The 144,179-nt window shown below is 40.9% G+C and overlaps 1 protein-coding gene across 2 annotated transcripts; it reads right to left on the reverse strand.

The window, feature by feature from the left end:
- Window positions 1–3,023: 3,023 nt before the first annotated feature.
- On the reverse strand, window positions 3,024–116,079 carry LOC126236367 (serine incorporator 1). 2 transcript variants are annotated; one of them, XM_049945609.1, is made up of 10 exons: window positions 115,849–116,079; window positions 114,620–114,784; window positions 106,041–106,213; window positions 94,261–94,470; window positions 67,605–67,689; window positions 60,921–61,104; window positions 31,077–31,274; window positions 13,385–13,423; window positions 9,349–9,502; window positions 3,024–3,997 (listed from the first exon to the last, which is right to left on the reverse strand). In XM_049945609.1, the coding sequence occupies exons 1-10, from the start codon at window positions 115,882–115,884 to the stop codon at window positions 3,859–3,861; spliced, it is 1,383 nt and encodes a 460-aa protein (XP_049801566.1). In that variant the 5' UTR covers window positions 115,885–116,079; the 3' UTR covers window positions 3,024–3,858. The 2 variants fall into 2 exon arrangements, with proteins under 2 accessions (XP_049801566.1, XP_049801567.1); XM_049945610.1 differs by lacking the exon at window positions 13,385–13,423 and having other exon boundaries at window positions 115,849–116,078.
- Window positions 116,080–144,179: the final 28,100 nt, after the last annotated feature.

Here is a 144,179-nt window from a genome sequence, read left to right on the forward strand (position 1 = left end):
ACAGCAGCAGCTGAGCTATGGCTAATTCAATGGTTGACAGATATGCGTCTCAAGGTTAATTACTAAGGATTCTTTAAGGCAACCAACCCCATATCCATTTGCTTGGGAGATGGAGTGTGTAGGTAACCCACAGCAGGACTCATGCAGAATGAAGAACTAACTGGACATACACTGAATACAGATTCATTGTTATTAAATGACAACACAAACAACAGCATCTAACCAAATGACATTCCAAAACCAGTCAGCTTACACACTAAAAATATAACAAACATGATTACCCTTTTTTCTGAGATTATATACCACCCATATCAATATTGTTCACTTTTATCCTGCTAGAATGAAGTCTCCACAGAGCATATTTGTGGCACGTTAAAAGTGGTATGATGGCGAGCGTTTTTTCTGTTGGGGGAAGAGGGGAGAGGCAGACAGAACAATAAACTAATTTTATTAGCATTTCCTTACACCAATCAAATCTGCTTCACCACTTTGGTCAAATTCAGCAGAATTTGTCACAAACACATCAGTTTCAGAGCTAAATGAGCATGAAAAATAAAATGTACTGCAATCTCATATATGCCTAGCCATCCCTCTTTCTCACTGTAAGTCACATATCAATCCTCATCAATGATGATGCGCGCACACACACAGTTTCCAGAATAATTTTGGTCACCCTATCAAATACATTGCTGGCCAAAACAGGACCACACCAAATTCTGCAACCCAATTGTGAACAGTCTCTTATGATGGAGATTTATTGATAAAAGTTGAACAAAGCTATTTGAGGTATTGTTAACGAGTTACTACTCTACAAAAGTAGTAAAAAATAATTCAAGAAATCTTCATACGGAATTTCATCTGAGAAAAGAAGAGCAAGTCATTGGGTCGATGTGAGAGGAACATGGACAAGGTGAGGCACAATTTGATGGCCCCCAAAAAACGTGTTGCTGTCCTGTGCAGAATGAACTGGAATGTTGTTGTGGTGCAATAAAACTGCCCTGGACAACTTCTTCTTGAGACTCTACTACTACAGTTGTATGCCCTAGTCTTGCCCCCCCCCCCCCCCCCCTCTTTACAAGCCTAACCTATTAGCACCATATCATGGCAATCCAAAAAACACACTCGGCACCTACTTGTCCAGTGATTTTGGATCTTCCATTTTCAGTGGTGGCGACTCCTTGTGTTTCAATTATTTGCCTTTCTCATCTGTGTTGAGGTCATAGCAATACACACAGCACTTGTCCACGATGGTTAGGCAGCTGAAGAAGTCCTCTGGAATGGCCTGATACCACTGCAACATTTCCACTGCTGCCTCACTTTGCCAGGCATTTTTACAGGTGTGAGCAGCCACGAAACCTAGTGGGCTGTGACCACTGTCATGTTGGAACTGTAATGCTAATTGTTGAAAAATATTCCACGACTATTTTCATTTTTCCTCACTTTCATTATGAAGCTGATCTTTGAGCACTAAGGCCTTCACATTTTTTGCAATTCCCAATTCTTCACAGAGAGATGATCTGTCACTTTGTTCTTGGTCACTCCCACTTGTCTGACTACACTGGAAGTATCTGTCTCACTTATCAGCTGTGTTATGTGATGGTGCTTTGTTACCATACAATTGCAACAACTGTGAACGAACTGTAGCAGTGTCCTCCTTCAATCACAGAAAACTAAGTACCGAATGATGCTCCAATTCATAAACAGGCTGCTATGAGCAACAGCACATGATGGGAGAAGCAATCTGGTTGGTGGGGATAGGAGAAGGCTGGGCCGGGAAGGAGGAGGGATAGCAGAGTAGGGATGGGGGACAGTAAAGTGCTGCTCATGGGAGTGTACAGGGATGAGCTATAGAGACGGTGGAGCAGAGCAGCTAAGAGCAGTCGAGAGGTTACAAGGAAGGTGGGTGGAGCAGTTGGGAGGTTACATGGAGGGTGGGTTGGAGAGGGAGAGAGGTGCAGGAAAGGAGCAAAGAAAAACAGCTGTGAGTGCACTGGTGGAAAAGAGGCTGTGTAGTACTGGAGTGGGAACAGGATGGGGGTGCATGGTTGAAGGACAGTGACTAAGTAAGGATGAAGCCAGGATGGTAACAGGAACACAGAACATATTGCAGGGAGAGTTCCCACCTGCACAGTTAACCCTTTACGTGCTCCGGACATGTCAACGCAGACACCTTTGTACCTGTCCCTGTGTGCTCTGAACATGTTTACGCATGCCACCAGTCCAGTACACACATTCAGAGTACCAGCTAGAAGGACTGGTGGCGCGCGTAAACACGTTCAGAGCACACAAGGACAAGCACAAAGGCGCGTGCATTAACACGCCCAGAGCAGTGAAAGAGTTAAGACTAATTTTTATCTCCACAAAATGGAAGGAAGGAAGATTGGGTCTAACGTCCTGTCAACGATAAAGGTCATTAGAGACAAAGTACAAGCTCAGACTGTATTGAGGATAGGGAAGGAAATCTGCTATGTTCTTTCAAAAGCACCATCTCTGAATTTTGCTTCGAGCGATTTAGGGAAATCACAGAAAACCTAAATCTTCATGGGCAGAGGCGAGTCTGAACTGAGGTGAGCTTGAACCATCTTCCTCCCAAATGCAAGTCCAGTGTGCTAACTAATGTATTATCTTGCTCAGTTTTGTATCCTCATTCAAGACAATTTCTGAGAGACCCTACTAGAACAGACTCATCGTGACACACCTTTGTCATTTTTAGGCTGCTGTAACTAACGTGACTCTCAGCAGTTCCCAACACTATGCTCATCAGCATGTACTGGTACATTAATAGACGATTTTCACACTCAAGCAGGTGGGACATATATTGTGAATAGGTTCCTTCTTTCAGAATGTGTCAACAAGAATCTGTAATGCAGTTTCACTTTAAAGTACAACAACACTGAACATGTCACCTGAGTTAAAAAACTATTTTTACAACATATCAGATAAAGCCAGAACTAACAAAAGCAACTTGTGACTCTCATTCGAGAGTCTTTTATATGTAATTAATGGAATAATTTGTTAGACAATTTGTGATATCACAATATTTTATTACTGTTTTTTTCCCCGTGTTGGTAATACCACAGGGCTAAAATTATACATTCTTCATAATTTACATGATTATATACTGACTATTATTAACTGAAGCATAGCCACCATTTCATTTGCTCATTTTCTACAACATCGTTTAAAAATGTGCTACATCATAAAGCTTTTACAATTTACACAGGCCAGAGAGTTACTCTTGACAGTTAATACAATAAATTAATTGTACTTTTGGAATAAGGGTATTTTATAACTTGTATTTCATGAATATTTATGAAAATATAATATAATAGCTATGTATTACTACACTATATTTCAAATGAGATATATATCCAATAAAAACTTAAACTGTGGAACAATCAAATCCAAATTCTATATGCGACAATATTCAAATGCAAATGACAAACATCTATAGAGATCAGACTCATGCCATAAATATGAAAATATCACAGTGGAAATAATTTCCTTGTTTCTACAATTATGTAGATTTTTCTAACTCAAGTACTATGTACAGTACTGAAATAATCGAGAGATACACTTTTAGTCTCAAGGCTCAGCTTATTAGTTGTGAATATCCAGTATTAGTTCACAGCACTGAAAAGGATTAGACACTTACAACATTCTTCACCTATATACATTTCCCATACTACACTACAATAAAACTGTCTTAAAAATATTAGATTCATTAAAAGACACTGAAGCTAACTGTGACTACTACACAGGTATGCGAAAAACCATCACATTGATTATAAATCTATTAACATCAATGAAAGAAATCAATATCTGCAAAGGTGAGACTGAAAAAGTATATTTATTGACTTAGCTGAAGTCTCGGTCAGGAAGACAAATTGGCGCAACCAGTGTCCAGGTGTATAGGGCCAGGCACAGCCAGCTAGATATTACTTTGACCCACACAGATGCTTCATTTGCATTAAGTGTCTCCAGGCTTGAGTTAGGACTGTAACAAAAATACAGCCATCTGAGAAGTTTCACAAATTACATGCATTTGCATAACATTTTTATTTATTGATATTAACTTTGCCAAGCCAGATTTTAATGATAATAGCTTGGATTATTCTAAAAGATCTATAACATCAGTAATTTTTTAATACCCTAAGGCTAACTTGAGGTACGTTGTTATTTTTCTCTAAACTCTTATTCATGCTTTTTACCATGTTGTCCTTATGCCTTTTCCTTTCTCCCATCCACTTCCCCTGGTTGCAAACTTAACACTCAGTGCAGTGTTTTGGTTTTCTAAAGGTGTGTTTTACAACAGATCTAGACTGCCCCGTCCTCACTGACCCTTGTAGCATGTTTCGGTTTGCCTATAGTACACTGACAGAACTCCTCTTGACTTTAACTAATGCCACTGATTGTTGTCTGACTGTATCATTTTCCAAAGGATAAACATCTCCAATGCTTTTTTCAATGGTTCAGTTAACAGCTGTGTACAAAATCTACATGTACTGGAAGCAGTTCCATTGGAAACACTGAAAAGCCATCTGAGTAAATTTTTATGATGTCTAAAACCAACCACACTGTCTTCTACTACCACTTTCTGCATAGAAGACCACTACATTAGGGTTACTTTAGGTCAAGTCTTTCAGCATTTGCCAGTTCATAATTGCAGCTGTTGCATTCCAGTTTACTAAGAAGGTGAAATATATGGTAGTGGCAACCACTAACAACTCAAATATGTGATAGATTCAGAAGAAAATACCGAAGATCTGCTGTCATATCTTACTCTGGAGAAGGTCCAACTGCAGCAGCTGCAGCATCAGTGCCAGCTAAAAAGTCAGCAATTGCTGCACCAGCAACATGAGTTGCACTGGGAGCAGGAGCACTCCATAAGGAGACTGCTGTCTTGTACACTAAATACCAAGATCAGCAGCAGATGTCACTGAAATACTACTAAATTGAAATTTATACATGGTAACAAACTCTGCATGCTAGATGCAAGCCCAACAGCCATTACAATGAATTAAATGAATCAGTTGGTACATGTGTGCAGTGAAACTACTAGTTGTTGTTGTTGTTGTTGTTGTTGTTGTTGTTGTCTTCAGTCCTGAGACTGGTTTGATGCAGCTCTCCATGCTACGCTATCCTGTGCAAGTTGCTTCATCTCCCAGTACTTACTGCAACCTCCATCCTTCTGAATCTGCTTAGTGTATTCATCTCTGGGTCTCCCTCTATGATTTTTATCCTCCATGCTGCCCTCCAATGCTAAATTTGTGATCCCTTGATGCCTCAGAACATGTCCTACCAACCGGTCCCTTCTTCTTGTCAAGTTGTGCCACAAGCTCCTCTTCTCTCCAATTCTATTCAATACCTCCTCATTAGTTATGTGATCTACCCATCTAATCTTCAGCATTCTTCTGTAGCACCACATTTCAAAAGCTTCTATCCTCTTCTAGTCCTAACTATTTATCATCCATGTTTCACTTTCATACATGGCTACACTCCATACAAATACTTTCAGAAACGACTTCCTGACTCTTAAATCTATACTCGATGTTAACAAATTTCTCTTCTTCAGAAACACTTTCCCTGCCATTGACACTCTACATTTTATATCCTCTCTACTTCTACCATCATCATCCATTATTTTGCTCCCAAAATAGCAAAACTCATTTACTACTTTAAGTGTCATTTCTTAATCCAATTCCCACAGCATCACCCGACTAAATTTGACTACATTCCATTATCCTCGTTTTGCTTTTGTTGATGTTCATCTTATACCCTCCTTTCAAGACACTGTCCATTCTGTTCAGCTGCTCTTCCAAGTCGTTTGCTGTCTCTGACAGAATTACAATGTCATCGGCGAACCTCAAAGTTTTTATTTCTTCTCCATGGATTTTAATACCTATTCCGAATTTCTCTTTTCTTTCCTTTACTGCTTGCTCAATATACAGATTGAATAACGTCGGGGATAGGCGACAATTCTGTCTCGCTCCCTTCCCAACCACTGCTTTCCTTTCATGCCCCTCGACTCTTGTAACTGGCATCTAGTTTCTGTACAAATTGTAAGTAGCCTTTCGCTCCCTGTATTTTACCCCTGCCACCTTCAGAATTTGGAAGAGTATTCCAGTCAACATTGTCAAAAGCTTTCTCTAAGTATGCAAATGCTAGAAATGTAGGTTTGCCTTTCCTTAATCTTTCTTCTAAGATAAGTCGAAGAATGAACAGCATTATTTGTGCCATCCAGATGTGAAAGTGCACTGTTGAGGACTTCAAAGCACTGCCACTCTGGCTGGTGATCCCAGCCCTGTGGTTTAGCTATATTGGTAGCAATTTTGTTGCCACTAGCATAGTGCATGATACAGCAAAGTACAGTCACACTGTGGCACTTCTAGACTTAGTTTTCATATTATATTTATTACATGAAGAACATTACCTTGAATCTAAAACAAGTTACAATCATGCTGTACTTCCATAATGTTATACTTTACATAAGGTTTCAATTTGTTTTTCAACAGTTATTGCAACCATGTATTTATTTACTTATTTATATATACTGTCATTTTGCCTTGCAGTAGGCAGATTTCTGGCCCTACAATGGAGAACGTCCCCTACAAATTATGAGCACTACATCCCATTCCGATACATTGCATAACGCTGCACTAAGAACCAATTTAAATTTAGGAACTCTTCTTGCTAATGTTGACAGAAAACTGACAACAAGCAGCCACAATAAGACTTTCTCCAAATGACATTCATTTTTCTCAGAGACCTCTCATGTGTTTTGTGATCTAGCATTCCTTAAAGAATATCAAATTCACAACCTTATGAAGGTCTTTCTCCTATTCTACAAAAATATGATTGGTAGAAATTGTTGGATATAAGGTATGTGTGTTATGGAAAACACTTTTTTCAAACAGATCCAAACTTGTTTTAGCACGTTTGTGTTACCTTCAGCAAGTTCCCTCTCTTCAAATCTGTATAACTAACATGTTTAAAGAGATAATCTACAAAAATTAAGCATAAAACAATTTGTTGGTTGCCATTGCCTTAGTTTTTTTTACATTATAGGGAGATGCAGGACCCTCTGTATATTATCATGTACTTTTAACTTGCCATCTGCTACTAAAGTATGTTAATACGAATTTGGTTGGCGAATTGACAATTCTAAATGTAATTTTGTTGCGGTCAGATATTTTGAGACCACACTTTTGATTCCTTCTGTGTTTTCTGAGAGGAAAATGTACGTCATAGCAAATATTCTTGTGAAATACAGGGGTTGTACAAAAATATGGAAACATCACAGAACTGCATGCTTGAACATAAATACATTCACTAGCCAAACCCACAAATTCCACTTGGGTTTTTGACCTCAACAGCACCTGTACGATGTTCTCAATATGTTGCAAGTGTTAGTCTTGGTCAGAACAGCACTATGTGTAGTTTTGAGTACATTATGATCAAGCTAAGTGAATTTGAAGCTGGGTAAAATGTTGATATTTGTATAGTGAGTGCTTCTGTATCCAAGGCAGCCAAAATGGTTGGTGTTTCAAGAGGCAATGTCAAAGATTTATACCAGTTACAGGGAAAGTGGAAAACATCATCTGCTAAATCAAAACACGGACAAAAATGCATCTCTAATGACTGTGACAGATGATTATTGAAGAGGACTGTAATGAGAAATATGAGAACGACAGCAGCAAAAAGTCACTGTAGAACTGAATGCCACACTTACAAACCCTGTCACCACCAAACTAACACGAAGGGAGCTCCGTAAGAATGGAATTGCAAAGCAAGCTGAAATATCAAAACCACTCATCAGTGATGCAAATGCCCGTAACAGGATAACATGGTGCTGAAGCCATAAAACCTGAACTTGGAGCAACAGAAGAAAATTATTTTGTCAAATGAGTTATTTCACATTGATCCAATTTCAGGTTTAGTTTACATCCCAAGAGTGAAACATGGTGGTGACTTGGTAGCCGTATCATGGTATTCTGTAGGGCCCATGGTTACCTGCAAGGTCGCATTACTGCCAAGGATTTTGTAACCATTTTGGACAGTCAGAGCCATCTCATGGTACAGTGTTTGTTCCACAATGGAGATGCTGTGTTTTAAGATGATAGAGCACCATTTCACTCAGCTACCACCATCCAGGATTGATTTTGTGAGTATGAGGATGAATTGTTGCATATTCCCTGGCTACCAGTCACCACATGTCAATATTACAGTCTTCAAAACAACCATATAGTGGCTCCAGATACTGTATCTCAAGTAGCCACAAAAACAAGGAGTGCCAAAACAGATTGTAAAAAGCACCAGAAATACTTTGACTCATTCCAACAATATACTTGCACATTTGTGTGAACCAGTTCAGTTTACCAAATCCTCTGGCAATTTACATCTGTGAAACCTGAACTGCTAATCACTGATTCTATACAATGTATAAGACTCATTAGTAAGTGGTGCTTTCAGACAATGTTTAACTACAGTGAATCCACAATAAAGTGACCCTTTTTACTGGTTCTGCCAGTAGTGGAGAAAATCAGCATTAGCTGGAAGATTTTCATTTGTCTCTGAGGGAAGGAATCTATGCCGCTTCCCTTTCACCACTCCTCCCTCCTAGCAGTCCCCGTGCTGGGGCAAGAATTTGCCTCATGCCACTTATTCCGTAATGCTTTTCTACACAGATGCAAAGAAACTTTCCCTAACTCCGTTTTACAGGTGGTATCTAATTTCTGATACTATCCGTCTAGATCAAATTCCTGCCATGTATTAGCTTCTCTCCCTCCTTTATGATTTATGATTTTTTTCTCTTCATTCCAAGTGTATTTTCTCTTGTTGGTTGCATTTTTCCTGGCAACATTTGTGTGATGAACTGCTTTATTTCACCTGCTGTCAACACTTTGGGACTAGTATTCTGTTTGCTGAGGAAAAAAAAATTACTTTGGAAGCAATCAACTTGATTCCATTATGCCAATCAGGACTTACAGCAACATTAAACGTTCATGCATGAAGTAGTTCTGAGTATGGAAAAGAATCTCTCATATGAAACCAGAGGCGAAAGAGAAGGAAGAAACAAGTCAGAGCTATCAGATACTGGGATCAATTAGTCAAATGGTGTGGGGAAAAAGAAGGCACACAAATAATGCAATATTATGAGTATGTAATTTAAACGGACTGACAGCCAAGCTTCAACTGTAGCTGTCAACTGGTCAAATATTGGTGCAAATAGCAACAACAGCTGTAAAACAGTAAAGTGAAGATAGTCAGTGAAGAGTGCAAATACGAATTAGTCACAGTGAACATAAATAATTCATGTGGTGTTGAAACATTCTGTCAAATACTTACGAATACCAGTTTGTTAGAGTCATCATGACATAAAGTGTAGCCAGAGCAAACATGACGTGGAAGAATGACCAAGAATAAGCAACAGAGTCTTCTTCATTGTCCCATACTTTGGAACTTCGACCACCGCTTTCTCCTCCATCATGAGAATTAGTTTCTGAAACAAATTTAAGAGAAAGACTCTTTGAACAGCTCACGATCTGAAAAAATAGTTATATATTCAGTTACACCACAAAAAAGGAAAAGAATATCTAAAGAAGTATCAGCATATCATTAACAACAAAGTCTGTATCTCTTTATCAAGAAGTTTTCTTGCTGATGTAGTGGGGGGGGAGGGGGGGAGGGGCGGGGGGGAACTATAGTTCTTACTAGCAAACTAGTCTTACCCACTAGAATGAACACTTAGTACTAAGAGTGTGCGATTATGAAAAATTTCACCGACATTAAAAATGTGTGCTCCGAACATTCAACTTAGTCTCTTTGCATTTACAGGCTGTATCATTACCAACAGAGCTACTAATTATCTTGGTAGTAATGCCCACATAGTACTGCAATGACAAAATTCAACGTCAGTGGATGTAGTGTATTTAGCAGTAGTCAGAAACTATACTCTAGTGAGAAATACTGATCAACTACATAAAACTGGTTTGATGAAAGTGACAAACATAACATGTAAATTTTAACTGGTTTTACTGATCACTTGCAAAAGACTGGAAATCTTTTTAAGCTTTTAGTTCACTTGGATAAGGGGCTGTGTAAGGTGAAGTGGGTGAGGAGAGAAAGGGGGTAGGGTTGGAGAGAATGGATGTTGACAGCTGGGAGGGAGGGACAACAAGTGCACAGAGAAGGAATATGACACCAGCATGCTCACCCTTGCACCTGCCAGAGGAGTTTAATGTTGTTCACTATGAAGTGGATGGGGGGAGGGTGAATTAACTGCTCATTTTAAGAGGTGGTTAAGCTTTATTTTCAGTTCTTTTATAAAAGAGACAATGATAACAGTCAATACATTCAAGTGAGGCCAGTAGACTGCCAAAGAGTATGCTAATGGAGCATCACAATTCAGAAAGCAGTGCACAAAATGCTACATGCTGAGATTATTCAATTATCTCAGAAGCAATACTTTATTTTTTGTGAGGAACAGGATGGGTACTGGTGTCATCTTGCAATTTAGAGTGTGGAAAAATGTTACTAGATATATGTTTTCTCCCAAACACTGATGATACTTTAGACTACTTAAATGAAGACAGGATTTTGTAAAACCATGACTTTACAAAAATGTCAAGTGTAAATTATTGTTGGATGTGATTATCAATAGTGACAATGCTGGAATGTCTTGTTTGATGTAGAAGTATACATACAGTTTAAGGAAACATTATTGGCTTGAAATTACATTTCTACTGTCGAAAACAAGTACAATATAGTGAGATATCTTTATATTGTTATATTAATAATGACTAATCAGAAACTTTTGTATCTAAGTCTAGTCACTAAAAAACTTGCACAAGATCTTAAATTCATATTGGTAATGAACATTACAAGAATCTTCTATCTTCAAGAACCTCTTTTCTGTCACACACCAAGACTGATTCACAAAAGGATCCGTAATGCAAAGTGATGCCTGTGAAGATGGGCATGAAAGTATCATATGGAAGAACAGAGTTTTTTTTAAGTCTAAGAAAATAAGTTTGCTACTGAGCAACTGTCTTCATTATCTTTAGTCCACTACCAAATCTGATTGTCATGTTTTTTCCCCAATGCTACACAAGCAGACAAAATTCTTCGGCTACACTCTAATCAGGAAGTAACTGTTTTACTAAATGTTTTAAAAAACATCAGCAAATATCACAACAATTAAGACATGTTGATAATCTCCACAGTTCCTTTACAATATATGCTACCGTCTCTAAGCTGAATCAACTCTTAACTCTACAGGCAAAATTTTGGAGATTGTTATGAGAAGAGAAACACCCAGGACAAGTGTCTCAATTTAATCCTTTTATGAGATCTGTTCAAAAGTTCCAGAACTTTGCCCAAAAAAATTTTCTACACTTACCTTTCACTTATTGTGCATGGTCTCTGCCACATAATTCAGTGGTTTGTGGAGTATAAGTGTATATGCAGGTATTTTCTGAATGGTCTCCCCCACTCATAACAGAGTAACTACATTTTGTGCCAATGCCAATGGTATATACCATGTGTCTTGTTTGGAAACAAACTTATTCCATTCTCTCACTGTATTTGCTATTGACAACAGTAACACTACTATTCAACAGTATCACTATTACTCAATAATGAGCTACTGGAGACCAGGAGTCTGCTAAACAACCTGTCTTCCTTTGACACACAAAACCTTTAAACTGATGTTCTTGTTCAAGAGACAACAGATATTTTTGACATGCCCAGAAATGGCAAATTAAATCGTGATTAAATATGCAAACTGATCTTTCTCCTCTGTCTCATTACCTCATACAATTATTTTTCTTTTAACAGCAACTTGCTTAAAGAAATAGATGGCCTTGTAATGGGCAAGGGGCTCTTAGGGTGTTTAGGAGATATATCTGTCAGTCCCCTCAAAAACTTATTCTAAGCAAGCTTCCGCCCTTTGCAAGAAAATGCTTTTTTACTGCACAAATGTGAACGATAGTTTTATTATTATAGTGAATGTGTCCACAACGGATGACTTACATCTACTCGTAGATGATTTTTTCCATTTTCATCCAGATGTTTTTTCACCCACTAACTTTTATTTGGATCTAACATTCACTTTATCCAATAACCAAATCACATTTGGGATTTATAGAAAGCCCAGAACCAGTGACAACCATCTGTTTGACATCTTGCCAACCTACCTTTCAGTTACAAAAGAAGCTTCTTTTCTTCTATGGTTGATGGTTTATGTGACCTTCCCTTATACTTAGAAACTATTTTGAACAAAAGTGCTCAAATTTGACACACTGATAGAACCAACGTTTACCATTCTAGTCTGGTACACTGAATGCACAATTTAAAAAAGCCCTCTAAAAATAGCACCACCTCAACCTCAGGGCGAGTACTTCTGAGCCCATCTATGTCCCTGCATCTTTTCTGGGAGACCTCTCTTACAGAATTGCCAGCCTTCTTAAAAGTCATCACATGAAGATAGCTTTCACAATTAACGATCAGGCCCAACATTGTTTCTATCACAACAAATGATTGTTGAAAGATCTATATTGTCCTTCAGCACCTATACACTCCGGTGCTTATAGTCTGGTCAAACTGATCAAGCCCTTAAAACCAGATTTCAAGAACACCTTTTAATTAGTACGGGCACTGTCAAAAACAACTCAAGAGAACCAAGTATAATCATCCTCCTCTAAATAAGTCGCAAATGCTCCACACTGGCCCCAAAGGGAAAAAAGGACTTTCACTTCTGGAAGAATTAGAAATTTCCAAGCTTGTGAAACGGTCTGCAGACCACTGTCGCAACAAGCAACTGATTACAAAAAAATCTAACTCTTTGCGATACTAAGTCATCTGCTGTCTTCCCAAAATGAAATCTTTCTGCCCCCCCCCCCCCCCACTCTTATCCTATTTCCTCATTAAAACCAATTGGTTTCCCAGCTCCCTTTCTTTCAACACTTATGGCACCTTGCTTTCCATTCTTCCCAGGTCAAAATTTTTATCTAACACGGCAAGTTCCTTTACCTTTTGGGTAACATTCTCTCTCTCTCTCTCTCTCTCTCTCTCTCTCTCTCTCTCTCTCTCTCACACACACACACACACACACACACACACGCGCGCGAATAGAGATGAGTAGTCCAAAGATGCACACACTCTTTCAAAATAGTTTTTAACCTCAAGCAACTGAGTGCTTCTCTTGTATGTCTCATTGTATTGACATTTTGCAACAGAGATATGAATGACTACAGGAGCATCACAGATTTTCTGTACATAATGAATGTCAATATACTTTCAGCTGGATCTGATTATTAAAAGTTTTAATTTCACACCACAGACAATGCACCATAGGGAGAAAGATATATAACTGGGTGCCTACCTTCATTAGCTACCAATGATGCCTCCCCTGTATGTCGCACTGCAGGATACAAAAAATGCATGTTACTGGCAAAATAGTTACATATGCTAAATTCTCTACTTAGAACAGATTATATTCTTTTAATTACAAAAGTATTTTTGCAATAAGAATCCAGTTTTAAAAATCACATACAGATTCTTTCCTTTGGTTTAAATCAAAACATACTCGAATGACAGACTTTTTGCAAGCAGCAGAGATGTTTTATGCGTCAGGAATTGTCCTGATGTTTACTATAAGTAATTAAGATGATCTACAGCCAACAAAAATTAATAAAGTTTGAAATCGTTTCAAACTACAATGCTTAATCCGTATTCCAGTGTATTGTTAATTCACTAATACTGAAGATAACTGGTTATCAATAAGAGAGCTTTGGCTCTGTAAATTCACATATTCATTATTTAATTTTATAGCTGTTGAGCTGAATAATTACGAAACAGTAAAATGTATTATTCATATTAGTATAAAATGTGGAACAGAAAAGAGCTTTAATATAAAACTAGAGGTTGATGCAGCTCTCTTAAAAAGTTGAAGGCCAAGATAGTCTATTAACAGTTTCAGTGTCACAGATTTTTAACAATGCAGTATTATTTTTACAACCAAATAGTCACTTTAAAGAAAAAAAGTGCAATTAAGTACTGAATACATACTAAATGTAAGCCATTTCTTATTATTTTATCATATAAATAAATCTATTAAGTCATTCTTAAAAATAAGACATCATTTTCAAACAAATTTCTAAGGTAGGCATGTATTACACTACTTTCATAACTATTTACACAGATAGAGAATTTATTTTCATAGCAATGTATATAACTGGCAAAGTTTTGTTCCATCACTTGTAGAAGATAAGCCCTGTAATAACAGTTCATGAAGCTAAAATCACATATCTTGGGCGACAATGTAAGATTGTAACAACTTCATATTAACTAGCAGCAGTTATTCCAGGCTGAAAGTAACCCTCAAGATATACGCACTGGATGCATATCACATTGTGAACTTAAATAAAACAACACAGAAAATAATTCTACTTCCAACATTGGGCATATAATGTATACATTACTTTGTGCTGAAAGTCACACAAATATGCAGGCAACAGAAAGTCATTATTCTGTGAAGTCATCAAGAAATGTGGGAGCTCATGCATGTTATGTGATCGAACCTGAAAGGTTTTGGATGGGTTCCATAGATACTATCTGCCATACCACTTCAATCCAAATAAACAATTCATTGACTGATTTCACAAAATTACACAATGTTTGGCTTGTGACCAAGTTTCACACAGGTTCGTGAAGTTATATGCCTAACATGCAGGCACATCAAGAAATGACGAACTATGTGAAGGTTATCCAGATGCTGATATGTTCTTTAATGTCTGCACAAAGTGGCATGATTTACTAGAGCAACTTGACTATGTACATAAATGTGATTAATTCACTGTAACTTATCAATGTGTTTATAATCATCTCATATAATATGTGTATTTTTGACATGTCATGGAATTATGCTTCTACAATGATATTTACATCTCCTAAACCAATATTAAACTTCTGAACATGACAGATTAATCTGCTGAAACCAGCAAAGCAAAATAAATTTCCTACCAGTGCAACTGATGACTGAATTTTACCTAAAAAGACAAGTGCCCATACGCGCACACGCTAAAATGATATCCTCACGACAAGAGGGCTGAGGGAGGTCAGCCAAGCTGTTGGGAGAGGCTTAAATTCCCGGAACTTGTCCTCGTCAAGAGAAGACCAGTGGTGATGCCAAAGTGACACCACCTGCTAACAGATGGCAACACAGATAGCTAGCTGGCCGAGATAGGAGGGCTGCAGCCTTGGCAGCAGCTTCAGCAGCGTCATTTTCCACCAGACCGACGTGACCAGGAACCCATATGAACATCACAGTGACTCCCTCAACAGCAAGCAAGTGGAAACTTTCTTGGACCCGTTGCACTAAGGGGTGGACTGTGTACAGCACACCGAGGCTCTGAAGGGAACTGAGAAAATCTGAGCATATATGACAATTAAAAAGCCTGTGTTGTGAGATGCATGGGTGGTATGATAAAGGGTGAATACCCAAGACTTATGTTTCTCGAGCTGATTACGTCTATTTTGTCCCTGTCTGCTAGATAAAACAAAATAGGCCTTTCTAATATTGCAGCAATTCTGTAACACACCAAATAAATGAGACTGTTTTGGTACAAATGGCCTTGTTTATAACACGACAGAATATAATCCAATATGTACCAATATCAAATGCCTATTAGGCCTACTACAAGCAAAAAGCTTTATGTTAGGAAATAGTTTCACATTTCATTCATTCATACGCACCTGCTTCTCAAGCACGAGATCGAAAAGTAGTATTACGAAATTTTTATACAAATTTGTAATTGTCTTATTCTTCCATAATTTGTGTGATATCTCCATTTCTTCCCCTCCCTCGTTCTAACAAACAATCTTGTCATCACCAATTCTGTAGCTATTTCTGCCACTGTCAAAATTTGTTCACCGATTAACTTCACTAACCCTGCCAGAACCACAGGTTTAGTTATCCTGCGATTATTTCCCAGTTAGGCGTTATTACGTATTCGAACAGCACGTTTTCCGCGTTACAGAATAGAACTTACGCGGCTGCTAGCCACGGACTGTACTACTGGTCCTTACTAGTGTAGCGATCCAGCCAAAAATTTTCTGTCAATATTTCATTTTCTTGGATACACCGAGAAGATAATCTTTCACACCTGTTATTCCTGTCAGTCGTTTATTTTCATTCTGGTAATGTGAATCTATGGATTTCGCTAGTAATTATAACAATGCTGATCTTTCGCAAATCCAATCAACCACATAATCAGACAGCGATTGGCATTCATCCGTTAGGCTTTACTCCCTTGGCTCGTATAGCACCGTCCCCTTTTGTCTGCGGAAAGTTTATTTCTAGATGTGACGAGGATTCTCCTGACAGACATCACGTACACTATGCTTGCATTCAAAAGTCAACTTGTGATTCATTCAGAAATCAACATGTGTTCAAAAATGTTCAAAAACTAACAGGGAAGCGTTTCAAAATCATATGAATAATTGATAGGCAAACGTGCGTTGGATGCTAGGCACTTTGTGAAACAAGTTTTTGTCCTCAAGAATATGAATTTGGCAACCGGTAGCATCTAGCTGCTTGCTGCGACTGTTTGCACAGCCAACAGCTACATTCCTGTTGCCAGAAGTGGGAGAATCTACTACTCAAACGTGACTCAACTTTGCATGCGCATGAGTCCGCGCATAACTCCTAAAACAAATCGAATGTAAACAGTTGCGACTTCACACTCACTGGAGGCAAATTTGTTGTAATGAAGCATTGCATAGTCTTCCTCAAGCCTTTGACACATTTTCAACTGGCAGACGCTTGCATGAGCAATGTGCGTTGTTGTATGTGGCGCATTTCCTATGCAATTTAAGTTATTTTCATTTTTTTCTCTCGTTTATGTTTTATTGTTGAATTATTATTCTGCAGTAGTGGGCTACAGTAATATCCTTTGTTAAAGTATCGGTTCTTACCAGTCAAAATTACAAAAATTTAACTGATAACTAAAAAAATGAAAAATTCCCGGAATTATAAAAATATACCAGGCTTTTCCCAGTTTTCTCCCGGATGAAAAAATTCCCGGGTTTTTCCCGGATCTCCCGGTTGTCCCGGGTCGTATACACCCTGCTAATACCAAAAACTGGGGTGAGATTTTAGCTTATTTCAGCAAATTATGTTATGATACTTTAATACTGGCCATTGTTGCTGCTGATAACTAATTTTTAATGCCAAGTAGAGCATAAAACTCATAGTATTTACATGCCAGACTAAGAATTTTATACATTGATATAATGCATGTGTTATCGCAACAGACTTAGAGCTGCTACAATGCAAGTGAGAATAAATTTCATTTTCCATAAATATTTATATATTGGAATTATTTTGTGAACTAGCACTCCTTTTGCCCATTTTTCTTTTTTCAAAATCATATAAAAGCTTCTGGATGATGGGGGGGTGGCAGTACATAGCCCGTGCAGTCCCAATAAAGTAGGAAATGAGGCAGATTGCTGGCTAAAGTCATATGGGCTCCTAAAAGTCTAGTGATACTAAATAAGAGGTGGGATAAAAAGTTTTCTTTGACAACTATTGTCCACACCAAAAAGGCTAACACTGATCATCTATTCAGTTATAGATGTAACCTTGCAGCAAGATGACAATATGAAAGTCAAAAGATTCACACACTGAAAAATCTACACCAATTCAAGCTGACGATAATCAAAAACTTAAGATGATTATTCCTGAAAGGATTCTACTTTTGCATCAAGTGTAGAAAAAAGTTCCACTATTCAACAGTTGTTAAATAACAATGAAGTTACTGACCACAGAAATTTTTGTTGATTAAGGCTCTTTGAAACTAGTTTGAAAGAGTGTTATACAAGTGTGGTCAAGTAAGTACTCATGTTTGATGACTTGCTAATGCAAGCCGGTGTTAGACTATATTAATACCAAAATGACACTGACTTAGAGTTTATTTTGAATCTATCTACCCACCCATTTCAGTGAGTTGTGCTATGTGGTTTTTTTTTGGTAAGTGTAAAGCTCAGTACCTTTAACTGGGACACATTTTTTGCTTTTGCATCGGAAAATGAGTGCACTCAAATACTTTATTCATTGTTGACATACGCCTATATAACAGAGTGAGAGTGAGTGAGAGTGTGTGTGTGTGTGTGTGTGTGTGTGTGTGTGTGTGTGTGTGTGTGTGTGTGTGTGTGTGTGTCACATGGAGGAAAGTATATATATTCCTAAAATAGGACTATTCTGAAAAAAAAAGGAAAATAATTTGATTTGCAAAAAAATTGTATCTTTATTCCTAAAATGGGCGGTTATTAACATCAACACTGCCCTCTTTACACTCTGTACTTGGCAGTGGACTGACATATTTAATGGATGTTTGAAATTAGATTGCAAAGAACAGAATAATGATAGGAATAAGGTTCTTGCATTATTTAAAAGGAAATAGTAAGAGCTTTACATGAATGTGAGTTTATTTTACAATATAAAATACAAATGGATGTTATAATTAAAAAAAAAAAAGAAAACACAAAAATGCCGAGGACAAAAAAGTTTTACATGATCTCTCTCTTGAGTAATGCCATTATACTGTATCTAAACTTTAAAAAAATATCACTGGAATGTCTAACTGCAGGTACCTGTAAACCATAGTATTTTAATAGTTCAGATGTAGTTAGCCTTTGTGTGAAAATCCTGGAAACACTGTGGGACGCAAAGGCCAACGCCACAGTCCTTGCACCACCATCTACTTTCCTTCCTGATGCGCTTGCCCGTCTCTTTCTTCCCCCTGTCTGAACATACTTTGCAATACCTAGTAGTATTCACCTTGTTTGCAGTCGGTGGGTTCTTCTCTAGAAAGTGCCTTGCAAATGTCCTCTCAATTTGTGAGGAAGCGGCTTGTTGCTGAAAAATATTTCCGCCCTTCTCAGCCAATTTCTTCCCCACTTTGTGAATAAAGTCTACTAGGGATACATTCTTCCTAGTCTTCTCTTTATATAAAATAAAACTGTTGACAGTTGACATGATAAACAAATGGAAAAACAGCTTTTTCCACCACTTCAAAGTTTTTCGGGCAAACGGATAATAGCTGGAGAACTGATCTGCTCTGTCAACCCCAGATTTATTCTTATTGTAATCAATAACAACGTCTGGCTTTACAATTTCTGCTATTCCACCTTTGGCCCTCACTTGAATACTAGTGCTGGTAGACTTATGCTTTGTGGAAAGACAAAAAACATGTCGTTTTGACTTCCACTTCACTGCCAAGAAATGGTGTTTCCTTTGAAAAACTATTTTTTTTTTTTTTTTTAGTTTTGCTGTTCTGAATATTCGTCGCAAACCTTTCTTGTTTTTCATTACAGTTCCCACTCCAAGAGCTTTATTTTCCCACAACATGTCCAAACGAGATGGACTGGTGTAGTACCTATCCATATAAATGCAATGTCCTTTGCCAAAGTACTGTGAACACAACATTTTTGCAAGGCACTGGATACTACTGTCAACACTGCCTGCAGAACCTGTATATACATTACAGTTTAGCATATAACCAGTTGATGAATCGCAGAGATCATACAATTTTATTCCATATTTATTGGGTTTGTTTTTCATGTATACTCTGAAGCTTGTTCTACCACGAAAGGGACACATTGCCTCATCTATTGTCAGATTCATGCCTGGACAAAAACTAATTTTGCTTTTATTCACAAAAAAATCAAACAAAGGCCTCACTTTGTGAAGTGGGTCGTGCTTTTCTTCGCCTCTACCAATGAACGTAACATTGTCATTCAAGTGTAACATCGACAATGTAGCGCAAAATCGATCGCGACTCAACAATTTATTCGCAAATCCTGTCTGCGGAAACGGGTCTGTTGACCAATAATCACTGATTTTCGGAAATTTGACGACGCACATATGCAAAATAATACTGAGAGACCAGTAGATCTCTTGCAATTTTACTGCAGATCCCTTATGCCAAACAGAGTTTATTTTCAGGCTACCTTTGCATTTATTGACGTAATAACTTTACCAGCGTACAGATTCGTTTCACTTTTGATGAGCTGAATAAGGTCGTCATCAAAGAAATAACTAAAATATCGAAGCTCCTCAGTGGCATCTGAAAAACGCGATGCTACACCGACTACTTCCTGGAAATCCGGCAGTGCTGGCTTATCGTCTGGTTCTGAACAATCTTGCTCTTTGTTCTCAGTGAGGCACACATGACCAGGTACCACAGATGGTGACTGATGGTCTGTACCATTGTCTGCATAGAAGAAAAAAAAAATAATAATGCTAAGATTGGTACTAAAATGTAATAAATGCAAGTGAAGTAATGAACATGACTCATAATACAAAATGCGGTAATGAACTCTTCACTTTATGAACAATAGAGAGATGTACATACCTGAATCATCACTTGTACTTTCGTCTGGAGAGTACGAATCCTCTTTGTCAGAATCGTCAATTTCAGATCCTGCATCTCCATAAAGCATATCTAAGATCTCTGCCTCCGTCAACTTGCCGCGCGATATTTTCACGATCGTAAACACCTGTGAATGAACTGCATGCAACTTCGTCTTTGCAGTGCTCACAACCGTTCCCGGAATGAGATAGCCGATAAGTGCTTGCCTCTTGCGGAAGAAGAATGAAATACCTCCACAATAGTTGACGAAACTGCTTCGGAGACGCGTTAAACGTGATTACAGAGACAGATAAAGGCTCGCCCATACGGTATACGGGCGCCGTCGCCAACGTCAGGGCGGCTGCGCCCGTATGGCGTACGGGCACCGTGCTGTAAGTGTTAAACTAGTCTTGAAAATACCAACGAGATGGTGGACAACTCAGCACAAGATTGAAAATACGCATTGCTGTTTCACACTGGACACACAAATAAGCCTGCAACATGTTACCAAGACAGGTCAATTGTTCACAGTCATGTGAAAAATATACTACACTTTTCACTCAAACAAGAATTTCATTAATACCAATGTAAGTAAATTGACAAATGGCTTTCCATAAATAAAATACTATAAAGGCTTTGTTTTGAATTTAATGTAATACCCATAAGATAGTACAGTTGAAATGAGTCTTCCTTAAATTTTTGTGCCATATCCCAGCAGAAAGTTTTTGAGCCTTTCTTTTTCAGTGAAGCAACTGTAGCTAGTGTTTTTTATCTTGATGGGCTACAATTATGGCTCCTCCTCCAATTGGATGAAGCTGAACCACTGAATTTTACTTGGCAGCGAGATGGTGGACAAGACTGATTTAATAACGATGTACCTGACCACTAGGTTGGCTGCAAGAGGCCAGGTGACAGGGCTCGTTTCACAAGGGCTCTATGTTCACCTGATCTGACACCATGCAGTTTTACCTTTGTGAGATCATACAAGAGCATGTATATGTGCCTCCACTACCAGCTGATTTATTAAGGTTTGAGAAGAAGTCGCCCATCAAATCAATGTGTGTCAAGTGCTGAATGGTGCTCAAATTTAACACTTTAAAGAAAAATGGTGAGTTTCTTTTTCATTTGATGAATTATTCATAACTGTAAATTTAATGTAATAAATGCAGTTTTGAAACTACTTAATCAGTCCTCTCATGCAGTATGTACCCATGTGGGATGGTAGCATATTGGCTGGGTGAACTAGTAGTCTAGGTAAAGTGAGAACCTAGTTTCTCCTGGCGTTACAATGTAACAGCCTAAGGTTAAAATCTTTAACCAATGATCAAAATGTCCCAGGTTCCGGGTTTGAATTCAGACACTACTCAAATTTTGAAATGAAAAAAGCTCATCTTTGAATTTGTGCTTTAAAAACAGTCTTTTAGTCTTGTTCTCTATATTGTTGTCATGGAAATACGTGACAATATTTTTTTGTTACATTATTAGAGAAGGAAAGTTGCAACTCACCATATAGCAGAGATGCCACACAAACGCAACTAACACATACATCTGCAGTCTCAGGCAACTGAAACCATACTGCAAGCAGCAGCACCAGTGCATGATGGCAATGGCAACTGCGTGGGGGTAAGGAGGAAGCTGGGACAGGGAGGGGGGGGGGATAATACGATGGGAGTGGCAGGTAGTGAAGTGCTGCAGTTTAAACAGAGGGCAGGAGAGAAGTTGGGGAGGGGAGGCAGGAAGCAGCAGGAAGGAGAAAAATAAAAGACTGGGTGTGGCAGTGAAATGACAGCAGTGTAGTGCTGGAATGGGACAGTGACTAATGAAGGTTGAGGCCAGGAGGGTTACAGGAACATAGGATGTATTGCAGGGAAAGCTCCTACCTGCACAATTCAGAAAAGCTGGTGTTGGGGGGAAGGATCCATATGGCATAGGCTATGAAGCAGTCACTGAAGTGAGGGATATCATGTTTGGCAGTGTGTTCAGCTACAGGGTGGTCCACTTGTTTTTTGGCCACAGTTTGTCGGTGGCCATTCATGTGGACAGACAGCTTGTTGATTGTCATGTCTACATAGAATGCAGCACAGTGGTTGCAGCTTAGCTTGTAGACCATATGACTGGTTTCACAGGTACCCCTGTTTTTTATGGGATAGGTGTTTTTTTTTTTTAGGGCGCACAACTTCAATGGTAATTAGTGCCCAGACTACGTTAGGAATGCACCGCGAGGCACAAGTTTAAAACAGCAACTAAAAAGGAAAACACGATAAAAGATCGACAGGCATAGGATTAAAAGAACAGCATAATCAAATGTCCTTAGACAGGTTGGTCAAGTTGATAAAACGAAGAACGCGAGCAGCTGCTCCTGGGTCATCCGCTAAAATGGCATCGAGAGTACATGGCAGGCCAAGATCAAGACGCAGTGTAGTAAATTCCAGACAGGACGTTAAAATGTGGCGGACCGTCAGCAATTGCCCATATGGGCAGAACGGCGCCGGCGCAGCCGTCAGCAGATGGCGATGGCTGAACCGGCAAGGTCCAATTCGTAACCGGGCCAAAACTACCTCCTCCCGCCGAGAGGGGTGTGAGGAGGACGTCCAAGCCGCAGGAAGAGGTTTCAAGGCCCGAAGCTTGTTGTCCGTAAGGGCAGCCCAATCGGCATGCCACAGCGATAAAATGCGCCGACAAATGACCCTGCTACAATCTGATGAAGGGACACAACAAGAAGCTGTCCGAGGCTGGAGGACCGCAGCCTTGGCTGCGGCATCTGCAGCTTCGTTCCCAGGGATACAGACATGGCCAGGAACCCACATAAAGCGAACCGGAGAACCGTCGTCCACCAGCTGCTGAAGAGAGCGTTGGATCCAGTGCACAAAAGGGTGAACCGGATACGGATCACTGAGGCTCTGGATGGCGCTCAGGGAATCGGAGCAGATGACATAAGCAGAATGTCTGTGGCAGCAGATGTAAAGAACAGCCTGGTAGAGGGCAAAGAGCTCAGCTGTGAAGACCGAACAATGGCCATGGAGCCGGTATTTGAAACTTTGTGCCCCGACAATAAAAGAACAACCGACCCCGTCATTGGTCTTAGAGCCATCTGTATAAATGAAGGTCATATTAATGAACTTCGAACGAAGTTCGACAAAACGGGAGCGGTATACCAAACCGGGGGTAACCTCCTTTAGGAGCGAGCTGAGGTCAAGGTGAACGCAAACCTGAGCCTGGAGCCAAGGTGGCGTTTGGCTCTCGCCCACTCTAAAGGTTGCACGGAGTGAAAAATCAAGGTGTTGAAGGGGCGACGAAAGCGAACTCCAGGGGGTAGCAGGGCAGAGACATACAACCCGTATTGACGATCGAGAGTGTCGTCAAAAAAGGAACGATAAGACGGGTGGTCGGGCATTGACAGTAGCCGACAGGCATACCTACAAAGCAGTATATCGCGCCGGTAGGGCAGTGGCAATTCACCGGCTTCAGCATGAAGACTCTCGACGGGACTAGTATAAAATGCTCCTATCGCAAGACGTAAACCCCGATGTTGTATGGAGTTGAGGCGGCGTAAGATGGACGGCCGTGCAGAGGAGTATATGAAGCTCCCATAATCCAGCTTCGAGCGGACGATCGACCGATATAGGCGAAGTAGGATGGTTCGATCCGCTCCCCACGACATACCACTGAGAACATGAAGGACATTTAGAGAACGGGTACAACGGGCAGCCAAATAAGACACATGTGGATACCAGCTAAGTTTCCTGTCAAATGTAAGACCTAAAAATATGGTTGTCTCCACGAATGGGAGAGCAACGGGACCGAGTCTTAAGGACGGTGGGAGAAACTCTTTGTAGCGCCAGAAGTTAATACAGACCGTCTTCTTGGCAGAAAAACGGAAGCCATTGGCGACACTCCAGGAGTAAAGTTGGTCAAGAGAACACTGAAGACAGCGCTCCAGGAAACATGTATGCTGCGCGCTGCAGTAGATGGTAAAATCGTCCACGAAAAGGGAGCCTGACACATCAGCTGGGAGGCAATCCATTATTGGATTGATCGCTATGGCGAAGAGAGCGACGCTCAAAACTGAGCCCTGTGGCACCCCATTCTCCTGGCGAAAGGTGTCCGACAGGACAGAACCCACACGTACCCTGAACTGTCGATCCATTAAAAAGGAACGAATACAGAGAGGGAGGCGACCGCGAAGGCCCCATGTATGCATGGTGCGGAGAATGCCCACCCTCCAACAGGTGTCTTAAGCCTTCTCCAAATCAAAGAACACAGCCGCGGTCGGGCGCTTCCGCAAGAAGTTATTCATAATGAAGGTCGACAAGGTAACCAGATGGTCAACAGCAGAGCGGCGCCTACGAATTCCACATTGTACATTGGTAAGTAGGTGTCGAGATTCGAGCAGCCAAACCAAACGAGAGTTAACCATTCGCTCCATCACCTTACAGACACAGCTGGTAAGTGAGATGGGTCGATAACTGGAAGGCAAGTGCTTGTCCTTCCCCGGCTTAGGAATCGGTACAACAATAGACTCGCGCCAGCATGCGGGAACATGTCCCTCAATCCAGATGCAATTATAAGTACGAAGAAGGAAACCTTTACCCCCAGGAGAAAGGTTCTTCAGCATCTGAATATGAATAGAATCAGGCCCTGGAGCGGAGGACCGTGATCGGCCAAGTGCGTTTTCGAGTTCCCGCATGGTGAATGGGGCATTATAACTTTCACGATTCGAGGAGCGGAAGTTAGGTGGCCTAGCCTCCTCTGCCTGTTTTCGGGGGAGGAAGGCAGGGTGGTAATGAGCGGAGCTCGAAACCTCTGCGAAAAAGTGGCTGAAGGCATTGGAAATATCCTCAGGGGCCACAAGGACGTCATTCGCGACCGTCAAGCCAGAAATTGGTGAGTGGACCTTAGTGCCAGATAGACGGCACAGGCTACCCCATACAACAGAAGAAGGAGTAAAACTGTTGAAGGTGCTTGTGAAAGCAGCCCAGCTGGCTTTCTTGCTTTCTTTAATCATACAACGGCACTGCGCACGTAATCGTTTATAAGTGATACAATTCGCCACTGTAGGGTGGCGTTTAAAGGTGCATAAAGCACGTCGACGAGCACGTAAAGAGTCTCTACATGCTGCGGTCCACCAGGGGACCGGTACGCGACATGGAGAAGAAGTAGTGCGAGGGATGGAATATGCAGCAGCAGTGAGAATGACTTCAGTGAGGTGTGCGACCTGACTATCGCAGCTTGTGAAGGTTTGATCCTGAAAGGTCGCCCTGGAAGAGAAGAGCCCCCAGTCTGCTTTGGAGATGTTCCAACTAGCTGAGCATGGAGAGGGGGTATGATGCAGGAGATGGATGACACATGGGAAGTGGTCGCTCGAATATGTGTCAGAAAGGGCATACCACTCGAACCGGCGTGCAAGTTGGGTAGTACATATAGAGAGGTCTAAATGGGAATAGGTATGAGATGTGTCTGAAAGAAAAGTAGGGGCGCCAGTATTGAGGCAGACAAGATTGAGCTGGTTGAAAAGGTCTGCTAACAGGGAGCCCCTCGGGCAGGATGCTGGAGAGCCCCAAAGGGGATGGTGGGCATTGAAGTCTCCAGTTAACAAAAATGGTGCAGGTAGCTGAGCAATAAGTTGCATCATGTCTGCCCTGGTAACGGCAGACGACGATGGAGTGTAAACAGTACAAATAGAAAATGTAAAAGTGGGGAGAGTAATTCGGACGGCAACTGCCTGCAGGCCGGTGTGCAATGTGATGGGATCGTAGTAAATATCATCCCGGACCAGCAACATAACCCCTCCATGAGCCGGAATACCTACCACAGGGGGTAGGTCAAAACGCACAGAGGTGTAGTGTGCCAAGGCAATGTGATCGCATGGGCGTAGCTTCGTTTCCTGGAGGGCTACGACGAGCGGACGGTGCAAGCGGAGCAGCAACTTCAAGTCCTCTCGGTTGGAGTGAATGCTGCGAACGTTCCAGTGAATAAGTGCCATCGTGAGAAGAAAAGGAAGATGAAAGAAGGGGTCACCTCGAAGGCCGCTGAGGGCCTGGCTTCGAGCGAGTACTGCCGCCGCTATCAGTAGGCGGACAGTCATCGTCCATTGGTTCTATAGGTTCATCGGCCATCTCGTTAAGATGGCCGGGAGGAGGAGCTTCCTCCGCCGGTGGACGGCCAGATGTTCGGCTACCAGCGGTGCGGCCAGGCGAAACGGATGACGGCCTGGGGCGGCAACCGCTGGGTGGCGCAAGAGAAGAAATGCGCCGTGGCGGAGAAGGAGAACTCTGCTTCCTATGAGCCTTCTTGGAAGGTCTTTTAGTGGAAGTACTGGTCGACGGCTGGGAGGTCGAGGTACGTAGGAAGTCAGCACGGGACGGTTCCTTCTTGAAGGCCCGTGCATCTGACTTCTGGGTCTTCATCTTGGCAGAAGCTGATGAAGGTGCTTGTGTTGGAGGGGTGACGGGAGGAAGAGGAGATGTCAACCGCACGATCTTAGCACTGGCCGAATGGACGACCGTGGTGCTGAAGGTCAGATCGCATGTCTGCGTCGCCACCTCCCTGGTAGTCCGAGGAGAGGCGAGGACAGTACTGTATTTTCCCGCTGGGAGCAGCGTGGGCTTCCTACTAGCAAATAGCTTGCGAGCAGCCGAGGTGGACACTTTCTCTTTGACCCGAATTTCTTGGATACAGCATTCTTCCTTGTAGATGGGACAGTCGCGGGAGGACGCTGCATGGTCACCCTGACAGTTCACACAACGAGGAGACGGAGGTGGACAGTCACCCTCATGGGCATCCCTGCCACAAGTGACACATTTAGCCGCATTGGAACAAGACTGGCGAGTGTGATTAAAACGCTGACACTGGTAGCAGCGCGTAGGTGTCGGGACATAGGGGCGAACAGAAATAACCTCGTAGCCCGCTTTGATACGCGACGGCAGCTGAACACTATCAAAGGTCAAGAAAAGTGTCCAGGTCAGTACAAGGTCATTGTTGACCTTTTTCATGACCCTATGGACAGCCGTCACGCCCTGCTCAGCGAGGAAAGACTGAATCTCCTCGTCAGTCAATCCATCGAGTGATCGAGTATATACCACACCACGAGACGAATTCAAAGTGCGGTGAGCCTCCAGCCGGACAGGGAACGTGCACAGGAGTGTGGCCCGAAGCAGTTTTTGTGCCTGAAAGGCACTCTCAGTTTCTAGTAACAAGGTACCATTACGCAACCTGGTACACAACTTGACAGATCCGGCTATGGCATCTACGCCCTTCTGGATAACGAAAGGGTTGACAGAGGAAAAATCCTTGCCGTCCTCAGATCGAGAAACTACGAGGAACTGTGGGGCAGGCGGTAGTACTTTTGTCACTGGTGGCTGGTCAAGTTTCCGTTTATGGGCAGAAGTCGAGAGAGAAGAAGAAAAATCCATTGCGGAGGAATCCCACATGATTGCCAGCGTCTCCGATGGCGCGCTCCTTCCTTGTGGGGACCCTCTCAGAGGGCACTCCCGCTTTAGGTGAATGTTTACACCTCAGGTCACACCTCCCTAGAAACAGACGGAGGGACCAATCGGCATGGTCAGAAGGTATCAGCTCAGGCAATCACCCTCCCTTTACCAGGGGGTACGTGCGTGCCTTACTTGTCTACCCAGGGCGGGGAATTACGCGTTACCCCGTCACCGGCTACGTGTGCGAACGTGTGGGTCGGCCTTCAGGCGCGCACAGGGAGGAAGGAAGAAGAGGAAAAAGAAGAGAGAGAGGGAGAGGACAGACTCTCAAACGCCGAGGCGGAGACCAGAGAAGGCAAGGAGAAGAAGGCAATGAGAAGGCAAGGAGAAGAAGACAAGGGAAAGAGTAAGGAAGACAGTGAGATGGAGAAGAGCAAATAAAGGAACCAACCAAAGGAAGGAAGAAACGAGAAGAAGTGAAAAACCAAAATGACCGCAAATAGAGGTCGTGGAACCGTCCGTCTCCGGACGCAGGCGCGAACTACCCCCTTGAGGGGGAGGGACTCCTTTTAGTCGCCTCTTACGACAGGCAGGAATACCTCGGGCCTATTCTAATCCCCGGACCCGCAGGGGGAGGGATAGGTGATGTTAGTGACCTGACTGGACTAGGTGATAGTAGGAGGATGTATGGGACAGGTCTTGCATCTAGGTCTATTACAGGGGTATGAGCCATGAGATAAGGGATTGGGAGCAGTGGTTGTGTAAGGATGGACGAGTATATTGTGTAGGTTTGGTGGATGGCAGAATACCACTGTAGCAGTGGTGGGAAGGATAGTGGGTACGACATTTCTCATTTCAGGGCACCGCATCAGGTAATCAAAACCCTGGCAGAGAATGTAATTCACTTGCTCCAGACCTGGATGGTACTGAGTTACAAGGGGATGCTGCTCTGTGGCCGGACTGTGGGACTTTGGGAGGTGGTGGGAGACTGGAAAGATAAGGCACAGCAGATTTGTTTTTGTAAAGGTTGTGAGGATAATTACAGTCAGTAAAGGCTTCAGTGAGACCCTCGGTATATTCCGAGAGCGACTACTCGTCACTGCAGATGTGACAACGATCAGTGGCTAGGCAGTATGTAAGGGACTTCTTTGTATGGAATGAGCAGCTGTCAAAGTGGAGGTATTGCTGCTAGTTAGTAGGTTCAATATGGACAGAGGTACTTATGTAGCCATCTCTGAGGTGGAGGTCAATATCTAGGAAAGTGACTTGTTGGGTTGAGCAGGGCTAGGTGAAGCAAATGGTGAAAAAATTGTTGAGGTTCTGGAGTAATGTAGATAGGGTGTCCTCATCTTCGATACAGATAGCAAAGATGTCATCAATGAATCTCAACCAGGTGAGATGTTTAGGATTCTGGGCTTTTAGGAAGGATTCTTCTAGGTGGTCCATCAATAGGTTGGCATAGGACGGTGCAATGCAGGTGCTCATAGCTGTATCCTGGATTTGTATGTAATGCCTTCAAAGGAGAAGTACTTGTAGGTGAGGATATAGTTGTTCATGGTGTCTAGGAAGGAGGTTGTTGGTTTGGAATCCATAGGGCATTTGGAAAGGCTAGTGTTCAATAGCAGTTAGGCCATTGGCACTAGGAATGTTTGTGTACAGGGACGTGGCATCAATAGTGATGAGCAGGGTGGTAATGGGACACCCATTCCATACCAAGAAGCTCTTCCGTACAGCCTAGCCACCTGTGCTCCTTGCATCTGCAGTGACCCCACCATCTCCCAAAGTCGCACAGTCCAGGGACAGAGAAGCGTTCCCCTCTTAACTCAGTACCATCCGGGACTGGAGCAACTGAATTACATTCTCCGCCATGGTTTCAATTATCTCACGTTGTGCCCTGAAATGAGAAATGTCCTGCTATCATTCCCACCTCTCCTACAGTGGCATTCTGCCATCCACCGAACCTACACAATGTACTCGTCCATCCTTACACAACTGCTGCTCCCAATACCTTACCTTAAGACTCATACCCCTGTAATAGACCTAGATGCAAGACCTATTCCATACATCATCCTACTACCACCTACTCCAGTCCTAACATCACCTATCCCATCGAAGGCAGGGCTACCTGTGAAACCAGTCATGTGGTTTACAAGCTAAGCTGCAACCACTGTGCTGCATTCTATGTAGACATGACAACCAACAAGCTGTCTGTCCGCATGAATGGCCACCGACAAACTGTGGCCAAGAAACAAGTGAACCACCCTGTTGCTGAACACGCTGCCAAACCTGATATCCCTCATTTTAATGGCTGCTTCACAGCCTGTGCCATATGGATCCTTCCCGCCAACACCAGCTTTTCTGAATTGCGCAGGTGGGAACTTTCCCTGCAATACATCCTATGTTCCTGTAACCCTCCTGGCCTCAACCTTCGTTATTCACTGTCCTCACCTGTCCAGCCCCCTCCCTGTTCCCAACCCAGCACTACACAGCCATCATTTCACTGCCACACCCAGTCTTAATTTCTTTTTGTTTCTCTCCTTTCCGTTATTGATGAAGTGGCATCCAAACTTCGACCATCATTTTCTTGGCAACTATTGGGTGTTGGTGCCTAAGCCGAAATAGATGTCCCCTCGTTTTCACCCTGCTCTGACTCGGCCAAGTTTTGACTATCATGTTCCTCTTGCGAGTGCCTGAGAGTGACATTCATTAGAGGGAAGATGCAAGTAATGAAATAGTATTCAAATGATGCCTAAATCCTTTTTCTGGGGCTGTCCTGGCAGCAACCTGCATCAGATGCATAAAAATGGACATCAGAGTGTATGTTCACAGTGCTGCTTCAGACTGAAGACAGACAGAACATTGCAGGGTGCTGCTATAATGTGTGTTACATAGTAGACATCATCACACATTTTGATGTAGCTGTAGAAATTGTGTATTTAATGAAACAAAAGCATATATATTCACCAATACACCACAGAGAATACATCATCCTTACATGGCTATACATTCTGAGAAGCTCAGAGATAGTCAGTGACAAATAATACTTTCAATGGAAGCATATGATTCATTGTATCATCTTTAAGTAAATGAGAAGGTGCTATACCTGGCGTTTTGACCCTTAGCTGCCAAACTGGCTGAAATACTTACAGTTTGTTATACATGACAAGTCAGAGGCTTACCAATTACAAAGAAACATCTGCATTCCTTTACATTAATAGCAACAAGAACTTACCTGCACCATTATCCTTAACAAGCACATGTTCTGTCATAGTGATCTTTGATGAATTGGAGGCTGTACGCAGGGATGAATATAATACACAGCACATCCATATAGCAAGCCCAATGATTCCTTCCATTTTCACATTGTTGCCATTAGGATCCTCTGTAGTTCCAGATATAGTGTTCAGAAGACTCAGCTTACAGTTTGTATCTGCAAAAGCAAGCAAAATAGCATTTTGTAGATGAAAATACTTATTTTCCTTTTTGCAATCCTCTGTAAACTTCCTCAAAGTAATTCATAATACTTCAAGTTGTGTACACAGGAGAATCGCCAATATCTGAATGAAGATTCCACCATATGCCCCTTGGGAAAGCAGTTCAGGACTGCCTTGTTGGTAGAATTCACTTCTGTGAGCACAAAACAATGCATGGTGGCAGTTAAGTGATTTTCAGGAAGACAACAAAAGCATACAATTTCAGTCAAGGATAGTAAGATGAACATCTGCTTCATAACGAGTCCAATAATAGTCTAGGTTCTGTCCACCCTGTGACCATGTACACCGCTGGACTGCCTTTGGCCACTACTATTATAATCCTTAAACATATTAGGACATGTATAGCATGCTATACAAACTAATCTGAATGGTCACCATCTTAGTTTCTTCAGATATTCTTGTGACAACAGATAAATTTGCTTCAGAGTGAATAGGCCATTTTTTTCCTTATATACCCTGTTTTAATGCTGAATATGCATCATCAATGAAAAATTATGTCTCAGGATAAACTTTGTATAACCTTGCCTCAGAATAAATTCTACACAATGACATTTAATCTCTGTAACTTTCATCTCCAGTTACAATCTCAAATATCAGTTCTGATCTTCTCCAATTTTGATCCCATAACCAAGTATGACATTTTTTCAGAAGACATAAAATACTACATGCAGTAAACAACAGAAATGATGGAAGGAATTTGTGTACTGCACATCCAGATGAATTTTGTTACCTATTATTTAGAAAGTTGTCTCCACCCTACGCATTACAAATTATCTTTTAAGTATGGCAGTGGAAAGTCTTGATTGAAAACAATTAATTTAAGGAGTGAGGCTAACAATTCACTGAAATGTTGATGTGCTGAGCCGTCGATTGCGATTGGAGGGTCCACAACCATTGACAGGATGTCCACAATTTAGCTCCGAAGAGGACTCAACCGAAAATTAGCAATGTTCATACAGTCCTGTTTACATTCATATCTACTCCCCACCAACTATTTAGTGAGTTACCTTTATTCCGTAAAATATTTATAAATAATGATATTGTTACAGTGCAGACTAGAATTAATTAAGACAAATCACCATTCACATAGCACAAAAAATAAGCAAATTTTATGCTTTTTTTACTTGCAGACAGGTACACTTTGAATCTGGAGCTAGTGGAATAGTTTATGAAAAATTATGTTAAATATTCACCAGCGCAAAGTACTTAATCGATTGTATTGCATACACAGAGCCGTTTCTTCATGGCAAAAACAACATCAAAATACATGAAATGTAGGTTAACACTAACAAAATCTTGTATTGTCAAAGTTTCAGTTATTCCACAACTGTTAATTCCATGTTTATTGAAATCAAATAGTCCAGCTGCTCTTAGTTTAATAGTCTCCTCTGAACACAATCCCAGAACAATGATGACAGTCTTAGCACTTCCGTTTCTTCCTACTTCATGAAGCCCTATCACATCTACATGGAATACAGTAAACACCTGGTTTATGGAGCCCAAAGTCATCTTTCACGGTATCTAAAACAGCATGCATTTTTCGGAGGTGGATGGGAAACTCATTTAACGTCACATTGAGCCAGGATTCTGCCAATTTTGTTCAATACTTTGTCAGTCTATGGCAGATATGCCATTGTCTTTTCCTCCTCATTTTCTGCCTGCTGGGCTTGCACTTTCTGTCTGAAAGCATGTCAGATTTGTCTCTTGTCATATCCTTTCACCTTGAAAACATTCTTAAGGTGGTTAAGCTCCCTTGGTAGGCTTCCTTCATCCGATATTGCATGGACCCTGTGAACCAGTGTATGTAGCATACCCTCACACTGTGAAGGATGATGGCAGCAGGCAGTGTGGTGATAGAAATCAGTGTACGTGGCTTTACTGTGTCCTACAGTGCCGTTTGTTTCGAGCTTGACTGAGATGTACAAAATGGGGAGTTCACCATTCTCTTCCACCTCCATGGCGAATCTGATACTGGGATTCAGAGAGTTGAGATGTTGGAGGAACTCCTGTAGTCTTTCACTGCCATGTGGCCACAACAGATGTATCAAAATATTGGAAAAAGCATGTAGGCTTCCCACTTCAGTGCAGTTGTTTCCAGTAATTTCTCTTCGAACAAGTTTGCCACACTGGTGACAGATGGCACCCATGGCAATGCCATCCATTTGTTCATAATGGCAACTAGAAAAATGATATGACGAGAGAGAAATCCGAGATGCTTTCAGCCAGAAAGCACAAGCCCAGCAGACAGAAAACAATGAGGAGGAAAAGACAATGGCATATCCACCGCACACTGGGGAAGTATTGAACAAAATCGGTACAACCCTGGCACAACTTAACATTAAATGTGTTTTCTGTCAACCTCCAAAAACACACGTCCTATTCGATATGGTGATAGATGACTTGGGCAATCCATAAACCAGGTGTTTACCATATTTCATGTAAATGTGGTAAGGTGTATATTGCATAGACTGCAAGGACAATTTAAGAAAGATGCAAGGAACACAGAAGACACCTCAAACTTATGCAATCCACGAAATCTGCGGTTGGCGAACTGTGCATAGGTACAGGGGACTCGATAAGCACAAAGAAATGGAAGCCCTAAGACAGACCTTGTGTTCTGATGGAGGCTACTGAAATACAGGTGGCTGATCAGCTGATCAACAGACACACTGGCTTCAGACTCAGCAAAGCTTGGGAGTCAGCACTCAGCCAACTACAATCACAGCATTAGCCGAGAGCGGCTCCCACAACTGATGCAGGCTGCAGAAGTACTGAAGGACCGGAGTTCATGCCCAGCTTCGGACAGCACTGTTGCCCTCACCACTCTACCTGTCACAGCCTGCCACCAGCAGTGAAGGAAGATGTAGGGGGTGGTAAGAGTAGACAGAAGGCGGGAGGTAGAAAATATGCTCATTCTACAGGTATCACCTGAAGATGATACGTATGCTGTCGAAATATCATATTGTGAAAATGACTGAACCTGTTTGGACATCAGACAACAGTACAAACATCTATGTTGTACTTCACACTTCACCTGTCTCTCCCCTCCTTCCCCTACAAACATCTATGTTTTACTTACCCTGCCCCCCCCCCCCCTTCCTCTCAATTTGTGATGATTTAGCTCTAAAAACAGAACTTTTAGGTCAATTTGTTAATACTTAAAACTAGTTGTTAAGGGCTTTTACTTCAAGTTTGTGTTTGACACAGAACAATATAGAGTGTAGACTGGTTAATAGTCCAGTGATACTTGGCAGATCTGTAAATTCTTATTGACTACTTAAAAGCAGCACTAAGCTTATAATAAGGCAAGCTAAATAGCCCACATGAATGGTAATTAGCTGAAGGTAACTGCTTTTGGCAGAATTTTTCAAGTGTACAAGAACAATCATCAAACTATCAATAAATGGTAAGAAACAAAGAGATGAGAACTATTAAACTCTGCAGCATCTGTTGCCCCCATAAAGATAAAATTAAATGGGTACTTTTCAACAGATAACACCACATGATAAAAGAGTCAAGGCTATGGGTGATGTTTAATACAGTCAGTACAGACTTACATGAATTGTGCAGAGCATTGCACTGACATGTAATTGACTGTTAAAAAATGTAGTACCTTGTAATAATAAGCTTTACCTTTCAACCTTAGTAGCAACAAGATTTAACTTATTTACCGTATAAATAAATTTCAACTACTTGTTTCGCTCAGCTAATGTTGAGGAAACACAGTGATACATAATATTTTACATTTTTTACAGACCCAATACACAGTCAAATTTGTGAGGCCTTTTTCCTCTAATTTAAAAGTGAAAGAACAATAGAAAGGAAATGCCATATTTCACTATTTTGTTCCAAGTTTCTAATACACAAAATGAACATTGCAAAGCAGACAATGGGAAATGTTTTTCGACTCAAGGCAAAGTACTGCATACAGTGAATGGCCTATACTACAAACATATTATGGGCATACTGTTGAGGTGCAACAATTTCAGAACCTGCAATCACTAAATTGTTACATTATCCAGCAGAAACAAAATCTGAAAATGTAAAACTCATTCCACACTTGATTCCGAACAAAAACACAAAAGATGTAAAAAGAAAGGAAAAAGCTATGTAATTTATTATACGATTGCAATCTGTCACATTTCATCTAGACCACTTCCATCGAAGTACCAGCGCCTTATCACAAGACATCAGCATTTAAGAAATAGAGACATGGTCTTGGATCATCACAATCACTGCTATATTTTCATGACCTATGAGAGAGAAACAAAGCTTTGAGATTTGTTTTCATTAGCATATTTGAAACTCTTACATTTACATCTTTTCACAGTACTCTACCCGAGGTTCTATGCACTGCTTCCGCCAGTCACATCACTTTCTGACATTGTGGGAAACTTCTGGTGGGTCCTTTATGCACACTTTATACGCAATGATGGCAAATTAGCAAGCATGTACAGTTTCTTCTGCTTTGGGGAACAAGAAGACATGCATAGAGCTAGGATAGGGGCTACTGGCTGAAGGAGGAAGGTGCCCGGATCTCTCATCTCAGGCAGACACTGTTCCCATTGCACAGTGGGCTGGTGCACTGTGATGACAGAAGTGTCCTGTGCAGATACAATTTTGGATTTTTCTTCTTGATGCATTCAAAGAATTTTGGTAGGACCACTCATGAGTACCAAACCTGAAGTAGTTTTTTTCCCTGCATCTACCGCAATGTTACTCATGTGGACACGGCCATCTACTGCAAAGTACATGTGCTCTTTCCCTTTTTATGGAGGGGAAAACCCAAATGCATGATTGCCACTTCATTTCAGGATCAAATTTGTGTGCTTTTATTCTCATCAGTTATGATATTAACTACTAAAGAATCAAATTGCCAAGTTGTTTGATCAGGTGTCAGAATGTACAGTATTTAATGACTGCAGATCTACTTAACCTGAAGATCCATACAGGATCTTGTACACAGTGCATCTCATTCTCAAGGCTGCACTGTTTCGTTAATAGCACCAGGACTGTTTGATGAGGATATTGCTGCACTAAGCTCTTTTTGCTCAATTGCTGCAGTTTTGGCAATCCTGGTGAACTTTTATCTTCTAGAGGTTTTCTTTCGTGTCTGAAATCATTAGAAAAGATGACAAACTGTTGTTTTGAAGGTAAATGAACACAAAAAGCCTAAATTCCATGATCTAAACAACCATTTATATACAGTCCTACCTTAAAATAATACCAAACTCATTGCACAAATCTGGCAGTAAGTGCAGCAAATCACAGACTAATGGCTACCATTCAGTGTGGAATGTCCAGTTCAATTGAACTACAGCTGCACCAATTTTGGACTGTGATCAATGAGTGTACTAATGTCTTCAATTTGGTGAGCACAGCCTGATGGGCAGCCTTATCTGGGCTCATTCCTAACAGTGCCAGTGCATTTAAACTTTTTCATTATTTTTTGAATTGCCTTGCCAGTAGGTCCAGGTTTATGGGCTCAGCAACCAAATCCAATCCAAATTTCACTACACGACAAACTCTGCAATCTTCATGCTGCAGTGACTATTCTCTCCTGCACAGTTAAGGTTGTAGTGGCAAAAGGAGATTTTAGTTTCATGACGAGGCAAATAAAAGTACATTTTGCATTTCCATTCATTTTATCTTGAATTCTCTCCTTGCCTGGACAACTTTTTTACCTAATTTCAATATAATCTCATTCTCTTGAATGCTTTACCCTCCCCAAATGGATTAATAAATCATTTTGTGGTACCTTTTGTTTCCATCTACATTTGTTGTTGCTACTTAGAAAACAAATTTCTCTACCAAGGAAAGAATTTGAACTGTGAACAGAATTCCCAAATGTCAAGAATTTAATATCCAAGAAAATTATTTGTTTCAATGCTAAAATTTAGCAACATCAGGTTTTTATTTTGCCATTGACAGTACTCAATGCAAAGGTTCCAAAGTCACTAAATGACGAGATAGATTTGATATGTAGTATGGTTTCTTATGACACTTCTCTTGCCATGTCTTTGTGCAGGTGGACAGTATCTTATTAATGTGTCTGATGTTTTTATATAAAAAAATGGAAACTGCACATAGGAATATCAACAATGTAGGAAAAGATAGATAACTACTTACCGAAAAGAACACAGATTAAACTGCAGGCATGATTAAAAGATACTCACCAGTACCTTTCAGCCACAGCCTTCGTCAGGAGAGAGAGAGAGAGAGAGAGAGATAGATACTTACATCTATAAAATAATGTTATGGTGAGCGCACACACACACACACACACACACACACACAAAAAGCACACCTTACATACACATGACCGCCAACTCCATCTCGGGCCGAAATTAAACATCACGTGGAATGCCAAGCAGCAATCTGGAGGGGGACAGAGAAGGGGAAGGTGAAGGTGAAAGTGCAGAGACAGTAGTGTACGGGTGGGGAGAGAAACAAACGCTGTCTGGTGGAGTGTGCAGGGAGTAGGCTGCCAACAGGTACATTGTCAGAAGGTTGTTGGGCAGGGAGGTGGGGAAAAGGGAACAAAAAGTGGAGGAGCGGGGAAAGATGAGCTAATGCATCAGCAGAGGACTGCAAATGAACAAGGTTGGAGATGAGAATGGAGAGGAGATCATAGATCAGAGGGGGTGGAAAGTTTTGGTTGGAGTGTATGGGGACAGTACGCCACTGTAGGTGTGTGTGGTTTGAGGTTTTCGGGCGCTAAACAGCGTGGTAATCAGCACCCAAACGCATAGAAACAGTAACACATGCGGTGAAGGGACGAAGACGGACAGCGAACAAGGAGAACGGCTAAAAGACACAGACCTGACACAGTTCCAAATCCTCACATACAGAGGCAAAACGAGAGAAGAAACGCACTAAAAAGGAAAGGTAAACACAAGGAAAAGGGAACAGAAATTGAAGTGAAACAAGTAGGTAATCATGACTGGCGGACCTCTTACCTAAAATTACGCCACTGTAGATTGAGGCCGGGATAATTATGGGAGCGAAGAATGTGTTTTAAGGATAACTCCCTTCTGTGCAGTTCGGAAAAGCTGCTGGTGGGGGGAAGGATCCATATGGCTCAGGTAGTGAAGCAGCCATTAAAATCAAGTGTGAAATCAGCTGCATGTTGTGCCACAGGGTGGTCTACTTTGCTCTCTGCTGCAGTTTGGCAGTGGCTGTTCATACCAATATAAAGAACTGTGCAATGATTGCAGCAGAGGTGGTAAATGGCATAGCTGCTTTCACAAGTGGCTCGACCACTGACAGGGTAGGATAAACCTGCAGGACTGGGATAGGAAGTGCTGGGTGGGTGGACTGGGCAGGTTTTGCATCTGGGTAGTCCACAGGTCTACGACCCTTGTGGCAAGGGATTGGGATTGGGAGGGGCATAGGGATGGACTAGAATGCTGTGGAGGTTGGGTCTTGTCAAAGACCTACTCTCCTCCTCCCGATGCGTGCAATGGAAGCGCTTCTTTGCCACCAATCCCTCCAACCAAAACCACCCTAATTCCAACACTGAACCCAGCCTCTTCCAGTTCGTACCAAACTCCAACTGTGTTTCTCCCCCCATTCCCACCTAATCATCCGCTGGTCACCTTCCAGGAATTCCTACCTCCAACTTAGCCCCACCATCCTTCCTCAAGTCCCTTCCTCAGAACATCAATCTTTCAGTAGAAGAAAAACCATTCACAATTTCAAAACAAATCCTGACCTAATCATACAACCTGCAGACAAAGGTTCCATCACTCATGAATCACAGTGACTATCTGACAAAAGGCCTCTGCCAATTGTCTGACTACTCCACCTATAAGCCTTGCAGACTGATCCCATTCAAGAAGTCCAACACGAACTCCAATCCCTGCTTAAAGTCTTTGGCCCTTCCCAGAACATCTCCCCTCAATCAATTTCCCTCCTCACTCCTATGACACACCACACACCCACCTTCCAGCTCTTCGAAATCCACAAACCAAACAATCCTGGACGCCCCATTGTGATTGGTTATTGTGCCCCACTGATAGAATTTCAGCACACGTTGATCAAGACCTCCAACCAACTGCCCGTAATTTAGCCTCCTACGTCAAAGACACCAATCACCCCTTTACCTCCTCGATCCTATTTGTCACTGTTGACATCACCTCCCTATACACCAACATCTCTCATGCCCAAGGTCTTATTGCTACTGCACACTACCTTTCCCAACATACTTTAGACTCCAAATCTACTACCTCATTCCTCAAACACCCAACTAACTTTATCCTAGCCCACAGATACTTCTCATTTGAAGGGAGGGTACATAAACAAATCTGCAGCACAGCCATGGGCACCCACATGGCACCCTCCTATGCCAACCTCTTTATGGGCCATGTAGAGGAGATCTTCCTAGCCTCCCAAAACACCAAACCCCTAATCTGGTTCAGGTTCATTGTGATATCTTTGGACCCAGGGCCAAGATACTATCTTCATTCTTTTACAGCCTCAACACCTTCTCTCCCACCCACTTCACTTGGTCCTCCTCAACCTCGTGCGCCACATTCCTAGAATGTTGTCCTCCTAGTCGTCCTCTCTCTGACAGCTCCATCTGCACCTATGTGCACATTACACCCACCAACCACAAACAGTACCTGCACTTTGACAACTGTCATCCCTTTGACACCAAAATTCCCTCCAATATAGCCTGTTTACCTGGGAACAGTATCTGCAGTGACAAAAGATCCCTTTCTCAGTATGCTGACAGTCTCACCAAGGCCTTCAGAGACAGACACTATCCCCCAGACCTAGTCCTCAAACAGACCTCCTGTGCCATTTCCCCTCACATCCCCAATATTCTAACCAAGCCCAAAAAGCAGCCACAAAGAAGTGTCCTCTTCATCACCCAGTACCACCCCGGACTGGAACAACTGAACCACACTCTTCGCCAGGACTTTGATTACCTATCATCGTACCCTGAAATCACAGAAGATAATTTCCACCCCTCTTAAAGTGGTGTTCCATGGCCCACCCAACCTCCATCCCTCTGTCACTCCCAATTCCAACCCCTTGCCACAAGTGTCATATCCCTGTGAACAACCCAGGTGCAAAACCTGCCCAATCCACCCACCCAGCACTTCCTACTCCAGTCCTGTCGCAGGTTTATTCCACCCCATCAGAGACCAGGCCATCTGTGAAAGCAGCCATGTCATTTACTAGCTCTGCTGCAATCATTGCACAGCTCTTTATATTGTTATGACTACCAACAGTTGTCCACCAGGATGAACAGCCACTGCCAAACTGCAGCCAAACACAAAGCAGACAACCCTGTGGCACAGCATGCCGCTGATTTCACACTTTATTTCAATGGCTGCTTCACTACCTGAGCTATATGGGTCCTTCCCTCCACCACCAGCTTTTTTGAACTGCGCGGATGTGAGTTATCCTTACAATATATTCTCTGCTCCCATAATTATTCTGGTCTCAACCTATGGTAACATACTGTCCCCACACAGTCTACCCAACAGTTTCCACCCCTTCTGTGCTATCATCTCCTCCCCATTTTCATCTATCACCCTGCTTATTTGCAGCCCTCTGCCAATACATCTGCCCATCTTTACCAACTCCTTTCCTTTTTTCCCCCTTTTTTCCCACCTCTGGCTCCACAACATCCTGATGCTGCACCTGTTGGCAGTCTACTCACTGCACATTCCACCAGACTGTTCGTCTCCTTCCCAACCCGTACATTACTATGCCTTCCCCTTTCCCACCCCCTCCAGATTGCTGCTTGCATCCCCTATGATGCTGCATTCTGACTCAAGATGCGGGAGATGGCAGTCGTGTGTGTGTGTGTGTGTGTGTGTGTACTGATGAAAGGCTGTGCTCAAAAGCTACATGTGAGTGTCTTAATTGTGCCTGTCTGCAATTTGACATGTCTTCTTTCTGGTAAGTACCACTATCTTTTCCTACATTGTTGATGTTTTTATATCTTGGCCGCATCCGACACATGATCTTTTCTTCCTTTGCATACTTTTTTGTCCTTTTACCATTGTTAATGGAATCTGTTCTCTGTCTTGTGTTTGAAGTGTCTTCTTTTATTCAAATAATAAAACTACTTCATCCCAAACTGTAATAACTTTGTTACAGTCTGTCCAAGATGCTATGGGTCCAGTAAAACATGTTTATTAAGTGGACTTCCACAAGCTAAGGATATTTTGTTGTTGCTTGAGACTCCTGTGATGAAAGTAGGCAGAAGTTTGATACTTTAACAGCACAATTACTGAAAGAAGAACAATGTTTGTCACTGATTAATAAACAGCTGCATTCGCTGCTGTTGACGTTAATCATAAAAAGGATAAAAGTCAGTGTTTGTCAAGCAATTTAAGAAAAATTTTATGAACATGAAAAACACTGAGTGCTACTATCGTCACAAGAAATGTCATTGTATTACTGAGTGAAAAAACTAATTGTGAAGAGAAAGTAATTCAATTAAACCTCATGCACCAAGTTTGTTTGTTTGTTTTTGTTTTAGGGCACAGAAACAACTGGGGTCATACACACACACGTCAAAACTATAGACCATGAAAACAGAAAGGAGTTAAAAAATGACTAAACATCAGCCCCAATTGACACGAGAGAAGACAGCTAAAAACAGGAAGGTGGAGAAAGGGCTACTAAAGACACCATAGAGAAATGGAGGTCAAAAACTAAAAATTAAATGGCTTTCCCACATTGCTTTGATGTATAAAAAGTAAAATGTGGATGAGAGCCCATATGTCATTCGCTAAAATGGCTGAGAACCCAGACGGCAAACCCAGGCGGGAACGTAAACGGTTAAAAAATGGACATTCTGTCAGGACGTGGCACTTAAAACTTTGGTAGAATGTGTACAATGTGGTGGGGGAGTGCCACTTATCAAATGATGATGGCTAAAAAGGCAGTGCCCAATACGCAACCGAGTTAAAATGACTTCCTCCTGGCAGGAGGGCCAAGAGGAGGACATCCAAGCTGCTGGGAGAGACTTAATAATTCTGAGCTTATTCCCTTGAAGGGAGGACCAATGGCGATGCCAATGGGAGACCACCTCCTGACAGACGGCAACACAGATATCACTGTTGGGAATATAGGCGCTAGTGGGCTGAGGAACGAGGGCTGCAGCCTTGGCAGCAGCATTACCAGTCTCGTTTCCTGGCAGACCGACATGACTAGAAACCCACATAAACTGCAGGGTGGCTCCACCAACAATGAAGGAGGGACAGTTTTCCTTAACCCGTTGCACTAAGGGATGGGCGATGCACAGCGCACAAACTTTGGAGGACGCTGAGAGAGTGAGCCGAGGACACAACTGAAAAGTCGGTGTCGCCGGATGTACTCCCTAGCCTGATACTGGGCAAAGAGCTTGGCTGTAAATACCGAGTACTGTGCCGGAAGCCGATATCCAAAGACATGGTCACCAATTACGAAGGCACACCTGACACCACAGTCAGTCCAAGAGCCATCAGTGTACACAAAGGTACTAGAGCGAAATTCCATACAAAGGTTGTGAAACTGAAGGCAATACAGCGAGGCTGGGATAGCATCCTTAGAAAGTGAAAGACAGCCAAGGTTAACACAGGCCATTTCACGAAGCCAAGGTGCTGAAGGATTCACATCCACCGGGAAAGTTGCAGGTAGTGTGAAGTTATGCTGCCGAAGCAAGTGCTGAAAGTGGATTTCCAGAGGTAACAGAGAAGAGGGACACCCCCCATACTGGTGATCAAAGGAATCATCGAAGGAGGAGGCATAGGATGGGTGGCCGCGCATGGCAGACTAACAGCATGCGTACCTGCTGATGAGAAAGTCACAGCTGTAGAACAGTGGTAGTTCAGCAGCTTCAGCATACAGACTCTCAACCGAGCTCATGTAAAAGGCGCCTGTGACCAAACGGATGCCACGATAGTGGATAGTGTTGAGACGGCGTAAGAGGGATAGACGGGCAGATGCATAAACAAAGCACCCATAGTTGAGATTGGAATGGACAAGTGACCGGTAAAAACGGAGGACAGTGGTTCGGTCGGCACCCCACGAAGTACCATTGAGGACACGTAGGACAGTGAGGGACCATGTACAGCTAGCTGCCGGGTAAGAGTCGTGGGAGGACCAAGAGTTACCTATCAAGCATGAGCCCCAGGAATTTTATAGTTTTTAACGAACAGAAGAGCAACAGGCCCAAGATGTAATGATGGTGGGAGAAACCATTTGTGCTGCCAGAAATTCATGCGAACGGTTTTGTCAGTGAAAAACCGAAAGCCAAAGATGGCACTCAGTGACACAGATCCTTGGAGAACTGCAGTAGATGTAAAAAAAAATAAAAAAATAAAAAAAATAAAAAAAAATAAAATAAAAAAATAAAATAAATAAAATAAAAAAATAAAATAAAAATAAAAAAAAGGGGGGAGCCGGAGATGCTCGACAGGAGACAGGCTATTATAGGGTTAATGGCGATGGCATTAGCTGGGGGTAGTAGTCAGGGAGATTAAAGAGTCCATCACAGGATGCCTAGATCAGTACAGTCCAGCAAAATGTGGACCTCCATCAAATGGTAACCACAATGACAGTGGGGTGGATCCTTTTGATTGAGGAGATGATCATGCGTCGGCCAAGTATGGCCGATGCAGAGCCAGCAAACAGTCAAGTCCTTATGAAAGCCAGCATGGGGGACCTCCACAGGTTTCTAGTCTCCTTTATCAGACATAGTTTTGTGAAATCAAATGGTTCAAATGGCTCTAAGCATTATGGGACTTAAATCATAGGTCATCAGTCCCCTTTTCGGTGAAATCAAAGCGAGACATTCAGTACTCCAGATCCCTAAAAATTGATAGTGTAATATTAATCAGGTCCATTCTGGAATACCTATCATAAGAGTCTGCTTACTGATAGCCTGTTTGGTTAATCTATCAGCGAGTTCATTCCCCGGGATCCCAATGTGGCCTTTAGTCCTGATGAGGGACGATGAGAGTAACACCGGTTGAGAGCTTGCAAACTGCTCAAGGAGTCACTGCAGATGAGAAAAGTCCCACCAGTGCAGGAAAGGATACGCTCAAGAATGCGAGAGACGCCTACCAACTCCACAGTGAAATCACTACAGCTACACAGCAAGAAACCGAGTTCAGGATGTCCTGCATGATTATATGCACAAAGCTTACATGGCCAGCAAATATCTAGCCATCAGTGTAGACTACTTCTGAATGCCAGGATGCACGAAGATTGAAGAAAAATTTGTGTTGGTGGCCCTCAGGTTGAATGGAGTCTTTTGGACCTCGGGATAGGTCAAGACAAAGCTGTAGCTAAGGGATGCACCACGGTTGTGTATGTGAGTGGGCCCGAAGGAGATGAGTAGAGGAAACAGCTGGAGTCCAGAGAGGAGGGCTAGGTGTGGGTCATGATCATTATCCTTGATTTGGACCGCTGTTGCAGGAGATGGATTTCCAGGTTTGGAAAGAGGAGATGGTAGTCTGGATGCTTTGGGGAGCTGCTGGTGGAGCACGATCCGCAATGGGGAATCCACATCAAACAAGCATCGAAGAACAGTCCAAAAGTGGCAAGTCTCCACCACATTGAGTAGTTGGTCATTGAGGTAAAGTTTTAGTTGTGGCTGAACAGTATGACATCAACAGAATTACATGATGAGTCTTAGTGGCTGAAATCTGAAAGTTATAGGTGAGGACCCATGACTGTGCCTTTCGTATGGCACCTTGCAGCTGACTTGCAGTGATAGACGAGCGATAGTAGAGGCAAAAGTCATCAGCATACAAGGAGGTTGATACTGAGGACCCCACAGCTGCTGCCAGACCACTGATAGGTACTAGGGAGAGGGGTTCTCATTACAGAACACTGTGGAACCTCTTTCTATTGGATGTGGATGGTAATGTGGGAAGCACAAACTCATACCAGGTCAAGAAGTTCTGGATAAAAATTGGGAGCGGACCCGAGACCCAACTTGTGCAAGGTAGTGAGGATGTGGTGTGTCAGGCCTTTTGCAGATCAAAGAAGAAGGCTAGATGTTGAGGTCAGGCAATAGCTGCTTGGATGGCAGATTCCAGGTGGTATGCAAATAGAATAGTTAATTCACATGATTAAATTAAAACCATATGGTAAGTTGTGAAGGAAGTGTCTGGTCAGCAGCACAAGGTTGGCGATATAAAGTCAGTTCATACCAAAAATATTTCTGTTACTGATAAATCAGGTGTATGTACAATGTTTAACAATCATTTTCTGAGCATTGCTGATAAATTAAATAAAAGTTTAGTTTCTGCACAGAATCATATCACTTTCTTGGCAAATGCCTTTCTGAGATTGATGTCTGAAATACTGTGATACAGACAAAAGGAGATTGAGTCAATAATTAAATTACTGAAGACTAAGGACTCTCATGGTTATAGCCTGTTTGTTTAAAAGAGGGGGGAAGGGACCAAACTGCTAAGTCATCAGTCCTTTGTTCGGAATAAAACAATGCCACAAGGGTTAGAATAAAACAAATGAGACTGACAACACAAAACAGAGAAAAACCACAAGAACGACAGAAGGGAAACAAACACTTAAATGGACAAGAGAGGAGAAGAAAACTACAGAAACACAAGAAACAGGTAGAAGAGATTAAAATGAAAAAACAGATTACCACGGCTGGCTGACAGAATAAAAAGGAGAAGCCAGGCACTCTGCGACACATTAAAATCTCCATCCTAAAAGCACTAGGGTGGAGGACACAGAGGGACAAAGGACATGCGCTAAAACTTAGATCAAATGATACAATCCACCCTCACGACTAAAACATCAGATAAAGTTAGCGGCAACGAGTCTGGTAACAGAAGATTTCATCACAGGGCAGTCAAAGTGGGACAGTGCACCAGAATATAGGCCACTGTCAACTGGGCGCCACATCGACACTGAGGCAGGTCTTCACAGCACAGGAGATAGCCGTGGGTCGCCCAAGTGTGGCCAATGCAGAGCCAGCAGAGAACCACAGAATCCTGTGATGGAGCACTGCCACACATTCGTAGTCTTCTTAATAGCACGCAGTTTATTGTTCGTGCTTAGACTATGCCACTCCATCTCCCAAAGCTGAAAAACCTGGTGGCATAAAAACGAATGCAGGTCAGTTATTGGAATGCTGATCTCCATAAGCAGTTTCCATGTAGCCTGTTTGGCCAGCCTGTCAGCAAGTTCGTTGCCTGGGATTCCGATGTGTCCTGGGGTCCACACAAACACCGCTGAATGACCGGACCATTCCTGGGCATAGATGAACCCCTGGATGGTCACAACCAAAGGATGACGAGGGTAGCACTGGTTGATAGCTTGTAGGCTGCTCAAGGAGTCAGTACACAGAAGAAATGACTCCCCAGAGAATGAACAGATGTGCTCAAGGGCAAAAGACACAGCCACCAACAATGCAGTGAAAACACGGCAGCCATCAAGCAAGGAACACTGTTCAATATGTCCTCCACGACCATATGTGAAGCCAATGTTACCATCAGCCATCAACTTGTCGGTGTGAATCACTTAATGGCCTCGGTACATGTCAAGAATCAAGAGGAAGTTATAGCGGAGAGCCGTTGGTTAAACCGAGTCCTTTGGGCCATGTGAAAGGTCCAGGCAAAGCCGCGGCCTAGGTGCACACCATGGAGGTGTAAGCAAATGGACCTCGAGTATAGGTGGTAAAGGAAAGGACTCCACTTCTGGCAGAAGAGATTGGACGCGAACTACAATTGTAAGCCCTGACCTGCGCTGCTGATGTGGGAGATGAACCGCCATGGGTGGAAAAAGGGGACAGTAATTTGGATGCGCAGGAGAACTATGAATGTGTACAACATAACTGGTGAGCAGTTGCGCATGCCTGACCTGCAATGGAGGATCTCTGGCCTCCGCCAGGACACTGGTCGCTGGACTCGTCCTAAAAGCTCCCGTCGCTAGTCGAATGCCACAGTGGTGCACTAGGTCAAGTAAATGGAACGCTGAGGGTCCCACCAAACTATAAACCAGACTCCCATAGTCAAGGTGGGATTGAGCAAGAACTTCGTAGAGCTGCAGCAGCGTAGACCTGCAGCAGTGTAGAGCAATCTGCACCCCAGTTGGTGTTACTCAGGCAGCAGAGGGCATTGAGGAACCACTGGCACCTGGGACAGTGATGGTGACGGTGATGTAGCTGCAGCATATGTTGACACCATCCTAATGCGGTGTAATCTTTTAAATTTATGTTCAGCCTCTGTGTAAGTCAACTGGTCCAGGGTCTTTTACACCATGATTTTCCACTCCTTTTGGACTACTGTGCAGTCTGGCGAGCAGGGGAGTGGTGCTCTCCACAGCTGATGCAAGTGGGAGGAGGTGCACATGGAGTATGTGGGTGCAATGGACGTCTGCAGTCTCGACATGTGGTGCCGGAAGTGCAGTGGGAAGACATGTGCCCGAACTTCCAGCACTTAAATCACCGCATATGGGGAGGGATGTACAGTTTGACGTCACAGTGGTGAACTGGTGAACTATCACCTTGACCTTTTCAGGCATTGAATCACCCTCAAAGGCCAAGATGAAGGCACTGGTAGCAACCGTGTTGTCTTTGGGTCCCCTGTGAATGTGCCGTATGAAATGAACACTCCGGCATTCTAAATTGGCACGGAGCTTGTCGTCAGACTGCAAGAGTTCACGATGGAAATGACCCCCTCAATCATGCTGAGGCTTTTATGGGGAGCAACGGTAACAGGAATATCACCCAGCTTGACACAGGCGAGTAACGCTCAGGATTTGGCTGGGGATGCTGTGTGAATCAAGACTGCACCGTTTCGCATCTCTGACAGCACTGTCACTTCTCCAAAGTTATCCTCAATGTGTTCAATGAAAAATTGAGGCTTCATATGTAGAAAGGAGTCCCCATCAGTTCTGCTACACGCTAAAAACAGAGGTGAATATAGCTCTCTCCGTTACGTAGCCCTACTTTCCTCCCATGGTGTAGCGAGGGGGGGAAACTGTTTAGGGTCATACCTGTCGGCATTGTATTCGATCCTGCCCTTCTTTGAGACTGCTGGTGCCATACAGTCACTAACAAGAGATGACTTAATTCGCTTCATTGTGGGTCATCCGCCCTGATGCCACCCACTCCAATCAGGGGCTCTCGCCACAAACACCTCACAACCACAGCAAAGACCAATGATGGCCGTTGCTGGGAGTCCTGATGCCCAAGGAAGATAGGCATCTATTCCTTGGCATACATGGGGTGTTTACAGTTTATCAGCAGTGCAATCCCTGTGTTATCAGGGGGCTACCATAAAATGGGTACATGACGGCCCCACCACAATGGACTGGCTACCATGCTGGATACTGGGCACAGAGAAACCCAGTGGGGTTAAAGAGGACAGGAGACAATGGAAGATGATGACACCCCAGAAAGTGTACTCACCCATAGAAGTTGAATCACAGGTGGAGATGCAAATCCATGACAAGAGATTCAGGAGACTGAATCTAAGGGCACCATGGATATCTCGTGCACCATGTAAGGCGTTCTTCCCCATATGGCCTGCACTTCTGTAGAATTTTGAAAGTGGCAGGTCAAACCACAGAATGGGACCTGAACTCAAAGGGCTGAAAAGTGTGAGACTCCTTTTAGTTGCCTCTTACAACAGGTAGGAATACCATGGGCCTACTCTAACACCTGGACCTGCAGGGAGGGGGGAGGGGCCATTCATGGTTATTACGGAATGGCTAGCAGAATATTCAAGTACTGTGCTGCACATGTTAACCCCGTATTTAGCCACATTTTTAATTTTTGCTTTAGGAATGGTCGGTTCCCTGAGCGATAAAAGTACTCAGTAGAAAAGCCGCTTTATAAAAAGGGAGAAAGGGATAATGAAGATAATTTTAAACCTATTTCTGTGCCATCAGTGTTTGCAAAAGTTATTGAAAAGGCTGTGTATGTAAGGATAATTGACCATTTTATATCACACGATTTGCTATCAAATGAACAGTTCGGTCTTAGAAGTTGTTTAACAAGTGAAAATGCTATATTCTCTGTTCTCTGTGAGGTACTGGATGTGTTAAACAAAAGGTTTCATGGGCATAATTTTTGATTGAACTAAGGTGTTTATTTGTGTTGATCACAAAATATTGTTCCAGCAGTTGGACCATTATGGAATACTGGGAATAGCTCACAATTGGTTCGCCTCTTACTTAAGCAACAGACAGGAAAAGGTCATTATTCACAGTGTTTAGAATGGCTGTGATGTGGGGTCTGAGTGGGAAACAGTCAAGTGGGGGTTGCCCCAAGGATCAGTGTTGGGGCCACTCCTGTTTCTTATTTATATAAATGATATGCCCTCTAGTATTACAAGTAACTCTAAAATATTTCTGTTTGCTGATGACACTAGCTTGGTAGAAAAGGATGTTGTGTGCAACACTGGCTCAGTTTCAAATAGTGCAGTTCATGACCTAAGTTCATGGTTTGTAGAAAATACACTAATGCTAAATCACAGTAATACTCAGTTTTTACAGTTTCTAACACACAATTCAACAAAACCTGAAGTTTTAATTTCACAGAATGGGCATACGATTCATGAAACTGAACAGTTCAAATTTCAAGGTTTTCAGATACATAGTAAACTGTTGTGGAAAGCCCAAGTTCAGGATCTTGTTCAGAGACATAATGCTGCAATTTTTACTATTCGAATGGTATCTGAAGTGAGTGATAGTTCAACAAGAAAATTAGTCTACTTTACTTATTTTCAATCACTCATGTATGGTATTATATTTTGGGGTAACTCTTTCCATTCTAAAAGGATATTTATGGCTCAGAAACTGGCAGTTTGGGCAATAAGTGGTGTAAGTTCACGAACCTCTTGTGGACCCCTTTTCATGAGTCTGGGTATTTTGACATTATCCTCTCAATATATATAGTCCTTACTGTCATTTCTTGTTAACGATATTAGCTTATTCCCAAGAATAAGCAGTTTTCACTCAGTTAATGCTCAGCAGAAATCCAACCTGCATTTGGATCGGACTTCCTTAACTCTTGTGCAGAAAGGCATGCAGTATACTGCTGCATCCATTTTCAATAAGCTGTCACTCAAATTCAAAAATCTTAGCAATAATCCATATGCTTTCAAATCGAAACTGAAGAGTTTCCTTATGGTTCATTCCTATTCTGTCAAGGAGTTCCTTGGAAAATTAAGCTGATTCTTCTTTTGTTGATTGCATTTACTTCAACTTATGGATTGACTTTTTGGGTTTCTAAACATTTTATCTTTTCTGTTATTACCTCTATGTTGTAATTTCATGTACTGACAAATTCCATGAGCTTGGAGATTTGCTCCTCAATTTGGTCCCACGAACTTTATGTGTAAATAAATAAACCAGATTATCAGTAGTGGAACAACATTGGCGAAAACCAGCCTGGGATGGAGCCAGAAGACGCTGAGTCTCAGCCAACACAGCCACCGGCTCACCAAGCGTTCAAGCAACTGACAAAGAACATTGGTGAGACTAACTGGACAGTAACTATCCATCTCTAGTAAGTGCTTATCCAGTTTCAGTACAGGGACAACGATGTTTTCTCACCAGTGTGGTGAGAACTCGCCCTTGCTCCAGCCACAGTTACAGATGGCAAGCAGTTAAACATGGCAGAGATATGACACTGACGATCCACTGGTAGGTACTTTATCATTTGGGTGTGGACATGGTCCGGCCCTGGGTCTGTATCAGGGCAATGGGCTAGGACACTGACAAATTTCCACTTGCTGAATGGAGCATTGTATGGCTCCAGGTGGCATGTAGTAAAAGATAAGAGCTCTGGCTCTACCTGCTGTTTTTGGACACGAAAGGCAGGTTGATAATTCTAGATGCTGAGTCTTGAGCATATTGCAGAGCAGAATGTTCAGTGACATCATCTGGGACAGTGCCATTCAAGGTAATACCAGATACACCTGCAGCTATCCGGTATCCAGAGACATCTGATCTTTGCCCAAACCTGCGAAGGAGAGGAGCGTGATCCAATGGTTGAAATGTATAGTACCCAGTAATCTCGCTTCCATTGTTTCATTAGGTGATGGAGCCGATTAAAGGCAATGAGGTCGCTCCATCGATGGATGCTGCTCATGGTGTTTGAGAGCCTGCCTACAATTTCTGATGGGATCTGTGATTTCTGATAACCACCAAGGTACTGTCTTCCATCAGGGCAGGACCAAGGAACAGGAGATCACAATCAGCTGCCAAAATAATGGCTGTAGTTGTATTCTGGACTGCATCATCAATATCTCTGTGCAGTGGGGATCCAAGGTTGACAGTAAAGGCAAAAGCATCCCAATCAGCATGGTTGAGAGCCCATCTGGGTAGGTGTCCATGGGAACAATGCTGAGGGACAGAAAGGAAGAACGGGAAGTGGTCACTACCACACAGGTCATCATGGACTCTCCAGGGGATGGATGGTAGTAGGCAAGGACTGCAGATGGAAACATCAATGGCCAAGAAAGTACTGTGTGCCACAGTGAAGTGTGTGGGGGGCACCAGCATTAAAAAGACAAAGGTCAAGTTGTGCCAGTAACTTTTTGAGTTCTCTACTGCAACCAGTAATCTTGGTTCCACACCACAAAGGGTTATGGGCATTGAAATCAACCATGATTAGGAAAGAAGGGGGGAGCTGAGAAACCAATGCAAACAATATGTTCTAGGACACTTCGCCACTGGGAAGGAGGTGAACACTGCAGACGGTAATATCCTGAAATGCCCTTACCTGAAAGGCCACAGCCTCCAAATGTGCATTAAGAGACCAAGTTCACTATCCAGAACATACGTGCAAACTCTGCCTGACACCCAGTCAAAGGTAGCATGATTCTTATAATATCCCTAGTGTTCAGGAAAGGCTGGGGCCTGCATTGCTGGGAACCAAGTCTCCTGAAGGGCAATGCAAGATGCAAGGTAAGTGCTTAACCCTTTCACTACACAAATGTACTGTTCACGTCAATATGACCCGACATAATAAAATACTGGAAAAACTTCTACCACACGTATTATTCTTACAGTTGTAAGCCATCGACATTTTTATATCACAGATGTTGTTAATTATCACAGTGATGATGACGATGACAATGATGATACTCAGAACTACACTAAAGAAAATTTTATTTTAGTATTCATGCAGGATATGTTAGGTACACCAGATATTTCCACCAAAAAAGCCAGGCTCAACAACCATCCCTCTGCGTGTATCATTCTCTTTCCTTCTTGTGCACTGCAGTTTGGACACAAGTAGGTGACGTGTGTTTTGCGTACATGTTTATTACACTTTCCACACAGCATGTTTGTTGTATTGTCATTTCTTGTAGAACAGAACTTACAGCATTCACGTTTAATACAGTTTCTTCTTGTTACTAATTTTGCCACACCTGCCAGTCCTTCAGGGTCTTGGATGTTCCTGACCATTCTCAAAGAATCTTCTGTTCTTGGAAAATGCTTCCTTGATGCAATGTGCTCTGCAACCAGTGACTTTCCCAGTTCCTTTAAAAATATTCTCCTTCTAGTTACTTTTCTTGGATTCCAGTTAAGGTCAATCCAAGTCCATGAGATATATGCATTATAAGCAGCAATATCAAGAATATTGCAGAAAACTATTATGTTAACTGATAGAGTGTGTCTACAGCCCCTCTGGTTGAATTATTATCTTTTTTTTCGTTTTGGTTTCTTGTCAGCCCTGTCACTTATTTCCGCACCATAATGGAGAGTGCTCATTGTACAACAATCTTATTTCTCTTAGGAATATAATTGACCACCGTAGTGTCATTTGCGAAGCAAAATGAAAAGCTATGAACCTCCTTGTTAGTCATATTTTGTGGAAGCTCCAGCTTATTTTTATGTATTGTTCCTAACATTGTTAGTTTCCACTTCAGGAGGAGCTGTTCCAAATTGTATGACATATAAAAAGTTGTCACATAATTACATTCTGACCTCGCAAGTCAGAGGTAAGATTAGCAACTACCCTCATTCCCCGATTTTATTTTCTGGTGGCCCCTCCACTCTCCTTCACTGTATAAATTTGGGCTTTCAGTACCTATGAAGATTCGCTGTCACACAGAGTCCGTATCTTGACCCCATATTTTTCCAGTTTGCTTGGGATGTGCTGCTTGAATCAACAGTGGCTCTAAATCCTACCAGCTGCTCGTCTATGGTCACATTTCCCCTGGATTATACAGTTTAGCACGGACTTCTAACAACTTCTCCCAGATACTGCAAATTGCGGCAAGTTCACCAGTAGGTCATCTTTTCCCTCTTGTAGAGTTTTTATCAAATCACAAGACAGGCTATATTTTACACAATGGTTCTAGGGACATGCTTGCTCGAAATATGTTCTGCTCAACATACTTATCCCACAAACTTTTTGTAGATTCCCATGTGAGTGATAAACACCCACAAGGGAGAACAGGAGTCCTAACTACTACTACTACTACTACTACTACTACTACTACTACTAGTCTCCATATCCACATCTCTAGTGCCTCCCATCTTCTTTCATCTTCCTTCCTCAATGTCCAGGTCTCCGCACCATATAGTGCAATGCTCCAGATGTAACATTTGGAAAGTCTTTTCCTCATCTTTGTTTTGTGGTCCACAAAGTAATTTCTGTTTCCTCTTGAATCCTCCTTTTCCCATTGCAATTCTTTTCCTAATTTCAGTTGAGCAATACATAGCATCCACTATTACACGTCCCAAGTAATTTAAGTTGTTTACTTGCTCTATTTCTTCTCCCCCTATTTTCAACCGGCATTTTTTCCTCTTTCCTCCAATTACCATGCTTTTTCATTTTCTTCTTGTTAATCTTCATTCCATATTCTGCTAATTTTGTGTTTAGACTGACTAACATTTGTTCCATCTCTCTTGCAGTCTCTGCCATCACAATCATGTCATCTGCAAATCTTATACACTCCACTCTCCGACTCCCTACACAAACTCCTCTCCTTCCATCAAAACTTTCATTAATAATTTCCTCCAGATAGATATTGAACAGTGCTGTTGATAAACAACCACCTTGTCTTACACCTCCACCAGTTCAATTTCTTCACTCATCACACCTCCTATTCTTACTCTTGCTCTCTGGTTCAAATATAAATTTCTAATTAGCAGTCTATCCCTCCAGTCAACTCCATGTTTCCTTACGATTTCCATCAGTTTGTCCCATCTGATAAAAAGCCTTCTCAAGATCAATGATCACAACATACACCTTCCTTTTCTTCTCTATGTAGATCTCCCCTATCACTCTCCATAGCCCAATGGCATCTCTAGTTCCCACTCCTCACCTGAAACCAAATTGTTCACCTCCTATTATGTAATTCAACTTTCCATATAGCCTTCTGTCGAATGTCCTCAGCAAGACTTGGTCTGCATGCAATATCAGGCTTACTGTTCTACGTTCCTCACACTTTTTGCTGTTCTTTTTCTTTTCTATGGTTATTAAGATACTTTCTGTGAAGTCCTTTGGCCGTTTTCCTGTCATGTATATTTGATTACACAATTCAATCTCCCTTTTCCCTTCTTTCTCCAATGACTAACAGTTCCACCAGAATCTCATCAATTCCCATTGCCTTTCCATTTTTCATCTCCTTCAAAGATTCTTCCATCTCACTAGTTAGTATTGCATTTCCTTTGTCATCATCTGCAACTTTATCTTCTTCTTCTACCCCAAGGTCTTCTTCACTTGGTCGGCTGTCTGCAGCATATAGCCATTCCATACATTCTTCCCATCTTCTCATTATTTCTTGGGATTCACTCCCCATTTTACCATCTGCTGCCTCTACTTTCATCAGTCCATTGTTGTTTCTCTTTTCCCTGAATGTCAAATCCATTTCTTCTTTGTACATCACATCATATTTTCCTTCTTTCTCTAATTTCTCTATCTTGTCACATTTTCCTGTCAGCCATTTCTCCTTTGCTTTTTCTGTCTCCCTTCTTAATTCATTATGCATTGTAAAAAGAATAATCAATGTTTGTCCATTATTTACCATAAACTCATTGCCCCTCAATATCTGACATCTCTTATTTCATTCTGAAGTGCTGTAGAAAATATGAGGCCAGTTTGAATAGTTCTCGGAATGACCACGAGAGGTGAGTGCTAGCACAAGTTGTTCACATGATATTCATTGGACTGTTGCCTGTAAACACGTGCCATGTCAGTGCTATTGGAAGAGCGCTCTGGCAGTGCATAGCTCTCTTGTTGTTCCCACATAGTGATTTGTTAAGATGGAAAAATTGAGATTCGAGCAAATGATTAAGTACTTTGTAAAGAAAGGTATGAAAGCAAAGGACATTCATGCAGATTTCCAGGATACACTGGGGAACTCTGCTCCTTCACATTCAACTGTTGCTAAGTGGACAAATGAATTTAGATTTGATCAGGATAGCTTAGATGATGATTTGCACAGCAGTCAGCCAAGATGTGTCACTACTCCAGAAATAATTGCTAAAGTGCACAAAATGGTCAGGCAGGACTGCTGATTAAAAGTGCATGAAATTGATAATGCTTGCAAAATGTCGGCTGAAAAGATATATCACATTTTAACTCAAGAATTAGAAATGAAAAAAAATATCTGCAGGATGCGTGCCACGAATCTTGGTGCTGGATCAAAAACGCATGAGAATGGACATATCTGAACAATGTTTGGCCTGCATAGGAGAAACGAACAAGATTTTTTGCACCGGTTTGTGACCACAGATGAAACTTGGGTGTGCTACTGTACCCCAGAGACAAAACAGTCAAAGCAATGGAAACATGCTGATTATCCAACACCAAAGAAAGCAAAGACAATTCCTTCGGTGGGGAACGTCATGGCATCAGTGTCCTGGGATGCAAAGGGGATTCTGTTTGTAGATTATCTCCCCACAGGGCAAACAATTACTGGAGAATACTATTCTAATATCCCAGACAAATTGCAACAAAAGATATGCGAAAAAAGGCCAGGTTTAGCAAGGAAGAAAGTCATCTTCCATCAAGACAATGCATGCCTGCACACATGCCGTCCCCATAGCAAAATTACACAAACTAAGGTATGAATTGCTGCCACACCTGCCTTATTCGCCTGATAAGGCTCCGTCAGACTTCCATCTCTTCCCAAAACTGAAAATTTTTCTTGGTGGACGAAGATCCACTTCAAATGAAGAATTGATAGCCGAAGTTGACAAATATTTTGCAGGCCTGGAGGAAACTCATTTTTGTGATGGGATCAAGGCACTGGAACATCGTTGGACCAAGTGCATTAATCTACCAGGAGACTACATTAAAAAAAGTTTCAAATATGTAAGTACTTTTTTTCTATTCTGTTCCAAGAACTTTTCAGCCACCCTGGTATTACTTCAAATGAGCTACAAAGTCTTCTGACGTCTACTGTGGTCTCTGCATTTCACACACAGTAACAGGCTGCATTTCGTGGAGAACTGTTCTTGCAATGTATGAGCTACTCCAGGATGCTGCTCTCATAGCATCAACATCTTCATGCAGGAGATTAAATGATGTTGCAACATTTTTACAGATACCTCCTACCCCATCACATGCACTTTTCCCATGATCTGTTGCTGAAAATATTTTTTTCTTAATTCCTGTACTACAGTGTTGACCAAACTCACAAAGCTGAAAGTGGTTTTTAAAATGAGATACTGCACATCAGTCACATACACATGTTTAGGAAATGCATAGCCTCTAGATGCTGTCATCAATTATCACGCTGACAGCGTGGCATGCATGTGCACTGTTGTGAAAGAGATTATCACTGACAGTAGCAAGACAGTAAGGAAGTGAGCAACAAATGTGAATATTGCTACCTGTGATGTGTGCCAGTGGAAACTTTGAATTTCATTCTGCAAAGCAACAGACTAGTTCTCAGCAAAGACGAAATGAAGAACTAATGTGTCAGTATTCTGGGATGTGGCCGATTTTACTTCTGCTATGGCCTGTCAAATGCTTCAACAGTCATCACTTCAGTATCAGGACACTATGCCATTCTGCAGCCAACATTTATTTTGCAGCTCTTGATATATACACAACAGCATCAGGTCCAACTCTGTTTACTTCTTTCCTCTGGCACTACTTATGGCAAAACAAACAAGTTTCAAATTAGTGCAGTAAATACATGTGCATACTTCCTTCACTAGCTGCCATTTTACCCATTTTGGTCTGATGAATAGAATTTTGTGAGACCAGTTTTTAAATTCAGATTCTCCTTTCTCAGTAGGAGATATGCTTCTACTACCAACCTTGCGAGATATCTTACCTTTTTCACCATTTTTACTAACTACATCAGCCTGATTAGGACTTTGGCTGCTGCAATTTTTTTCATCACTTAAGTAATATTCCAGAGTAAGTGTATCATCTTGCAATGGATGCCCACAGTAAGAATCTTGACATGCCCAAATCCTCTTGTCATTCTTTATTTTATGAGCTTTTGAAATCAAATAGTGTAAGGAAGAGAGTATGTATTTCTGTGTCTGTTGCTTAGAATAGTTACCTGGTATCTGTGTCAGTGACTGCACTTTCTCAGTATAGGTGGCTGTTGAGATAGCAGTACTTAAGTTTCGAAATCATGCATCGTGTTTCATGCACATATCATTATCTTCAGGTTCTGCATCAAGTGCACGTTTCATGCCCATATCACTCTTCAGGTTCTGCATCAAGTGCATCTGTATTATACACTTCACAAGGTTTTGAAGATGTTGCTTGTGTAAAACTTATTTCAATTTCTTCCACTGTTCTTTTCACATACTGTTTTCTTCTTGTGCTTCTTACTTTTCCTGGACATTTCTGGAGGGATGTAGTAGGGGCTAGAGCAGAAATGCTAACATTCAACATATCAGCAACTCCACACCCAGGAATATAAATATCTGCACTGTCTTCTTCAGTTACACATTCGGGTGATGGTGATTGTTCAGGTGGGTTGTCACTAAATTTCTTCTTTTAGTGAGTGTAGCAATTCCTGCACAATGGACATGACGCTAATACGATCTTTGAGCACCTCTGACAGTTTTCCAACAATTGTGAATGTGTTTTCCACTTTCCTTAAATACCATTTCTTGTGTCTTTTTGATAGCCCACACACCTCACTCTTTCACTACTGTGTTTCCTCAATGATATTGTATCTTAAAAAAATTCAAACCAAACACAAAACTCAATACAGAATGGTTTATGTGCAAGTTCTCACACATCTGTGATAAACAGAAGAGCACTGGAAACAGTGTTGCTAACACACATTTTACACTAGAAATTCAGTGATGCGAAATATGCAGAATGTTGAAAAATTTTTAACACTTTAGACAAAAATATTGCACACTGTGACTGCACTGACTAGTAACATACTAACCATACAATATTTTCTGCAAATTTTGAAAAGTTTTCAGACGGTTTTCATGCAAATAATTCATAAAAACTAGTAAAAATGCTATTGTTTACATTTTTAATAATAAATATTTACATAATGCAGTTAGCTGGAGCAGAGAAGATACTGTTTATAATTATATCAGTAGTATCTGGTAATATGACAAGATAGCATTCTGTGACTCTCCAGATCAGACAAAAATAATTTTTTTAAGAGGAAAAATTAACTTAAATTTCGTATTTTTGTCAAATTTGTAATTTAAATGAAGCCCATAAGTGTAGGGATGCCAACTAAATTTCAACACATTAAGGAGAAGTGTTAACGCAAAACACTGCCAGGTCTCTAGTAGTTTTGGTTTATCATATTATTTGTTCTCTACTGTTTTAAGAGTTATTTACAAAATATAAATTTTTAGAAGAGTCGTGCCACACACAAAAAACGAAAATACTTTATTTCTTAACACTTAAGATATAGAGGTCTAATATATATTTCTTCACAGAAATTCATAACTACAAGTTGACATGACCTGTATGATTTAAGATGAAATCACCCTGGTGCTAACATACATTGTACATACAGGGTGTTTCAAAAATGACCGGTATATTTGAAACGGCAATAAAAACTAAACGAGCAGCGATAGAAATACACCGTTTGTTGCAATATGCTTGGGACAACAGTACATTTTCATGCAGACAAACTTTCGAAATTACAGTAGTTACAATTTTCAACAACAGATGGCGCTGCGGTCTGGGAAACTCTATAGTACGATATTTTCCACATATCCACCATGCGTAGCAATAATATGGCGTAGTCTCTGAATGAAATTACCCGAAACCTTTGACAACGTGTCTGGCGGAATGGCTGCACATGCAGATGAGATGTACTGCTTCAGCTGTTCAATTGTTTCTGGATTCTGGCGGTACACCTGGTCTTTCAAGTGTCCCCACAGAAAGAAGTCACAGGGGTTCATGTCTGGCGAATAGGGAGGCCAATCCAAGCCACCTCCTGTATGTTTCGGATAGCCCAAAGCAATCACACGATCATGGAAATATTCATTCAGGAAATTAAAGACGTCGGCCGTGCGATGTGGCCGGGCACCATCTTGCATAAACCACGAGGTGTTCGCAGTGTCGTCTAAGGCAGTTTGTACCGCCACAAATTCACGAAGAATGTCCAGATAGCGTGATGCAGTAATCGTTTCGGATCTGAAAAATGGGCCAATGATTCCTTTGGAAGAAATGGCGGCCCAGACCAGTACTTTTTGAGGATGCAGGGACGATGGGACTGCAACATGGGGCTTTTCGGTTCCCCGTATGCGCCAGTTCTGTTTATTGACAAAGCCGTCCAGGTAAAAATAAGCTTCGTCAGTAAACCAAATGCTGCCCACATGCATATCGCCGTTATCAATCCTGTGCACTATATCGTTAGCGAATGTCTCTCGTGCAGCAATGGTAGCGGCGCTGAGGGGTTGCCGCATTTGAATTTTGTATGGATAGAGGTGTAAACTCTGGCGCATGAGACGATACGTGGACGTTGGCGTCATTCGGACCGCAGCTGCAACACGGCGAACGGAAACCCGAGGCCGCTGTTGGATCACCTGCTGCACTAGCTGCGCGTTGCCCTCTGTGGTTGCCGTACGCGGTCGCCCTACCTTTCCAGCACGTTCATCCGTCACGTTCCCAGTCCGTTGAAATTTTTCAAACAGATCCTTTATTGTATCGCTTTTCGGTCCTTTGGTTACATTAAACCTCCGTTGAAAACTTCGTCTTGTTGCAACAACACTGTGTTCTAGGCGGTGGAATTCCAACACCAGACAAATCCTCTGTTCTAAGGAATAAACCATGTTGTCTACAGCACACTTGCACGTTGTGAACAGCACACGCTTACAGCAGAAAGACGACGTACAGAATGGCGCACCCACAGACTGCGTTGTCTTCTGTATCTTTCACATCACTTGCAGCACCATCTGTTGTTGAAAATTGTAACTACTGTAATTTCGAAAGTTTGTCCGCCTGAAAATGTACTGTTGTCCCAAGCATATTGCAACAAACGGTGTATTTCTATCGCTGCTCGTTTAGTTTTTATTGCCGTTTCAAATATACCGGTCATTTTTGAAACACCCTGTAAAAGCTTTAAGCTAAATTCTAACTTCAACTGTATAACAATTTCCCTGAGACAGAAAAATTAACCCATCAAGATTATTCAAAATTTTAAATATAATTGTAAATAAGTTAATAAAATTACCTGGCTGATTGGAAAGGGATGACCATGTGAGGTAAACAACATACAGTGTTACTACAGAAGACTGCAGAAGGCCAGACCTCGGTTGCGCATCTTGAACAGGGCCCAGAATTGATACCACACTCACAATGAGGCACAGTATCAAGTTGAATGATAAGAAGAACTTGTTCAAGGCACATTCATCAGGCTGAAATGAAAAGCACAATCACGTTTACAATATCATTGATGGGAAAATTTTTAATTAGTTAATAACGAGAAACTGAAAATCAAAAAATAAGGAGCAGTTACAGAATATGAGAGTGTGTTTTCAAATTCTACTCAATACAAGTTTCCCATTGAAAGAACATCATGATGCCAGCACTGAAATTGCACTTGTGCTTTTAAAAAAAAAAAAAAAGCTAATGTGGAGGCTCTTTTCTGTGATATGTTTCTGTGCTTCATGCGTTGATCTGCTCTAGGTGAGAGTGTCTCTCTCCCTTATGTTGCATAAATATCAAGTATGTTAGATGAAATGCATTCATACCTTCTTAGTAATGTCTTGGAAAGGAGAGGGGGAAGTGGAGGGGGACATGGGAAACAGCAAAAAGTAAAGATCTTACAATTATAACACTAAAGGATTGTGCATTCATGATCTTTGTTATGAATGCTTTGACAAATTACTGTTAAACTTTTGACAGTCAAAGAGTCTTTAGTTTAGTTTAAATGAAACCTGATTTCACTCTCTACCTAATGACTCTACAGTTGTCATGCTCAAATTATACTCAGAACCAACAGTTGGGTGAAACCCAATGTGTAGAAAGCTCTGCAATATTTATCAGGCATGGAATGTATATCACACAGACAGGTTATTTGCAATAAGGGGGGAGAGTTCATAGCAACTGAAAAAAACTATTGTGTTTATCAAGGTTGAAATGGAGTCTGACTGAAGTTATCGAGACACAAGTAACCTGTCTAGAACTCAACTGAACCATCAGATGTTTTTACCAGCAACCCAACTCTGCTGTGACAGTTGTAGAATCATTCTAAGAAAATCTAAACTCAGTAGAGATTGCAGATTGCCTGTAGCTAGTATGGTCAGACATTCTTGTGAAGCAGGTCTGAACATGTTTTCTCAAAACTATCTTAAGCAGCCAGTTTGACAACCCACACACAACGGAAATCTTTTAAACTTCGTAACTACAAACAGGCCTTACCTTACTGTCAGTGTCAGTAGAGAGACATGGAATAGTGACCATATCACAGCAATGAGTTTTTATGCTGGAAAGAGCAGGTAAGCAGCCTACTTAGACAACGAATGGCCATCACTTTGCTCATAACCCCTGTGTCCATCATATTTAAATAAAGTTTAAACTAGTTGTAAATCACACTCAAGAGAAATATGTGCTGACTAAGTGTATTAAGGATTGGAAAGACCCATTGTGGTTTAATTACAAAATTCAGGAAATGATGATGAGGCAGAAATTGTTGCACTCCCAGTTAAAAAACTGGTCACAGAAATTTCAACAGGCAAAAGTTAGTAGAAATTCTTACACATATTGAAAGCTTTACTGTATGGTTAAATGATGATGGCATCCTCTTGGGTAAAATATTCAAAAATGTTCAAATGGCTCTGAGCACTATGGGACTTAACATCTATGGTCATCAGTCCCCTAGAACTTAGAACTACTTAAATCTAACTAACCTAAGGACATCACACACATCCATGCCCGAGGCAGGATTCGAACCTGCAACCGTAGCAGTCGCGCGGCTCCGGACTGAGCGCCTAGAACCGCTAGAGGTAAAATATTCCAGAGGTAAAATATTCCAGAGGTAAAATAGTCCCCCATTCAGATCTCCAGGTGGGGTCTACTCAAGAGGACGTCGTTATCAGGAGAAAGAAAACTGGCGTTCTACGGATCGGAGCATGGAATGTCAGATCCCTTAATCGGGCAGGTAGGTTAGAAAATTTAAAAAGGGAAATGGATAGGTTAAAGTTAGATATAGTGGGAATTAGTGAAGTTCGGTGGCAGGAGGAACAAGACTTCTGGTCAGGTGAATACAGGGTTATAAATACAAAATCAAATAGGGGTAACGCAGGAGTAAGTTTAATAATGAATAAAAAAATAGGAGTGCAGGTAAGCTACTACAAACAGCATAGTGAACGCCTTATTGTGACCAAGATCGACACGAAGCCCACACCTACTACAGTAGTACAAGTTTATATGCCAACTAGCTCTGCAGATGAAGAAATTGAAGAAATGTATGATGAGATAAAAGAAATTATTCAGATAGTGAAGGGAGAGGAAAATTTAATAGTCATGGGTGACTGGAATTTGATAGTAGGAAAAGGAAGAGAAGGAAATTTAGTAGGTAAATATGGACTGGGGGTAAGAAATGAAAGAGGAAGCCGCCTAGTAGAATTTTGCACAGAGCATAACTTGCATCTTTACAGTGAGTATTAATGTACTGGTATCCTTTTCCTGATACTGTTGATAAGCTAACTTCAAATGCAATCAAAAGAGTAGTTTTTACCACATACTCAAAATATTTTACATTACTGAGAGCAGTAGTTAAAGATCACTCTAATGATATAATTTGACGATATTGCTACAGATTTCTATTGGCTCAAAGCAATGTAGATGGGGAGAAAAGGTAGGATCGTTATCTTCTACGTAGAGAACCCATTACAAATGTCAAACTGAGTCATTTAGCAAATAATGCTGTGTAGAATGATTACTGTAAGCCACTTTTCAAATAAAATCTTTGAAAAGACTGAACAAAATGAAATGAACCTGTGATTTCAGGATATTGGTAACTCCATTTTTATAGGTGGCTGCCACTGAAACAAATTTAAGTTTGTTGGTAACTAGCCCTTGAGTCATTGATTGTGGCACTTTTACTACAGAGGTCCTATTACTGTATTTACTCAAATCTAAGCCGCACTCTAATCTAAGCCGCACCTGAAAAATGAGACTCGAAATAAAGGAAAAAAAAGTTTTCCCGAATCTAAGCCGCACCTGAAATTTGAGACTCAAAATTCAAGGGGAGAAAAGTTTTAAGCCGCACCTCCAAATCGAAACAAAGTTGGTCCATTGAAATATGAGACAATTTAGGTCGAATGAATGACGATACAGCTATAGCTGTTAAGCTTTACCAGGTAGCCATTGCTTTGCGTCAGGTGCTCCGTCCGTATTTATACGGGTACCGTTCCTTTTTCACGTGCTTCATCTGGTTTGAATTGATTGCTTATTTTTCTTTGATCTGATAGAAATGGAAATGTCGTGTGGCTAGGGCCTCCCGTCGGGTAGACTGTTCGCCTTGTGCAGGTCTTTCGATTTGACGCCACTTCGGCGACCTACGTGTCGATGGGGATGAAATAATGATGATGATGATGATGATGATGATGATTAGGACAACACAACACCCAGTCCCTGAGCGGAGAAAATCTCCGACCCAGCTGGGAATCGAACCCGGGCCCTTAGGATTAACAGTCTGTCACGCTGACCACTCAGCTACCGGGGGCGGACTTTGATCTGATAAGTGCCGTTCTCTTTGTTATAGGTGTTTACTTCACTTTAAGCTGAAAATGCATTACTGTACTGTGTCATGCATTGTTTGTCACTTCTGATAAGAGCATTTACCGCCTGTCGCCGCTTGCGGCATGGCTTGCTATTGCGAACGCTACAGCCGCTTACAATAAAAACAAGAAAGAGAGAGAGAGAGAGAGAGAGAGAGAGAGAGAGAGAGAGAGTCATCTCATTAGCGAAACAATGGCAAGAGACTGCTATTTGTTGCTACTTAACACTGCTGCCTTCTTTGATAATGATCAACAAGAACCAAATAATAGACTGCGTATGATAGAAGATGTTCTGAACGAGAGTTTAGCTAAAATTTTTCGCCATTTCAAAATCTTTGCAGATGCCTCTTTAGTACATTAAATTCTGCACAGAAATTAGAGGCATCTTAAATTTAAAATCTAGTCAATTGCCGTGCTTCATTTCTTACTGTATCACTATTAGGCATAAGAATAATACGAGTTTCATGACATGATATGTATATTCTTTCGCGTTTGCTGTTGTCTCACCCTAGTTTCGTAGTTTATTAGACAGACAGGATTTAAATGAGATAGCAGCAAACACGAAAGAATACGTGGCAAAATGTTTATATTCGTATTATTCTTATGGTGAAGAGAATACTGCATGTGATTCACAATTCACGGAAGTTCCTATTAGCAACCATCTCTTCTCACAGGTAGGAAAAAATTCAGAACTTAAGAGTTAGCCATATTGACAAACATCCCAAACAGTCTTGCCAGTCGGATTTTCGTAGTACATTGAAATGCTGCTACATTCGAAGATGAACAATACAGAATTTGTATCTATTTCGTTGGATAATGTATGAAAATGCAGTGGTCGAAACTCGGGGCGGAGAAAAAAAGCTCGTCTTCCACCGTTTTTTTATTTTTTAAATTTTTTTTTTAAAATTTATTTACTGATGCAGAGATTTGTGCCTGCAAAGCGTGCCTGTGTAGCGCTACATATATTCGACGCAGAAGTTAGTTGTAGTGGCACCTACCAATATTTTTCAGAATTTCCGCTTACTTTGCACTCGATTCTAAGCCGCAGCCAGTTTTTTGGATTACAAAAACCGGAAAAAAGGTGCGGCTTAGATTCGAGTAAATACGGTAGTCAGTTCAAGGTTTAACCCCTTTTGTATAACTCCCACCACAGCTAACAAAATCACCACTTCTGACAGCCAAACCAATTATGCTATCTCCTTATGCACTTCATTTCTCTAACTAACGTCTATTGGTGGCATGCAAAGAATTTTTTGTTGTTATTTGTGAACTCATTTTCATTCTCCTCGATGTTTTTAGTTGTTTCTTGCCCATCTCTTTTGTTATTTTAAATTTATTCTTGAAGTGTCTTTTGTGTGTAATACATGTGTCAGTAATGGTCAGGGTAATCTTTTAGTGCTTTTGGCAGTGCTTTGATTTAACAGGTTAGAATGCTTTATTATCAAGATTAAAATAAGTGAAAAATAATTAAAAACGTGGAAATTTTTTCGATGCATCTTAAAAACTGAGTAAACTACCAGTTTGTGTATCTGTCATGACAGCATATGAAAAACTTCTGAATGCTAACCGACACACAACCTGGGACTTAATACTGATTTTTGTTTACAGTAGCTCCTTTTTTCTGATTGTACAATAGTATAATATCAGCTACTATTTATCTAAATGTATCGGTTTGGTTACAGTGATTTCCTAATAATGTTCTGATAAGCATAACCATCCAGTGATATTCAACTTGTTCATTTTCCTATATTGGTGTTATCCTCCCTATCTACGTGACCACTCATCTTTTGACAAATGAAGGAATGAGTGTCCCTTCAGATCTGGAGACTGGTCCATAGTTTAATGTTTTGCTTTGCTAGTCATCCTTTCAATTGTAAAAATATTTACTCTGCAGCTATATCTACCTGGATAATTTACTCTAAAAATGCTAACAAAGTTTCAGATCCTGTAATCCAACCGGATATATTGATGGACCAATCAATATAATTACACAAACGTCTGGCTATGGTGGCAGACGTGGCAAGGTGTGACATCTACTGGCACCAGGTCACATGGATAAACGACGACAGATTCAGGGACTTCTGCAGACTGGCGTGGTCTCACATGTCACAGCTCCAGATGTGTACTAAAAGCTCTCCGGTGGACTTATTTATGAAAACCTTGTGATATTTGTCTATTTTCTCAACACTGATTTGGACTCTTATTTCCGTCCATCGACATTTGGCTGAAAACGGACATGTTTATTTTCCTCAACTGCATGTTGTACCTACCATAAGTGCACCGACTGTGTGTGCATGCACTCAAAGAGTGGTCCATATTAGAGTGTTAGCCAATCTGAGAAAGTCCCCTAACACTAATGTTTTGAGTTATTCACTAAATTTCTAGAGTATTTTAACAGTCAAGAGGTATCCATTTCTAGAAGTCTATGTTTCTGTTTGGTTCAAGAAGAGTCAGGACCTACTATTTTCTGTGATTTGATTTGTACTTAATTGCTGTTCAATAAACCCTATGTTGTTGAATAAGACATACAAATCTGGAAGCCAGCAGAACAGTTTGGCCAGACTGGATCCTGGTGGCCATTAGCTATACATTACACCTTGAACATTCAGATACAGACTGTCTTTTGTAACACACAATCAAATGAGGGACAATGCTGCATGGCACACTTTGAATGTCCCTTTCCCCTTGGTGATTCTCTCACTAATAAGTTCCATGGTGCGCTTCCTCAGAGATTTTACATAATGCTTGAAGAATAGTTCATCACTTGTTTCAACTGTTACATACTCCATGTTTGGGTGCTGTTACTCTCCAAGTCCATGTTACCCCCCCAGGTACTTGTCTGACAGGTAGAGGTGTTTGAGATTAACATTATCAGACTGCTCCCAACAATCATCTCCCAAGTACAGGATTGTCATGAACCCCTTTAAGATACCACTCCTTTCTTTCCTTTTGTAGATTCTAGTCTTTCAGAGGGAACATGTAAATAATTTGAAACACAGACACATTACACAATTAAATGCCCAAAAGAAACAAAAAAGTTAATAGCAGCATAAATAAAAACATAAAAAAACACATACACAAAACATGAAAAACAGATCAACTTTCAACAGATAACATTAACAAAAACTGACCTTGGTGTAATACACAAACAGCAAAGTGAATCCAGTAATAGCCAGGGCATAGTTTAGAAAGGTTACCGTAAGTAAGGCACAATACCTGCAACACGTAGAAAATTATCTTAAAGACCGCTATTACAAACAGTAGTAATTAACTCTGGAATATTCTATCTAATTGCACAATCTAAGTAGGAAGTGCAAAACAATCTTCATTTTGATAAACATAAAGCATCAGTTATCAAAACTTCAACAACTGAAATTAATTCATAGCAACAATTGACGGAATCCGTCAATAGCAATGGAAATTTAGAACTTAAATACTGAAATAAAAATCAATGAGGTTTCCAGAAATTCTTATTCTACTTCACTAAACTATGATTCCCACAGGCATTTATGCAACTGCAACATTCATCATACAAGATTCCAAACTGAACTAAGTAGTATGGTAACAACTTCTTGTCAGTGTTCATGAAATTAATCATAGGACTTGTCAAAATAAACACTGAATGCCATGTTAGTCATAAATATACAGTTATGGGAAGATATATTAGTAAGAAGACAGAAAAGGCCATGTCCATCTATGGACATATGTTAGAATGTACCTTAAATAGCTGATGGGAGATACTTGTGAGCGAAACACCTATCATCTTATGAATATGGGATTCAGAACAGAAATCTTGTGTGTTGCCTACTTTCCATGTAGACTTACTTAATGAAAACAAAGCCAATCTGTTTTTAGTAGAACACATAGTTAGTACAGTGTGTGAAGGATAAAGGGATGAATTCTTTCAAAATAGGAATGGTTTTAACGTATTTTAACTGTAGAATGAAGATGAACTGTAGAATGAATACAGAGAGAATAGAGGTGTTATGACACCTGGATGAGCACAACATTACAATTAAATTAGGAAAGTTGTAATTACTAAATTCCTGGACCATATTAATTACTGTGCAAGTATCAGGCAAAATCCCGCTAAAAATGGAAACAATAATGAAACGCACTGAAATAAAGAATTAGAAACAATTGTCCTTCTTAGGGTCTGCCAAATTCTATCAATGTTTTATCCCCAAAATGACTTGGAGAATGTTGACATTACATTATTGAAAAAGCTGTGAAGTGTTTTTGATAAGATGAATGAAGGATGGAATTCATTTGTGGAAAGAATATTTTAAATGCTGGTTTTAAGTAATAATTTGTGCAGAATCCCCTAAAATAGCATGATTTAGATATTTTTAAATCAGGCATTATCTGATTTGCTGTCTCCACTTAAAGTGATGGGAAACCTACAGAGTACAGCAGACTATAACCTTAAAACAAACTGTTACTGCAAATTCTTTTACTCTCACACTACATAAAATTAATGTTTTATATCAGTTTTATCAAAACTGAGTACAGCACTGTGGGAGTGACTTATGATTAGCAGTCAGTAATAAACACTACTAACCCATTAGTTGTGACACGCTGATAAAATAAAGATGAGACTCCTTAATAAAGAACTTTATGCAGGAAATGAGTTGGGATGACAAATGTAAATGTTTTTTAATCTGTCTAGTTGATGGAAATATCAGTGAAACAGCATATTTTGTTTCATATACAAAAGATTGACAGAAAGCTGAAATTGCAGTAGATGTTAGAAATGGACAAGTTATGGTGAATGGAAAGGGTAGTTCTATAGGAATACTATCAATAAACTAAGGGGAGAGGGAGGGGATGGAGCAGCAGAAAGCTTTTAAAATTCCACACAATGGCTGAAGCCCACAGAAAGCACCAAGACTGCCTAAGGCAGAGTAGCATGGAAGGGACCAGTCTTGTGATCAATGGAACACCAAAAAAATGGAATGTACAGGATGGATAAAAAGTAAACAACGAGGGAGAGATGAGAGGATCACTGGAAGAGCACCAAATCTCGGTGGTGTATTAAGCCCATGTCAAACACTGACATTTCACAAATAAGAGTTCCAACAGGTAGCTGAGCAAAAATGGAATAAGGAAAGACAGCTATATTGAACAAGATGTGAAATCCAATATCAGCTGATGATATTCTCAGGTGAAAGCAACAAAATGGCAAGAGGCAGATATGCTGACAGGACAAAACAATAAAAAAGGTGTATTTCACAGCAAACTGTGAATAAAAGTAACACCATATGTGGTATGAAAGACAAATGAACCATAACATTCAAGTATTATTCTGGAACGCAGACTTTGCATTTTGGTGATATCTAAAGTTATAATACAGGAAAACTTTGTGCTTTGCTTTATTGTGGGCCTTGGGTTAACTAGAGAGAGTCCAATACATTATAAATTAATTTTCCCCCTCATCAAATACTGCCAAAACTAATGTGCATGACAAGTGTACTCTGAAAAAAGGTAACCAGCAAACTTTTGACAACTGAATCATTTCTAATGCTGAAACACAAAGTGATTTTTACAATGCTGTTGCACACTCAAATTCAATCAGCTATTCCAAATACGGATCTTCAGAATTATATTGCTTATACTGTGGTCTTGGTTGGAAGACTGGTTTGATACACTTTTTCTACATTAGTCTTTCCTGTGCAAGACTCTTCATCTCCGTTTAACAATTGTAATCAATAGCCACTTTAACCTGCTTACTGTAGTTAAACCACTGTCTTCCTCTACAATCCACCCCCCCCCCCAACACACACACACACACACACACACACACACACACACACACACACACACACACACACTTCCTTTTGGTACTAAAATATTCGAAGATGCTACAGAATGTGTCATTTTCACAGATCCTTTCTTTAAATGAAGTTGTCGCAAATTTCTTTTCTCCATGATTCGATTCAGTACTCTTCATTAGTTATTCGTTCTATCCACCTGATTTCAGCATCCTTCTATACTGTGACATTACAAAAACTTTTACTCTTTTTTTTATCTGAACTTTCACTCTTTATCATCCACATCTCATTTCTGTATAATGCTGCACTCCAGACAGACTTCCTCACACAAATTTATATTCGATACTAACATGTTTCTCTTTCTCAGGGAATTGTCTCTATTTTGCCAGCCTACATAATACACCCTATTTATTTCAGGCATTGTTAGTTACTTTGCTGACCAAATAGTAAAACTCGCCTACTACTTTTAGTATCTCTCTTCCTAATTTAATTGATTCAGCACTGCTTAATTTAATTCTACTGCATTCCATTACTCTTGTTTTACTTTTATTGATGTTCATCTTATAACCTCTCTTCAAGACTATTCATTCCATTCAACTGTTCTTTCAAGTCCTTTGCTGTTTCTGACAGAAGACAATATCAGTGGCAAACCTCATTCCAAATTTCCCCTTAGTTGCATTTACTGCTCACTCTATATACAGACTGAATAATATAGAAGATAGGATTGTTATCCATCTTACTCCTTTCTCAGCAACTGCTTCCCTTTAAGTCCTTTGATTCCCATAACTACAGTGTGTTTTCTGTAAAAGCTGTACATTAATTTTCGTTCCCTGTATTTCATTCCAGTGACTTTCACAATTTCAAACAATGTAAGTCAGTGAACAATATTAAAAGACTTCTCTAAATTTCTAAATGATATAAACAAAGTTTCAGCTTCCTTTAACTCCTAAAGTAAGTCATAGAGCGCATATTCCTCATGTGTTCCTACATTTCCCCAGGGCCCAAAATGATCTTCGCTAAGGCTGGCTGCAACCAGTCTTTTCACTGCAACCAGTCTTTTCATTCTTCTGTAAATAATTTCTGTTTGTATTCTGAAACCATAAAACTGATGGTTCAGTAATATTCACACCTGTCAACATCTGCTTTCTTTGGTATTTGGAGTATCACATTCTTTTTGAAATCTGAGGGTATATTTGACTGCCTCATATATGTTGCATACAATGTAGTGTAGTTCTGTTTTGGTCAATCCTCACAAAAATTTTAATTATTCTGAGAGAGTTTTGTTTACTCCAGCTGCCTTGTTTTAATTTAGTTCTCTCAATGCTTTGTCAAATTATTCTCTCAGTATCGCATTCCCCACATCATGTTCATTTACTTTCTCCACCCTTCCCATAACACTGTCTTCATGTTCCTTTTATTTATATAGCACTTCTATAAGTTCCTTTCACATTTCAGCTTTCTCTGCTTTATACTGGCTTGCCATCTAAGGTCTTGATATTTATACAACTGCTTCTCTTTTCTCCCAAGGGCTCTTTAATTTTCCTATAGTCATGATTGCTTTTCCTATAGTCTTGTATACTTCAACAGCTTTGAATTTTTCCTAATAAACATTCCTGCCTTGCTATTAAGTACTTCCCGCCAGTCTCTCACCTTCCTCAGTAGCTGTGTTTTTGTATTTTCCTCCTTTCATCAATTAAATTCAATATCCATTATGTTTAGGATTTCTTTTGCACCTCGTCTTTTTGCCTAATTGTTTCTGTAATACTTCAAAGCTACCCATTTGTCACTGACATCCTGCTGACTGGCCAACTTCCATTGGAGTTTAAAAAGGCAAAGACAATATCTGTTCTGAAACCTGGCAAACCCAGCAACAAGGTAGAAAGCTGTCGCCCCATTGCCCTACTTAGCTGCTGCTACAAGCTTTTTGAAAGGCTAATATATAACAGAATAAGTAGCGCTATCCTAGAGAATGTTCCAGTTGATCAGGCAGGTTTCAGACCAGGGTGTAGCTGCTGTGACCAAGTATTGTCTCTCACATCCTTCATAGAGTCAGGATACCAAATGAAGGAGGAAACATCTGTGGCATTTGTTGATCTAACTGCCGCCTTCAACACTGTGTGGAGGGAAGGCCTTATCTACGAATTTATCTGCATCATACCCTGCAGAACAATGGCTTGACTGATTGACAGCATGCTAAGTGATCGGCAGTTCCAGGTAATCACTGGAAGCAACATAAGTAAGGAGAGGAAGCTGAACAACGGATTGCCTCAAGGATCAGTTCTCTCACCCTTACTGTTCAACCTGTATCTATCGGATCTACCTGACACTTCGTCCAGAAAATACTGGTATTCCGATGACCTGGCTCTAGCCGTAAAACACCAGGAAATGAAGACAACAGAAGAGATTCTAGCCAATGACCTGTCTGCATTAGATAATTACTTCAAAATCTGGAGACTCGAACCCAGTGTGAGTAAAACAGAAGTGTGTTGCTTCCATCTAAATAACCAGTTGGCGAACGTAAAACTGGAAGTAAGTTTCAGAGGCAGAATTCTTCGTCATAATTGGAATCCAAAATATCTTGGTGTCATCCTGGATCGTACACTATGCTTCAAACAACACCTTCTTAACTTAGCTCAAAAGTTGAGGACTCAAAACAACATCCTCCATAAGCTATGCGGAACTACCTGGGGATCTTTAGCAACCACCCTGTGTTCTTCAGCTTTGGGCTTGGTGTACTCAAGTGCTGAGTATTGTGCATCTGTTTGGACGAACAGTCATCATACAAGGCTTGTTGATACCCAGCTGAATACGACAATGCGCATAATATCAGGCACAATCAGATCTACTCCAGCTTATTGGCTTCCACTGTTAACCGGTATAATGACTCCTGATCGACGCAGATGTACTGCCCTTCCACAAGATCTCCAGGAATTCTAACCTACCCGTGCATAGCGACATGCCACTTTTAAATCTTAAGAGACTGGAATCACGCCATCCACCTCTATGCGATGCTGCTGACATGGTTGCTAAGGATTTCAAACCTCTTTAAGAATGGAAAGGTCGGTGGGAAACAGTGACAGATGTACACCTGCATAACATCATCTCAGGTGCTAGACTTCCAAGTGGATTCGACATACCACGCAACACCTGGACTACTCTCAACAGAATCCGTACCGGACATGGCCGATGCAGGGATGCTCTCTTTAAGTGGAAGATTATTCCTGATCCAGCCTGAGACTGCGGGGCTCCATACCAGACTGTTCACCACATTGTCAGTGAATGCAGGATTCAAGCCTATCATGCCGCCAAAGAGGACTTCCTGCTAGCAACTCCAGATGCAGTGCGCTGGATTGAAGGACTGGATATTCAGTTGTAAAGACAAACTTAAGTTTCTTGTGTGTCAATATGTACATATGTATATGTAATTTAATTTCATGATATGTCTGTATTAGCCATATGCTAAATAAAATGTCTTCTATTTTATTCTTTTCCCAGCCTTCAGTCAATAGTTACCTGATGTTGCCTTTGAAACTCACAATAACTTTTCGTTCTGTATCTTATCCAGGACCCATACCTTGATTTTCCATTTTTCTAAAATTTCTTTAGTTTTACTCTGCTGTTTATGGAGACCTGGGCAATGATAAGAAGAGAGGAGACTAGAATCCAAGTCAGATCAATGAAATTCCCAAGAACTATGCGAAGGGAAACGAGGAGAGACTAAGTCAGAAATGAACATGCTATGAACGAAATTGGAGTAGAAAACCTGAATGAGAGACTTGAGAAGATCAGGTTAACTGGTTCAGACATGTGCAGAGTGTGGAAGAATATCAAAATGAATGATGGAGGCCCAGTCTGGGAGCAAGTGGGCCACCTACAGCAAGGTGAACTAATCAGTCAATTTAAGAAGAAGAAATCTGGACTGCAACAAAACAATTCAAGAAGAAGAATAGTGGAATAAACATCAGAACCTGGTCTTGTTGTTGTTGTTGTTCCCTCCACGCTGCCCTCCAATACTAAATTGGTGATCCCTTGATGCCTCGAACATGTCCTACCAACCGATCCCTTCTTCTAGTCAAGTTGTGCCACAAACACCTCTTCTCCCCAATCCTATTCAATACCTCCTCATTAGTTATGTGATCTACCCATCTAATCTTCAGCATTCTTCTGTAGTACCACATTTTGAAAGCTTCTATTCTCTTCTTGTCCAAACTATTTATCCATGTTTCACTTCCATACATGGCTACACTCCATACAAATACTTTCAGAGACGACATCCTGACGCTTAAATCTATACTTGATGTTAACAAATTTCTCTTCTTCAGAAATGCTTTCCTTACCATTGCCAGTCTACGTTTCATATCCTCACTACTACAACCATCATCAGTTATTTTGCTCCCCACATAGCAAAACTCATCTACTACTTTAAGTGTCATTTCCTAATCTAGTTCCCTCTTCATCACCTGATTTAATTCACCTACATTCCATTATCCTCATTTTGCTTTTGTTGAAGTTCATATTATATCTTCCTTTCAAGACACTGTCCATTCTGTTCAACTGCTTTTCCAAGTCCTTTGCTGTGTCTGACAGAATTACAATGTCATCGGCGAACCTCAACGTTTTTGTTTCTTCTCCATGGATTTCAATACCTACTCCGAATTTTTCTTTTGTTTCCTTTACTGCTTGCTCAATATACAGATTGAATAGCATCGGGGAGAGGCTACAACCCTGTCTCACTCCCTTCTCAACCAGTGCTCCCCTTTCATGCCCCTCCACCATAATAACTGCCATCTGGTTTCTGTACAAACTGTAAATAGCCTTTCTCTTCCTGTATTTTACCCCTGTCACCTTCAGAATTTGAAAGAGAGTATTCCAGTCAACATTGTCAAAAGCTTCCTCTAAGTCTACAAATGCTAGAAACGTAGGTTTGCCTTTCCTTAATCTATTTTCTTAAGATAAGTCGTAGGGTCAGTATTGCCTCACGTGTTCCAATATTTCTATGGAATCCAAACTGATCTTCTCCGAGGTCAGCTTCTACCAGTTTTTCCATTTGTCTGTAAAGAATTCATGTTAGTATTTTGCAGCCGTGGCTTATTAAATTGATAGTTCAGTAATTTTCACATCTGTCAACACCTGTTTTCTTTGGGATTTGAATTATTATATTCTTCTTGAAGTCTGATGGTATTTCCCCTCTCTCATACATCTTGCTCACCAGATGGTAGAGTTTTCTTAGGGCTGGCTCTCCCAAGGCTGTCAATAGTTCTAATGGAATGTTGTGCACTCCCGTGGCCTTGTTTCGACTTAGGTTTTCAATGCACTGTCAAACTCTTCACGCAGTGTCATATCTCCTATTTTATCTTCATCTACAATCTCTTCCATTTCCATAATATTGTCCTCAAGTGCATCACCCTTGTATAAACCCTCTACATACTAGTTCCACCTTTCTTCTTTCCCATCTTTGTTTAGAACTGGGTTTCTATCTGAGCTCTTGATATTCATACAAGTGGTTCTCTTTTCTCCAAAGGTCTATTTAATTTCCCAGTAGGCAGTATCTATCTTACCCCTAGTGAGATAAGCCTCTACATCCTTACATTTGTCCTCTAGCCATCCCTGCTTAGCCATTTTGCACTTCCTGTCGATCTCATTTTTGAGACGTTTGTATTCCTTTTTGCCTGCTTCATTTACTGCATTTTTATATTTTCTCCTTTCATCAATTAAATTCAATATCTCTTCTGTTACCCAAGGATTTCTACTAGCCCTCATCTTTTCACCTACTTGATCTTCTGCTGCCTTCACTTTATTCCTCAAGGCTACCCATTCTTCTTCTGTATTTCTTTCCCCCATTCCTGTCAATTGTTCCCTTACGCTCTCCCTGAAACACTGTACAACCTCTGGTTTAGCCAATTTATCCAGGTCCCATCTCCTTAAATTCCCACCAGTTTCTTCACTTTTAATCTACAGCTCATAACCAATAGATTGTGGGCAGAGTCCACATCTGCACCTGGAAATGTCTTACAATTTAAAACCTGGTTCCTAAATCTCTGTCTTACCATTATATAATCTGTCTGATACCTTCTAGTATCTCCAGGCTTCTTCCATGTATACAACCTTCTTTCATGATTCTTGAGCCAAGTGTTAGCTATGATTAAGTTATGCTCTGTGCAAAATTCTACCAAGCGGCGTCCTCTTTCATTTCTTACCCCCAATCCATATTCACCTGCTACATTTCCTTGTCTCCCTTTTCTTACTATCGAATTCCAGTCACCCATTACTATTAAATTTTCGTCTCCCTTCACTACCTGAATAATTTCTTTTATCTCATCACACATTTCTTCAATTTCTTCATCTGCAGAGCTAGTTGGCATATAAACTTGTACTACTGTAGTAGGTGTGGGCTTCGTGTCTATCTTGGCCACAATAATGCGTTCACTATGCTGTTTGTAGTAGCTTACCCGCACTCCTATTTTTTTATTCATTATTAAACCTACTCCTGCATTACCACTATTTGATATTGTATTTATAACCCTGTATTCACCTGACAAAAAGTCTTGTTCCTCCTGCCACCAAACTTCACTAATTCACACTGTGCCTAACTTTAACCTATCCATTTCACTTTTTAAATTTTCTAACCCAGCTGCCCGATTAAGGGATCCGACATTCCATGCTCCGATCCATAGAACTTTCTCCTGGTAACGACGTCCTCTTAAGTAGTCCCTGCCCAGAGATCCGAATGGGGGACTATTTTACCTCCAGAATATTTTCGCCATTTAACCATACTGTAAAGCTGGATGCCCTTGGGAAAAATTACAGCTGTAGTTTCCCCTTGCTTTCAGCCATTCGCAGTACCAGCACAGCAAGGCCGTTTTGGTTAGTGTAACAAGGCCAGATCAGTCAATCATCCAGACTGTTGCCCCTGTAACTACTGAAAAGGATGCTGCCCCTCTTCAGGAACCACATGTTTGTCTGGCCTCTCAACAGATTGCACCTACAGTATGGCTATCTGTATCGCTGAGGCACACAAGCTCCCCCACCAACGGCAAGGTCCATGGTTCATGGTGGGAAACCTGGCATTATATCACATAAAGAAAAAAAGTAAGACAACAATTATTTCAGTGAATGTTCTATTTTTCTTCTCTTTCTTTTCCTTATATTAACTTCTAATCAGTCAATTACATTATTTTCCTTAACAACTGAGCATATTTTATGTTGGCAAACTATATATTTCTCTCAACCCTTTAAATATCTGTGGGGCTAACTGACATACATACTTTTACAACTGTGGTGGGTCTTGGATTTGTGTCTACCTTTGCTATAACAATGTTTTCACTATGCTACTCATACAGTCACACACATTCTGTTTTCTTACTTATTATTAGACCTACTTCTTCACTGCCCCTATTTGATTTTTTTTGTTGATAAATCTGTACTCACCTGACCAAAAAGCCGTTCTTACTGCCCCTCAATTCACTAATTCCCACTGCAACTTCAGACTTCCCATTTTTCTTTTCAAGTTCTTTCACCAACAACCCAATTAAGGGATGTAAGATTTCATGCTCTAACTTTTACAGCAACCCAAGTGGTCCCTGTGCAGGAGTCCAGATGGAGGAGGATGTTATCATTAAGCCACACACAATGTCCTCGGAAAAAATAATGGCTGCAGATTTTCCTTGCTTTCAAGCTGTGATTTAGCACCAAGATAGCAAGGTCATGTTGGCAAATGTTACATGGCTAGATCTATGTCTAACATCTACATCTGCCATCCACAAGTCACCACACTATGCATGGTGGAGAGTACTTTGTATACCACTGCCACTTCCTCACTTTCCTGTTCCAGGTACAAATAGTTATAGGAAGAATTGCCGGTAAGTCTCCGAGTCGACTCCTCAGATCTTTCCAATTTTATCTTCATGGTCTTCTCTTGATATATACAAAGGAGGAACCCATATATTTGTTGGCTGGGCTGTTCTAGAAACACACACTCTTGGAACTTTAACAATAAACATTGTGATGCAGAACACCTCTCTTCTGCATCTGCTGCTGGAGTTTGTTGGTCATCTCTGTGATGCTTTCATGCTTACTAAATGAACCTGAAACAAAATGTGTTGGTCTTCTTTGGATCTTCCCTATTTCCTTTATCAGCCCTAACTGGTATGGATCCTAACTGATCAGCAATATTCAAGCACTGGTTCAACGAGTGTTTTGTAAGCTATTTCGTTTTGTTGGACTATGAAGGGGTAAAAAAATTTTAAAAATGAAACTATTTTTTAAAATCTATATAATTTCAAATTGTTTACAGAACAACCTTATCCCATTCAAAATACTCTCCATTATAACCAATATATTTGTCCCAACAGTGCTTCCACTGTTCAAAGCATTTTTTGTAGTTATCTTTATAAATGGCTGACAGAAATTGTTTACAGAACAACCTTATCCCATTCAAAATACTCTCCATTATAACCAATATATTTGTCCCAACAGTGCTTCCACTGTTCAAAGCATTTTTTGTAGTTATCTTTATAAATGGCTGACAGCTCATCGCTCATTTTTTCCTTTTCTTCAATATTGTCAAATCAATGTCCTTTCATGCCCCTTTTCATGTGTGGAAATAAGAGAAATTCACATGGAGCCAGGTCCGATGAGTAAGGTGCATGGAGCACAGGAACCATTCCACTTTCAGCCAAAAACTGTCTAACAGAGATGGCTGTGCGTGCAGGTGTGGTGTTTGTGGTGGAAGAACAAGTCTCCTGCCTGCCACAAATTGGGTCTTTTATGATGAACACTGTTGCGCAATTGTCTTAAAACTTATAAATAAAAAATTTGATTGACAGTCTATGCTCTTGGCATCTAAAATGTAAATCAGTATTGTTTTGAATGAGGTGACTGATGTCTTCCATTGGCTTGACTGCTCCTTTGTTTCTGGGTCACAGCCACAGCAACATGACTCATCACCAGTAATGATCTTTGACAGAAAATCTGGATCAGTTTCAAGCTGTTGTTTCAAAGCATGACATTTTTCAACTCGACGTTCATTTTAATTGTGAGTCAGAATGCAAGGAACAAACATGGCAGCAATCCGTTTGATTTCCAAATCTTCCGTTACAATTTGCTGAACCAAGCTCCAAGATAACCCACTAATCTCTGAAGGTTGATCAATTGTCTGCGATGATTTTTTGAGCATAGACTCATGAATTTTTCAAAATTTATGTATATTCGGTCAATTGATGGACAGCTAGAACGAGGTTGTCATCAATCGACATGTCGCCATTTTTAAGTTGAGCAAGAAACTCATACACTTGAGTTTTTCCCATATCATCATCTTGGTAAGCCATTTTCAACATTAAAACAGTTTCAGTAGCATTTTTACGAAGTAGAAAACAAAATTTCACAGCCCTATGTTGTTCACTTACACTTATAATAAAAAAAAACAACCGTGCCAGCAAAAAAAAAATCACTGTAGATAAACAGAACAAGCCAGGTTGACAAAGGCAGCATTGAACTGGAAATAAGTTGCGCTATACTTGCCTAATGGCAGAAATGCATACGAGGTGCATTCAAGTTCTAAGGCCTCCGATTTTTTTTTTCCGGACTGTAAAGAGATAGAAACATGCGAATTGTTTTAAAATGAGGCCGCGTTCATTGTCAATATGTCCCAGAGATGGCAGCACCGTACTGCAGATGGAATTTTACCACCAGCGGTGAGAATGAGAACTGTTTTAAATACTTAAAATGGCGACATTTCCCTTACTTGAACAGCGTGCAATCATTCGTTTTCTGAATATGCGTGGTGTGAAACCAATTGAAATTCATCGACAGTTGAAGGAGACATATGGTGATGGAGTTATGGATGTGTTGAAAGTGCGTTCGTGGGTGCGACAGTTTAATGAAGGCAGAACATCGTGTGACAACAAACCGAAGCAACCTCGGGCTCGCACAAGCCGGTCTGACGACATGATCGAGAAAGTGGAGAGAATTGTTTTGGGGGATCGCCGAATGACTGTTTAACAGATCGCCTCCAGAGTTGGCATTTCTGTGGGTTCTGTTCACACAATCCTGCATGACGACCTGAAAATGCGAAAAGTGTCATCCAGGTGGGTGCTACGAATGCTGACGGACGACCACATGGCTGCCCGTGTGGCATGTTGCCAAGCAATGTTGACGCGCAACGACAGCATGAATGGGACTTTCTTTTCGTCGGTTGTGACAATGGATGAGACGTGGATGCCATTTTTCAATCCAGAAACAAAGCGCCAGTCAGCTCAATGGAAGCACACAGATTCACCGCCACCAAAAAAATTTCGGGTAACTGCCAGTGCTGAAAAAATGATGGTGTCCATGTTCTGGGACAGCGAGGGCGTAATCTTACCCATTGCATTCCAAAGGGCACTACTGTAACAGGTGCATCCTACAAAAATGTTTTGAAGAACAAATTCCTTCCTGCACTGCAACAAAAACGTCCGGGAAGGGCTGCGCGTGTGCTGTTTCACCAAGACAACGCACCCGCACATCGAGCTAACGTTACGCAACAGTTTCTTTGTGATAACAACTTTGAAGTGATTCCTCATGCTCCCTACTCACCTGACCTGGCTCCTAGTGACTTTTGGCTTTTTCCAACAATGAAAGACACTCTCCGTGGCCGCACATTCACCAGCCGTGCTGCTATTGCCTCAGCGATTTTCCAGTGGTCAAAACAGACTCCTAAAGAAGCCTTCGCCGCTGCCATGGAATCATGGCGTCAGCGTTGTGAAAAATGTGTACGTCTGCAGGGCGATTACGTCGAGAAGTAACACCAGTTTCATTGATTTCGGGTGAGTAGGTAATTAGAAAAAAAAATCGAAGGCCTTAGAACCTGAATGCACCTCGTACTACATAAGTTATGCCCAATGCAATGTTATTCCGTCCCTACTCCCCTCCCCCTATACATTTCCTGAGGATTCTTTCAACGAATCTGTCTGGCACGTGCCTTACCTGCGATTCATTTTGTTATCATTCCACTTAAAATCACTCCACATGCATTCTCCTACATATTTTATGGAAGTAACTGCTTCCAGTGACCATCTTGAGTCAGATAATCATACAATAAAGGGTCTTTCTGTCACTGCAGTATGTTATGTTTATGTTGAGGGTTATTTGGTACCCCTGCACCAATTGTCGATCCTCAGTAGGTCTTCCTGCATTTGGCTACAATTTTATAACACAGCAGCTTCTGAGTACAACAGCATCATCCATGAAAATCCTCATCAAATTTCCGATGTTACCTACCAGGTAATTTCCGGCTTCCACCTGGTGATCTATATCACCTACTTAGATTCTGAGTCTTGTGGATGGACAGAGTGAGCTGGGTTTCACATGATCATTGTTTATGGAACCCATGTAGGTGCCCACAAAGGAGATTTTTGGCCTACAGAAATGCCATAATACATGACCATAAAACATGTTCCAAAATTCTACAACTGACCAATGTTAATAGGCTTATAGTTTTGCATATCCATTCAACAACCCTTCCTGGCAATAGTAATGATCTGCACTTTTTTCCAACTGCTCCTAGGGGGAGGACAAGTCCTTTTGCTTACTGTATGTAGAATCATACTGGTATCTAATCAGGTCCAGTGGCCTTCCAGGGCTCTGTTGAGCAATTTCAGTTTTTCTAACCCATGGTCACTTATTTTGCTATCAGCCATTTTGCAGTTCATGCAACAATTTGAAGGAGGCACTCTTCCTCTGCAAAACAGTTTTGGAAAAAGACATTTAGTGTTTTTGTCTTTTCTGTGTCGTCCTCTGTTTCAGTGCCTTTATGATCACAGAGAGTGTGGGCAGGTGGTTTCGACATGTTTACTGATTTACTCCAAGACCAAACCGTTTCAAGATTTTCTGTCAATTTGGTGGATAGAATTTTACTTTTGAATTTGTTGAATGCTTCACACAAGGCTCTCCTCACAATAATTTTGGCTTCGTTTAGTTTTTGTTTGTTTGAGGGGCTTTGGCTATACATACATTTTCATTTTCACATCTCTGAATCATTCAGACTGTTGTCTGTGAAAGACAAAACATCCCTCTCAAAATTCTCCTCCTACTTGACGACGTTCCCAGCCACCCACTTTACATTTGTGATTGAAAACCCGTATTAGGTTGTACATAGAATTAATGAAAATGATTTGAGTGTATTACTGTGTGTTTCAGCATTAAATATTTGTGTGTATTAATTTTGTGTTAAAATGCATTTCAGAAAAAAGATAATGGTTATTTTTGGTGAAAGTACTAAGAGACTTTGCTACCTTAAACTTAATATATAAGTAAATGAGAACCTAACCCCACATTTTACATATAAAATGACTCAATGTATACAAATTTGGCACATGCAGTGATTCTGTGGTCCATAACTATTGTGTATGACGAGATTTACCTGCATACAACTATGTGTAAGCTGTGTCTCGTGAATATAAATTTGTAGAATAAAGAACACTCGTTGGCACATTACCAATGCTGAGTAATTGTTTACGGAGACCAAGAGGTAGGGTCGTCATCCTCCTATTCTCCCCAGGACAGAAGCAGTGTGTGTATAGATTAAATGCTGTCTGCAAGTGAGAGAAAGCATTCTATGTTCATATAGCCTATAACTGTGATGGAACATATGAACACGTCAGTATACACCCAGTGGGATGTGCGGAAGTGCCTAAGAATACACCCAGGTTGGTTAGCACACCGACCCCTCGTTATCAATCTGCTGGGTGCATTCGGTCTGGGACCAGCATACCTCCCTGTACCGAAAGCTGTCACATTAACACACACAACTACTCATGCAAGTGCGGGCATGCTATCCGTTTCTCAACATAGACTCTTCAGTGAGTCTGGTAAAGTAAACACCAAAAAAGAAAAGAAAATCTGCCAATGCTAACCTGTGTACACTACTTTAGAGAAATGCCTGGATTTAGTAATCCTACAGGATCTACAGAGACTGAAAAATAATACATTTGAGGGGAGAAACCATTTGTATATCTACATATTCGCTAATATTTAAACATTTTGACCAAATATTAGATACAAATAGAACTATACAATGCAGTTTGATCTATTTCATGACATAACCCAACCAACAACAACATATGGTGTAGATAGAACTCTGTTGAAAGCAACTAAGGAAGAAGGAAACTAAACTACCAAAACGAGGAATGTACTCTCTGGAGAAGAGAAGTCTCCTCCAACTTACAGTTACTTTAAGAAGATGGGACATAAGAGACTGGACATATAGGGAAATTACATACCTATTAAAGTGTAAATATGAATAGAAATGAATACAATCTTATAAGTATAGTGGTAAAGTTAATGAAAGTGTACTTTAGCACACTCAGTACAAAGCCTATCCTGTATACCAGCCTGTAAAATCTGGACAATTTTAGCAATATCCAAGTAAGTGCTATTGTGTAATTTGATGTAACACAGGATTATTCCCAAGTATCTCCAGAGTTCAGATGATGGCTGCATGAAAACTGCACGAGATACAGAAAATAGACATGTCAATGGATAGAGAGTATCTCCAAGTTTTTAACTCAGATTTTAGATGGAAAATAAGGGCACCTTTTGTGGCATGGTAAATGGCAACACATTTGTGTAATTCATTCAAATTGTACAAATTTTGACTGCTTGGAGCTCCACAACTTGTCAATATTTGTTAAAGGACTTCTATAAAAACCATGAACTGAATTTAAAATATTTAGTAGCTAAACTGCTATTCAGGCGTGGATCCCATTGTCAGGGTCATCTGATACAGAGGACAACAAACAAAAGTATGCATAGCAATATCTACAACATAACAGTTGCATACTGTGGTGGAAAATAACATTCACCCAGAATAACATTTCACTTCTTCCTCACAAGCCAATGAAAGATTTAATGTAAAAATGTTATTTGGGTAGTTAGTATGAGCATCTCCACCTGCTGTGAAGGGATCACTGATGCTTTAGCATCACAGCTTGACAGTGTCTAGGAAATCAAGGAACAAAGGGGCAGGCAATAACATCAATGCCCAATAAACAGTTGAAGAGACTATTCGGAGATGTTCTTATTTATGAATTAATAAGAGATCTGTTCACACAGTATTGTAATTGTTATATACAACGAACAAACTTCAGAAGAGTTATTTAAATAGTGGTTACATCATTTTATAGCTTGTGTAGATCAGAGGTCTCCAAGGGTTCCCTTAGTTACTTGCTAGTGAATGAAAGTATAGCTGTTACTGCACTGCCTTAGCTTATTAGCTTCATAGCACACATCACAGTCTAGCACTGAAAGCTATGCACACCAATGCCCCAACCAGTTCTCTGAATGCATAATGAGCACAAGCTTCTGTGCTCATAGCTGCTGCTTATAACTTGCTACTTGCAGTTGGCAGAGGAGTCCTTACTGGCTTGCAGTCATCCATTCTGAATTGGTGTAGAGTTTCTCTGATGTTATCACTTGACATAATGTAATTTTGTCAAGAGACTGACTTTGATATCCAGATAGTACCTTATGGCACCAAGATCCTTTATATCAAATCTGGCCTATAACTCATCCTCAATTTGTTTTGTCATGTCTGAGTCAGCTGAAATGATGATAATGTCATCACCATAAAAGCATAGGAAGACCTTACTTTCCCTACACTGTCTATGAAAGTGCATGGCTCTCAATTTGTGGGTTGCAATCCAATTGATTTTGAGGTTTCATTCAACTTTGAATACTACTCTCAACCAGCTTCGTGCAGCCTACAAATGGCTTGTTCACATTTCACAAAATTATGAAAATGATTTGCTACTGACAGTAAAGATGACCCATTGCATTGCAAATAGGTGCAACGAAATGCCAAAACCTTACTGTGGAATAGTCTTTTCATTGTGCCTGTCTGCAACTCAAAGGGTCATCTTTACTGTTGCAACTCAACATGTCATCTTTATGGTGAGGAGCAATCTGTCATTTTCCTAGTATTGCTTTATTCTAACTTGGTGTTTCCATTGTTTGATTTCCAAGTTTACAAATTTTATTACTGGATTTCAATGTTTGGAGCCCTGTCCTCATAAAAAAAATTGACTATGGTTATCTTTCTCCAAACTTTCACCTTTCGTAAGAATTTGACAACCGAGTCCAGCTGTTCGATGAATTATTTCTATGCCAATTTCACGACTGAGAAACACATGGAGATATACAACAGCAATACACCCAAGTCAAATTTGACTAACAAAGCCATGGGTAGTTAGAATGATTCAATTCTTGCAACTGGAGAGAATTTTTCCACAAAGTCAACAACAGTCCTTTGGTTGAATCCTCAAACAACTGTTCTTGTTTTTCTCCTCAGCAATGAGGAATCATTTGTGTATTTTTTCCTCAAAGCAATCCTTTAGTCAATACCCTTTCACTTATTAGCTCTCTACAATGTCTTAGGCACTGTTTTTGGCCAATGGCCTGATTTCATCATACATAGCTTCAAACCCCTGAACTGGACCACATAATGCTTCACTGACACTGACCTCTATTACATTTGAAATGAAGTTAGCATTATAAATTGAAACATCTGATGACTCTACATCTGGTGCAGACTATTGAGAAAGTGTGACATTTTAAGAATTATTGTTTTCATCACATAAGTCGTCATACGAATTGAATTCTTGCCCTTTAATGATTGGAAGTCCATCGTCTTCAAAGCTGTAGAATGGTTCATCGTCTGGCAATGGCACTAGTTCCATGTTCCTATCACCACTGAAATCTCCCCTAACAAAATTCCTGTTGATGCCTCCTCTTTGGGGATGATTTGGTTCATCTTCATAGAAGTCCAGATAAGACAGTTTTGGCTCAAAACTGTAATGGTCAACGAACTTCACATCTGTTGGATGTGATTCTTGTGCACTCTTGGTACCCAAACATGGTAGGCTTTCGAACATTCTGAATAGCCTATAGAAATCCCTTCTTTGCCGTTAGGGTCAAAATTTCCTTTGGCGATTCATCCAATATGAGAACTTTTTATCAAATGTGCAAAGGTGAGATAGGTCATGATTTCTTCTGTCACTCCTCATATGGAGTTACATTACACAGGGCATCAGTTAAGCAATAATTTTGGATATAGTTAGCTATGTTGATGGTTTTAACCCAAAACAATGCAGTAGTCCTGATTCTAGCACCATGTAGCAAGCCACTTCAACCAAGAAACAGTTCTTTCGTTTGACATCTCTCCTACGGTATGTATGACTCTGTTAAGACGTCACTGTATTCCTGCCCTTTCGAGGCTGGAGTCCATTCTTCAACTGCAGTACTCCCTAACATTGTCTGAAAAGGATTTAATTTTATGACTAGTCTGATTTTCACTAGGTTTTCAAATTCAATAAATCTGTCAACAATTTCTCCTTTATGTCAATAGTAATAGATTTGGCTCCACCTGCTGTAGTTTTCTACAAAGGTCACAAAACATTTCGCACTACCTTGAGGTGCTTCCCTCATTGACCCACAGAAATCAGAGTGGATTAACTCCAGAAGTTAATGAGTTCCCTTTTTGTTTAGTGAAGGGAGAGGCTGTGATTTTTTTTTCCTTCAAGGCATGTGAGGCATCTGGCCAGATGGACATCACTGAATTTCAGACCTGCCACATATTCATTTTTAAGCATTTTGATCATATCTTGTAAGTTCAGGTGAGCTAATCAAGTATGCCAGATTTGCATATCACTTTTGTAACTTGTGACTTGGCAATGATGGAAGCCCTTGGACCATTTTCTTAAATAAAACAAATTACCAACTCTGTTTGCAATCACTTCGATTTTACCATTAGTATCTTGTACAACACCATGTGGTGATGGTGTTGTCAATAACATTTGCCACTGAAATGAGGTTGGTTCTGAGTTTTGGTACAACATGAACGAAGTTTTTTTGGCATAATGGAGTTGGTGTCAGTGACTGCAGCTGCAATACAAATGCCATCTTTAGCTGATACTTGCAGAGCTCAACTGCTTCTAGGCATTTTCCTGCATTTCTGTATGTGTGAACATGTTTGGATCATTGAACATGCATGTTGTGCAACTACTGTCTATGTGCCAAAAAATGTTGGGGTAACGAAACCTTTAAGTAGGCTCATTCATGGAGAAACAGCAATGAGCTTTGTTGACACTGTTTGCACATTGTGTACGTAGTTTCTTCTTGAAAAAGCACTTATCTTCTTGTGTCCTTTTTTGTTACAAAAGCTGCATTTGTATGTGGATTTTCCATTTTTTGTTTTTGTTTTGATTTTTGTTCCAATTTGTCATTTTTAGCTTTTTCTCAAAATTTTTACCTGATTTAACAAACATTGAGCACTCATACTTTCACTGTCTTTCTGAATCATCTGTGGTGTTATGTGGTATTTACAATCAGAGTCTCAACATCTCGCAGACTGTCAAGGGATTTAATAGCACACTTAAAATTGCAGTAGCTATCTGGAAGACTGTTAGGCAGCATAACCGACAGTAAAATCACCATTTACACTACTGGCCATTACAATTGCTACACCAAGAAGAAATGCAGATGATAAATGGGTATTCATTGGACAAATATATTATACTAGAACTGACATGTGATTGCATTTTCACACAGTTTGGGTGCATAGATCCTGAGAAATCAGTACCCAGAACAACCACCTCTGGCCATAATAACGGCCTTGATACGCCTGGACATTGAGTCAAACAGAGCTTAGACGGCGTGTACAGGTATAGCTGCCCATGCAGCTTCAACATGATACCACAATTCATCAGGAGTAGTGACTGGCGTATTGTGACGAGCCAGTTGCTCGGCCACCATTGACCAGACGTTTCCAATTGGTGAGAGATCTGGAGAATGTGCTGGCCAGGGCAGCAGTCTAACATTTTCTGTATCCAGAAAGGCCCGTACAGGACCTGCAACATGCGGTCGTGAATTATCCTGCTGAAATATAGGGTTTCGCGGGGAAAGAATGAAAGGTAGAGCCACGGGTCGTAACACATCTGAAATATAACATCCACTTTTCAAAGTGCCGTCAATGCGAAGAAGAGGTGACCGAGACGTGTAACCAATGGCACCTCATACCATCAAGCCAGGTGATACGCCAGTTATGGCGATGACGAATACACGCTTCCAATGTGCATTCACCGCGATGTCACCAAACAACACGGATGTGACTATCATGATGCTGTAAACAGAACCTGGATTCATCCGAAAAAATGACGTTTTGCCATTCATGCACCCAGGTTTGTCGTTGAATACACCATCGCAGGCGCTCCTGTCTGTGATGCAGCCATGCTCTCCGAGCTGATAGTCCATGCTGCTGCAAACGTCATCGAACTGTTCGTGCAGATGGTTGTTGTCTTGCAAACGTACCCATCTGTTGACTCAGGAATCGAGACGTGGCTGCAAGATTCATTACAGCCATGCGGATAAGGTGCCTGTCATCTCGACTGCTAGTGATACGAGGCCGTTGGGATCCAGCACGGCATTCCGTATTACCCTCCTGAATCCACCGATTCCATATTCTGCTAACTGTCATTGGATCTCGACCAACTCGAGCAGCAATGTCGCGATGCGATAAACTGCAATCGTGATAGGCTACAATCCGACCTTTATCAAAGTCGGAAACGTGATGGTACGCATTTCTCCTCCTTACACGAGGCATCACAACAACGTTTCACCAGGCAACGCCGGTCAACTGCTGTTTGTGTATGAGAAATCAGTTGGAAACTTTCCTCATGTCAGCACGTTATAGGTGTCGCCACCGGTGCCAACCTTGTGTGAATGCTCTTAAAAGCTAATCATTTGCATATCACAGCATCTTCTTCCTGTCAGTTAAATTTCGCATTTGTAGTACGTCATCTTTGTGGTGTAGCAATTTTAATGGTCAGTAGTGTATGTAGACATCCATTGCTTTTGACTTGTTCACAGTGTCTAAGAATTCAGTAAGATGATTTGTCACCTTATCATTAGGTTGAATTTTGTGAAATGTGACGCATTTGAGCAAAGTTGCTTTGTGAGCAGGTCCTTTTAATACAGACTGATTTGAGGCTAAGCCATACTTGACATGATATAGTTTAGTTCTCTACTTGCTTTAGCTTGGTAAGATTGACAGATAAAAATCAAGTCTGCTTTTGCTTTCCTGTCTACCACTAGCCACACTTTGTATGCAGCTTCTTCAGCAGCGAGCATCTGATCTTCACCAGTCATGGCAAGTAGTCGTATCTCTCCAGTTACAAATCCCCATATGTCATTTATGATGAGTAGTGTTTGGACTTTTATTGTCCATGTGTCCTAATTATATTGTGACAGCATTCCCAGTCTAACTTCGAGTGCAGCAGTCATCTATGTCACTTTCATTCTATCAACAACCTCATTAATTATTGCAATTTTAAGCTTATGAATTTAAATTTTCATTTAATCGAAAAATGTTTCTTTTGCAGATCGTGTAACCCGGGCCCATAACCTGTTGGGATGTGGTTTGACAATACTGGCATGACAACATCATTACAAAACAACTTTACTCATAACTCACTTCACAAAGAATAACATAGAACTACCAAGAACTGACATGAAAACGTGCAAAGCAACATCTATAGATACCGAACAGATGCATGGCAGTAAAATTTAAATCTCAACATTTATCATATCAGACATTTGTTGACTCTCCAAGCAGTTCTTTCAGGTAAAACTCTTCAATAATTCTCCATCCATACCACATCTCTTAAGCAGTGTGCCATTGACACATTCTGCTTCTATTGGTCTGAATGCAATTGCGATTTTTTACTTTCTTCCAGTGCACCAGATCCTGCCCAGCAATATCAGTTATCCACTAATAGGTTTGTGAGCATCTATACAAGAAGCCCTATCAATCATCAAATAATTTAAGTATTTGACCAATGTGATAATCTGTGAGCTTGTAATATTTCTTTCAAATATCTGTACTCTTTTCTGCGTTCCAAGAAATTCACTTTAAATTTTGATGAATACTGTGATCACTTTTCCACCGAGTGACCTGTGTCTAGTAGAGTCCTCTATGAGCAGCTCAAGGAAATTTGGTTTCATTTCCATCATGGCCTTGGTGCTCTCCGCATTTTTACATATGAATCTGTCAAGTAGTTGATTAGTTTACTCCCTCTGAGAAAGATTAATCGTTAAGTAATTTCTGCTTTCAAACTTCACACCTACTGTGTGACACTACTCCCATGTGCTTTATGTCTAAGCACTTTTCTACAAGAGCTTCCACCTTTTGCCTCATTTCTTCACTGTGCTAACACAACCATATTGCCCACATACACTGACAGAATAGCTTTCCTCTTCCTTTGCACCTTATTTGTCCTTACCATTGTGAGTTATTTAACTGACCATTCCAGCATCTGCCACTTTGTTTCAGCCCATATATTGACTTGTTTAACTTGCAAACCAAACTTTCTTGTACCTTCTTGAAGAAACCTGGCTGGAGCATATATATATATATATATATATATATATATATATATATATATATATATATATATATATATATATATATATATATATATATATTCCTTTAATATACTATGCGGACAGTCAGCATATAGTACTAATGAATATGCCACTTTTTCTAGAAACATCCCCCAGGCTGTGGCTAAGCCATGTCTCCGCAATATCCTTTCTTTCAGGAGTGTTAGTTCTGCAAGGTTCGCAGGAGAGCTTCTGTAAAGTTTGGAAGGCAGGAGACGAGGTACTGGCAGAAGTAAAGCTGTGATGACAGGGTGTGAGTCGTGCTTGGGTAGCTCAGTTGGTAGAGCACTTGCCCACGAAAGGCAAAGGTCCCGAGTTCGAGTCTCGGTCTGGCACACAGTTTTAATCTGCCAGGAAATTTCATGCCACTTTTTCTCAACACTGGCTGCTTCCAAAAGATAAACTGTTTTAAAATTTGAAACAGGAGCATAAATATCTTTATTGTGTATGTCTTCAACTGGAATAAAGCCCTTTACAACTAAACAACCTTCAAAAATTTGCTTCTCACCAATTGTGGTCTTTTTAATACCCCCCCCCCCTTTCCCCCTTCTCCACTGTAATTACACCAGACTGTAGCTCGACAAATTTACAAGCATCATGACTCTTCAGGGAGTTTATCTTTTCATTCAACGGAACTATTCACTCCGCTAGATCAGAAATAACTACTTCACACTAGGGTTATTGTCATTCTTCCTTCCTCATTATTTGTGCTTCTTCAGTATAAGACTTCCTAATAGAATGAAATACCATCCAACAACATTTGCTTAAAGCGATTTTTTCTTTTGTTTTACCCTTTCTTGTCTTGCGTCGATTTCATGAAGTTTCACCATGTTCCACAATTCCTGATTACCTTAATTTAATTAATACATTTCAGACAAATTTTCCTCCTAATACGAGAAATCGCGAAATTTCCCTTTAGTGTTTGAATCTCCTCTGCTATGATGTATTCCATCTTCAATACTTTGAAATGGTAATGCTCTTTCATTGTATAGTTCAATAAATCCTTTATGTGTATTTTAAGTTTAGCATTTGCTATCCAAAAATTCTTTGGATAAACAGTCTACACTACACAACCTATTTTGTTTCTGGCATTCGGATCCCATATCCATGCCCACAGATAAAATCATAAGAATGCTTTTTTAAAAATTTAGAATGACCTCTTTGTTTGGGTACATGAACATATATTTCAAATCCTATCACGTGTAAATGTCATACACTAGGCTTTCTACCTGTCCATAATTCATAAGGCTTTTTTTTTTTTTGGAGGTATTTGTAATATGATCTCTTATGTTGTACGTCAGTTCAGCACACAAACTCTTTGCTAAATCGCTTCCTAGGAACCGTGGCTTTACCATTTCAACAATTTATCGGCGTGTTTTGTTGCGGTGTGTATATCATGGTTTTTCCATGCCAAATTCCTACATATTCACAGAACTGTAACCATTTGTGAGAACAGAATTCTGGCCCATTGTCAGTGAAGATTCTCCAAGTATTTTCCAGTTTGTTTTTCTGTTTCATTCTTCCATTTCTTGAATTCTTCAACCACTTCATCCTTATTTTATAAGAAATGCACAAATAAATATTTGTGCTTGCATAATCCACACTCCCAAACTTTGAGCATCATTTAGGACCTACAAGATCATTATGAATAAGTTATAAAGTGGTTGTTCATTCCTTTGAATTTTGCAATATAGTTTTCGTATATGGTCTGTGTTGATTTACCTGCCAGACAGACATCACACATATTTATTTCACCTTCTTCACAGTCTGAGGACTGCTTCCTTTTTTATCATACTGTTGATTGTACTTTTACTAACATAAGTCATTTGACAATGCCACCAGTCTAGTGATTTTGAGTTAATTCATCATTTCCCAGTACATTAACTGGTCGTGTGCACAAGCCACTGTATTTTGTAATGTAAACAACCTTTCTGTTGAGTTTCACGAGTAGTCTTCCAGAGTTGTTAATTATCATTTCTGAGTGGCTTTCTGTATGTGTGTGTGTGTGTGTGTGTGTGTGTGTGTGTGTGTGTGTGTGTGTGTGTGTGTGTCATGAACTAAAGTTGATTTCAACTACAGTATTTTTGTCAATGGCTGGAAAAAAAAAAAAATGTTCACCTGGAACTCTGATGAGTTGCCCCTAGATAAACCATCCAGTTACCACTATTCAACGTAACTGTGAAACACAAAGCATTCTTACTAACAGCACCTCATTTCTTTTGCTCTTTTATTTAAATTTCCCATTTTTAGGGCAAGTTGAGGATGTGTGTGACTGACAGATGTAACAAACGTGCCTACTTTTTTGTGTTATTTTTTAGTTGTTCCTGTCCTTTGTCACATGATTCTATAAGTGGCATTTTTTGATATCCTTGATTAACAGTATTAGCTTTCAAGTACACAACAGAATGCTTATCTTCACTATATTCATTATGTCTAGCATACTGAGCAAGCAGACACCTTTAATCTGCAGCACATTTAAAATCATTATCATACAAACTGCACAAAGCTGTATCCTATTCATCTAAATGTCCACCTACAATAGTCATTTCCAGGCCTCCATCTTTAATTTCATCACCAATGGTCACTAGATCTGCTACAGCTTTGTTTGTCAGTACTAGAAAATTTTCCGCAGATTTACAATTCTTCATTTTTAGTGAATATTATTTCACATTTCAGTTCCACCCTGTGAAATTTGCTATCCTTCGAGGCACACAGTTTCTGAAGCTCTCCCCATACTAATTTCGGATTTGTCTAACTTTGTGTATGCATTTGCAGTTTGTCACATATGTAAAGAACAACTTTTGCTAGTGCCTTAATTTGAAGAGATATCTTCTTTTTTATCAGGAACTGGTACACCGTCACCAGATGCATTTCTTTAATGTGAAATTTGCGAACAAAGATCGGTGTCAATGTTTTCCAAACATGTTGCACAGAAATAGTCAGCATCAAATGTTTCATCTTTGCCATACATATGAGTTTTAGAGTGGCTAACAGGCATTAATGCAGTTATATCTATTTTTTATTAGCACTCCAGGGCCCAAAACCAATGTTGAAGTGGAATAAAATGGCTGTATCTCACACATTAATACTAACTGAAAAAACTTGGGTACACCATTAAAGCAGCAAAAACTGAACTTTTTAAGAGGAGAAAGACATCTCAATTCACTTTTTTTTTTTTAATTTGCACAGATAATCCAGTCTTGGCACAAAAACAGAATAAATAGAGCAGCTCTTGTCTACTTGTTTAACTCTTAACATTCCTAAGTTATCACTTTTCAATACACACATTCACTTACTATGTTCTGAAGAAAGACTGATGAATAAATGATCATTTCTCAGAACAGGGTGCATATATCTGGGCATCTCAGGCAGTGCTCACTACTTCAGTTCAGATTAGCTTCCTGTTTCATAGTAAATATTCTCACAGATGCAGTAACAGCTACATACAATGACTGAAGATACCAAGCATGAGCCGTTTTGAATTTCCTCAAAAGTCATCTAAAGTCATCTAAAAGCAATAACAGTAAATTGTTCATATTACACTTACCACTTCTTGGATTCAGACTCTTCATATTTTCCAACCCAATTCTCAGCCCACGAGTGGGCAAAATCCACAATCAAAATAAGCTGTATAATGATGAACAAAAATCCTCCAATCATCCCAAAATACATCCATGTTTTTCCAAATGAGCCTTCTGGTATGAAAAAAGCTCCCACAATGCCAGCTATAACCAAAAGATATTTTATGCCCCAAAACCTGAAATAATAGACAGTATATTACAATTTTACTTTGGAAATTGGATTATAATTAAATTTAACATCATATCATAATGACCAATGGTGTATTATGTGCTGTAATATTCAACTCTGCTGTATTTATGATATTTATTATTTAACTTACACTACGGATTACAGAGTTTTATAAGTAAACCATCAAGCATACATGTGAGTGTATGACAAACAATGGTGGTGTACACTAAGGAATATGGACAGTATGCTCACAGAAGATCCACTGTGCAAGCAAACTTTAGAAGCATACGATTGAAGAAGATACAACAGCTATAATGACATCAAGCCCCATCTCTGCCTAGCAGAAAGTGAACTTGTTACGAAAGTGTTATGCAGGTCACTAGTAATGCTAATGTGACAAGTATCAGGAGGAGGACAGTACATCTGTTTCCACACATATCCAAAAAAGAGACTTGGTACTACGAAAACATCATCTAGTAAGCCATGATACAGACAGACTCCCTCACAAGCAACAAAAACTGTGTAAACTGAATTTCATTAAAAAAAATGGCCTGACAAGTTATTCAAACTATTTGCAGAACTATTGAGATATTTATCAATGTCTTGAGTTTGAAAAGCATGTTCCTCATTTCCAGACAGGTGAAGTATATTGTTAATTGTTATAGTCCATAGTATTATTTGGTGATTTTTTGAGGGGAAATGTGTGTGGAGGGGTAGTGGGGCAGGAAGGGGCAGGTGGGAAGTCAGATGACTGCACGCTCCATTGCATCTGCTTCAAAGGATAGTCTGAAGGATTAGCACATGCTGATGTTGTTGCTGTTGTCGTCTTCAGTCTGTAGACTGGTTTGAGGCAGCTCTCCACGCTACTCTATCCTGTGCAAGCTTCTTCATTTCCAAGTAACTACTTGCTTTCCTTGCCATTTCCAATCTAAATTTTATACCCTCCCTAATTCGATCATCATCAGTTATTTTTCTCCCCACATAGCAAAACTCATCTACTACTTTAACTGTGTCATTTCCTAATCTAGTTCCCTCTTCATCATTGATTTAATTCACCTACATTCCATTATCCTTGTTTTGCTTGTGTTGATGTTCATCTTATATCCTCCTTTCAAGACACCATCCATTCTGTTCAACTGCTCTTCCACATCCTTTGCTGTCTCTGACAGAATTACAATGTCATCGGCGAACCTCAAAGTTTTTATTTCTTCTTTTAATACCTACTCCGAATTTTTCTTTTGTTTCCTTTACAGCTTGCTCAATATATATATTGAATAACATCAGGGATAGCCTAAAATCCTCTCTCACTCCCTTCTCAACCACTGCTCCCCTTTCATGCCCCTTCACCCTTATAACTGCCATCTGGTTTCTGTACAAATTGTAAATAGCCTTTCACTCCCTGTATTTGACCCCTGTCACCTTCAGAATTTGAAAGAGAGTATTCCAGTAAACATTGTCAAAAGCTTTCTCTAAGTCTATAAATGCTAGAAATGTAGGTTTGCCTTTCCTTAATCTATTTTCTTAAGATAAGTCGTAGGGTCTGTATCGCCTTACATATTCCAACATTTCTACAGAATCCCAACTGATCTTCCCTGAGGTTGGCTTCTACCAGTTTTTCCACTTGTCTATAAAATATTCGTGTTAATATTTTGCAGCCCTGGCTTATTAAACTCATTTCAGTAATTTTCACATCTGTCAACATCTGCTTTCTTTGGGATTGGAGTTATTATATTCTGAGGGTATTTCACCTGTCATACATCTTGCTCACCAGATGGTAGAGTTTTGTCAGGACCGGCTCTGCCAAGCCTATCAGTAGTTCTAATGGAATGTCATCTACTCCCACGGCCTTTTTTCGACTCAGATCTTTCAGTGCTCTGTCAAACTCTTCACACAGTATCTTATCTCCCATTTCATCTTCATCTACATCCTCTTTCATTTCCATAATATTGTCCTCAAGTACATCGCCCTTGTATAGACCCTCTATATACTCCTTCCACCTTTCTGCCTTCCCTTCTTTGCTTAGAACTGGGTTGCCATCTGAGCTCTTGATGTTCATACAAGTGGTTCTCTTATCTCCAAAGGTCTCTTTAATTTTCCTGTAGGCAGTATCTACCCTACCCCTAGTGAGATAAGCCTCTACATCCTTACTTTTGTCCTCTAGCCATCCCTGCTTAGCCATTTTGCGCTTCCTGTCGATCTCATTTTTGAGACGTTTGTATTTCTTTTTGCCTGCTTCATTTACTGCATTTTTATATTTTCTCCTTTCATCAATTAAATTCAATATCTCTTCTGTTACCCAAGGATTTCTACTAGCCCTCGTCTTTTTACCTATTTGATCCTCTGCTGCCTTTACTACTTCATCTCTCAAAGCTACCCATTCTTCTTCTACTGTATTTCTTTCCCCATTCCTGTCAATCGTTCCCTTATGCTCTCCCTGGAACACTCTACAACCTCTGGTTCGTTTAGTTTATCCAGGTCCCATCTCCTTAAATTCCCACCTTTTTGCAGTTTCTTCAGTTTTTATCTACAGTTCATAACCAATAGATTATGGTCAGAATCCACGTTTGACCCCGGAAATGTCTTAAAATTTAAAACCTGTTTCCTAAATCTCTATCTTACCAGTGTCTCCAGGCCTCTTCCACGTGTACAACCTCCTTTCATTATTCTTAAACCAAGTGTTAGCTATGATTGAGTTATGCTCTGTGCAAAATTCTACCAGGCAGCTTCCTCTTTCATTCCTTACCCCCATTCCATATTCACCTACTACTTTTCCTTCTCTTCCTTTTTCTACAGCCCCCCACCCCATAACTATTAAATTTTTGTCTCCCTTCACTATCTGAATACTTTCTTTTATCTCATCACACATTTCTTCATTCTCTTCATTATCTGCCGAGCTAGCTGGCATATACAATTGTACTACTGTGGTAGGTGTGGGCTTCATTTCTATCTATGTTACAATTATGCGTTCACTACGCTGTTTGTAGTAGCTTACCTGCACCCCTGTTTTTATTCATTATTAAACCTACTCCTGCATTACCCCTATTTGATTTTGTATTTATAACCCTGTATTCACCTGACCAGAAGTCTTGTTCCTCCTGCCACCAAACTTCACTAATTCCCACTAGGTCTAACTTTAACCTATCCATTTCCCTTTTTAAATTTTCTAACCTGCCTATCCAATTAAGGGATCTGACATTCCACATTCCGATCTGTAGAACGCCAGTTTTGTTTCTCCTGATAATGACATTGTCCTGAGTAGTCCCTGCTTGGAGATCCGAATGGGCGACTATTTTACCTCCGGAATATTTTACCCAAGAGGACGCCATCATCGTTTAACAATAAGTATAGCTACATGTCCTTGGGAAAGGTTTCCCCTTGCTTTCAGCCATTCGCAGTACCAGCAAAGCAAGGCCATTTTGGTTAATGTTATGAGGAAAGATCAGCCAATCATCCAGACTGCAAGTACTGTAAAGGCTGCTGCCCTCGTCAGGAATCACACGTTTGTCTAGCCTCTCAACAGATACCCCTCTTTTGTGGTTACACCTACAGTATCGCTGAGGCACGCAAGCCTACCCACCAATGGCAAGGTCCATGGTTCATAGGGGGGAGGGGAGCACAAGTTGATATGACACACAAAACTGTCTTCACACTAGGTCTGGAGATAATGCCTGCCTGTAAGGGCTTTAGTGAGACCTTCAGAATACTGAGTAGGAGACTGCCCGTCACTGTAGATGTTCCACTGTCCACTCCTGGCTTTATTATATCAGACACACTTCATTGTGAAACTGATGGCAGCAATCAAAATGCCAGACTTCACATCTAGCCCACTAATAATCAGCAGCACCTGCATTTTTATAGCCATCATCCATTCCACACGAAGTTTCTATCATATACCCTGGCCCCCCTGTGGACAGCGAATCTGAAATGAGAATCAATTCCTTGTCTGGTGTGCTGATACATCTTATTGAGGGATTCACAGTCTGGAATTATACCCAAACCTTGCCTGCAAGTAGATTAATACTCTGAACAATCCTATCAACCAGCTGTAAAGGGTCCCCTGCCCCACCTCCTATATGAAACGGTATCTATGAAAGCAGCCATATGATTTATTAGTTCTGCTGTAATGTCTATACAGCATTTTATGTGGGCACAACAACCAACCAGGTTGGTTGGTTGGTTTAAAATACGGGAGGGAGGGGGGTGAAGGGACCAAACTACAAGGTCATCAGTCCATTGTTCCTAATGAAACAATGCCACAAGTGTGAGAATAAAACAAACAAGACATATAACACTGAACGGAAAGAAAGGAAAACCCACAAAAATGAAGGAAAGGCAACAAACACTGAAAGTAACAAAAGAGGACAAGAAAACAACAGAGAGACACTATAAACATTAGGGTAGAACAAGAAAGCAGATTACAGTGGCTGGCTGACCACAAGAACAAAAAGGAAAAGCCAGCCACTCAGCAACACATTAAGGAGGAGGAGGAGATTAGTGTTTAACGTCCCGTCGACAATGAGGTCATTAGAGACGGAGCACAAGCTCGGATTAGGGAAGCATGGGGAAGGAAATCGGTCATGCCCTTTCGAAGGAACCATCCTGGCATTTGCCTGAAGTGATCTAGGGAAATCACGGAAAACCTAAATCAGGATGGCCGGACACGGGATTGAACCGTCGTCCTCCCGAATGAGAGTCCAGTGTGCTAACCACTGCGCCACCTCGCTCGGTCAGCAACACATTAAAACCTCAACCCTAAAAGCACTAGGGTGGCAGAGACAGAGGGACAAAGGACATGCGCTAAAACCTACATAGAAGTATAAAACCCACTCTCACAGATAAAACGTAAAACTAAAGCTGCTGCTGAGGCACCGTTGCTCAACACCGAAGGTAGGGAGCTGGGAAAGTTAACAGTCCGCCAAAGAGGTGCCAGAAGTGGGTAGTCCAGCAAGAGGTGGTCGATTGTCATTTGGGAGCCACAGAGTAACAGAGGTAGGTACTTGCGATGGAGTAGTTAACACCACCAACCAGCTGTCTACCTACAATGTTAAGCACATATGGCAAGGTATGGGCGGCAGTCCTCTGCTGAAGATGGATGCGTATTTGGCACCACCCAGTGTGACGACCACAGTGCGAAGGAAATAGAGCTGAGCGTACAATACTATCGTGGGTGTTGCGCAAGTGAAGGCTGATGTTTCCTGGCACTTGTTGTGCCAGCCTAATATCGGCTGCTCCAACTGAACAAATCTGACTATACCACATCCAATGTTGCAGGACATGAAAGTCCCTCACTGACACCTCGCTAAGGGCGAGGATGACTGGGTCCCTCATAATACACCTGAGACAGTTCCAAAGGGCTGAGTTGCTTGAGCATACACACGCTCATGCGATGTGGAGGGAATGAAGCCCCCCTCATTGTAACAATACTGACCATCAGACTGGGCATCACGTAATTGTCCCAGCTGTTTGACAAGATGAGCTAGCACAGTTGGATTTAAATGCTGCTGCTCCCTGCTGACTTCACAGTTACAGCTGTGTTTGTATGTCACACTGAACAATCTGGAGCACAGAATGCCCACGGTGGCTGTTGTAACTGGCAATGCGCATCGAAGACACAGAATTCAATCATGCCAGAACGGCGTATCTGAGGCTGGCCCCATGGTATTAACAACAAGAACGTTATCACATTTTGCTGCTGCTGAAGGGTGTTGGTCAAGCAGAGGCGGGAGCCAGCAGTGGCCATTGTTCGTTTCTTGGCACACTGTTCTTGCCTTCAAGCTCTCCTGGGGTTATCCAAACTGAGGCCGAGAGCTAAGATCACAGCCCAATGACAGAACATATTGCTGCATGCTTGACTTCAGTGACTGATTCAAGACCTGTGCCACCTGTAATTCACTGCCCACTGCCCCCTCCCCCAACAACACCTCCACCACCTCCCCTGAAATACAATCCTTTGATCCCATGATCCTCCTGTCCTCAATCTTCGGGTGTCCCCATCCTGCACTCATGTCCACATACCCTTCCCTCTCCACACTTCACTCAAACCTTCCTCTCTGCGCTCCCTCTTTCTCTGTTCTATCTCCCTCTCCCAGTCAACTGCCTCTTCATACATAAACGCAGAAGATATTAGGCTTAATGTTTAACTCTAGCTCCTGAGAGAACAAAATTCGGCTCCATTTTACATGCTTCTTTAAGTTTCTTCTACCCAGTACATTTTGAGCTCTGATTTCATGTGAATGAGCATAAGTCAAAAAATGACAATTTTTATGAAAAGGACTGCAGACAATTCAGGCAGACATTCTACAGTCTGCATGGGAGCTAAGAGACAACACAGAAGTTGCTGCCAAGGAGTGAGGCTATGAACAGCTGGGACTGAGGACAGGCAAGGTAATCGGGCAGTGTATTTGCGAAAGCACAGCCTGTAGAGTATATCATGCATGGGTACTACAAAAGTTATTGAGGACCATGTTTATGAAGACAATAGCAGGTGAGCAATTAACTACTCAACCATCAGCACTGTATGTGTATATAATATAGCAGTGAACAATGGTCATTTTGTATGTATTCCAAGGCTTATTGTGAATATTATCTGGCATCATCAATATTATACACACTGTGTGAATACACTGCCCATAAATACCAAAGCAGTGTACCTGTGTTTTCAAATAACACCCATATAATTCCATATGCCAGTGCACCACCATTGTTGAAATTTTAGCCTTTCAGTCCACAGTGATAAACTGATATAAGCTTGACACAGTAAGGTTTGAAAACAGCGGGAAACAGCATAATCATAACCTTACATAAAAAAAAACTTCTTTCTAATACTACTACTACTACTACTACTACTACTACTACTATTGTTTCTTTTCTCAGACGTTATGTCTGGTCAAAAATAGAAAGTGACGCGGACCTTGATCAAGCTTGACTTCCTTTTAACTGTACGGTATATGTTACGTTGAATTTAGGAACTTTCAGGTAATTGAACATGTATCAATAATTACAGATTTCTGTAGTTTTATATACAGGGTGATTCAAAAAGAATACCACAACTTTAGGAATTTAAAACTCTGCAACGACAAAAGGCAGAGCTAAGCACTATCTGTCGGCGAATTAAGGGAGCTATAAAGTTCCATTTAGTTGTACATTTGTTCGCTTGAGGCGCTGTTGACTAGGTGTCAGCGTCAGTTGATGCTAAGATGGCGACCGCTCAACAGAAAGCTTTTTGTGTTATTGAGTACGGCAGAAGTGAATCGACGACAGTTGTTCAGCGTGCATTTCGAACGAAGTATGGTGTTAAACCTCCTGATAGGTGGTGTATTAAACGTTGGTATAAACCTGAATGTCAACTACCCGAGGCGATGGATCGGCCACCAGGCAGCCCGTGACAGAGCACTTCATCACTGGCCTCCAAGAAGCCCTGATCTTACCCCCTGCGATTTTTTCTTATGGGCGTATGTTAAGGATATGGTGTTTCGGCCACCTCTCCCAGCCACCATTGATGATTTGAAACGAGAAATAACAGCAGCCATCCAAATTGTTACACCTGATATGCTACAGAGAATGTGGAACGAGTTGGAGTATCGGGTTGATATTGCTCGAGTGTCTGGAGGGGGCCATATTGAACATCTCTGAACTTGTTTTTGAGTGAAAAAAAACCTTTTTAAATACTCTTTGTAATGATGTATAACAGAAGGTTATATTATGTTTCTTTCATTAAATACACATTTTGAAAGTTGTGGTATTCTTTTTGAATCACCCTGTATATGTTTGGATGTAGCTGTATTGCGTTGATGTACTGGTGGATATTGTGTGGTATGACTCCTGTAGTTGATAGTATAATTGGTATAATGTCAACTTTATCCTGATGCCACATGTCCTTGACTTCCTCAGCCAGTTGGATGTATTTTTCAATTTTTTCTCCTGCTTTCTTCCATATATTTGTTGTATTGGGTATGGATATTTCGATTAGTTGTGTTAATTTCTTCTTTTTATTTGTGAGTATGATGTCAGGTTTGTTATGTGGTGTTGTTTTATCTGTTATGATGGTTCTGTTCCAGTATAATTTATATTCATCACTCTCCAGTACATTTTGTGGTGCATACTTTTATGTGGGAACATGTTGTTTAATTAGTTTATGTTGTATGGCAAGTTGTTGATGTATTATTTTTGCTACATTGTCATGTCTTCTGGGGTATTCTGTTTTTGGTAGTATTGTACATCCGCTTGTGATGTGATCTACTGTTTCTATTTGTTGTTTGCAAAGTCGGCATTTATCTGTTGTGGTATTGGGGTCTTTACTAATATGCTTGCTGTAATATCTGGTGTTTATTGTTTGATCCTGTATTGCAATCATGAATCCCTCCCTCTCACTGTATATATTGCCTTTTCTTAGCCATGTGTTGGATGCGTCTTGATCGATGTGTGGCTGTGTTAGATGATACGGGTGCTTGCCATGTAGTGTTTTCTTTTCCCAATTTACTTTCTTCGTATCTGTTGATGTTATGTGATCTAAAGGGTTGTAGAAGTGGTTATGAAATTGCAGTGGTGTAGCTGATGTATTTATATGAGTGATTGCTTTGTTCATGATTGCTGCTCGTTCTATAAAGAATTTTCTTAAATTGTCTACCTGTCCATAATGTAAGTTTTTTATGTCGATAAATCCCATTCCTCCTTCCTTTCTGCTTAATGTGAATCTTTCTGTTGCTGAATGTATGTGATGTATTCTATATTTGTGGCACTGTGATCGTGTAAGTGTATTGAGCGCTTCTAGGTCTGTGTTACTCCATTTCACTACTCCAAATGAGTAGGTCAATATTGGTATAGCATAGGTATTTATAGCTTTTGTCTTGTTTCTTGCTGTCAATTCTGTTTTCAGTATTTTTGTTAGTCTTTGTCTATATTTTTCTTTTAGTTCTTCTTTAATATTTGTATTATCTATTCCTATTTTTTGTCTGTATCCTAGATATTTATAGGCATCTGTTTTTTCCATCGCTTCTATGCAGTCACTGTGGTTATCCAATATGTAATCTTCTTGTTTAGTGTGTTTTCCCTTGACTATGCTATTTTTCTTACATTTGTCTGTTCCAAAAGCCATATTTATATCATTTCTGAATACTTCTGTTATCTTTAGCAATTGGTTGAGTTGTTGATTTGTTGCTGCCAGTAGGTTTAGATCATCCATGTATAGCAAATGTGTTATTTTGTGTGGGTATGTTCCAGTAATATTATATCCATAATTTGTATTATTTAGCATGTTGGATAGTGGGTTCAGAGCAAGGCAGAACCAGAAAGGACTTAATGAGTCTCCTTGGTATATTCCACGCTTAATCTGTATTGGCTGTGATGTGATATTATTTGAATTTGTTTGGATATTAAGTGTGGTTTTCCAATTTTTCATTACTATGTTTAGGAACTGTATCAATTTAGGATCTACTTTGTATATTTCCAATATTTGTAGTAACCATGAGTGGGGTACACTATCAAAAGCTTTTTGGTAATCAATGTATGCATAGTGCAGCGACCTTTGTTTAGTTTTAGCTTGATATGTCACCTCTGTATCTATTATCAGTTGCTCTTTACATCCTCGTGTTCCTTTGCAGCAGCCTTTTTGTTCTTCATTTATAATTTTGTTCTGTGTTGTATGTGTCGTTAATTTCTGTCTAATGACTGAAGTTAATATTTTGTATATTGTTGGTAGGCATGTTATGGGGCGATATTTTGCTGGGTTTGCTGTGTCTGCTTGATCTTTAGGTTTCAGATAGGTTATTCCATGTGTAAGTGTATCAGGGAATGTGTATGGGTCTGCAATATAACTTTTAAATAATTTAGTTAGATGTGAATGTGTTGAGATGAACTTCTTTAGCCAGAAATTTGCTATTTTATCATGTCCAGGGGCTTTCCTATTGTGTGTAGAATTAATTGCTCGGGTGACTTAATGTTGCAAAATTGCCACTTCAGGCATTTGTGGTATCATCTTGTATGTATCTGTTTCTGCTTGTATCCACCGTGCGTGTCTGTTATGTTGTATCGGGTTTGACCACATGTTGCTCCACAAGTGTTCCATGTCGGTTACGTTTGGTGGATTGTCTATTTTAATGTGTGTGTTATCTGTTGTCTGGTAAAATTTCTTTTGGTTTGTGTTGAATGTTTGGTTTTGCTTTCTTCTATTTTCACTTTTTTGCATCTTCTAAGTCGTTTGGCCAATGCTTGTAATTTCTGCTTCTTTTCACCTAATTGCTCTATCGCTTCTTGTTGTGAGATTTTACCTAACCTTTTTTCGTTTTTTGTCTGATATTTCATTTCTTATAAATTGTGTTAGCTGTCCGATGTCTTTTCTCAGTTTTTCTATTCTGATCTGTAGCCTGTGTTGCCATGCTGGTTTTGTGGGTTTCTTCTGTGTGTTGGTTGATTCTGATCTCTACCTAGTGTGTATATTTAGTGTAGTGAGTGCTCCTACATAAACCAGTGGTTGTAACTCTTCCATAGTTTTATTTTCATTTATTTTGTTGTGTATTATTATTATTATTATTTTATACTATTTGACAATTACTTGTAAGTATACAGCTCTGGTACAGCAAGGATAAGAAACAGAAACCATTAACAGAGCAAACAAAAGGAAAAATTAAATTTCAATATTCAGTTTTTCCAACCAAACAATTGATTTGGTGCACGCTTGATATAAATCTTCCAGCAATCCATTAGTAGTGCACAAAGGACAGTCAAATGGTTCAAATGGCTCTGAGCACTATGGGACTTAACATCAATGGTCATCAGTCCCCTAGAAATTAGAACTAACTAACCTAAGGACATCACACAACACCCCGCCATCACGAGGCAGAGAAAATCCCTGACCCCGCCGGGAATCAAACCCGGGAACCCGGGCGCAGGAAGCGAGAACACAAAGGACAGTCCATTATGATCCTTAGCACCATTTGTGCCACAGATTTGTGAGTCATCCCATTTTTGCATGTGGACAGTAACTAGTTCTTACTGTACCAACAAATGATATGGTTGAGTTTGCAAAATGTATTCTGAGGAAGGCTCAAACAAGGAAATTTGATCTTTGTATTTTCAACTCACAAGCAGTTTTGCTTAGGTGAGAACGACCAATCAGATTCTCTTGAAGCTTCCAGACTGAAGGCCTTTGAGAACATAGCAGGATTATATTGTTCACAGAGAGAAATTAGTTGTTCAGTAGTCTAACCCATAACCAGGCACAAAAGATCACTGACTTATTAAGTAAGGTAGAATGGATAGTGCTAAGATACTAGTTTGTGGAGCCACTGGATGGATTTCATTAACGACAGTAACTCAGAATACTGTCAAATGTATTACAATACCTGTTCACACAAAAAGGTAAGTTGGGGCATGTTTGAGTATGAACTGGTTTTATACCATACAGCATTTATTACTTCATACAAAATGGAAAGACAGATGGAAAGCTACAAAAACAAATAGGTCAGGTGTCTAAAAAATAATCTTACAGGCTAGTATTTTACAAGTGAGCTCTCTCTATCCTCAGATGTTTACAGTTTTCCATTAACATTCACAGAAATATTTTACTGCAATGTGACTCACCCATTCTGAATTCCTGAACGAGGATCTTTAGACGTCTTAACACCAATCATAATAAGAGCCATGAGTGCAAAGAAGCATGTAAGTGCAAAACATATCCTGTAGACAGCCAAATAACCTACTGCATTTTGACAATTTACATCAGGCATTATCCCACTATTCCCACAGAATGGAACCTGAGAACAGAAAAATTTCAGATTTGCATCAGATGCCTTCAATGTAATAAATAGAATTTAATGCAATACAAATTTATGTGTGACACACTATCACTCATTTCTGCTACAGGCAAATCAATGTTTAAACCCACAAATTTGAATAAATGCACTTTCTGACTACATCATGAGCAGCACCATAAAATTAGATTGTGTTTTCAATTTAAGTGTTTCTCAGGAGGAACAAGTTGGGAGGGGAGTCCACCCATTAATTATGTGAGGTGCTTGGGAGGAGGAGGGAGGGGGGGGGGGAGGTGGTGGGGATCGGGTGGGGTGTCAAGCTGAATCTCGCCCAATCTTATATGGGGGACAGGGGGTTGGTCAGTTGGTTTAAAAGAGGGGAGGGGGGGAAGAGACCAAACTGATAGGTCATTGGTCCCTCATCCCAATTAAAATAATTCCACAAGGGTGGGAGTAAAATAATCGAGACATACAAAACCCAGCTGGAGAAAGGAGAAAACCACAAGAATGACAGAACGGCAACAAACACTAAAATGGACAAACTCTGACAAGAAAATCACAGAGACACAAGAAACATGAAGAGATCAATACAAGAGAGCAGATTACCATGGCTGGCTGACCATGAGAATATAAAGGAGAAGCCAGCCACTCTGCAACACATTAAAACTTCCACCCTAAAAGCACTAGGGTGGAGGACACAGAGGGACAAAGGACATGCACTAAAACTTAAATCAAATGATAGAACCCACCCTCACAAATAAAACTTAAAACTAAAGCTGCTGTTGACGCATTGTCGCCCAACACCGAAGGTAGGGAGGTGGGGAAGTTAAAAGTCCGCTGCAGAGCAGCTAAAAGTGGGCAGTCCAGAAGGAGGTGGACGACCACCATTTGTGAGCCACAGCGACACCGAGGTGGGTCGTCACGACGGAGGAGGTAATCATGCGTTAGCCACATGTGGCCAACGTGGAGCTGGCAGAGGGCAACAGACTCCCTGCGAGAAGACCACAGTTTGTTGTGCATACTGTCCTGCCATTCCGTCTCCCAAAGCTGAAAAATCCTGCCGTGTAAGACAAAATGCAAGTAAGTTTCAGAGATGCCCATCACCAGAAGCAGTTTCAGCGGAGCCTATTTGGCCAGCCTGTCAGCAAGTTCGTTGCCTGGGATTCCAACGTGTCCTGGTGTTCACACAAACATCGCTGAAACATGGGACCTTGCCAGGGTATAGATGGACTCCTGGACGGTGACTACCAAAGGATGACAAGGGTAGCACTTGTCAATAGCTTGTAGGCTGCTCGAGTCAGTACACAGGAGACATCACTCCCCAGGGGATGAGCACTAGATACGGCTGCCAGCTCTGCAGTGAAAACACTGCAGCCATCTGGCAAGGAGTGCTGTTCAATATGTCCTCCACGAGCATATGCAAAGCCTACGTGACCGTCACCCATCGAGTTGTCGGTGTAAACAACTTCATGGCTCCGGTACTTGTTGAGAATCGAGAGGAAGTGATAGCGGAGAGCCGCAGGGTTAATGCAGTCCTTAGGGCCAGGAGACAGGTCCAGAAGAATCTGCGGCCTAGGTGTGCACCGTGGAGGTGTACGTGAATGGACCTCGAGGAGAGGTGATAAGGGGAAGGACTCCAGTTCAGAGAGAAGGGACCAGACGCGAATCGCAATCTTAAGCCCTGACCTGGACCACCGATGCGGGAGATGAACCGCCGTAGTTGGGTAAAGGAGACGCTAATTCAGATGCGCAGGAGAACTACGAATGTGTGCAACTTAAGTGGCGAGCAGTTGTGCATGCCTAACCTTTAATGGAGTGACTCCAGCCTCCACCAGAACACCTGTCACCGGACTCATTCTAAAAGCTCCCATCGATAGGCAAAGGCCGTGGTGCACTGGGTTGCGTAAACGCAATGCTGAGGGTGCCGCCGAACTGTAAACCGGACTCTCATAGTCGAGGCAGGATTGAACAACGGCTCTGTAGAGCTGCAGCAGCGTAGAGAGATCTGCACCCCCAGTTGGTGTTGCTCAGGCAGCGGAGGGCATTGAGATGCCACAAGCACTTCCGCTTAAGCTGACGAAGGTGAGATAGCCAAGTCAATTGGACGTCTAAAACCAGTCCTAAGAATCAATATGTCTCCACTACAGTGAGTTCTGGTTCTGGATGAACGGTGTGACGCCAACAGAAATGCATGACACACGACTTTGTGGCTGAAAACTGGTAAGCCTTGGGTTACAGCCCATGACTGCGCCTTGTGAATGGCTACCTGTAGGCGCCGCTGAGCAGCACCAGTACTGGTGAAGTAGTAAGAAATGCAGAAGGTATCCCATACAGAGAAGGTGAGAGCATCAGCCCTACAGCCACTGCTAGACCAATAATAGCCACCAAAAATAGACACACCCAATACGGAGCCCTGCAGAATGCCATTCTCCTGAATACAGGGGGAACTATGGGAGACACTGACTTGGACATGGAATGTAAAGAGCAGCAGGAGGTTTTGGAAAAAAATTTGGAAGCAGGCCCGGATACCCCACTCATTCAATGTGGCAAAGATATGATGTCACCACATCATGTCGTATGCTTTACGAAGTCAAAAAAGACAGCAACCAGATGTTGGCATCTGGAAAAGGCTGTTGGGATGGCAGACTCGAGGGACCCAAGATTATCAGCAGTAGAGCGACCCTGGCAGATGCCGCCCTGACATGGAGCCAGTAGGCCACTTGACCCCATGACCCAACCAAACTGCTGACACACCATACATTCCAGCACCTTATAATAAAAGTTGGTGAAGCTGATGGGCTAGTAGCTATCCACATCAAGTGGGTTTTGACTGTGATTGAGCACCAGAATGATGGTGCTCTCCCACCACTGCGATGGAAAGATGCCATCACACCAGATCCGGCTGAAGATTACGAGAAGATGTCACTTGTAGTCAGACAAGAGATGTTTAATCATCTGACTGTGGATCCGAACCGGCTCAGGAGCTGTGTCGGGGAAACGTGCAAATGCGCTGAGGAGCTTCCACTCTGTAAACGGGACATTATAGGGTTCACTGTGGTGTGTAGTGAATGAGAGGAATTTCCTTTCCATCCGCCGTTTGAGAGTGCAAAAGGATGGGGGGGGGGGGGTTGATCTCCAATGCAGAGGCCCGCACATAATGCTCAGCTAAGTGCTCGGCAATCACGATTGCGTCGGTAGATAACACACCATTGATGTAAATGCCATGTTGCTTATGTTGCTGTAGAGTGCGCTGATGCTCTAATTTCTTCAGTGACTTCCAGTGACCACCGAGGGACTGTCTTTCACTGGGGGCACCACAAAGAATGAGGGATCGTGTTTTCCACTGCAGAAACAATCATTGTAGTCATCTGCTCAATGACAACATTGATGGCACCACGTGGGGGAGATTCAGCAGTGACAGCATAGATGAAGGCTTCCCAGTCTGCCTTAAAGCCCATCTGGGTAGGCATCTGTGGGCATGATGCCAGGGGAGTGACAGGAAGATGGGGAACTGATCACTACCATACAGGTCGTCATGTGCTCTCCAGTGGATAGATGGGAGAAGGCCAGGACTGCAAACCGAGATATCAATGGCTGAATATGTGCCATGTGCCACATTGAAATGTGTGGCAGCACCTGTACTTAAGAGGCAGAGGTCGAGTTGTGACAGTAAATTTTCGACCTCTCTCCCTCAGTCAGTAAGCATTGCGCCACCACACAAGGGGTTATGAGCGTTAATCTCTCCCAAAGTAGGAAAGGTTTAAGGAGTTGATCAATCAGTGCAGCCAATACGTTCAGGAGTACTGCACCATCTGGAGGAAGACATACATTGCAGACAGTTATTTCCTGCATTGTCCTTATCCTGACAGCCAGAGCTTCAAGAGGGGTTTGAGGGGGCACAGGTTCACTACATACTGAGTTCAGGACAGACGCAAACTCTACTCAACACTTGATTATAGTCACTGCCGTTCCTGTAGTACCCCTTATAGCCGCGGAGGGCACTGGTCCGCATTGGTGGGAACCAAGTTTCCTGGAAGGAAATGCAGAAAGCTGGTGTAAAGTTTAACAGCTGCCGCAGCTCAGCCAGGTGGTGGAAAAAACCACCGCAATTCCACTGGAGGATTACATGATCATGAGACTGGGAAGGTATGAAACACTCAATGAGGTAGTCTACACCTGAGGGTCACCTGCTGCCACCAGTTGAGTACCTGTGCGATCGACATCCTTTGTGCCTGAGGGCCCAGCGAGATTTAGGTCCTCAGCGGACGCCAGAATCATCTCCACCTCATCCTCAGACACAAGAGCTTGTAGGTGGTGGTGGTGTGGATGCCACCACAGTGCCTTGGTTCTTGGGTTTTTTTTTTTCTTTTCTTTTTAGGTTTCTCTCGCTGCTCCTTAGGTTTGTCCAGCTGGGAGGGCTTCACTGATTCAGTCTCAGGGACTGAGGAGGACCATGAAGCCCTACGCCCAGCTACCTGTGGTTGCTTCAGCCACTGGTGGGTATCAGCTTTGCCACTGGTAGGAACCTTGGAAGGGAGTGACTCAATGGGTCCCTTCCTAGTGAGAGGAGCTGAAGAAGACTTACATTTCTTCGACTGAGAAGTGGGGACTGACATTCCCAATGGTTGTGGGTGGGTGGGGGGTTGTTCCTTAAGTAGGTTGTGCAGGAGCAACAGGGAGGGAAGTGTGCCCCCCCCCCCCCCATCAAGGGGGCAGGTGTGGAGCACGACAGCTCAGAGCCAACTGCTTGTGGCGGAATGGAAGATGGTAGAACCATTGTCTTCGTGGCAGCGTAGGTTGATGTCATATGCAGAGGATGTATCCTCTCCTACTTTCTCTTAGCCTCAGTGTAGGTCAGTCAGTCCATGGTCTTTTATTCCATAATTTTTCTTTCTTTCTGGAGAATCCTGCAGTCTGGCGAGCACGGCAAATGGTGCTCTCCGCAGTTGACACCTATGGGAGGCACGGCACAGCGAGTACTGGGATGCGAAGGATGTTCACAGTCCCAACAGGTGACACTGGAAGTACAGTGGGAAGGCATATAGCCGAACTTCCAGCACTCAAAACACCCCATCGGGGGAGGGATATATGGCTTTATGTCACAGCGGTAGACCATCACCTTGACCTTCTCGGGTAATGTGTCACCCTCGAAGGCCAAGATGAAGGCACCGGTGGCAACCTGATTATCCCTTTAACCCCAGTGGACTTACCAGACGAAACGGACACCTCACCGCTCTAAATTGGTGCACAGCTCATTGTCAGACTGCAAAAGAAGGTCCCTGTGAAATATGATACACTGGACCATATTTAAGCTCTTATGGGGCATGATGGAAACAGAAACAACCCCCAGCTTGTCACAGGTGAGTAGTGCCCGTGACTGGGCAAAGGATGCTGTTTTGATCAAGACCGACCCTGACTGCATTTTGGACAAACCCTCCACCTCCCCAAACTTGTCCTCTAAATTCTCAACAAAAAACTGAGGTTTCATTAACAAGAAAGGTACCCCATCAACTCTCGTACATACAAGGTACCGGGGTGAGTAAACTTCACTGCCATCCTTAGCCTGGCATTCCTCCCAATGTTTGGCCAGAGGGGGGAGGGGAGGGGGGTTGTTGATGATTTGGGGTTTTATTTCTTAGCACTGAAGTTAGACCTTGACCGCTTAGAGACTGCTGATGTTTGACCACCAGCAAGAGATGACGCACTACGCTTCACAGTGTGTCATCCGCCCTGATGCCACCCACTCCGATCAGGGCCCCACCCTATAGGTGCCACCCAGCCGCAGAAAAGGCCACCTGGCAAGATGGGCATTGCCAAGAGGCCCAATGCCCCAGGATGACAGGCATCTAGACAGGCATCTACGACTTGGCAGACGTTGGGAGTTAAAGGTGCAGGCATCAGCAGAACAATCCCTGTATGGCCTGGGGGCTACAACCAACAGGGTACATGGCGGCCCCACCACAATGGACTGGCTACTGTGCTGGATATCAGGTGCAAACGAGCCAAGAAGTCCATTATCGTCATGATCGCAGAAAGCGATACTGCATGGAGGATGGAAGAAAACACACCCAGGAGGGTGACCTCACCCAACAGCTGGAGAATGAGCGCAAGTGCAGATCCACGTTGACTAAGGGTGCAAGAGGTCTCGGCACATGATTGACAATATGCACCATGTAAGGCACCCTTCCCCAATTGGCACGCTCTTTGGGAAAATTTTGAAAAATGGATGTCACATCCTACAGAGGACCATCACAAAGGCCGAAACGTGTGAGACTTTAAAAGAAGTCTTTTAGTCACCTCTTACGACAGGCAGGAATACCTCAGGCCTATTCTAAACCCAGACCTGCAGAGGGTATCAGTTTGCATTCTATATGGTTATTTGATCTGAAGAGGCAATTATCTCTTCTTAACCACCCCCTCAAACTCGCAAACAATAAAATATCACCAGTCAGAATCTTACAAGCTCTATGTAAAGCATTCAGCTCTGTAGATCACAAAATTTTACTAAGGAAAGCTGAATGTTATAGCTTAAATAGTAATGTAAGGATGTGCTTCAAGACATGACTGTATGACAGAACACAGAAGGCAGTGTTCAATAATTTTGCAGTGGTACCTGCCTGCTCTGCCTAGAGTACAGTGAAATGTGAGGTACTGCATGGCTCCGTGCTTGGCCCCTTACTATTCATCATTTTTAATCTATGACCTGCATATGAGCCAAAAAGTACAAATGACACATCCATTACATCTGATAAAGAACAAAACTGCACGCTAGAGAAACTACAACTACTGTATTCAATGAAGATCTAGACTGGCTTGGTTTAAATGGTTTGCCCCAGAATGTTAACAACACTAAGGTAATTCAGTTTCACATAGCACATCACACGAAGATGCTGAAATAAAATGTGATGACAAAGAAATATTCAGAACTGAGTCTTCGAAATTCCAGGGATTACATATTAATAACAAACTTAACTGACGAGTTCATATCCTCAGCTTATGTACAAGGCAAAATTCCGTGGCATTTGGTTTTCACTCAATTTCATACCTGTTCGTTACTTTGAAACAAACAAAGCTGCATGACCCTGGATATTTCTAGTCACTTGATAGATTTTGGATAATATTCAGAGGAAACCTGTCACAAGCAAATAAAGTCTGTACAGCATAGAAGAGCATATCAGAATTATGATTAGAGTCCACCCTAATATGCTCTTGAACAGCTGAGGAACCTCACCATGCCAGGTCGGTACATTTTTCCATCACATTTTGTGAACAAGAACAGTACACTTTGCAAAATAAACAGTGCATATCATGATTATTGTACAGCAAGTACCCATGATCTTCATAAAGATATAAAAATCACAGCTTTGTACAGAAAGGAGCATGTTGGCGAAGCATAAAGGTACACAATGAACTAGGTTCATATCAAATTGGTCACTGGAGATCTGACTAAATTCAGAAAACACTTAAAACTATCTTTTGGACAGCCCTTTCTATTCTTTACATGAATTTTATGACTATGTGCAACACTTTGTGAACTGTAATTTCAAGCATTTGGCAACTGGTAACTTGATTATTGACAATGTTTTACATATAAATTTGAGTATAAGCCTTTTAATTTGTGTGGCTATTACTACTACAATTATCTGATCACTCAGGACCTCACTTCTCATGTATCCGATTACATACAATTTAGACTGTAACCATCTGAATGATGATATTACTGTAATAATCTGAAATATTCTACGTCCTACAGCCACACACTCTGAGAATCCACGGAACTTTAAAATAAATAAATAAATCTCTTGTCTTTGTCCCACATCAAACGTTAAAGCCACTGCCTAGAATGGCAAATGGCAGTGCCAGAGGAAGCATCACATTGGGTCACTACTTCTGCCTCAGACTGTTGCTACATAAATTCATGGGGACACACAACCGTCACAGTTTGTCAAGCTAATGCTTGTAATATTTGTGTTATGCCATCTATAGTGAAGAGTATAGTGGCTAAATAGCTTCAAATTACCTGAACCAACTGAAAATCACCACTAAATGTTATACAAGCACCCCAAAGCAGACAGTTACACATGGATGGAATGTCAGATGGTGCACTGCCCCACACGAGTATACATCACTCCACCACCTGCCTTATTGTGTGTGTAAACCATTTTAGCACCACCTTAGGGAGACACTACAACTTATTACCAGAAACTGTACAAGCACTGCACACAAGACACTGTCATGGCCTTTTTCCAAGACTTCTGGACTTAAAGAGACTGGTGTAGTAAACCAGTTACACATCAGAATAAAGTCAAATCTATACTGTTACAGGCCAATAAGACCAGAACACATCACAGAGAAAAAAAAAAAAAAAAAAGACAATGGTTACATACAATTCAGTATTGATCTACTCACCTTTTCAAGTTCTTTCTGTAGACCTGGAGAGAGCATTATGCATGCAGCTATGGTACCCAACAACAACATAACGGCATACATGATGCGGGTTGATGTCGAGTTACGACATGAGGGACAAGCTGCACAGCATAAGGAACAGGCTGCACTTGTACAACAGCAAGCCAACTGTAACAGACATTACACTTAGTAGTATTAGGTCCACTCAGAAAACACAAATATGTTTTGAACTCAGCAGTGCTATAATGGCTGTGAACTGTGACAATGATTCTGTGGCATGTGACAACAGTGCCCAGAGAGACACTGGCAAAATCTATCTTGCTCCTATATAATTTTTACAGAGTAACAAACTGAGCACGGTGGCGCAGTGGTTAGCACACTGGACTCCATTTCGAGAGGACGATGGTTCAAACCCGAGTCCATCTATCCCGATTTGGGACAAAAGTCGGGATGGTTCCCTTGAAAGGGGACGGCTGGCTTCCTTCTTCATCCTTCCCTAATCCGATGGCACCGATGACCTCCCTCCCGCAAATCAACCAAGCAACCAGACTAACAAGAGATCAAGGTTGGATGGTAAATGACAGTTCGGTTATGAGTTTGCAGAGCTAACGAACAACCTGTTACGAGGTTAAGTATATTTCGTGATATGGAGGGTTATTGGCGAATAATGCATTTCGATACTTTGTTTATAATTGCTATTCTGATGGCGGCAAATGTCTTGGTTGTACTGATGATTCAATATAGCCTACAATGTCATTTCGTCTTCATGAAATATCATAAGAAAAACTGCTTACACCACACGCCTAAACAACGTCAAGAAAACTATGGTATTTAAATAGAAACTCACAACGCTCTTTAATTTTTTTTAAAAAATAATAGAATATGTTATATTTGCGTAAGTTCACGGCGTGATAACAGCCACTTCTTAAACATACAGAATAAACTAAGTGATGGAGGAGATTTCTGATGTTATTTACTTCGTTTGCCTGTCGTCGATTTTCAAATGCATAGGACTTTGAAAAGGATTCATTAATCAGTTACAAACATATTCTACATATGCACTCATAGGTGTACGCTGAAGCTTCATGAACTTAGTGGGGCATAATTTCTCTTTCAAAAAGAATCTCATCAATATTTGTTGATAACAATGATGTAGGCTCTTGCACCTTATATCAATAACAAAGACGTGACAACTTATTTTCACAAAGCATTATGTAATTGACAGCTATTACCTGGCCCACTGACAGGAGACCAAAAACTGCTCCCATGATGAAGGACTTTAATTCTTAGGATTTTTAGTAATTATCTTTTTCTTGTAGTTGGTCTAGTAGACGTAAAGAAACGAGACGTTTCAACACTGATGGTATTTTCATGCACTTCCTTAGGAGTGTGACAGAAAATTTCCCCCACTACGCATCCCACATTATGACTTAACTACACTGTCAAAAAGATACCCCACAAACACATTTTAGTCAAAGAGGATATATTGAATACCATCCAAAGACATTACGTGCTTATAGGGAGAGAGTAGCTACCTCAGTCGCGACACTTCGCCTCCATTTCGTCGCCTACTGCACCAGCAGTACGCCAAACGGCCAGTAAGTAAAACGGTTGAGCTCGGCTGGATCGCGAAAGCAAATAGTAGTTTTTATTTTGCTTTTTACAATGGTTTTTACAAACTGGAGCGTAGAGTTGCGTAATAAATTGCAGAAAAAACAAGGAGAAGATACTACATGTCTTTTTTTAGGTTTCTTAAGGACCCTGAAAGGTATATACTATCATGTTACTGAACCGTATCCTCAAGAGTCACTTGAAAACTACATGTATATTGATTATTAATGTTTCATTTTAGTAGTAGAAAATGGCCAGTGCATAACAGACGATAAGATCTTATGAAGAAAGACCCTGCTTACCTTTAAAATAATGTTAAGTTTTGTTCACTACATGTCGAACAAGACCAGTTCATGAATGCAGAAAATAATAAACTCGTATGGAATGCAGTAACCACAATGATTGACATCCCGAATAAACCATCTCAACTGACGATGAGAGGAAGCTGCGACAAAGGTTCGACAATCCGTCTAAAGCTGTAAAACACTCCTATGGCACAGAAGTAGCCAGTTCAACTCTCCATATATCAATGCCAGATCCATCTTAATCGTCAACACAGCCCTGTTTTGACAATGAAGTGGTAAAATTAAGTGAAGTTATTCATGGCTAGAAAAAGCGCCTGAAGTATCAAAATGTGCAGATCACTAGACTTCATGCAAAACAACTACGGGACAAGGAAAGCGCCTATCATTTTGAGTACAGACGCAACAGAACCTGTATCAGAAGAACCAAGTGAAGAAGGACAAACAAAATTTGAACACTGTAGGATCCCGATGTTTAAAAGATGATGCTTTTGACTTGTTGTTATGCCAGATAAGCATGCTATCTGCAAGATGGAAAGATGAAAATAAGCTGTTTGCGCTAAGTTTGTTATATTACAGCACTCAGGCATATAGGTCTGGTCAGAATGTTTTATGTTTTCCAATAGTGTGTACATGACAGAGGTATGTGGAAGGCATAGAAATAAAATGTGGGATAAGTGACAATATGTTCTACCCTTTAAAGCAGAAAGTACAACATTTCTCCAAGACTGATAAGCAAGCGCATATGTAATTCGATGAAAAGTCTCTAATGGCAAATTTAACATATGACAGCACTTCTGGCAGTGTTATTGGCTTTGAGGACTTGGGATTTATACTCACAGTATATTTCTCCCACTGAAAGCAAATGAAGCATCGATACTTTTTGCACGTAGAGGTACATATCTGTGCTTCTGACATGTGAATTTATATGTTTATATTCCGTTGATATCAACGTGGTATGCTGCATTTCTGTCCAACGTCACAAGTGTTTCTTCCCGAATGTGTTGTAACTTGCCACTGAATTCACGATTTTTACCCCTACTTGCGCTTATTTTAGAATAATTTTTTTTTAAAAAACCCTATGTCTTCCGATATTACACAAACCCTTGGAGGCAAAAAAAAAGTCAAATATTTTGTATATCACGTGCGGAAGGTATGCAAAACAAACATTACGCTTACGATGCACCTGATGTTCTCCTCTCTCGCCAGTTGAGGCACTAGTGTTGCTCCAGCTGTCAAACGGTAACAATTTTTACAGCAGTGGGTGTCACGACTGATATGTTAGACTGTGCTAGCTACGGAGCTGCGATTCGGAAAGTGTTTACGTACAGAAAAGTCTCGTCCCTCATTGGCCGAGAGTCATGATGTCATTTCTGGCCTAGCCAAGTCCGACTAAAGATACATCTCTAGTCGGTCACGTAGCTGAGCCGAGCCCAGGAGTGAACTAAGTTGGCATAGAACATATGTATTAACTATGGATTATAGTGTAGAGCTACAAAATTTGGAGCAGCACGATAGATGTCTCTATGGTCAAGCTACCGTAATCCTTTGCGAAAACAGGGTGTTCATTTCCACTGTTTAGCTCGGGAAATCGGGAGAAGACAATTCAAAACAGACACGTCACTATACAAGATGCTCGTTAAATTTCTTTACTAACCTACTTCACTGGAGACTCACTATTGTAAAATTTTTTATCATAGTTGATCAGAAACCCTTGTTGAACGCTTAATAGTCTGTACAACAGCATTTAATTGAATGTTGGTAGCAAGCTCATTATTGAAAAAGAAGAGAGAGAGAGAGGCAGAAATGGAAATTATTGTGGGCGAACCTGTGGATAACGAGAAAAGCTCAATGTGTTCACCAGAATTAGCTGCGTGAGCAAAGTGCGAGGACACAAATAACTACGAAATCATTTGAGAATGGGTGACTAAACATATCAATTTGTCCTTTCAAAAGTCGTCCTCCATATTCGAAAACAAGATACCCATTTAACAAATGTCATTTCCTAATTTCATGTCATCATAATCGATGCTTTTAGAAGGCATGCAAACTCCTGCAGATGTGTCATTCATGATTTAAATAACGCTATAATGCTCAACATGACACGTTTCGAGAAATTATTCTCATTATTAAGTGCAAACATTTACAGTACATAGGCATTTTATGTGATATTTAAATGTGTGTTGTTCAGCCTCTCGTGTCCTGCAGCTGTTTATGGTGTACTGCAGCCATGGGCAGGCAACCTTTGGTGAGTCGCAGGCTGGATTCACAGACATATTTCAGCTTGCAGGCCGCATTGTCACATGATGTGACAGCAGTGCCCCTAACACATAAAGTCAAAACTAATGGATCTGCGACGTTAATGTTTACAGGGTAACGGACCGATATGAATGACACCACTTTCCCTACAAGTCATGCCAACAAATTATGACTCGAAAATAGCATTGTTCAATGTAAGTTTATATTCACCCACTCTTCACGTTTTTATTCATTTACTCGTCTTTAACTATGACCCCTTGCAATAGCTGGCTTAAAACTTCCAGTGAAAAATTCTGTAGCACAGTTAGTAAAGAAACTATGCTTATGACATGTTAATAAATAAATTTATGTGAAGATGAGATGGTAGTCATCTTGAAATGTCATCATGGACATATAAATTCCTATAAAACTAGCTGGTTGCAGCTAATTCATTATAAATTTCCACAGTTTCAACAGCTTCAGTTTTCTAATATCTCCAAAACACACAAGAATTAGTTGCTAAAGATTATATGAGAAAAAACTGTAAACAAGTGAACAGAATGGCGATTTGTCAAACAGATGATAAATGTCCTAACAGGCTCAATAAATTTTGGTAATACTGAAAATATTTTGGATGGCATCAATACTGTTCCTCTATATTTCTAGTATTAACAATAACATAACACTCACCCTCAGATGGTCATTATATTGACGTACTGACAATAGTATTGAATGTGTCAGGGCCTCCTGACTTCCGTGTGAAATTTGTATCATTGCTAATAGTACACACAGATCGTATAGTGTTTACACTGCACGAAAAGGCCGAAACTGCTCACACCAAAGACAGCAGAGGTTTTGCAGACCATACAGTTAATAATAAGACAGTAATTATGTGATGTGATAGCAGTGCCTGTAATTCATAATATCCAAGACATCTGTGATATGCATGTTTCCAAATAAGAAATTTGAAATCACACGTAAGCTCTTCAAGAGAACATAAGTATTATCATAGAAACTGAAACACAAAAACTCGACTATACAGCCAAAAGGAAATTCACCTGACTTGACAGCAGCTTGCCCAGTGAATAAGGTGGAACTTCATCATCCGTGACTGTGATAATACGCGAAACCACATCCTCAGATGTTTATATTTATTTTCGAGCCGTACTTTGTCTCAGCGTCTTGATCGTACTCCAAAATAAAACTTTTCAATATCATGTGGTTGTACAGAAACCCATGTGAGACATGGCGACTTTGTCTCAACCCAGTACGATGAACACAGAGATTTTGCCATCAGCCATCAGGGAAGTTGAAAAGTTACACTTAATGATTGTATTTACAGTGGTTTACTGATTCAAAAAAATATTGAACAGCACATTAATGTGACCTCTGAGTTTGAATTTTCAACACAAGATTATTGACATCTGAATTTCGTCAACAATACTGATTCTTAAGGTCTTTTCCAGATTGTCGCCTGTTAACCTCGTATGTGTGTTGCACTTGTTTCCATAAGAGAGAAAAAGTTGTTCACACTTATATGTGCTTCCAAAATGACAAATTTTCCTTGTTGCAAATGATCTCAGTTGCGGATATTTCTTTCGGTCAAATAAGTTTTATAAAATTTGACCAGGCATACTCCTTCAAATTTAGATTTTAAAGACAAATCTTTCTGAAGTTCAATAAGATCCATTTGAAAGTTTTCTACATCACATGTTATTGGGTTCACAAATATAGCAAACGTGCCGTCTGCATTCCTGAAATCTGAAAACTTTGCTGTAAATTGCACTAATAATGATTTCAGCTCATCAGCATAAGTGACATGATCAACATTATCAAGAGCTGACACTGTAGGAAAGTCTGAAGAGCTGTCAGGTGACTGTATAATTCGTGAATTAACTGCCCTGGAGTTTGTAGTTTAATTCATTTAAATGAGCTGTGATGTTAACCAGAAATGTTAAATCACAAATCCATTGGGGATCATATATTTCAGCCAAGGGGTTCGCTTTGATAGCCATGAAATCTGCTGTTTCTTGTGGAAGATCATAAAAACGTTTTAACATTTGGCCCTTACTCGGCCATCTCAGTTCACAACGATGAACTAAATCTTCATGTTCGGGGCACAGATCGTCCAAATACTGTTTGAATTGGCGGTGATTTAGTGCATGGGACTTAATGAAACTGATGCTCATGGTAACTATGTCAATGACATGTTTCATATTAATTAATTTAGCACACGAATTTTGTTGCTTAATAATGCATTGAGGAATTGTTAAACTCTCTTTGTCAATATTTAGTTCAGGAGATTTTTCCTTTAATATGCCAATAAAACCTTTTCGTGAACCAACCATGACAGGTGCTCCTTCTGAACAAACTCCACCGAGTTGTGTCCACTGCAGATTGAAGGTTTCGATGATTTTTTCAACTTTGTGGAAAACATTTCAGCAGTAGTGGTTCCTTTTAATGGTTCTAATGCTAATATTTCTTCTGTTATTTTGAAGTCGACATCCACACCATGAACAAAAATAGCTAATTGAGCTGTGTCTGACACACCAGTTCTCTCGTTCAAAGCAATGGAAAATGCTTCGAACGTGGCAGGACGGTCACACATACTTTTTTTTAATGTCACCAGCCATCATCTCAGATCATCGAACCTCTCTTCGTCACGACAAACTTATTTGTTCAAACACTTTTTTTATGAGGACATAGTACACCTGCAATGTCGGAGAAGCACTAATGATTTGTTAGTGTTACTGTTCACTTTAAATCTAACTTTAACCTAATCGTCACACTGTTCCCTCGGTTTGGCAAGCATTTGCTGTTGCTTGTCCAAACTGGAAATTAATAACTTCATTTTGTCTTTCCGCAGTTGCCCTGTAAGCTGCTGTTGAGCATTGTGTTTCGCAGAAAGGTGCCTTTTCATATTATTTTCTTTCACAACAGAAATGATTCACAGCACAATTTAGCAAACAGGTTTATTGTTATACTTCGAGAAGAAGTAATTCTCAGTCCATTTCTTCTGGAATTGACGACATTCAGCACCTACTTTCCTCTTCTTAACACCAGACATTTTGTGAATAAACTCGATGCACAGACACTTGCACAAAATTAAGAAACAGGTAGATCAGAACTTCAAGTGCAAACTGACCACTGAGAACTGGTTTGTTCAGCGGAACCAGCTGTCATTGTTGAAGTCGGCATGTTTCGTGGGCAGTCGGTAATTTTAGTAGCATTGTTGCCTACTACAAGCGTTTGCACTCTATCAGTGTGTAGCACAGACGTAGGCCGTAAATAATGTGCACATTTGACTGCTGTGCTATAGCAGTGGTGAGAGGTAGCTCTGTACTGCGCTACACATGCATGGTGCTAATGAGGTATCAGCCGCTTCCACAGCAACTGCCGACACAGCAACAGCGAGCCGCTGAGGCCAACTCTTGCCTGTGTGGCGTCCCCTGCCTTGTAAACACCAGCTATCCGCCACGACCTGAGACGTGTCACCAGGCTGCATTCTGTCTGGCCAAGTCTTTAAGCAGGACTTTCACTGGTCTGCATCATCAGCTGCAGACCTGTGCTAAGCCTAGCCGAGCACTGGCAGGAATACCCGAAAATGCGCCCCAGGTGGAGTACAGTATGAGTACCTTGTCCTCTCTGGCGGATATCGTCTGCAGGCTGGATTGAAATCAATCGCATGGCGGATCCAGCCCATGGGCTGCTGGTTGCCCAACTGTGATTCACTGCAATCAAACAGATTTATTTTTTCTGATTGTCAGTAACACCGCAGAAAATATTTACGTAAATATTTGTACCTGTGAAACATGTCGCACTAAGCATGACAAAATATGTAACTGGTCCCATGTTTCCCTTTTTAAACCATGAATATGAAAAAGCACTGGCCACACCCACCCACAAGAAGATTAGTAGAAGTGATCCACAAAATGACCGCCCAATATTCTGGACACCGATCTGTTGTAGAATCTTAGAACATATTCTGAGCTCAAACATTATGAGGTATATTGAACAGAATGGCCTCGTCAATGCCAGCGGGCATGGATTCCATAAACATCGATCACGTGGAATTCAGCTCCCACTTTTCTCACAAGATGTACTGATTTCCCAAAAGCATTTGACTCAGTGCCACATATACACCTATTGCCAAAAATACGATCACGTGGGGTATCAAGCGAAATTTGTGACCAGCTTGAGAACATTTTGGTAGGGACGACACAGCATGGTACGTTGGATGGAGAGTCATCACCAGATGTAGAAGTAGCTTGGAACCCTTGCTGTTCATGTTGTATACAGAGGGTATACAAAAATGTATCCACTGTTTAAAAGTCCATAACTGGCAAACTAATTGATGGAGTTGTCTCATCGTTGGTAGTGTAATAGTTTGTAGTTCCGGCTATCGCCACACAAGTATTGTATTGCGTTGCTTTGTTTTGTCAGATGACAGTCGCCAGATAGTCAGTGTTTTGTTCTTAGTTGCACCTAGTTACTCGAGTAAACATGGCTGTCGCAAGGCTTACATTCTATGAAAAGAAGTCAGTTTTGAAGTGGTATTTTAAGTACGAAAACATTAATGAGGTTCAACGGCAAAGGCGAAATGAGTATCAAACAGAGCCACCGACACGATTAACGATTCGTCGCAGTGATTTCCCTAAATCGTTTCAGGCAAATGCCGGGATGGTTCCTTTGAAAGGGCACGGCCGATTTCCTTCCCAATCCTTCCCTAACCCGAGCTTGCGCTCCGTCTCTAATGACCTCGTTGTCGACGGGACGTTAAACACTAACCACCACCACCACCGATTCGTCGCATTCGAGACAAATTTGAAGCCGAAAGCTATGTTAAAGATGTACTCAAACAACGATCTGGACGACCTGTAAGTCCAGCTAACTCCCGTCGTGTGTTAAACAATTCACTCGCTCACCACAGAAGTCTGTGAGACAGTGTGCCCATGAAATTGGAGTGAGTCGCTCAAGTGTTCAGCGAATTTTGAAAACAGCAAAGTGGAAGTGCTACTCCCACGACTGCTACACGCAATGAACGAGGACGACTCAGATCGTAGAATAGAGTACTGCGAGTGGTTTATTAACATGGTGCGCAACGATGAAGTGTTTGCAGAGATGATTATGTGGTCTGATGAGGCACAGTTCAAACTCAATGGTACAGTAAATCACCACAATTCCATCTACTGGGCCGCCGAAAATCCGAATGTCCATGTAGACAAAGCCATGAATTTTCCAGGAGTAAATGTGTGGTGTGGGTTGACTTACCGGTGCTTGATTGGGCCATTCTTCTTTGACGGCACAGTTACAGGTGAGGTGTACCTTCAGAAGCTTCAGACATCCATTTTACCTGCCATCCGAGATTTGTATGGAGATGGAGGAGTTTACTTTCAACAAGATGGTGCCCCATACAACTACCAAAATCGTGTTAGGGCGTATCTCGACGAAAATCAACCAGGAAGATGGATAGGCCGAAGAGGTGCTCTGGAGTGTCCACCACCTTCCCCAGACCTAACTCCTCTGGACTTTTATCTGTGGGGAACACTAAAGGACGTCGTTTAACGATAAAAGCCACGCACATTGGATGAACTTCCAGAATCCATCGTACAATCATGTGCAAATATCCAACTGAATACGTTGCAGTCAGTAGTTCGTGCTGCAGTTCGGCGGCATCGTTTGTGTGTGAATGGTAATGGTGACCATTCCTAACACTTACAGTGATATCTTTAAGTTGGACTTTAAACTACACTTTCACCAAAAATGAGACAACTCCGTCAATCATTTTGCAAGTTATGGACTTTTAAACAGCGGATACATTTTTTTGGGCCCCTCTGTATTAATGACCTTGCAGACAATGTTAGCAGTAGCCTCTGGCGTTTTGCAAATGATGCCGTTATTTATAATGAAGTACTGTCTGAAAGAAGATGCATAAACATTCAGTAAGATTTTGATAAGGTTTCAAAGTGGTGTGACGATTAACAACTAGCTTGAAATGTTCAGAAATGTAAAACTGTGAACATCACAAAACGAAAAAACGTAGTCTCCTATTATTGTAAAGTCAACGAATCACTGTTGGAAATGGCCAGCTCATACAAATGCCTGGGTGTATCACTTTGTGGGGATATGAAATGGAATTATCACACATGCTCAGTTGTGGTTAAAGCAAGTGGTATAGTTTGGTTTATTGGTAGAATACTGGAGAAGTGCAATCAGTCTACAAAGGCGACTGCTTACAAATCACTTGTGCTATCAGTTCTAGAATATTGTTCAAATGTGTGGGACCCGTACCACATAGGACTAACAGGGGACATTGAACATGTACACAGAAGGGCAGCACAAATGGTCACAGGTTGTTCGATCCATAGGAGAGTGTTACAGATATACTGAAGTAACTGAACTGGCAGACTCTTGAGCTATCCTGAGAAAGTCTATTACCAAAGTTTCAAGAAATTGACTTAAATTATGGCCATTGGAATGTACTACAACTCCCTATGTATCACTCACGTAGGGATGGTGAGAATAAGATCAGAATAAGTACTGCATACACAGAAATGTTCAAACAATCACTCTTCCCACACTCTGTACGTGAATGGAATGGAAAGAATCTCTGGTGATGGGTACTGTGGTACATACTCTCTGCCATGCACCTGACGGTGGTTTGCAGAGTATAGAGGCAAATGTAGACGTAAAATATCATTTCCGCTTAAATCCTTTCACGGTTAGGTTAAGCTTTTTACCAACAGACGAAAGCCATTCTGGCTTGCCGTACAGAACTTGAATCCTACAGCGTACCATTTGACTACTATTACACAAACATGTGAACCAAAATATAAATCACTTAAAGGGAAACTTATGACAGTTAGATTGGGTAATTCTGAGCACAAATAAATACATTTATTTAAGGTATGTAACCTAGTCTTTACTTGCTACGCTTGACGGTCTACGACTCCTTATAGTCCATTTAATTTCTTCTTACATCATGTGCAGCACTTCAAACACACCTGACTGCTGCACCTATTTCTTTGCAACATTCTAATCGCCTATTGCGGTTCCTGTAATAGGCGTGCTTTGTGTAGTTAAAAACGTCGTATTTTTCATACTTTGCAACGATCATTGCGTTGGTAGTCACACACTAAACATACTTCGACGTCATTTTATAGGCAAAAGGCACTACAGCAAGCGAAGTGACAGGCATACAATAACGAAGTGGAGGCCTTTTAAGACCGCTATATCATTAACTGACAATTATAACAACTCGTAAAAAAGAGTGACGTGTTAGTGGCAAATCTTCAGTACACCGTTGTTCTGAATTGGCTTTTCGACTTCCCGAGCTGAATAGCAGAAATGGGCACCCTAGTCTCGCAAAGAGACCGTAAGGATATGTATCGGATTGTTTGGTAGTCGAGCGTCCCCATTTCTGTTAGCCCTAGACGCCTGTACAAACTGCATTGAGCGACTACAGCGCCGTCGTGTTGTGAGTTGTTTAGAAAAAGTTCACTGTATTTAAGTTCTACGAGATTTCGCTTGGTTTTACACAGAAACAAAACCGAGGGTTTGCCTTGCGTGTTTTAGAGGCAACAAGGGCAAAAAAGCTGAGAATAAGCTGTGGGCAAAGAACTGGCTAATGCAAGGAAAGAAATTCACCTATGTTCTGTTACTTAAGCAGCCATGATCTGATGATTTTGGCAATCAAAAAAGAATGGGTGAATCATGCATTTTGGAGTTGCTGTACATCATCAAACCATCTTTAACGAATACGAATACAGTCATGAGAGAAGCTGTAAAGTGCAAGGAGATGTTGTTAGCTACTTTACGATTTCTAGTGACTAGCAGAGTCGAGAGGACCTCAAATTCAGTGCTGTTGTATCCCAGCAACTATTAACTAAATTGATTCCTGAATCCTGCAATGTGATTTATACTTGACTGAGGAAATACATCATGCTAAAGCAAAATAAATGAAAAAGACATTCATGTAAACATTATTAATTTATGTATGCATGTAGCATAAAGGGTGACCTGTAAGTTTAAGAAACTGATTTAGAATTCGAACAAGAAAGGCTACATTTAGCGGTGGAGCACATCATCTAATAAATACATCAGATACATAATAAATGAAGCACTTAAGAACTGTTAGAAAAAAAATCCTACACTTAGCTCTTCATCACAGAGTGCTTGGATGTAGGCTGAACTTTTTTAATACTTATGAAAATGAAGCAAGAACATTTTAGGAAGTGACATCAGTTGAGTACCGAAATATCTGTTTTTAATTTCATAAGTATCGGAAACAAAACCTAAAACAAGAAATACAGAATTTCGATGAACTTTTTTTCTCTCTAAGCGCCACATGAAACCATTATAGTGCTTCATTTCTTGCATCTATGTTACTACACTCCTTGCATGGTGTGTACGAGAATCATCTCGAGTCTGCCTTTAAAGTTTCATCTGCCTTGCACCCTGCTATGTATATAAGAATGGCATTTAATCCCATTCACAGTAACAAAAGACGAACTTTTGTTGGGAGTTTGGCACGACAATGCTATACACAGCACAATTTGTTGGATGGAGTGGTGTGGAGGTCGGCTGTCAGGTGGTCCTACATGTGCAATATCGTGACAAAGAATGTTCATTGGTCAGTCAGTCACAATCCCAACATGCATTCAATTTGGCTGTCATTCGTTTGGTCCATGTGTAGGCCCTTTAAAATTTTACTGGCACATTTGTGTTTGATATATCTTAAAGGGTACCACCCGATAAAAAAGACCAACAATATATGCAAAAATTAGCTTTTCTTGTAGCTATACTGTATGTATGTTAATTTTAACCATGAATATTTTCAATCTGTGCATTCGCTCTCCTTACCAGTGATGATGCTATCGGCTGACTGCATCACATATCCTATGCTCTGAATATATGCTGTCATTGGCCAGTGAGATCACATTATGTGAGCTATGATTGGCTGACAAAAGGGCATCCCAATCTCCATTTCACTGCTTCGGAAGCTACCTTGCTGTGTTTGATGGAATTCGTATTTATACTTTTGTAATACGAAAATATGCAGAGTACATGTTGTCACATATTAAAGATCTTTCCAAAAATAACCTTTTTTGCTGGATCTCGTCCCCCAAAGGTCTGGGAAGTTCTATGTCAGTGCATTAAACCTTTGCCACTCAAAGGGTTGATAAGCTTTACAATTCTAAGGGAAAGTGTATTGTCACTTAACACAGAAAAAAATGACCTTTCACCGAATATGTAGTGAATTTTCACCCAGGAAAACGTGCTATAGAGATTCAGAAGCACCGCAATAATTTAAATAAAAAAAGAGGAAGGCTTAAAGTTAGATAAGGTATGGCAGCCGACTTTGCACCAACGATGTGACCGTCAATTACTTTCAATTGAGAATAATGATGTTAGTCAGAGACAGATTTATAATCAGCCTCATGTGATGTATAGTGGCGCCCTCTATGAGCTATATATAAATGGGACCTCCACGGCCTGGCAGTTCTCCGTCCAACTTAACTACCATTGCTCCACCAGTTTTGTTTCCCTCGACCTCCAAAATGCCTATGAGCGTGTATGGTATCTCGGTCTCCTCTTTAAACTCCAAACCTACGCCCTGCCTATCAATTTTGCCTGTCTGGTCGCTTCCTTCCTCTCTCTCTGTCCTTCCTATGACACCCTCCATAACACCAACTCCCATATCTTTTATCCCACTGCTGGCATCCCCCAGGGCTTCGTATCCTCCACTCTCCTTTATCTCTTGTACACGGCTGATACGCCCAAGCCACCCCCACCTGTCCACCTTCTCCAATATGCTAATGACACCGCCTTTCTGGCTCTCTATCCTACCCTTCAAGGTTCCCAACGTACCCTCCAAACCCACCTTGACCAGTTTACCACTTGGTGTAACCATTGGTTCATTCGTCTCAACCCCTCCAAAACCCAAGCAATCTCATAGACCGCACCAACCACTCCTTCTGTTTCCGTAATTTCTACCTCACCCTTTATGGTCGTCCCATCCAGCTCACCGGCACCCTGAAATACCTTGAAATACCTTGCCTCACCCTCAACCGTCACCTCACATGGACCCCTCACCTCCTGACCATCCAGCAGAAGGCCCATTCCCGCCTCTGTCTCCTGAAACTTCTCTCTGGCCGGACATGGGGATTGCATCCTTCCACCATCCTCCACACCTACAAATCTCTCATCCATCCTATCCTCTGTTATGCCAGCATTGACTGGATCTCCGCACCCATCCGCTTTTACAAGGCCCTCCAAATCCTCGAATGCCATGCGATCTGCCTTGCCTTCCATATCCACCTTCCTTCCCCCTCATGGCTCCTGTACGGCCTCATCTCCTTCCCCCACCTCTTCCTTTTCCTCCAACATCTCCGCTTCCTTTACACTGTCTGTAGGCTTGATTCCCCCACCCCCTGGTTTCCTTCTTCCTCTCCACCCCCAACCCACTGCCGCGCTTCTATCGCTGTATCCCTCCCTCTCTCCACCTCCACACCCTCCATCTCCTTCATCAGGGCAATTTCGAGCACTTCCCCCTTCCGGATGTTGAACTTCGCCATAACATATACCCTTCCCTCCAACTGTAACTGGGCCTTGTTGCCCCCTCCCCAAGGCCCCCCTTTTCCTCTCCCATCCTTCTCCCAGAGCGGATTTTCCTCTCCCCCCCCCCCGAGTCCCTGCACCCCATCCTCGCCTCTTTCCCTCCCATGTCCTTCCCTCCCCGGCCCTCTTCGGCGCGCCCCCCACCTGTCTCCCCCCTCTCTTCCCCTCCATCCCCTCTTTCCTTCTCCCTCATCTCTGTGCACCCGGCAGATCCTCCATTTTGCTCATCGTCATCAGTGTGCTATGTCAGTGTTGTGTTTGGTGCTGTTCTCCTGAGCGTCGAGAGGTGTGATTTGAATTGTGTGCTGGACTTGTACATAGTGTTAATGTCAGTGATTGTTATGTGGTGGTACACTGTCTGTTGATACTTTTATGCTCTGGTCCTACTTCGCCTTGTGTTCTTTTAGTTGTCCCAGTGTGTGGTTTTTTGTGTTCACTACTTTTTTACGGTTTTTATCTCCATTTTACAATCGCCCCTTTTCTCTATTGTCTTCCATAATGTTCCCCCTTTTTTATATCTATGTACACCATATTTTCTCCCTTATCTTATTTTTAAATGTCTTCTATTGCATGTTCTATGCCTTTCGGCTGAAGAGCAGTGCATATACTGCTGCCAGCCCGCCCCAATGGGGAATTGAAATACAATAAAGAAAGAAAAAAAAGACAAAAAAGGCCTGGCAGTCAGTCATTGACTCACCTTAGGAAATGTTGCCTGTAGTTGGTAATGAAACGTCAGGAAGAAGTAGTTTCACAGATCGACCACGGCCTCTCAGCCAGGAAGTTTTAACTACTGACACTTTTCTTTAGTTAACTGAGATTTTTGACATAGGAAGATGAGTGGGCATTTGTTGATAATTATTAACATTATTTATGACTCCACAATGAAATAACCTTTACAACTGTGAGTGCATCTCACAAGCATCTTGTGATTACTGGGTGTATACACAACAAGAAAAAAATTCCCGGTTTTTCACAGTTTAAAAATACGCTTTCTCCCTTGTAAAAATACGCTATATATGTTGGACGAAAGTACACTTTCCCGCAGTACTGTAAAACTTATCAATCCTTTGAATGGTGAAGGTTTTCATGTATCGGTGTAGACCTTCTCAGCAATTAAGGAATAGAAATCTAACAAAAAAAAACATTTTGGAAAGATCTTTGGTGCACGGTGACCTGTACCCCACATATTTTCATATTACGAAAGTTCAAACACGAATTTTACCAGACGCAGCACATTAGTTTCCGAAGCTTTGAAATCGTGATTGTAATGAGCTTTTGTCAGCCAGTCACAGCTGATGCCACATGATCTCACCAGCCAGTGACAGCAGCTATTCAGCACATAGGATGCATGATGTGGTCAACCAGTAGCAACGTCACTGTTAAGCAGCACAAACACAGAAACAGGAAAAGTTAATGGTTAAATTAATACACATATAGTATAGATAATTGAAAAGCTAATCTTTCACTTATAATATTGGTCTTTTTGCGTGTGTTACCCTTTAAGAAATATCAATCTCAAATGTGCCTCTAAAATTTTAAGTAACGACGTAAATATCTGCTCTTCTGGGCCTAAAATTTTTCTAAGTAGCTGGTCCTCAAAGTGTTAAGTTTTGAGTGAGAGTCAAACGTTCTGTGATTTCAGAAATTCGTTCCGTTTATTTCACACGTGACATAATGCATCATGCGTAAAAAGAAATTTACTTTGAAATTAACGCTTTTCGAACCAACATACACAATATTTCCCGCGACCTTTGAGTTTGCGGTCACAGTGGCACCGAAATCGGTGGATTCCGCCAACGACCGACATCAGCCGAAGACGGTCGATCTTTTCAAACCAATGCAACATTAGTGAGCGGTCACAGTATGTAGCTAGCCTCATCACCTGAACGTACAGATTTCGGGTGACAATCTTTGAAATTCAAATCAGTATGTTTTTTCAGTCATAATGGCCGACACGATACGAAACATTAGCTCTGAGAAACCGATAAATTAAGTCAAAGCAGATGTTCGTAACATCCTGAGGATGAAAAATTTCGAAATCAGGATATCTTTAGGAATCTGTGGACTGAAATCGCTGGTTTGTTAGAAACTATAAGTGGGCAAAATCTTTGTCAGAAGCTTTAGATGTAGATGATAGCCTCTACAAATAATTTGTTCAAGTGACAAGGATGGCGTATCTTATGACTGAAATTACTGTAGTGTATCTTTTTGAGTTATGGTAAGTGGACATTAGCTCTCTACAAATAGTATTACTGCTTACTGGCGTTTTAATACGAGTAGACCAGTGACTTTTTTGCATGAAGCGGTTCTGCACAAGTTAAAATAAATTCGGCAAATCAGAATTCGAGTAGGTCTCCTTGTGGAGTTGGTTCGTTGGTTGGTTGGTTTGGGAGAGGGAACCAAACAGTCAGGTCATCGGTCCCATCAGATTAGGGAAGGATGGGGAAGGAAATTGGTCATGCCTTTTCAAAGGAACCATCCCAGAATTTTCCCTGAAGCAATTTAGGGAAATGACGGAAAACCCAAATCAGGATAGCGGGACATGGATTTGAATCATCGTCCTCCCGAATGCGAGTCCAGTGCTATGACCACTGCACCATCTCCATGGTATGTGGAGGTGTGATTTGAGCTCTATTAAAAAATCTGATACTCATGTTAAAGGTGCAGTTCTAGCTCAAGTAAAACGAGCACTCTGATATTTGACATCTGGTGATTACATATTTTCAATAATTAGGCGTATACTCTCTGACCCCCACCACCATGAACCACGGACCTTGCCATTGGTGAGGAGGCTTGTGTGCCTCAGCGTTACAGATAGCCGTACCGTAGGTGCAACCACAATGGAGGGGTATCTGATGAGAGGCCAGAAAAATGCATGGTTCCTGAAGAGGGGCGGCACCCTTTTCAGTAGTTACAGGGGCAACAATTTGGATGATTGACTGATCTGGCCTTGTAACACTAACCAAAACGGCCTTGCTCTGCTGGTACTGTAAACGGCTGAAAGCTAGGGGAAACTACAGCTGTAATTTTTTCCAAAGGGCATATAGCTTTGTGTGTGGTTAAATGATGATGATGTCCTCTTGGGTAAAATATTCAGGAGGTAAAATATTCCCCAATTCGGATGTCCAGGCGGGGATTACTCAAGAGGACGTCGTTATCAGGAGAAAGAAAACTGGCGTTCTATGGATAGGAGCGTGGAATGACAGATCCCTTAATCGGCAGGTAGGTTAGAAAATTTGAAAAGGGAAGTGGATAGGTTTAAGTTGGATATAGTGGGAATTAGTGAAGTTCGGTGGCAGGAGGAACAAGACTTTTGGTCAGGTGAATACAGGGCCATAAATACAAAATCAAATAGGGGTAATGCAGGAGTAGGTTTAATAATGAATAAAAAAGTAAGAGTGCTGGTAAGTTACTACAAACAACAAGTGAACGCATTATTGTGGCCAAGATTGGCATGAAGTCCATGCCTACTACATTAGTACAAGTTCATATGCCAACTAACTCTGCTGATGACGAAGAAATTCATGAAATGTATGATGAGATAAAAGAAATTATTCAGATAGTGAAGGGAGACGAAAATTTAAGTCCTGGGTGACTGGCAATCGATAGTAGGAAAAGGGATACAAGGAAACGTAGTATGTGAATATGGATTGGGACTAAGAAATGAAAGAGGAAGCCGCCTGGTAGAATTTTGCACAGAGCATAACTTAATCATAGCTAACACTTGGTTCAAGAATCATAAAAGAAGGTTGTATACATGGAAGAAGCCTGGAGATATTGACAAGCTTCAGATACATTATATGATGGTAAGACAGAGATTTAGGAAACAGGTTTTAAATTGTAAGACATTTCCAGGGGCAGATGTGGACTCTGACCACAATCTATTGATTATGAACTGTAGATTAAAACTGAAGAAACTGCAAAAAGGTGGGAATTTAAGGAGATGGGACCTGGATAAACTGACCAAACCAGAGGTTGTACAGAGTTTCAGGGAGATCATAAGGGAACAATTGACAGGAATGGGGGAAAGAAATAGAGTAGAGGAAGAATTGGTAGGTTTGGGGGATGAAGTAGTGAAGGCAGCACAGGTTCAAGTAGGTGAAAAGACAAGGGCTAGTATAAATCCTTGGGTAACAGAAGAAATATTGAACTTAATTGATGAAAGGAGAAAGTATAAAAATGCAGTAAATGAAGCAGACAAAAAAGGAATACAAACGTATCAAAATGATATCAACAGGATGTGCAAAATGGCTAAGCAGGGATGGCTAGAGGACAAATGTAAGGATGTAGAGGCTTATCTCACTAGTGGTAAGATAGATACTGCCTACAGGAAAATTAAAGAGACCTTTGGAGAAAAGAGAACCACTTGTATGAATATCAAGAGCTCAGATGGAAACCCAGTTCTAAACAAAGAAGGGAAAGACAACATTCCATTAGAACTACTGACAGCCTTGGGAGGGCCAGTCCTGACAAAACTCTACCATCTGGTGCGCAAGATGTATGAGACAGGCGAAATACCCTCAGACTTCAAGCTGAATATAATAATTCCAATCCCAAAGAAAGCAGGTGTTGACAGATGTGAAAATTACCGAACTATCAGTTTAATATGACATGGCTGCAAAATACTAAGTTGAATTCTTTACAGATGAATGGAAAAACTGGTAGAAGCCAACCTCGGGGAAGAACAGTTTGGATTCATGGACATGAAAGGGAAGCAGTGGTTGGGAAGGGAGTGAGACAGAATTGTAGCCTATCCCCGACGTTATTCAATCTGTATATTGAGCAAGCAGTAAAGGAAAGAAAAGAGAAATTCGGAGTAGGTATTAAAATCCATGGAGAAGAAATAAAAACTTTGAGGTTGACTGATGACACTGTAATTCTGTCAGAGACAGCAAAGAACTAGCAAGAGCAGTTGAACGGAATGGACAGTGTCTTGAAAGGAGGATATAAGATGAACATCAACAAAAGCAAAACGAGGATAAGGGAATGTAGTCCAATTAAATCAGGTGATGCTGATGGTATTAGATTAGGAAATGAGACCCTTAAAGTAGTAAAGGAGTTTTGCTGTTTGGGGAGCAAAATAATGGATGATGGTCGAAGTAGAGAGGATATAATATGTAGACTGGCAATGGCAAGGAAAGCGTTTCTGAAGGAGAGAAATTTGCTAACGTAGAGTATGGATTTAAGTTTCCGGAGGTCGTGTCTGAAAGTATTTGTATGGAGTGTAGCCATGTATGGAAGTGAAACATGGACGGTAAATAGTCTGGACAAGAAGAGAATAGAAGCTTCCGAAATTTGTTGCTATAGAAGAATGCTGAAGATTAGATGGGTAGATCACATAACTAATGAGCAGGTATTGAATAGAATTGGGGACAAGAGGAGTTTGTGGCATAACTTGACTAGAAGAAGGGATCGGTTTTTAGGACATGTTCTGAGGCATCAAGGGATCACCAATTTAGTATTGGAGGGCAGCGTGGAGGGTAAAAATCGTAGAGGGAGACCAAGAGATGAATACACTAAGCAGATTCAGAAGGATGTAGGTTGCAGTAGGTACTGGGAGATGAAGGAACTTGCAGAGAATAGAGTAGCATGGAGAGCTGCATCAAACCAGTCTCAGGACAGAAGACCACAACGACAACAACATACTTTCTGAAATGTGTGGTTTCAAAGTTCTTGTGGGATACGTTGGATGCTATTAACAACGCCCTAATAACTAATTTATATATATTTTTATTCATAAAAACCACCTTTTCTTTCTGCACAATTCTATGCTTGCTGTGGAGGATGGCCAAGCAAACATAATTGTTACTAATTTAAAAGTTGATATCTTCACTCTTGCGCCCAAAATGCTATTGTAATTGTAATATAGTCGATTTTATTTATTAAAATCTACACCCTATCTGAAATAATATGGTTCAATTGGCTCTGAGCACTATGGGACTTAACTTCTGAGGTCATCAGTCCCCTAGAACTTAGAACTACTTAAACCTAACTAACCTAAGGACATCACCCACATCCTTGCCCAAGGCAGGATTGAAACGTGCAACCGTAGCGGTCGCGCGGTCCCGGACTGTAGCGCCTAGAGCCGCTCGGCCACTCCGGCCGGCTCTGAAATAATAGTGCCACCAGTAATCTTGTTATTTCCTTTCTCAAATCCAGTGGCAATTTTTCAACATGGGCATGTTTCCAGTAATATGAAATAAATATTAGTGTCAGTGGTGTTGAGAAGTATCTGAAATCGTTAAAACTGAACAAAGCTCTAGGGTCAAATGGGATCCCTGTTAGATTCTGTACTGAATTTGTGGCTGAGTTAGCCCCTCTTCTAACTAAAATCTATCTTAGATCCCACAAACAAAGAACTGTACCTAGTTCTTGGTAAAAAGATCAGATCACAACCGTTTACAAGAAGGGCAGTAGAACTACCGTCCAGTATCCTTTACATCGATTTGTTGTAGAATCTTAGAACATATTCTGAGCCCAAGCATAATAAGACATCTTGAACAGAATGACCTCCTCAATGCCAACCAGCATGGATTTCGGAAACATCGACTGTATGAAACCCAGCTCACACTTTTCCCATATGACATACAGAAAGCTATGGACCAAGGCAACCAGGTAGATGCAGTATTTCTTGATTTGCGGAAATCATTTGATTCAGAACCACAACTACGCTTATTGTCAAAGATACAATCGTATGGGGTAGTAATTATAATTTGCGACTGGCTTGAGAAATTTTTTGTAGGTAGAACACAGCATGTTACATTGGATGGAGAGTCTTCGTCAGATGGAGAAGTGACTTGGAACCCTTGCTGCTCACGTTGTATATTAATGACCTTGTAGACAATGTTAGCAGTAGCCTCAGCCTTTTTGCAAACAGTGCAGCTATCTGTAATGAAGTACTATTTAAAAGAAACTGCATAAATATTTAGTGAGATATTGATAATATGTTAAATTGGTGAAAAGATTGACTATTGATTGAAATGTTCAGAAATGAAAAATTGTGCACTTCACAAAACGGAGAAACGTAGTAACCTGTGACTATAACATCAATCTGTCACTGTTGAACTCGGTCAACTCATACAAATACCTGGTGTAATACTTTGTAAGGATATGAAACGGAGTGATCAAAGAGGCGCGGTTGTGGCTAAAGCAGGTGGCAGACTTCACTTTATTGGTAGAATACTGGGGACGTGCTATCAGTCTATAAAGGAGATTAGTTACAAATCATGCATCCAAGAAAGTCTGTAAACAAAGTTTCAATAACTGTCTGCAGATAAACACTCTAGGAATATGTTACAAACCCATTATGTAACACTCACATAGGGATCGTGATGATAAGATTAGAATAATTACTGCGTGCTCAGAGGCATTCAACAATCATTCTTCCTGCACTACATACTTGACTGGAACAGCAAGAAACCCCAATAAGTGGCATAATGTTACATGCTCTCTGCCAGGCATGTCACAATGGTTTGTAGGGATAGGTATGGATGTAGATTGTCTGTAGGTACTAGAATCTAATTATCTGAATAATTGCCTAATGCAAGTATCACATTAATTTTCAGCATTTTCAGAATCAGGTGAGTTCTTGTGAAACCAGAACTGTAACTTTTACTAGTTAAATAATAGTTTCTTATGCCCACACAAATTGTATGTATGTATCATATAACAGAAATATCTACTTTCACCCCATGAATTAGCAATTATGAGCTCATAACCTCACTGGCAAAAACTTTGCACTGTGCACTGAAGTTGCACTTCCTGGAACTGTAAAGTTGTAAATCATACTCTGAATAACATGTTTTGGAGAGATTCTTAGCGGTGTGTATCACTGAAACTACAGTAGTTTCAAATGTGCTACCACTTCTGATGCTAATCAGTGGTGAGAGAAAGAATGTGGGCTCACCACAAAGTTAAAGTGTTTTAAACTTTCGTGGCATGGCGTTTTTCCTTTCATCTCACGCATTTGTAGAACTTGTCTAGTAATTTCAATAACTGAAGACAAAGTATACAGAACTTCTTTTTGAGACAGATATAGCCCATTTACATGGATCTGGCATATGCTTAATAGCAAACACCACATTGCAGCACTCATCTCCAAGTACAGAGGCATCATGGTATCCAGCTCATCCTTGGAGGTTAATATCTAACCTACTTCATTCATAGAATAGATTCCAACATAACCTAACTTAACACCTTTGATCCACCAAAAACTGATGACTGAGATTGGAAGCACTGTGTCCAAGGTGTCAGCCAACGTTACCGGGCGGCATCTAACAACAGCATCTAATGACCATTGTTGGTGCCACTGTAAATGCAGTCTTAGAAATTTTAAACAGTGTGACGTCATGCTCATCGAAATTAGTTTGGTAGTAGTCTAACATAAACAGTCACGACACTCACTGCTGTGAAATCAGCATTTGTGGTTTACAATTTAGCCAAAGAATGTATCACCTGTGAATTTAATTGTAAATCAGTGCAAATAAACAAGCATTTTTGAGAATTTTCGGAAGCTACCATTGTCCTTTGCATAATCTACGTGCAATTTGTAGCAAATCGGCGTTTGTGATTTAGTTACGTAGCAGATTTCTAACTAAAATATTGTATAACACCTAGTATTCTCTTAAAGTGGACCGAGTGAAGTGATGTAGTTATTAGCACACTGGACTCGCATTCTCGAGGATGACGGTTCAAACCCGCGTCTGGCCATCCTGATTTAGGTTTTCTCTGATGTTCTTAAATCGCTCCAGGCAAATCCCAGGATTGTTCGTTTGAAAGGGCATGGCTGACTTCCTTCCCCGCCCTTCCCTAATCTGATGAGACCGATGACCTCGCTGTTTGTTCTCTTCCTCCAAACAACCCAATCCAATCCAATCTTAAAGAGGAATAGCCGTATCTATTATCTGCATTTAATGTGAATTAACTCTTTCTCGAGTTTCCTAACAACTATAACTGACATCAAAACGTGCTAGTAATTTTTACCCCAGGTTTGTGTTGTCTTAATACAGGATGTATAGGGGAGAGTGGGGAAATACACGCACCTAAGGAAAAATCGATGTGAACCATTCATTACGTCATTAAAACCTACAAAAATAAGTACATACCATACACTGGACATTTCTCCACATATTCCAATCGTCTATAAATAGTACCTTAATTTTGAACATTAAAATAAAAAAAGTGCAAATGCATGGTATTCCCCACCCCTGAGGGTAATGACACGCAAAGTACTGGGTAATAACACGTAAAACATTCAAACCATAAAAATGTACAATACTTGCTTTTTTATTTGTTTATTAGTTACTACAAATAGTAAACAGTATATTTAAGAACGAAATAATGTAATTCTACTAACATCTCTTATAATTTTCGTTTTTTACATTTTTTTTTATTTGAAAAGAGTTCATTTTCTCGTACAGTACAGCAAAGATCGCACTTGTAACCTTTTGGACTGCATCTGCTGCAAGAAATACATCGATACCATAGTTCTCCATCCTTCCCAAACTCTCTACAAACTAAACAGACATCTTCTGAAATCGCCACATTTTTACCCCTTCCCCAAGACGTGGCCCCACCTATTTGTTCAACACCTTTAGGACCCACAATTCTCTCGGGCTTTTGTACAGTATTTATGCCCGTTTCATCGACGTTTCATCACGCCTCTTTAAATTTATATTTATTAAAGACATGTTCTAAGTTTTTATAATATGCATTAACCTCTTCTTCATTAAATGCCTGTATTCTGTTAATGCTAGTTACTTCAGGTTTTCTCATGCTAATACTTGGGTTTCTTTTTAAAAATAGAGCTAGCCAATCCTTTCCAGCTAACCTAGATGACTTATCAAAATTGTTTGCAATATTGTTAGCCTCTGCACACTCAAATGCAATCTTTCGCAGCTGGATGCATGTAATGCCGTTGTAATAACATGATCCCTAATCTAATTTTCCTGTTCTGTCGAAAATGTTGGGTTTCTTCCAAGTTTTGGACCTTCGGTATTTTTAACGTTCATTCTCATTCGCAGCATAGCTTCATCAATCCAGAAAGCTCTTGATACTTCTCTTATTTTTCTTCCAGATTTGATGGCATCAAGAGCCTTACAAAGTTCCTCTTGCGTCCATTTTGCTTTCTGGGTTTTTCTTTTATAATATCTACCTGTCTGAAATTAAAAAAAAAAACTCGTTAGTATTGAAAATATAACCTGCAAGGGGGAATACCACGCACTTCAACAGCTGCGTGGCATTACCCCACTGTAAGTGAGATGACTAACCTAAGCATAACTCGGCACCTAATTCAAATAGCGGGACAAATCGACAATTAAATTAAAGTTTTCATCTAGGGTTAGTAGTTGATACGCAAGAATTACATTAAAGTAACTTATAGTAGCACTTACCTTGCAAAATACAGATGACCAAAATTACATGAGACACGCCGAAAATAAACAATACTTCACTGCTCCAAAAATGCCACTGGAAAATGGCTGACATAAGCCGAGTAGTAGTTGTTACTCCTCCCGGCATGGTGCATCACCAACTGGGAACAGCTTGCGCCATTAAAACTGCGTAAATCAGCCTGCGTGGGATTACCCACATGCGTGTAATTCCCCCACCTTCCCCTACGTGGATGACGAAAAAAAATTCTCGGATTTTTCCCGGATTTCCCGCTTAAAAATATACTTTCTCCCGGATGAAAATACATTTCTTTCCGTGTTAAGTAACAGTATACTTTTCCTCGAAACTGTAAAACTTCTCAATCATTTAAATGGATGTGGTTTTATACGTCGGCGTAGAATTTCCCGGCACTTTAGAAAACGAAACTCAGGGGAAAAACACGTTTTAGAAAGATGTCTGATGTGCAGCAACATGTACACTGCATATTTTCGTATTGCGAAAGTATAAATTCGAATTCCACCAAACACCACATGTTACTTTCTGAAGGATTGAAATCGAGATTGAGATGCACTTTTGTAAGCCAGTTGTAGCTCATGTCAAGCGATCTCGCCAGCCGATGACAGTGGATATTCTGATCATAGGACATGTGATGTAGTCAGCCAATAGCAGCATTACTGTAAGGTAGCGCGAACACACAAACACAAAAAGGTAATGGTTTAAATCAATATACATATGTACATAGTGTTGCTACAAGAAAAGAAAAGTTTTTACGTTTAATATTGGTCACTAAGATTAATAAGCTGCAAGACAAGCTAAGCTTTAACACGTAATGATCATTTTTGCGCGTGTTACACTTTAAAGATACATCACAAAAATGTGTCAGTAAATTTTTTAACAACGACATAAATGTCTGATCTTCTGGGCTCGAAAATATTCTAAATGGTCGCCCTCAAAGATTTGATTTTTGAATGAGATTCAAATGCTCTGTGATTTAAGAAATTCATCGGACATTCGCACGCACAGAGTCCATCTAGCGTAAAAGGAAATTTACTTTGAAAGTAACGCTTTCCAAACAACCATTCGCAATATTTTTCCACGACCTGTTAGAAATAGAAACGTTTCTGCAGTTGCCAGAGCGCGCCATATAACAGGTGTCGCAGCGCTTGCGCAGCTACGATGACGCAGGAAGCCCGTACGTTCGTACATATAAAACATTAAAAAATCTTACATTATGTCATAAAAGAAACAAGACATTAGAGGACACTCCAAGAGCATGGGAGTTTTGTGAACTATACTAAAATGTATCATTTGGCTTAAATTGCACATTCGTATGTCCATATTCAGATGTAAATTTTCTTGGAGTACCTGAACTGTATTATCTCATGTCTGGTTCTTTATTAAGGCATAATGTAATACGTGCTAGAAGATGAAAACGTGAACTTGAAATGCAGCGAACAGTTGAAACTAGCAAATAGTGTGGAATTAAACACTTAGTTTCAAATAAATTGACTGCCTCAGCAGAAAAGATTAGTAAAAGTCAAATTTCTTTAACAAACAGACAAAAATAACTTCATTGTTCTGCAAGGCCATGAATTTTAATTGACTTGATAGCTCCCGGCCACAGAAATCCGTTTTGTTTTCATTTGAATTGAGAGCAATAAACGAAGCGGAAACAGCAAAATCACTTAACGTAAACACGGGTCACCTGGAGACTACCACCTCCCACTACAACTCAGACTGCTATGTAAATTAGGTCCGAATCTACGATATTCCCGAACCGGGGCGATATAAGACAGTGGCGCTCCCCCCTCCCTTGAGCATTTGAGGTAGGACGCCAAAAATTTAAAAATCGACTTTTCAAAAATATCTTCATTTTGTAGCACACATCTTTCTGAAGAGTCTGATACATAAAACATAAATATTCGAGGGAACGTAAGACATGTTATTTGGTCTTAAGTGTGGCAAACTGCAGTGCCACGCCTCTCCACACAGCATTCTTCCATCGCACGTCTCTTGTATTTCGCCTTGTGGAATTGAGACATGTAATATTTTGCAATGGAATGGGTGCCACCAAACTATATTCACGCCAGTGGAAATTAAAATGTCCTGTGGTGGGTCTCCTGCTCCCAGTCGGCCGGTTTGACATCTTGCTCCTCTTTATTGACGTCCTGCTCCTCTTTTAAAAAATCTCGGAATTAATACTGGTTGGGATTATTTGTAACCGGCAGACCAAGAACTCTTCAGAAAATTTACAGTCTTTACTGCCTATTAGCTAATAACTTGCTGATTTGTGTGACACAAAATTAAATATAGGATAAAACGAGTAAAGACAAGAGACAAGCAAGACAGTACACGCTTCTTCAATCGTTAAGTCCTAGCTTCTTTTCTCTCTAATCTTGCCACAGCTTTATATGGCACACTTTCCTTTCTGGGAAAGAATCTACTACCTCATCAAAGTTCGTCAACGTTTTTCTACATGAAAAAACGAAATGTTGTTGTCTAATACTAGAAAAGCTGTTAATACAAATTGCACCCAAGACTGGAGTGGTTTCTCGATCTGATTACATGTATTTTGTTACAGCTATATAAAATGAAATAGGCCTGCACAATATTACAGCAGTTGTTACACACTCCAAAGAAACGAGACTGTTTTGGCACAAATGGTCATTTTTAAACACGACGGAATATAATTCACGAAGTACCAATATCAAATGCTTATTAGGCCTGCTACAAGCAAAAAGTTTTGTGTTAGGAAATACTTTCACATTTCATTCATACTCTCTAGCTTCTGAAGCATGAGATCGAAAAGTAGTAGTACTAAATTTTTAAATAAATTTCGAATCGTCATATTCTCCCCTAATTTGTGTGAGTTCCCGTTTCTTCTCCTTCCTCGTTCTAACAAACAATCTTATCACTAATTCTGTAACTATTCCTGCCACTGTCTAAACTTATTCTCTGGTTAATTTCGTCACCGGTTTAGTTATCCAGTTGGGCGTTATTACGTGTTCGTACAACGCGTTTTCCACGCTACTCGCAGAATAGAACTTTAGCGGCTGCTAGCCGGGGACTGTATAACTGGCCCTTAGCAGTGTAACGGTCTGGCCAAAAATTTTCTGTCAAAATTTCATTTTCTTGGACACACGGAGGAGACAATACGCAATCTTTGTTGCCTGTTATTCCTGTTAGTCCTTTTTTCCACTCTGGTAGTCTGAATCTATGGAATTCGCTAGTAGTTATAACAACGCTGATCATTTGCAAACCCAGTCAACCACATAAACAGCGACTGGCATTCATCCATTAGCCTTTATTCCGCTCAGCTCGTGAAGACCCGTCCCCATTTGTCTACAGGAAAGTTTATTTCTAGATCCGACGGGGATTCCCCTGGCAGAGACATCACGTACACTATGCACACATTCAAAAATCAACTTATGATTCTTTCAGAAATCTACTTAGAATGTGTTTAAAAATGTTCAAAAACCAACAGGGATGCGTTCAAAATCATATGAGAAATCAATAGATCAACGTTCGCTGGGTGCTAGGGGCTTTGTAAAACAAGGTATTTTTCCTCAATAATATGAATTTGGCGCGCCCCCTCCCCCCCCCCCCCCCCCTCTGAAACTATCGCCCGGGGCAGATAACCCGGTTTGCCCCCGCCCCCTAGTTCCCGGCCTGTTGCGCATACGTGAACCTCACAGCTTAGGTGCACCAGTAAAATTTTTCCGGATAGCATCTGGCTGCTTGCTGCTATTGCTTATACAGCTAACTGCCACACTTCTGTAGCCAGAAGCAGAAGGTACTATTCATACGAGACTCAACTGCACACATGCATAAGCTCGCTCGCAACCGCTCAAACAAATCTAATGTAAAGACGTGACGTCACGCCCATCGAATGCAATTTGTTGTTATGAAACTTTGCATAGTCTTCCAAAAGCCTTTGACACATTTTACTGTTGGCAGACGCTTGTAAGAGCACTGTGTTTTGTTGTTGAGTACGGTGAAATTTCCATGGCAACTTAAATTTTATTTTCGTTTCTTTTTCTCTCATTCGTTTTTTATTGCTGCAGTATTATTCTGCAGTAGCTAGATACAGTAATATTCTTTGTTAGAGTATTGGTTCTTACCTGTCAAAGTTACAAAAATTTAACTGAAAACAAAAACAATGAAAAATTCCCGGAATTCTAAAAAGTTCCCGGGTTTTCCCGGTTTTCTCCCGGATTAAAAAATTCCCGGGTTTTTCCCGGATCTCCCGGTTGTCCCGGGTCGTATACACCCTGTAATAGAAGTCTCGTTTTCGTGTATTGGCTTCAGTTCTTATAAGTAATTAGCAACAGATTAAAAGATAATCAGTGGGTTTTTGTTTCAAGTGATTTGTTCATTGCCTTGTAATTCACTGCACCAGCCAA

Source organism: Schistocerca nitens, chromosome 2 (genome assembly GCF_023898315.1).
Source record: "Schistocerca nitens isolate TAMUIC-IGC-003100 chromosome 2, iqSchNite1.1, whole genome shotgun sequence".
NCBI lineage: Eukaryota > Metazoa > Arthropoda > Insecta > Orthoptera > Acrididae > Schistocerca > Schistocerca nitens.

Coding starts and splice junctions, on each gene's coding strand:
- LOC126236367 (XM_049945609.1), bottom strand. CDS start 115,884: ATGGGAGCAGTTTTTGGTCTCCTGTCAGTGGGCCAG. Junction 94,471..106,040: donor CGTTCAGGAATTCAGAATGG/GTGAGTCACATT, acceptor CTATTATTTCAG/GTTTTGGGGCATAAAATATC. Junction 67,690..94,260: donor GAGTCTGAATCCAAGAAGTG/GTAAGTGTAATA, acceptor TACGTGTTGCAG/GTATTGTGCCTTACTTACGG.